Raw genomic sequence first — 144179 nt, 5'->3', positions numbered from 1 at the left:
GCAGCTCGTGCCTTCGCGGGGAGCTGTAAGTATTAGTTAATCCACCTAGTATCTCAGTCCATACAGTGGCGCGATGGCTTGGCGCACTGTGCGAGCTGATGATCGAGACTCTCTTTTGCATCCGTGGTTCGAACCCCGGTGATGACGTCTTTTGCCGATCTTTTACAGCTCGTGCCTACGCGTTGAGCTGTAAGTATTAGTTAATCCAACTAATATCTCAGTCCATACAGTGTCGCGATGGCTTGGCGCACTGTACGAGCTGATGATCAAGACTCTCTTTTGCATCCGTGGTTCGAACCCCGGTGATGACGTCTATCGTCCATCTTTTGCAGCTCGTGCGTACGCGTTGAGCTGTAAGTATTAGTTAATCCACCTAATATCTCAGTCCATACAGTGGCGCGATGGTTTCGCGCACTGTGCGAGCTGATGATCGAGACTCTCTTTTGCATCCGTGGTTCGAACCCCGGTGATGACGTCTATCGTCGATCTTTTACAGCTCGTGCCTACACGGGGAGCTGTAAGTAATAGTTAATCCACCTAATATCTCAGTCCATACAGTGGCGCGATGGCTTGGCGCACTGTACGAGCTGATGATCGAGACTCTCTTTTGCATCCGTGGTTCGAACCCCGGTGATGACGTCTATCGTCGATCTTTTACAGCTCGTGCCTACACGGGGAGCTGTAAGTATTAGTTAATCCACCTAATATCTCAGTCCATACAGTGGCGCGATGGCTTGGCGCACTGTACGAGCTGATGATCGAGACTCTCTTTTGCATCCGTGGTTCGAACCCCGGTGATGACGTCTTTTGCCGATCTTTTACAGCTCGTGCCTACACGGGGAGCTGTAAGTATTAGTTAATCCAACTAATATCTCAGTCCATTCAGTGGCGCGATGGTTTGGCGCACTGTACGAGCTGATGATCGAGACTCTCTTTTGCATCCGTGGTTCGAACCCCGGTGATGACGTCTTTTGCCGATCTTTTACAGCTCGTGCCTACGCGTTGAGCTGTAAGTATTAGTTAATCCACTTGATATCTCAGTCCATACAGTGGCGCGATGGCTTGGCGCACTGTACGAGCTGATGATCGAGACTCTCTTTTGCATCCGTGGTTCGAACCCCGGTGATGACGTCTTTTGCCGATCTTTTACAGCTCGTGCCTACACGGGGAGCTGTAAGTATTAGTTAATCCACCTAATATCTCAGTCCATACAGTGGCGCGATGGCTTGGCGCACTGTACGAGCTGATGATCGAGACTCTCTTTTGCATCCGTGGTTCGAACCCCGGTGATGACGTCTTTCGCCGATCTTTTACAGCTCGTGCCTACACGGGGAGCTGTAAGTATTAGTTAATCCACCTAATATCTCAGTCCATACAGTGGCGCGATGGCTTGGCGCACTGTACGAGCTGATGATCGAGACTCTCTTTTGCATCCGTGGTTCGAATCCCGGTGATGACGTCTTTTGCCGATCTTTTACAGCTCGTGCCTACACGGGAAGCTGTAAGTATTATTTATTCCACCTAATATCTCAGTCCATACAGTGGCGCGATGGCTTGGCGCACTGTACGAGCCTATGATCGAGACTCTCTTTTGCATCCGTGGTTCGAACCCCGGTGATGACGTCTTTTGCCGATCTTTTACAGCTCGTGCCTTCGGGGGAGCTGTAAGTATTAGTTAATCCACCTAATATCTCAGTCCATACAGTGGCGCGATGGCTTGGCGCACTGTACGAGCTGATGATCGAGACTCTCTTTTGCATCCGTGGTTCGAACCTCGGTGATGACGTCTTTTGCCGATCTTTTACAGCTCGTGCCTACACGGGGAGCTGTAAGTATTAGTTAATCCACCTAATATCTCAGTCCATACAGTGGCGCGATGGCTTGGCGCACTGTACGAGCTGATGATCGAGACTCTCTTTTGCATCCGTGGTTCGAACCCCGGTGATGACGTCTTTTGCCGATCTTTTACAGCTCGTGCCTTCGCGGGGAGCTGTAAGTATTAGTTAATCCACCTAATATCTCAGTCCATACAGTGGCGCGATGGCTTGGCGCACTGTACGAGCTGGTGATCGAGACTCTCTTTTGCATCCGTGGTTCGAACCCCGGTGATGACGTCTTTTGCCGATCTTGTACAGTTCGTGCCTACGCGGGGAGCTGTAAGTATTAGTTAATCCACCTAATATCTCAGTCCATACAGTGGCGCGATGGCTTGGCGCACTGTACGAGCCTATGATCGAGACTCTCTTTTGCATCCGTGGTTCGAACCCCGGTGATGACGTCTATCGTCCATCTTTTGCAGCTCGTGCGTACGCGTTGAGCTGTAAACATTAGTTAATCCACCTAATATCTCAGTCCATACAGTGGCGCGATGGCTTGGCGCACTGTACGAGCTGATGATCGAGACTCTCTTTTGCATCCGTGGTTCGAACCCCGGTGATGACGTCTATCGTCCATCTTTTGCAGCTCGTGCGTACGCGTTGAGCTGTAAGTATTAGTTAATCCACCTTATATCTCAGTCCATACAGTGGCGCGATGGCTTGGCGCACTGTACGAGCTGATGATCGAGACTCTCTTTTGCATCCGTGGTTCGAACCCCGGTGATGACGTCTATCGTCCATCTTTTGCAGCTCGTGCGTACGCGTTGAGCTGTAACTATTAGTTAATCCAACTAATATCTCAGTCCATACAGTGGCGCGATGGCTTGGCGCACTGTACGAGCTGATGATCGAGACTCTCTTTTGCATCCGTGGTTCGAACCCCGGTGATGACGTCTATCGTCCATCTTTTGCAGCTCGTGCATTCGCAGGGAGCTGTAAGTATTAGTTAATCCAACTAATATCTCAGTCCATACAGTGGTGCGATGGCTTGGCGCACTGTGCGAGCTGAAGATCGAGACTATCTTTTGCATCCGTGGTTCGAACCCCGGTGATGACGTCTTTTGCCGATCTTTTGCAGTTCGTTCCTTCGCGGGGAGCTGTAAGTATTAGTTAATCCACCTAATATCTCAGTCCATACAGTGGCGCGATGGCTTGGCGCACTGTGCGAGCTGATGATCGAGACTCTCTTTTGCATCCGTGGTTCGAACCCCGGTGATGACGTCTTTTGCCGATCTTTTACAGCTCGTGCCTACGCGTTGAGCTGTAAGTATTAGTTAATCCACCTAATATCTCAGTCCATACAGTGGCGCGATGGCTTGGCGCACTGTACGAGCTGATGATCGAGACTCTCTTTTGCATCCGTGGTTCGAACCCCGGTGATGACGTCTATCGTCCATCTTTTGCAGCTCGTGCGTACGCGTTGAGCTGTAAGTATTAGTTAATCCACCTAATATCTCAGTCCAAACAGTGGCGCGATGGCTTGGCGCACTGTACGAGCTGATGATCGAGACTCTCTTTTGCATCCGTGGTTCGAACCCCGGTGATGACGTCTTTCGTCCATCTTTTGCAGCTCGTGCGTACGCGTTGAGCTGTAAGTATTAGTTAATCCACCTAATATCTCAGTCCATACAGTGGCGCGATGGCTTGGCGCACTGTACGAGCTGATGATCGAGACTCTCTTTTGCATCCGTGGTTCGAACCCCGGTGATGACGTCTATCGTCCATCTTTTGCAGCTCGTGCATTCGCAGGGAGCTGTAAGTATTAGTTAATCCACCTAATATCTCAGTCCACACAGTGGCGCGATGGCTTGGCGCACTGTGCGAGCTGATGATCGAGACTCTCTTTTGCATCCGTGGTTCGAACCCTGGTGATGACGTCTTTTGCCGATCTTTTACAGCTCGTGCCTACGCGTTGAGCTGTAAGTATTAGTTAATCCACCTAATATCTCAGTCCATACAGTGGCGCGATGGCTTGGCGCACTGTACGAGCTGATGATCGAGACTCTCTTTTGCATCCGTGGTTCGAACCCCGGTGATGACGTCTATCGTCCATCTTTTGCAGCTCGTGCGTACGCGTTGAGCTGTAAGTATTAGTTAATCCACCTAATATCTCAGTCCAAACAGTGGCGCGATGGCTTGGCGCACTGTACGAGCTGATGATCGAGACTCTCTTTTGCATCCGTGGTTCGAACCCCGGTGATGACGTCTATCGTCCATCTTTTGCAGCTCGTGCGTACGCGTTGAGCTGTAAGTATTAGTTAATCCACCTAATATCTCAGTCCAAACAGTGGCGCGATGGCTTGGCGCACTGTACGAGCTGATGATCGAGACTCTCTTTTGCATCCGTGGTTCGAACCCCGGTGATGACGTCTATCGTCCATCTTTTGCAGCTCGTGCCTTCGCGGGGAGCCGTAAGTATTAGTTAATCCAACTAATATCTCAGTCCATACAGTGGCGCGATGGCTTGGCGCACTGTACGAGCTGATGATCGAGACTCTCTTTTGCATCCGTGGTTCGAACCCCGGTGATGACGTCTATCGTCGATCTTTTACAGCTCGTGCCTACACGGGGAGCTGTAAGTATTAGTTAATCCACCTAATATCTCAGTCCATACAGTGGCGCGATGGCTTGGCGCACTGTACGAGCTGATGATCGAGACTCTCTTTTGCATCCGTGGTTCGAACCCCGGTGATGACGTCTTTTGCCGATCTTTTACAGCTCGTGCCTACACGGGGAGCTGTAAGTATTAGTTAATCCAACTAATATCTCAGTCCATTCAGTGGCGCGATGGTTTGGCGCACTGTACGAGCTGATGATCGAGACTCTCTTTTGCATCCGTGGTTCGAACCCCGGTGATGACGTCTTTCGCCGATCTTTTACAGCTCGTGCCTACGCGTTGAGCTGTAAGTATTAGTTAATCCACTTGATATCTCAGTCCATACAGTGGCGCGATGGCTTGGCGCACTGTACGAGCTGATGATCGAGACTCTCTTTTGCATCCGTGGTTCGAACCCCGGTGATGACGTCTTTTGCCGATCTTTTACAGCTCGTGCCTACACGGGGAGCTGTAAGTATTAGTTAATCCACCTAATATCTCAGTCCATACAGTGGCGCGATGGCTTGGCGCACTGTACGAGCTGATGATCGAGACTCTCTTTTGCATCCGTGGTTCGAACCCCGGTGATGACGTCTTTCGCCGATCTTTTACAGCTCGTGCCTACACGGGGAGCTGTAAGTATTAGTTAATCCACCTAATATCTCAGTCCATACAGTGGCGCGATGGCTTGGCGCACTGTACGAGCTGATGATCGAGACTCTCTTTTGCATCCGTGGTTCGAATCCCGGTGATGACGTCTTTTGCCGATCTTTTACAGCTCGTGCCTACACGGGAAGCTGTAAGTATTATTTATTCCACCTAATATCTCAGTCCATACAGTGGCGCGATGGCTTGGCGCACTGTACGAGCCTATGATCGAGACTCTCTTTTGCATCCGTGGTTCGAACCCCGGTGATGACGTCTTTTGCCGATCTTTTACAGCTCGTGCCTTCGGGGGAGCTGTAAGTATTAGTTAATCCACCTAATATCTCAGTCCATACAGTGGCGCGATGGCTTGGCGCACTGTACGAGCTGATGATCGAGACTCTCTTTTGCATCCGTGGTTCGAACCTCGGTGATGACGTCTTTTGCCGATCTTTTACAGCTCGTGCCTACACGGGGAGCTGTAAGTATTAGTTAATCCACCTAATATCTCAGTCCATACAGTGGCGCGATGGCTTGGCGCACTGTACGAGCTGATGATCGAGACTCTCTTTTGCATCCGTGGTTCGAACCCCGGTGATGACGTCTTTTGCCGATCTTTTACAGCTCGTGCCTTCGCGGGGAGCTGTAAGTATTAGTTAATCCACCTAATATCTCAGTCCATACAGTGGCGCGATGGCTTGGCGCACTGTACGAGCTGGTGATCGAGACTCTCTTTTGCATCCGTGGTTCGAACCCCGGTGATGACGTCTTTTGCCGATCTTGTACAGTTCGTGCCTACGCGGGGAGCTGTAAGTATTAGTTAATCCACCTAATATCTCAGTCCATACAGTGGCGCGATGGCTTGGCGCACTGTACGAGCCTATGATCGAGACTCTCTTTTGCATCCGTGGTTCGAACCCCGGTGATGACGTCTATCGTCCATCTTTTGCAGCTCGTGCGTACGCGTTGAGCTGTAAACATTAGTTAATCCACCTAATATCTCAGTCCATACAGTGGCGCGATGGCTTGGCGCACTGTACGAGCTGATGATCGAGACTCTCTTTTGCATCCGTGGTTCGAACCCCGGTGATGACGTCTATCGTCCATCTTTTGCAGCTCGTGCGTACGCGTTGAGCTGTAAGTATTAGTTAATCCACCTTATATCTCAGTCCATACAGTGGCGCGATGGCTTGGCGCACTGTACGAGCTGATGATCGAGACTCTCTTTTGCATCCGTGGTTCGAACCCCGGTGATGACGTCTATCGTCCATCTTTTGCAGCTCGTGTGTACGCGTTGAGCTGTAACTATTAGTTAATCCAACTAATATCTCAGTCCATACAGTGGCGCGATGGCTTGGCGCACTGTACGAGCTGATGATCGAGACTCTCTTTTGCATCCGTGGTTCGAACCCCGGTGATGACGTCTATCGTCCATCTTTTGCAGCTCGTGCATTCGCAGGGAGCTGTAAGTATTAGTTAATCCAACTAATATCTCAGTCCATACAGTGGTGCGATGGCTTGGCGCACTGTGCGAGCTGAAGATCGAGACTATCTTTTGCATCCGTGGTTCGAACCCCGGTGATGACGTCTTTTGCCGATCTTTTGCAGTTCGTTCCTTCGCGGGGAGCTGTAAGTATTAGTTAATCCACCTAATATCTCAGTCCATACAGTGGCGCGATGGCTTGGCGCACTGTGCGAGCTGATGATCGAGACTCTCTTTTGCATCCGTGGTTCGAACCCCGGTGATGACGTCTTTTGCCGATCTTTTACAGCTCGTGCCTACGCGTTGAGCTGTAAGTATTAGTTAATCCACCTAATATCTCAGTCCATACAGTGGCGCGATGGCTTGGCGCACTGTACGAGCTGATGATCGAGACTCTCTTTTGCATCCGTGGTTCGAACCCCGGTGATGACGTCTATCGTCCATCTTTTGCAGCTCGTGCGTACGCGTTGAGCTGTAAGTATTAGTTAATCCACCTAATATCTCAGTCCAAACAGTGGCGCGATGGCTTGGCGCACTGTACGAGCTGATGATCGAGACTCTCTTTTGCATCCGTGGTTCGAACCCCGGTGATGACGTCTTTCGTCCATCTTTTGCAGCTCGTGCGTACGCGTTGAGCTGTAAGTATTAGTTAATCCACCTAATATCTCAGTCCATACAGTGGCGCGATGGCTTGGCGCACTGTACGAGCTGATGATCGAGACTCTCTTTTGCATCCGTGGTTCGAACCCCGGTGATGACGTCTATCGTCCATCTTTTGCAGCTCGTGCATTCGCAGGGAGCTGTAAGTATTAGTTAATCCACCTAATATCTCAGTCCACACAGTGGCGCGATGGCTTGGCGCACTGTGCGAGCTGATGATCGAGACTCTCTTTTGCATCCGTGGTTCGAACCCTGGTGATGACGTCTTTTGCCGATCTTTTACAGCTCGTGCCTACGCGTTGAGCTGTAAGTATTAGTTAATCCACCTAATATCTCAGTCCATACAGTGGCGCGATGGCTTGGCGCACTGTACGAGCTGATGATCGAGACTCTCTTTTGCATCCGTGGTTCGAACCCCGGTGATGACGTCTATCGTCCATCTTTTGCAGCTCGTGCGTACGCGTTGAGCTGTAAGTATTAGTTAATCCACCTAATATCTCAGTCCAAACAGTGGCGCGATGGCTTGGCGCACTGTACGAGCTGATGATCGAGACTCTCTTTTGCATCCGTGGTTCGAACCCCGGTGATGACGTCTATCGTCCATCTTTTGCAGCTCGTGCGTACGCGTTGAGCTGTAAGTATTAGTTAATCCACCTAATATCTCAGTCCAAACAGTGGCGCGATGGCTTGGCGCACTGTACGAGCTGATGATCGAGACTCTCTTTTGCATCCGTGGTTCGAACCCCGGTGATGACGTCTATCGTCCATCTTTTGCAGCTCGTGCCTTCGCGGGGAGCCGTAAGTATTAGTTAATCCAACTAATATCTCAGTCCATACAGTGGCGCGATGGCTTGGCGCACTGTGCGAGCTGATGATCGAGACTATCTTTTGCATCCGTGGTTCGAACCCCGGTGATGACGTCTTTTGCCGATCTTTTGCAGCTCGTGCCTTCGCGGGGAGCTGTAAGTATTAGTTAATCCACCTAATATCTCAGTCCATACAGTGGCGCGATGGCTTGGCGCACTGTACGAGCTGATGATCGAGACTCTCTTTTGCATCCGTGGTTCGAACCCCGGTGACGTCTATCGTCGATCTTTTACAGCTCGTGCCTACACGGGGAGCTGTAAGTATTAGTTAATCCACCTAATATCTCAGTCCATACAGTGGCGCGATGGCTTGGCGCACTGTACGAGCTGATGATCGAGACTCTCTTTTGCATCCGTGGTTCGAACCCCGGTGATGACGTCTTTTGCCGATCTTTTACAGCTCGTGCCTTCGCGGGGAGCTGTAAGTATTAGTTAATCCACCTAATATCTCAGTCCATACAGTGGCGCGATGGCTTGGCGCACTGTACGAGCTGATGATCGAGACTCTCTTTTGCATCCGTGGTTCGAACCCCGGTGATGACGTCTTTTGCCGATCTTTTACAGCTCGTGCCTTCGCGGGGAGCTGTAAGTATTAGTTAATCCACCTAATATCTCAGTCCATACAGTGGCGCGATGGCTTGGCGCACTGAACGAGCTGGTGATCGAGACTCTCTTTTGCATCCGTGGTTCGAACCCCGGTGATGACGTCTTTTGCCGATCTTTTACAGTTCGTGCCTACGCGGGGAGCTGTAAGTATTAGTTAATCCACCTAATATCTCAGTCCATACAGTGGCGCGATGGCTTGGCGCACTGTACGAGCCTATGATCGAGACTCTCTTTTGCATCCGTGGTTCGAACCCCGGTGATGACGTCTATCGTCCATCTTTTGCAGCTCGTGCGTACGCGTTGAGCTGTAAACATTAGTTAATCCACCTAATATCTCAGTCCATACAGTGGCGCGATGGCTTGGCGCACTGTACGAGCTGATGATCGAGACTCTCTTTTGCATCCGTGGTTCGAACCCCGGTGATGACGTCTATCGTCCATCTTTTGCAGCTCGTGCGTACGCGTTGAGCTGTAAGTATTAGTTAATCCACCTTATATCTCAGTCCATACAGTGGCGCGATGGCTTGGCGCACTGTACGAGCTGATGATCGAGACTCTCTTTTGCATCCGTGGTTCGAACCCCGGTGATGACGTCTATCGTCCATCTTTTGCAGCTCGTGCGTACGCGTTGAGCTGTAAGTATTAGTTAATCCAACTAATATCTCAGTCCATACAGTGGCGCGATGGCTTGGCGCACTGTACGAGCTGATGATCGAGACTATCTTTTGCATCCGTGGTTCGAACCCCGGTGATGACGTCTTTTGCCGATCTTTTGCAGCTCGTGCCTTCGCGGGGATCCGTAAGTATTAGTTAATCCAGCTAATATCTCAGTCCATACAGTGGCGCGATGGCTTGGCGCACTGTGCGAGCTGATGATCGAGACTATCTTTTGCATCCGTGGTTCGAACCCCGGTGATTACGTCTTTTGCCGATCTTTTGCAGCTCGTGCCTTCGCGGGGAGCTGTAAGTATTAGTTAATCCACCTAATATCTCAGTCCATACAGTGGCGCGATGGCTTGGCGCACTGTGCGAGCTGATGATCGAGACTCTCTTTTGCATCCGTGGTTCGAACCCCGGTGATGACGTCTTTTGCCGATCTTTTACAGCTCGTGCCTACGCGTTGAGCTGTAAGTATTAGTTAATCCACCTAATATCTCAGTCCATACAGTGGCGCGATGGCTTGGCGCACTGTACGAGCTGATGATCGAGACTATCTTTTGCATCCGTGGTTCGAACCCCGGTGATGACGTCTTTTCCCGATCTTTTACAGCTCGTGCCTTCGCGGGGAGCCGTAAGTATTAGTTAATCCAACTAATATCTCAGTCCATACAGTGGCGCGATGGCTTGGCGCACTGTACGAGCTGATGATCGAGACTCTCTTTTGCATCCGTGGTTCGAACCCCGGTGATGACGTCTATCGTCCATCTTTTGCAGCTCGTGCGTACGCGTGGAGCTGTAAGTATTAGTTAATCCACCTAATATCTCAGTCCAAACAGTGGCGCGATGGCTTAGCGCACTGTACGAGCTGATGATCGAGACTCTCTTTTGCATCCGTGGTTCGAACCCCGGTGATGACGTCTATCGTCCATCTTTTGCAGCTCGTGCGTACGCGTTGAGCTGTAAGTATTAGTTAATCCACCTAATATCTCAGTCCATACAGTGGCGCGATGGCTTGGCGCACTGTACGAGCTGATGATCGAGACTCTCTTTTGCATCGGTGGTTCGAACCCCGGTGATGACGTCTATCGTCCATCTTTTGCAGCTCGTGCCTTCGCGGGGAGCCGTAAGTATTAGTTAATCCAACTAATATCTCAGTCCATACAGTGGCGCGATGGCTTGGCACACTGTGCGAGCTGATGATCGAGACTCTCTTTTGCATCCGTGGTTCGAACCCCGGTGATGACGTCTTTTGCCGATCTTTTACAGCTCGTGCCTACGCGTTGAGCTGTAAGTATTAGTTAATCCACCTAATATCTCAGTCCATACAGTGGCGCGATGGCTTGGCGCACTGTACGAGCTGACGATCGAGACTCTCTTTTGCATCCGTGATTCGAACCCCGGTGATGACGTCTTTTCCCGATCTTTTACAGCTCGTGCCTACGCGGGGAGCTGTAAGTATTAGTTAATCCACCTAATATCTCAATCCATACAGTGGCGCGATGGCTTGGCGCACTGTACGAACTGGTGATCGAGACTCTCTTTTGCATCCGTGGTTCGAACCCCGGTGATGACGTCTTTTGCCGATCTTTTACAGCTCGTGCGTACGCGTTGAGCTGTAAGTATTAGTTAATCCACCTAATATCTCAGTCCATACAATGGCGCGATGGCTTGGCGCACTGTACGAGCTGATGATCGAGACTCTCTTTTGCATCCGTGGTTCGAACCCCGGTGATGACGTCTTTTGCCGATCTGTTACAACTCGTGCTTACGCGTTTAGCTGTAAGTGTTAGTTAATCCACCTAATATCTCAGTCCATACAGTGGCGCGATGGCTTGGCGCACTGTACGAGCTGATGATCGAGACTCTCTTTTGCATCCGTGGTTCGAACCCCGGTGATGACGTCTTTCGCCGATCTTTTACAGCTCGTGCCTACACGGGGAGCTGTAAGTATTAGTTAATCCACCTAATATCTCAGTCCATACAGTGGCGCGATGGCTTGGCGCACTGTACGAGCTGATGATCGAGACTCTCTTTTGCATCCGTGGTTCGAATCCCGGTGATGACGTCTTTTGCCGATCTTTTACAGCTCGTGCCTACACGGGAAGCTGTAAGTATTATTTATTCCACCTAATATCTCAGTCCATACAGTGGCGCGATGGCTTGGCGCACTGTACGAGCCTATGATCGAGACTCTCTTTTGCATCCGTGGTTCGAACCCCGGTGATGACGTCTTTTGCCGATCTTTTACAGCTCGTGCCTTCGGGGGAGCTGTAAGTATTAGTTAATCCACCTAATATCTCAGTCCATACAGTGGCGCGATGGCTTGGCGCACTGTACGAGCTGATGATCGAGACTCTCTTTTGCATCCGTGGTTCGAACCTCGGTGATGACGTCTTTTGCCGATCTTTTACAGCTCGTGCCTACACGGGGAGCTGTAAGTATTAGTTAATCCACCTAATATCTCAGTCCATACAGTGGCGCGATGGCTTGGCGCACTGTACGAGCTGATGATCGAGACTCTCTTTTGCATCCGTGGTTCGAACCCCGGTGATGACGTCTTTTGCCGATCTTTTACAGCTCGGGCCTTCGCGGGGAGCTGTAAGTATTAGTTAATCCACCTAATATCTCAGTCCATACAGTGGCGCGATGGCTTGGCGCACTGTACGAGCTGGTGATCGAGACTCTCTTTTGCATCCGTGGTTCGAACCCCGGTGATGACGTCTTTTGCCGATCTTGTACAGTTCGTGCCTACGCGGGGAGCTGTAAGTATTAGTTAATCCACCTAATATCTCAGTCCATACAGTGGCGCGATGGCTTGGCGCACTGTACGAGCCTATGATCGAGACTCTCTTTTGCATCCGTGGTTCGAACCCCGGTGATGACGTCTATCGTCCATCTTTTGCAGCTCGTGCGTACGCGTTGAGCTGTAAACATTAGTTAATCCACCTAATATCTCAGTCCATACAGTGGCGCGATGGCTTGGCGCACTGTACGAGCTGATGATCGAGACTCTCTTTTGCATCCGTGGTTCGAACCCCGGTGATGACGTCTATCGTCCATCTTTTGCAGCTCGTGCGTACGCGTTGAGCTGTAAGTATTAGTTAATCCACCTTATATCTCAGTCCATACAGTGGCGCGATGGCTTGGCGCACTGTACGAGCTGATGATCGAGACTCTCTTTTGCATCCGTGGTTCGAACCCCGGTGATGACGTCTATCGTCCATCTTTTGCAGCTCGTGCGTACGCGTTGAGCTGTAACTATTAGTTAATCCAACTAATATCTCAGTCCATACAGTGGCGCGATGGCTTGGCGCACTGTACGAGCTGATGATCGAGACTCTCTTTTGCATCCGTGGTTCGAACCCCGGTGATGACGTCTATCGTCCATCTTTTGCAGTTCGTTCCTTCGCGGGGAGCTGTAAGTATTAGTTAATCCACCTAATATCTCAGTCCATACAGTGGCGCGATGGCTTGGCGCACTGTGCGAGCTGATGATCGAGACTCTCTTTTGCATCCGTGGTTCGAACCCCGGTGATGACGTCTTTTGCCGATCTTTTACAGCTCGTGCCTACGCGTTGAGCTGTAAGTATTAGTTAATCCACCTAATATCTCAGTCCATACAGTGGCGCGATGGCATGGCGCACTGTACGAGCTGATGATCGAGACTCTCTTTTGCATCCGTGGTTCGAACCCCGGTGATGACGTCTATCGTCCATCTTTTGCAGCTCGTGCGTACGCGTTGAGCTGTAAGTATTAGTTAATCCACCTAATATCTCAGTCCAAACAGTGGCGCGATGGCTTGGCGCACTGTACGAGCTGATGATCGAGACTCTCTTTTGCATCCGTGGTTCGAACCCCGGTGATGACGTCTATCGTCCATCTTTTGCAGCTCGTGCGTACGCGTTGAGCTGTAAGTATTAGTTAATCCACCTAATATCTCAGTCCATACAGTGGCGCGATGGCTTGGCGCACTGTACGAGCTGATGATCGAGACTCTCTTTTGCATCCGTGGTTCGAACCCCGGTGATGACGTCTATCGTCCATCTTTTGCAGCTCGTGCGTACGCGTTGAGCTGTAAGTATTAGTTAATCCACCTTATATCTCAGTCCATACAGTGGCGCGATGGCTTGGCGCACTGTACGAGCTGATGATCGAGACTCTCTTTTGAATCCGTGGTTCGAACCCCGGTGATGACGTCTATCGTCCATCTTTTGCAGCTCGTGCGTACGCGTTGAGCTGTAAGTATTAGTTAATCCAACTAATATCTCAGTCCATATTGTGGCGCGATGGCTTGGCGCACTGTACGAGCTGATGATCGAGACTCTCTTTTGCATCCGTGGTTCGAACCCCGGTGATGACGTCTATCGTCCATCTTTTGCAGCTCGTGCATTCGCAGGGAGCTGTAAGTATTAGTTAATCCAACTAATATCTCAGTCCATATAGTGGCGCGATGGCTTGGCGCACTGTGCGAGCTGAAGATCGAGACTCTCTTTTGCATCCGTGGTTCGAACCCCGGTGATGACGTCTTTTGCCGATCTTTTGCAGTTCGTTCCTTCGCGGGGAGCTGTAAGTATTAGTTAATCCACCTAATATCTCAGTCCATACAGTGGCGCGATGGCTTGGCGCACTGTGCGAGCTGATGATCGAGACTCTCTTTTGCATCCGTGGTTCGAACCCCGGTGATGACGTCTTTTGCCGATCTTTTACAGCTCGTGCCTACGCGTTGAGCTGTAAGTATTAGTTAATCCACCTAATATCTCAGTCCATACAGTGGCGCGATGGCATGGCGCACTGTACGAGCTGATGATCGAGACTCTCTTTTGCATCCGTGGTTCGAACCCCGGTGATGACGTCTATCGTCCATCTTTTGCAGCTCGTGCGTACGCGTTGAGCTGTAAGTATTAGTTAATCCACCTAATATCTCAGTCCAAACAGTGGCGCGATGGCTTGGCGCACTGTACGAGCTGATGATCGAGACTCTCTTTTGCATCCGTGGTTCGAACCCCGGTGATGACGTCTATCGTCCATCTTTTGCAGCTCGTGCGTACGCGTTGAGCTGTAAGTATTAGTTAATCCACCTAATATCTCAGTCCATACAGTGGCGCGATGGCTTGGCGCACTGTACGAGCTGATGATCGAGACTCTCTTTTGCATCCGTGGTTCGAACCCCGGTGATGACGTCTATCGTCCATCTTTTGCAGCTCGTGCATTCGCAGGGAGCTGTAAGTATTAGTTAATCCACCTAATATCTCAGTCCATACAGTGGCGCGATGGCTTGGCGCACTGTGCGAGCTGATGATCGAGACTCTCTTTTGCATCCGTGGTTCGAACCCCGGTGATGACGTCTTTTGCCGATCTTTTACAGCTCGTGCCTACGCGTTGAGCTGTAAGTATTAGTTAATCCACCTAATATCTCAGTCCATACAGTGGCGCGATGGCTTGGCGCACTGTACGAGCTGATGATCGAGACTCTCTTTTGCATCCGTGGTTCGAACCCCGGTGATGACGTCTATCGTCCATCTTTTGCAGCTCGTGCGTACGCGTTGAGCTGTAAGTATTAGTTAATCCACCTAATATCTCAGTCCAAACAGTGGCGCGATGGCTTGGCGCACTGTACGAGCTGATGATCGAGACTCTCTTTTGCATCCGTGGTTCGAACCCCGGTGATGACGTCTATCGTCCATCTTTTGCAGCTCGTGCGTACGCGTTGAGCTGTAAGTATTAGTTAATCCACCTAATATCTCAGTCCAAACAGTGGCGCGATGGCTTGGCGCACTGTACGAGCTGATGATCGAGACTCTCTTTTGCATCCGTGGTTCGAACCCCGGTGATGACGTCTATCGTCCATCTTTTGCAGCTCGTGCCTTCGCCGGGAGCCGTAAGTATTAGTTAATCCAACTAATATCTCAGTCCATACAGTGGCGCGATGGCTTGGCGCACTGTGCGAGCTGATGATCGAGACTATCTTTTGCATCCGTGGTTCGAACCCCGGTGATGACGTCTTTTGCCGATCTTTTGCAGCTCGTGCCTTCGCGGGGAGCTGTAAGTATTAGTTAATCCACCTAATATCTCAGTCCATACAGTGGCGCGATGGCTTGGCGCACTGTACGAGCTGATGATCGAGACTCTCTTTTGCATCCGTGGTTCGAACCCCGGTGACGTCTATCGTCGATCTTTTACAGCTCGTGCCTACACGGGGAGCTGTAAGTATTAGTTAATCCACCTAATATCTCAGTCCATACAGTGGCGCGATGGCTTGGCGCACTGTACGAGCTGATGATCGAGACTCTCTTTTGCATCCGTGGTTCGAACCCCGGTGATGACGTCTTTTGCCGATCTTTTACAGCTCGTGCCTTCGCGGGGAGCTGTAAGTATTAGTTAATCCACCTAATATCTCAGTCCATACAGTGGCGCGATGGCTTGGCGCACTGTACGAGCTGATGATCGAGACTCTCTTTTGCATCCGTTGTTCGAACCCCGGTGATGACGTCTATCGTCCATCTTTTGCAGCTCGTGCGTACGCGTTGAGCTGTAAGTATTAGTTAATCCACCTAATATCTCAGTCCATACAGTGGCGCGATGGCTTGGCGCACTGTACGAGCTGATGATCGAGACTCTCTTTTGCATCCGTGGTTCGAATCCCGGTGATGACGTCTTTTGCCGATCTTTTACAGCTCGTGCCTACACGGGAAGCTGTAAGTATTATTTATTCCACCTAATATCTCAGTCCATACAGTGGCGCGATGGCTTGGCGCACTGTACGAGCCTATGATCGAGACTCTCTTTTGCATCCGTGGTTCGAACCCCGGTGATGACGTCTTTTGCCGATCTTTTACAGCTCGTGCCTTCGGGGGAGCTGTAAGTATTAGTTAATCCACCTAATATCTCAGTCCATACAGTGGCGCGATGGCTTGGCGCACTGTACGAGCTGATGATCGAGACTCTCTTTTGCATCCGTGGTTCGAACCTCGGTGATGACGTCTTTTGCCGATCTTTTACAGCTCGTGCCTACACGGGGAGCTGTAAGTATTAGTTAATCCACCTAATATCTCAGTCCATACAGTGGCGCGATGGCTTGGCGCACTGTACGAGCTGATGATCGAGACTCTCTTTTGCATCCGTGGTTCGAACCCCGGTGATGACGTCTTTTGCCGATCTTTTACAGCTCGTGCCTTCGCGGGGAGCTGTAAGTATTAGTTAATCCACCTAATATCTCAGTCCATACAGTGGCGCGATGGCTTGGCGCACTGTACGAGCTGGTGATCGAGACTCTCTTTTGCATCCGTGGTTCGAACCCCGGTGATGACGTCTTTTGCCGATCTTGTACAGTTCGTGCCTACGCGGGGAGCTGTAAGTATTAGTTAATCCACCTAATATCTCAGTCCATACAGTGGCGCGATGGCTTGGCGCACTGTACGAGCCTATGATCGAGACTCTCTTTTGCATCCGTGGTTCGAACCCCGGTGATGACGTCTATCGTCCATCTTTTGCAGCTCGTGCGTACGCGTTGAGCTGTAAACATTAGTTAATCCACCTAATATCTCAGTCCATACAGTGGCGCGATGGCTTGGCGCACTGTACGAGCTGATGATCGAGACTCTCTTTTGCATCCGTGGTTCGAACCCCGGTGATGACGTCTATCGTCCATCTTTTGCAGCTCGTGCGTACGCGTTGAGCTGTAAGTATTAGTTAATCCACCTTATATCTCAGTCCATACAGTGGCGCGATGGCTTGGCGCACTGTACGAGCTGATGATCGAGACTCTCTTTTGCATCGGTGGTTCGAACCCCGGTGATGACGTCTATCGTCCATCTTTTGCAGCTCGTGCGTACGCGTTGAGCTGTAACTATTAGTTAATCCAACTAATATCTCAGTCCATACAGTGGCGCGATGGCTTGGCGCACTGTACGAGCTGATGATCGAGACTCTCTTTTGCATCCGTGGTTCGAACCCCGGTGATGACGTCTATCGTCCATCTTTTGCAGCTCGTGCATTCGCAGGGAGCTGTAAGTATTAGTTAATCCAACTAATATCTCAGTCCATATAGTGGCGCGATGGCTTGGCGCACTGTGCGAGCTGAAGATCGAGACTCTCTTTTGCATCCGTGGTTCGAACCCCGGTGATGACGTCTTTTGCCGATCTTTTGCAGTTCGTTCCTTCGCGGGGAGCTGTAAGTATTAGTTAATCCACCTAATATCTCAGTCCATACAGTGGCGCGATGGCTTGGCGCACTGTGCGAGCTGATGATCGAGACTCTCTTTTGCATCCGTGGTTCGAACCCCGGTGATGACGTCTTTTGCCGATCTTTTACAGCTCGTGCCTACGCGTTGAGCTGTAAGTATTAGTTAATCCACCTAATATCTCAGTCCATACAGTGGCGCGATGGCATGGCGCACTGTACGAGCTGATGATCGAGACTCTCTTTTGCATCCGTGGTTCGAACCCCGGTGATGACGTCTATCGTCCATCTTTTGCAGCTCGTGCGTACGCGTTGAGCTGTAAGTATTAGTTAATCCACCTAATATCTCAGTCCAAACAGTGGCGCGATGGCTTGGCGCACTGTACGAGCTGATGATCGAGACTCTCTTTTGCATCCGTGGTTCGAACCCCGGTGATGACGTCTATCGTCCATCTTTTGCAGCTCGTGCGTACGCGTTGAGCTGTAAGTATTAGTTAATCCACCTAATATCTCAGTCCATACAGTGGCGCGATGGCTTGGCGCACTGTACGAGCTGATGATCGAGACTCTCTTTTGCATCCGTGGTTCGAACCCCGGTGATGACGTCTATCGTCCATCTTTTGCAGCTCGTGCGTACGCGTTGAGCTGTAAGTATTAGTTAATCCACCTTATATCTCAGTCCATACAGTGGCGCGATGGCTTGGCGCACTGTACGAGCTGATGATCGAGACTCTCTTTTGAATCCGTGGTTCGAACCCCGGTGATGACGTCTATCGTCCATCTTTTGCAGCTCGTGCGTACGCGTTGAGCTGTAACTATTAGTTAATCCAACTAATATCTCAGTCCATATTGTGGCGCGATGGCTTGGCGCACTGTACGAGCTGATGATCGAGACTCTCTTTTGCATCCGTGGTTCGAACCCCGGTGATGACGTCTATCGTCCATCTTTTGCAGCTCGTGCATTCGCAGGGAGCTGTAAGTATTAGTTAATCCAACTAATATCTCAGTCCATATAGTGGCGCGATGGCTTGGCGCACTGTGCGAGCTGAAGATCGAGACTCTCTTTTGCATCCGTGGTTCGAACCCCGGTGATGACGTCTTTTGCCGATCTTTTGCAGTTCGTTCCTTCGCGGGGAGCTGTAAGTATTAGTTAATCCACCTAATATCTCAGTCCATACAGTGGCGCGATGGCTTGGCGCACTGTGCGAGCTGATGATCGAGACTCTCTTTTGCATCCGTGGTTCGAACCCCGGTGATGACGTCTTTTGCCGATCTTTTACAGCTCGTGCCTACGCGTTGAGCTGTAAGTATTAGTTAATCCACCTAATATCTCAGTCCATACAGTGGCGCGATGGCATGGCGCACTGTACGAGCTGATGATCGAGACTCTCTTTTGCATCCGTGGTTCGAACCCCGGTGATGACGTCTATCGTCCATCTTTTGCAGCTCGTGCGTACGCGTTGAGCTGTAAGTATTAGTTAATCCACCTAATATCTCAGTCCAAACAGTGGCGCGATGGCTTGGCGCACTGTACGAGCTGATGATCGAGACTCTCTTTTGCATCCGTGGTTCGAACCCCGGTGATGACGTCTATCGTCCATCTTTTGCAGCTCGTGCGTACGCGTTGAGCTGTAAGTATTAGTTAATCCACCTAATATCTCAGTCCATACAGTGGCGCGATGGCTTGGCGCACTGTACGAGCTGATGATCGAGACTCTCTTTTGCATCCGTGGTTCGAACCCCGGTGATGACGTCTATCGTCCATCTTTTGCAGCTCGTGCGTACGCGTTGAGCTGTAAGTATTAGTTAATCCACCTAATATCTCAGTCCAAACAGTGGCGCGATGGCTTGGCGCACTGTACGAGCTGATTATCGAGACTCTCTTTTGCATCCGTGGTTCGAACCCCGGTGATGACGTCTATCGTCCATCTTTTGCAGCTCGTGCGTACGCGTTGAGCTGTAAGTATTAGTTAATCCACCTAATATCTCAGTCCAAACAGTGGCGCGATGGCTTGGCGCACTGTACGAGCTGATGATCGAGACTCTCTTTTGCATCCGTGGTTCGAACCCCGGTGATGACGTCTATCGTCCATCTTTTGCAGCTCGTGCCTTCGCCGGGAGCCGTAAGTATTAGTTAATCCAACTAATATCTCAGTCCATACAGTGGCGCGATGGCTTGGCGCACTGTGCGAGCTGATGATCGAGACTATCTTTTGCATCCGTGGTTCGAACCCCGGTGATGACGTCTTTTGCCGATCTTTTGCAGCTCGTGCCTTCGCGGGGAGCTGTAAGTATTAGTTAATCCACCTAATATCTCAGTCCATACAGTGGCGCGATGGCTTGGCGCACTGTACGAGCTGATGATCGAGACTCTCTTTTGCATCCGTGGTTCGAACCCCGGTGACGTCTATCGTCGATCTTTTACAGCTCGTGCCTACACGGGGAGCTGTAAGTATTAGTTAATCCACCTAATATCTCAGTCCATACAGTGGCGCGATGGCTTGGCGCACTGTACGAGCTGATGATCGAGACTCTCTTTTGCATCCGTGGTTCGAACCCCGGTGATGACGTCTTTTGCCGATCTTTTACAGCTCGTGCCTACAAGGGGAGCTGTAAGTATTAGTTAATCCACCTGATATCTCAGTCCATACAGTGGCGCGATGGCTTGGCGCACTGTACGAGCTGATGATCGAGACTCTCTTTTGCATCCGTGGTTCGAATCCCGGTGATGACGTCTTTTGCCGATCTTTTACAGCTCGTGCCTACACGGGAAGCTGTAAGTATTATTTAATCCACCTAATATCTCAGTCCATACAGTGGCGCGATGGCTTGGCGCACTGTACGAGCCTATGATCGAGACTCTCTTTTGCATCCGTGGTTCGAACCCCGGTGATGACGTCTTTTGCCGATCTTTTACAGCTCGTGCCTTCGCGGGGAGCTGTAAGTATTAGTTAATCCACCTAATATATCAGTCCATACAGTGGCGCGATGGCTTGGCGCACTGTACGAGCTGATGATCGAGACTCTCTTTTGCATCCGTGGTTCGAACCCCGGTGATGACGTCTTTTGCCGATCTTTTAGAGCTCGTGCCTACACGGGGAGCTGTAAGTATTAGTTAATCCACCTAATATCTCAGTCCATACAGTGGCGCGATGGCTTGGCGCACTGTACGAGCTGATGATCGAGACTCTCTTTTGCATCCGTGGTTCGAACCCCGGTGATGACGTCTTTTGCCGATCTTTTACAGCTCGTGCCTTCGCGGGGAGCTGTAAGTATTAGTTAATCCACCTAATATCTCAGTCCATACAGTGGCGCGATGGCTTGGCGCACTGTACGAGCTGATGATCGAGACTCTCTTTTGCATCCGTGGTTCGAACCTCGGTGATGACGTCTTTTGCCGATCTTTTACAGCTCGTGCCTTCGCGGGGAGCTGTAAGTATTAGTTAATCCACCTAATATCTCAGTCCATACAGTGGCGCGATGGCTTGGCGCACTGTACGAGCTGGTGATCGAGACTCTCTTTTGCATCCGTGGTTCGAACCCCGGTGATGACGTCTTTTGCCGATCTTTTACAGTTCGTGCCTACGCGGGGAGCTGTAAGTATTAGTTAATCCACCTAATATCTCAGTCCATACAGTGGCGCGATGGCTTGGCGCACTGTACGAGCCTATGATCGAGACTCTCTTTTGCATCCGTGGTTCGAACCCCGGTGATGACGTCTTTTGCCGATCTGTTACAGTTCGTGCCTACGCGGGGAGCTGTAAGTATTAGTTAATCCACCTAATATCTCAGTCCATACAGTGGCGCGATGGCTTGGCGCACTGTACGAGCTGATGATCGAGACTATCTTTTGCATCCGTGGTTCGAACCCCGGTGATGACGTATATCGTCCATCTTTTGCAGCTCGTGCGTACGCGTTGAGCTGTAAGTATTAGTTAATCCACCTTATATCTCAGTCCATACAGTGGCGCGATGGCTTGGCGCACTGTACGAGCTGATGATCGAGACTCTCTTTTGCATCCGTGGTTCGAACCCCGGTGATGACGTCTATCGTCCATCTTTTGCAGCTCGTGCGTACGCGTTGAGCTGTAAGTATTAGTTAATCCAACTAATATCTCAGTCCATACAGTGGCGCGATGGCTTGGCGCACTGTACGAGCTGATGATCGAGACTATCTTTTGCATCCGTGGTTCGAACCCCGGTGATGACGTCTTTTGCCGATCTTTTGCAGCTCGTGCCTTCGCGGGGATCCGTAAGTATTAGTTAATCCAACTAATATCTCAGTCCATACAGTGGCGCGATGGCTTTGCGCACTGTGCGAGCTGATGATCGAGACTATCTTTTGCATCCGTGGTTCGAACCCCGGTGATGACGTCTTTTGCCGATCTTTTGCAGCTCGTGCCTTCGCGGGGAGCTGTAAGTATTAGTTAATCCACCTAATATCTCAGTCCATACAGTGGCGCGATGGCTTGGCGCACTGTGCGAGCTGATGATCGAGACTCTCTTTTGCATCCGTGGTTCGAACCCCGGTGATGACGTCTTTTCCCGATCTTTTACAGCTCGTGCCTACGCGTTGAGCTGTAAGTATTAGTTAATCCACCTAATATCTCAGTCCATACAGTGGCGCGATGGCTTGGCGCACTGTACGAGCTGATGATCGAGACTATCTTTTGCATCCGTGGTTCGAACCACGGTGATGACGTCTTTTCCCGATCTTTTACAGCTCGTGCGTACGCGGGGAGCTGTAAGTATTAGTTAATCCACCTAATATCTCAGTCCAAACAGTGGCGCGATGGCTTGGCGCACTGTACGAGCTGATGATCGAGACTCTCTTTTGCATCCGTGGTTCGAACCCCGGTGATGACGTCTATCGTCCATCTTTTGCAGCTCGTGCGTACGCGTTGAGCTGTAAGTATTAGTTAATCCACCTAATATCTCAGTCCATACAGTGGCGCGATGGCTTGGCGCACTGTACGAGCTGATGATCGAGACTCTCTTTTGCATCCGTGGTTCGAACCCCGGTGATGACGTCTTTTGCCGATCTTTTACAGCTCGTGCCTACACGGGGAGCTGTAAGTATTAGTTAATTAATCCACCTTATATCTCAGTCCATACAGTGGCGCGATGGCTTGGCGCACTGTACGAGCTGATGATCGAGACTCTCTTTTGCATCCGTGGTTCGAACCCAGGTGATGACGTCTTTTGACGATCTTTTACAGCTCGTGCCTACACGGGGAGCTGTAAGTATTAGTTAATCCACCGAATATCTTAGCCCATACAGTGGCGCGATGGCGTGGCGCACTGTACGAGCTGATGATCGAAACTCTCTTTTGCATCCGTGGTTCGAACCCCGGTGATGACGTCTTTTGACGATCTTTTACAGCTCGTGCCTACACGGGGAGCTGTAAGTATTAGTTAATCCACCTAATATCTCAGTCCATACAGTGGCGCGATGGCTTGGCGCACTGTACGAGCTGATGATCGAGACTCTCTTTTGCATCCGTGGTTCGAAAACAGGTGATGACGTCTTTTGACGATCTTTTACAGCTCGTGCCTACACGGAGAGCTGTAAGTATTAGTTAATCCACCTAATATCTCAGTCCATACAGTGGCGCGATGGCTTGGCGCACTGTACGAGCTGATGATCGAGACTCTCTTTTGCATCCGTGGTTCGAACCCAGGTGATGACGTCTTTTGCCGATCTTTTACAGCTCGTGCCTACACGGGGAGCTGTAAGTATTATTTAATCCACTTAATATCTCAGTCCATACAGTAGCGCGATGGATTGGCGCACTGTACGAGCTGATGATCGAGACTCTCTTTTGCATCCGTGGTTCGAACCCCGGTGATGACGTCTTTTGCCGATCTTTTACAGCTCGTGCCTTCGCGGGGAGCTGTAAGTATTAGTTAATCCACCTAATATCTCAGTCCATACAGTGGCGCGATGGCTTGGCGCACTGTACGAGCTGATGATCGAGACTCTCTTTTGCATCCGTGGTTCGAACCCCGGTGATGACGTCTTTTGCCGATCTTTTAGAGCTCGTGCCTACACGGGGAGCTGTAAGTATTAGTTAATCCACCTAATATCTCAGTCCATACAGAGGCGCGATGGCTTGGCGCACTGTACGAGCTGATGATCGAGACTCTCTTTTGCATCCGTGGTTCGAACCCCGGTGATGACGTCTTTTGCCGATCTTTTACAGCTCGTGTCTACGCGGGGAGCTGTAAGTATTAGTTAATCCACTTGATATCTCAGTCCATACAGTGGCGCGATGGCTTGGCGCACTGTACGAGCTGATGATCGAGACTCTCTTTTGCATCCGTGGTTCGAACCCAGGTGATGACGTCTTTTGCCGATCATTTACAGCTCGTGCCTACGCGGGGAGCTGAAAGTATTAGTTAATCCACCTAATATCTCTGTCCATACAGTGGCGCGATGGCTTGGCGCACTGTACGAGCTGATGATCGAGACTCTCTTTTGCATCCGTTGTTCGAACCCCGGTGATGACGTCTTTTGCCGATCATTTTCAGCTCGTGCCTACGCGGGGAGCTGAAAGTATTAGTTAATCCACCTAATATCTCAGTCCATACAGTGGCGCGATGGCTTGGCGCACTGTACGAGCTGATAATCGAGACTCTCTTTTGCATCCGTTGTTCGAACCCCGGTGATGACGTCTTTTGCCAAGCTTTTACAGCTCGTGCCTACACGGGGAGCTGAAAGTATTAGTTAATCCACCTAATATCTCTGTCCATACAGTGGCGCGATGGCCAGGCGCACTGTACGAGCTGATGATCGAGACTCTCTTTTGCATCCGTGGTTCGAACCCCGGTGACGTCTATCGTCGATCTTTTACAGCTCGTGCCTACACGGGGAGCTGTAAGTATTAGTTAATCCACCTAATATCTCAGTCCATACAGTGGCGCGATGGCTTGGCGCACTGTACGAGCTGATGATCGATACTCTCTTTTGCATCCGTGGTTCGAACCCCGGTGATGACGTCTTTTGCCGATCTTTTACAGCTCGTACCTACACGGGGAGCTGTAAGTATTAGTTAATCCACCTAATATCTCAGTCCATACAGTGGCGCGATGGCTTGGCGCACTGTACGAGCTGGTGATCGAGACTCTCTTTTGCATCCGTGGTTCGAACCCCGGTGATGACGTCTTTTGCCGATCTTTGACAGCTCGTGCCTACACGGGGAGCTGTAAGTATTAGTTAATCCACCTAATATCTCAGTCCATACAGTGGCGCGATGGCTTGGCGCACTGTACGAGCTGACGATCGAGACTCTCTTTTGCATCCGTGGTTCGAACCCCGGTGATGACGTCTTTTGCCGATCTTTTACAGCTCGTGCCTACGCGGGGAGCAGTAAGTATTAGTTAATCCACCTAATATATCAGTCCATACAGTGGCGCGATGGCTTGGCGCACTGTACGAACTGGTGATCGAGACTCTCTTTTGCATCCGTGGTTCGAACCCCGGTGATAACGTCTTTTGCCAATCTTTTACAGCTCGTGCCTACGCGTTGAGCTGTAAGTATTAGTTAATCCACCTAATATCTCAGTCCATACAGTGGCGCGATGGCTTGGCGCACTGTACGAGCTGATGATCGAGACTATCTTTTGCATCCGTGGTTCGAACCCCGGTGATGACGTCTTTTGCCGATCTTTTACAGCAAGTGCCTACACGGGGAGCTGTAAGTATTTGTTAATTAATCCACCTAATATCTCAGTCCATACAGTGGCGCGATGGCTTGGCGCACTGTACGAGCTGATGATCGAAACTCTCTTTTGCATCCGTGGTTCGAACCCAGGTGATGACGTCTTTTGATGATCTTTTACAGCTCGTGCCTACACGGGGAGCTGTAAGTATTAGTTAATCCACCTAATATCTCAGCCAATACAGTGGCGCGATGGCGTGGCGCACTGTACGAGCTGATGATCGAGACTCTCTTTTGCATCCGTGGTTCGAACCCCGGTGATGACGTCTTTTGCCGATCTTTTACAGCTCGTGCCAAGACGGGGAGCTGTAAGTATTAGTTAATCCACCTAATATCTCAGTCCATACAGTGACGCGATGGCGTGGCGCACTGTACGAGCTGATGATCGAGACTCTCTTTTGCATCCGTGGTTCGAACCCCGGTGATGACGTCTTTTGCCGATCTTTTACAGCTCGTGCCTTCGCGGAGAGCTGTAAGTATTAGTTAATCCACCTAATATCTCAGTCCATACAGTGGCGCGATGGCTTGGCGCACTGTACGAGCTGATGATCGAGACTCTCTTTTGCATCCGTGGTTCGAACCCCGGTGATGACGTCTTTTGCCGATCTTTTACAGCTCGTGCCTACACGGGGAGCTGTAAGTATTAGTTAATTAATCCACCTTATATCTCAGTCCATACAGTGGCGCGATGGCTTGGCGCACTGAACGAGCTGATGATCGAGACTCTCTTTTGCATCCGTGGTTCGAACCCAGGTGATGACGTCTTTTGACGATCTTTTACAGCTCGTGCCTACACGGGGAGCTGTAAGTATTAGTTAATCCACCGAATATCTTAGCCCATACAGTGGCGCGATGGCGTGGCGCACTGTACGAGCTGATGATCGAAACTCTCTTTTGCATCCGTGGTTCGAACCCCGGTGATGACGTCTTTTGACGATCTTTTACAGCTCGTGCCTACACGGGGAGCTGTAAGTATTAGTTAATCCACCTAATATCTCAGTCCATACAGTGGCGCGATGGCTTGGCGCACTGTACGAGCTGATGATCGAGACTCTCTTTTGCATCCGTGGTTCGAAAACAGGTGATGACGTCTTTTGACGATCTTTTACAGCTCGTGCCTACACGGGGAGCTGTAAGTATTAGTTAATCCACCTAATATCTCAGTCCATACAGTGGCGCGATGGCTTGGCGCACTGTACGAGCTGATGATCGAGACTCTCTTTTGCATCCGTGGTTCGAACCCAGGTGATGACGTCTTTTGACGATCTTTTACAGCTCGTGCCTACACGGGGAGCTGTAAGTATTAGTTAATCCACCTAATATCTCAGCCCATACAGTGGCGCGATGGCGTGGCGCACTGTACGAGCTGATGATCGAGACTCTCTTTTGCATCCGTGGTTCGAAACCCGGTGATGACGTCTTTTGCCGATCTTTTACAGCTCGTGCCTAGACGGGGAGCTGTAAGTATTATTTAATCCACCTAATATCTCAGTCCATACAGTGGCGCGATGGATTGGCGCACTGTACGAGCTGATGATCGAGACTCTCTTTTGCATCCGTGGTTCGAACCCCGGTGATGACGTCTTTTGCCGATCTTTTACAGCTCGTGCCTTCGCGGGGAGCTGTAAGTATTAGTTAATCCACCTAATATCTCAGTCCATACAGTGGCGCGATGGCGTGGCGCACTGTACGAGCTGATGATCGAGACTCTCTTTTGCATCCGTTGTTCGAACCCCGGTGATGACGTCTTTTGCCGATCTTTTACAGCTCGTGCCTACACGGGGAGCTGTAAGTATTATTTAATCCACCTAATATCTCAGTCCATACAGTAGCGCGATGGATTGGCGCACTGTACGAGCTGATGATCGAGACTCTCTTTTGCATCCGTGGTTCGAACCCCGGTGATGACGTCTTTTGCCGATCTTTTACAGCTCGTGCCTTCGCGGGGAGCTGTAAGTATTAGTTAATCCACCTAATATCTCAGTCCATACAGTGGCGCGATGGCTTGGCGCACTGTACGAGCTGATGATCGAGACTCTCTTTTGCATCCGTGGTTCGAACCCCGGTGATGACGTCTTTTGCCGATCTTTTACAGCTCGTGCCTTCGCGGGGAGCTGTAAGTATTAGTTAATCCACCTAATATCTCAGTCCATACAGAGGCGCGATGGCTTGGCGCACTGTACGAGCTGATGATCGAGACTCTCTTTTGCATCCGTGGTTCGAACCCCGGTGATGACGTCTTTTGCCGATCTTTTACAGCTCGTGCCTACGCGGGGAGCTGTAAGTATTAGTTAATCCACCTAATATCTCAGTCCATACAGTGGCGCGATGGCTTGGCGCACTGTACGAGCTGATGATCGAGACTCTCTTTTGCATCCGTGGTTCGAACCCAGGTGATGACGTCTTTTGCCGATCATTTACAGCTCGTGCCTACGCGGGGAGCTGAAAGTATTAGTTAATCCACCTAATATCTCTGTCCATACAGTGGCGCGATGGCTTGGCGCACTGTACGAGCTGATGATCGAGACTCTCTTTTGCATCCGTGGTTCGAACCCCGGTGATGACGTCTTTTGCCGATCATTTTCAGCTCGTGCCTACGCGGGGAGCTGAAAGTATTAGTTAATCCACCTAATATCTCAGTCCATACAGTGGCGCGATGGCTTGGCGCACTGTACGAGCTGATAATCGAGACTCTCTTTTGCATCCGTTGTTCGAACCCCGGTGATGACGTCTTTTGCCAATCTTTTACAGCTCGTGCCTACACGGGGAGCTGAAAGTATTAGTTAATCCACCTAATATCTCTGTCCATACAGTGGCGCGATGGCCTGGCGCACTGTACGAGCTGATGATCGAGACTCTCTTTTGCATCCGTGGTTCGAACCCCGGTGACGTCTATCGTCGAATTTTTACAACTCGTGCCTACACGGGGAGCTGTAAGTGTTAGTTAATCCACCTAATATCTCAGTCCATACAGTGGCGCGATTGCTTGGCGCACTGTACGAGCTGATGATCGATACTCTCTTTTGCATCCGTGGTTCGAACCCCGGTGATGACGTCTTTTGCCGATCTTTTACAGCTCGTACCTACACGGGGAGCTGTAAGTATTAGTTAACCCACCTAATATCTCAGTCCATACAGTGGCGCGATGGCTTGGCGCACTGTACGAGCTGGTGATCGAAACTCTCTTTTGCATCCGTGGTTCGAACCCCGGTGATGACGTCTTTTGCCGATCTTTGACAGCTCGTGCCTCCACGGGGAGCTGTAAGTATTATTTAATCCACCTAATATCTCAGTCCATACAGTAGCGCGATGGCTTGGCGCACTGTACGAGCTGATGATCGAGACTCTCTTTTGCATCCGTGGTTCGAACCCCGGTGATGAAGTCTTTTGCCGATCTTTTACAGCTCGTGCCTACGCGGGGAGCTGTAAGTATTAGTTAATCCACTTGATATCTCAGTCCATACAGTGGCGCGATGGCTTGGCGCACTGTACGAGCTGATGATCGAAACTCTCTTTTGCATCCGTGGTTCGAACCCCGGTGATGACGTCTTTTGCCGATCTTTTACAGCTCGTGCCTACGCGTTGAGCTGTAAGTATTAGTTAATCCACCTAATATCTCAGTCCATACAGTGGCGCGATGGCTTGGCTCACTGTACGAGCTGATGATCGAAACTCTCTTTTGCATCCGTGGTTCGAACCCCGGTGATGACGTCTTTTGCCGATCTTTTACAGCTCGTGCCTACGCGGGGAGCTGTAAGTATTAGTTAATCCACCTAATATCTCAGTCCATACAGTGACGCGATGGCTTGGCGCACTGTACGAGCTGACGATCGAGACTCTCTTTTGCATCCGTGGTTCGAACCCCGGTGATGACGTCTTTTGCCGATCTTTTACAGCTCGTGCCTACGCGGGGAGCAGTAAGTATTAGTTAATCCACCTAATATATCAGTCCATACAGTGGCGCGATGGCTTGGCGCACTGTACGAACTGGTGATCGAGACTCTCTTTTGCATCCGTGGTTCGAACCCCGGTGATGACGTCTTTTGCCGATCTTTTACAGCTCGTGCCTACGCGGGGAGCTGTAAGTATTAGTTAATCCACCTAATATCTCAGTCCATACAGTGGCGCGATGGCTTGGCGAACTGTACGAGCTGATGATCGAAACTCTCTTTTGCATCCGTGGTTCGAACCCCGGTGATGACGTCTTTTGCCGATCTTTTACAGCTCGTGCCTACGCGTTGAGCTGTAAGTATTAGTTAATCCACCTAATATCTCAGTCCATACAGTGGCGCGATGGCTTGGCTCACTGTACGAGCTGATGATCGAAACTCTCTTTTGCATCCGTGGTTCGAACCCCGGTGATGACGTCTTTTGCCGATCTTTTACAGCTCGTGCCTACGCGGGGAGCTGTAAGTATTAGTTAATCCACCTAATATCTCAGTCCATACAGTGACGCGATGGCTTGGCGCACTGTACGAGCTGACGATCAGACTCTCTTTTGCATCCGTGGTTCGAACCCCGGTGATGACGTCTTTTGCCGATCTTTTACAGCTCGTGCCTACGCGGGGAGCAGTAAGTATTAGTTAATCCACCTAATATATCAGTCCATACAGTGGCGCGATGGCTTGGCGCACTGTACGAACTGGTGATCGAGACTCTCTTTTGCATCCGTGGTTCGAACCCCGGTGATGACGTCTTTTGCCGATCTTTTACAGCTCGTGCCTACGCGGGGAGCTGTAAGTATTAGTTAATCCACCTAATATCTCAGTCCATACAGTGGCGCGATGGCTTGGCGAACTGTACGAGCTGATGATCGAAACTCTCTTTTGCATCCGTGGTTCGAACCCCGGTGATGACGTCTTTTGCCGATCTTTTACAGCTCGTGCCTACGCGTTGAGCTGTAAGTATTAGTTAATCCACCTAATATCTCAGTCCATACAGTGGCGCGATGGCTTGGCTCACTGTACGAGCTGATGATCGAAACTCTCTTTTGCATCCGTGGTTCGAACCCCGGTGATGACGTCTTTTGCCGATCTTTTACAGCTCGTGCCTACGCGTTGAGCTGTAAGTATTAGTTAATCCACCTAATATCTCAGTCCATACAGTGGCGCGATGGCTTGGCGCACTGTACGAGCTGATGATCGAGACTATCTTTTGCATCCGTGGTTCGAACCCCGGTGACGTCTATCGTCGATCTTTTACAGCTCGTGCGTACGCGTTGAGCTGTAAGTATTAGTTAATTCACTTAATATCTCAGGCCATACAGTGGCGCGATGGCTTGGCGCACTGTACGAGCTGATGATCGAGACTCTCTTTTGCATCAGTGGTTCGAACCCCGGTGATGACGTCTTTTGCCGATCTTTTACAGCTCGTGCCTACACGTGGAGCTGTAAGTATTAGTTAATCCACCTAATATCTCAGTCCATACAGTGGCGCGATGGCTTGGCGCACTGTTCGAGCTGATGATCGAGACTCTCTTTTGCATCCGTGGTTCGAACCCCGGTGATGACGTCTTTTGCCGATCTTTTACAGCTCGTGCCTACACGGGGAGCTGTAAGTATTAGTTAATCCACCTAATATCTCAGTCCATACAGTGGCGCGATGGCTTGGCGCACTGTACGAGCTGATGATCGAGACTCTCTTTTGCATCCGTGGTTCGAACCCCGGTGACGTCTATCGTCGATCTTTTACAGCTCGTACCTACACGGGGAGCTGTAAGTATTAGTTAATCCACCTAATATCTCAGTCCATACAGTGGCGCGATGGCTTGGCGCACTGTACGAGCTGATGATCGAGACTCTCTTTTGCATCCGTGGTTCGAACCCCGGTGATGACGTCTTTTGCCGATCTTTTACAGCTCGTACCTACACGGGGAGCTGTAAGTATTAGTTAATCCACCTAATATCTCAGTCCATACAGTGGCGCGATGGCTTGGCGCACTGTTCGAGCTGATGATCGAGACTCTCTTTTGCATCCGTGGTTCGAACCCCGGTGATGACGTCTTTTGCCGATCTTTTACAGCTCGTGCCTACACGGGGAGCTGTAAGTATTAGTTAATCCACCTAATATCTCAGTCCATACAGTGGCGCGATGGCTTGGCGCACTGTACGAGCTGATGATCGAGACTCTCTTTTGCATCCGTGGTTCGAACCCCGGTGATGACGTCTATCGTCGATCTTTTACAGCTCGTACCTACACGGGGAGCTGTAAGTATTAGTTAATCCACCTAATATCTCAGTCCATACAGTGGCGCGATGGCTTGGCGCACTGTACGAGCTGATGATCGAGACTCTCTTTTGTATCCGTGGTTCGAACCCCGGTGATGACGTCTTTTGCCGATCTTTTACAGCTCGTTGCCTACACGGGGAGCTGTAAGTACTAGTTAATCCACTTAATATCTCAGCCCATACAGTGGCGCGATGGCGTGGCGCACTGTACGAGCTCATGGTCGAGACTATCTTTTGCATCCGTGGTTCGAACCTCAATGATGACGTCTTTTGCCGATCATTTACAGCTCGTGCCTACGCGGGGAGCTGTAAGTATTAGTTAATCCACCTAATATCTCAGTCCATACAGTGGCGCGATGGCTTGGCGCACTGTACGAGCTGATGATCGAGACTCTCTTTTGCATCCGTGGTTCGAAACCCGGTGACGTCTATTGCCGATCTTTTACAGCTCGTGCCTACGCGGGGAGCTGAAAGTATTAGTTAATCCACCTAATATCTCAGTCCATACAGTGGCGCGATGGCTTGACTCACTGTACGAGCTGACGATCGAGACTCTCTTTTGCATCCGTTGTTCGAACCCCGGTGATGACGTCTTTTGCCGATCTTTTACAGCTCGTGCCTACGCGGGGAGCTGTAAGTATTAGTTAATCCACCTAATATCTCAGTCCATACAGTGGCGCGATGGCTTGGCGCACTGTACGAGCTGATGATCGAAACTCTCTTTTGCATCCGTTGTTCGAACCCCGGTGATGACGTCTTTTGCCGATCTTTTACAGCTCGTGCCTACGCGGGGAGTTGTAAGTATTAGTTAATCCACCTAATATCTCAATCCATACAGTGGCGCGATGGCTTGGCGCACTGTACGAACTTGTGATCGAGACTCTCTTTTGCATCCGTGGTTCGAACCCCGGTGATGACGTCTTTTGCCGATCTTTTACAGCTCGTGCCTACGCGGGGAGCTGTAAGTATTAGTTAATCCACCTAATATCTCAGTCCATACAGTGGCGCGATGGCTTGGCGCACTGTACGAGCTGATGATCGAGACTCTCTTTTGCATCCGTGGTTCGAACCCCGGTGATGACGTCTTTTGCCGATCTTTTACAGCTCGTGCATACGCGTTGAGCTGTAAGTATTAGTTAATCCACCTAATATCTCAGTCCATACAGTGGCGCGATGGCTTGGCGCTCTGTACGAGCTGATGATCGAGACTATCTTTAGCATCCGTGGTTCGAACCCCGGTGACGTCTATCGTCGATCTTTTACAGCTCGTGCGTACGCGTTGAGCTGTGAGTATTAGTTAATCCACTTAATATCTCAGGCCATACAGTGGCGCGATGGATTAGCGCACTGCACGAGCTGATGATCGAGACTCTCTTTTGCATCCGTGGTTCGAACCCCGGTGATGACGTCTTTTGCCGATCTTTTACAGCTCGTGCGTACGCGTTTAGCTTTAAGTATTAGTTAATCCACCTAATATCTCAGTCCATACAGTGGCGCGATGGCTTGGCGCACTGTACGAGCTGATGATCGAGACTCTCTTTTGCATCCGTGGTTCGAACCCCGGTGATGACGTCTTTTGCCGATCTTTTACAGTTCTTGCCTACACGGGGAGCTGTAAGTATTAGTTAATCCACCTAATATCTCAGTCCATACAGTGGCGCGATGGCTTGGCGCACTGTACGAGCTGATGTTCGAGACTCTTTTTTGCATCCGTGGTTCGAACCCCGGTGATGACGTCTTTTGCCGATCTTTTACAGCTCGTGCCTTGGCGGGGAGCTGTAAGTATTAGTTAATCCACCTAATATCTCAGTCCATACAGAGGCGCGATGGCTTGGCGCACTGTACGAGCTGATGATCGAGACTCTCTTTTGCATCCGTGGTTCGAACCCCGGTGATGACGTCTTTTGCCGATCTTTTACAGCTCGTGCCTACACGGGGAGCTGTAAGTATTAGTTAATCCACCTAATATCTCAGTCCATACAGTGGCGCGATGGCTTGGCGCACTGTACGAGCTGATGATCGAGACTCTCTTTTGCATCCGTGGTTCGAACCCCGGTGATGACGTCTTTTGCCGATCTTTTACAGCTCGTGCCTACGCGTTGAGCTGTAAGTATTAGTTAATCCACCTAATATCTCAGTCCATACAGTGGCGCGATGGCTTGGCGCACTGTACGAGCTGATGATCGAGACTATCTTTTGCATCCGTGGTTCGAAACCCGGTGACGTCTATTGCCGATCTTTTACAGCTCGTGCCTACGCGGGGAGCTGAAAGTATTAGTTAATCCACCTAATATCTCAGTCCATACAGTGGCGCGATGGCTTGACTCACTGTACGAGCTGACGATCGAGACTCTCTTTTGCATCCGTTGTTCGAACCCCGGTGATGACGTCTTTTGCCGATCTTTTACAGCTCGTGCCTACGCGGGGAGCTGTAAGTATTAGTTAATCCACCTAATATCTCAGTCCATACAGTGGCGCGATGGCTTGGCGCACTGTACGAGCTGATGATCGAAACTCTCTTTTGCATCCGTTGTTCGAACCCCGGTGATGACGTCTTTTGCCGATCTTTTACAGCTCGTGCCTACGCGGGGAGTTGTAAGTATTAGTTAATCCACCTAATATCTCAATCCATACAGTGGCGCGATGGCTTGGCGCACTGTACGAACTTGTGATCGAGACTCTCTTTTGCATCCGTGGTTCGAACCCCGGTGATGACGTCTTTTGCCGATCTTTTACAGCTCGTGCCTACGCGGGGAGCTGTAAGTATTAGTTAATCCACCTAATATCTCAGTCCATACAGTGGCGCGATGGCTTGGCGCACTGTACGAGCTGATGATCGAGACTCTCTTTTGCATCCGTGGTTCGAACCCCGGTGATGACGTCTTTTGCCGATCTTTTACAGCTCGTGCCTACGCGTTGAGCTGTAAGTATTAGTTAATCCACCTAATATCTCAGTCCATACAGTGGCGCGATGGCTTGGCGCTCTGTACGAGCTGATGATCGAGACTATCTTTAGCATCCGTGGTTCGAACCCCGGTGACGTCTATCGTCGATCTTTTACAGCTCGTGCGTACGCGTTGAGCTGTGAGTATTAGTTAATCCACTTAATATCTCAGGCCATACAGTGGCGCGATGGATTAGCGCACTGCACGAGCTGATGATCGAGACTCTCTTTTGCATCCGTGGTTCGAACCCCGGTGATGACGTCTTTTGCCGATCTTTTACAGCTCGTGCGTACGCGTTTAGCTTTAAGTATTAGTTAATCCACCTAATATCTCAGTCCATACAGTGGCGCGATGGCTTGGCGCACTGTACGAGCTGATGATCGAGACTCTCTTTTGCATCCGTGGTTCGAACCCCGGTGATGACGTCTTTTGCCGATCTTTTACAGTTCTTGCCTACACGGGGAGCTGTAAGTATTAGTTAATCCACCTAATATCTCAGTCCATACAGTGGCGCGATGGCTTGGCGCACTGTACGAGCTGATGTTCGAGACTCTCTTTTGCATCCGTGGTTCGAACCCCGGTGATGACGTCTTTTGCCGATCTTTTACAGCTCGTGCCTACACGGGGAGCTGTAAGTATTAGTTAATCCACCTAATATCTCAGTCCATACAGTGGCGCGATGGCTTGGCGCACTGTACGAGCTGATGATCGAGACTATCTTTTGCATCCGTGGTTCGAACCCCGGTGACGTCTATCGTCGATCTTTTACAGCTCGTGCCTACGCGGGGAGCTGTAAGTATTAGTTAATCCACTTAATATCTCAGGCCATACAGTGGCGCGATGGCTTGGCGCACTGTACGATCTGATGATCGAGACTCTCTTTTGCATCCGTGGTTCGAACCCCGGTGATGACGTCTTTTGCCGATCTTTTACAGCTCGTGCCTACGCGTTTAGCTGTAAGAATTAGTTAATCCACCTAATATCTCAGTCCATACAGTGGCGCGATGGCTTGGCGCACTGTACGAGCTGATGATCGAGACTATCTTTTGCATCCGTGGTTCGAACCCCGGTGACGTCTATCGTCGATCTTTTACAGCTCGTGCGTACGCGTTGAGCTGTAAGTATTAGTTAATCCACTTAATATCTCAGGCCATACAGTGGCGCGATGGCTTGGCGCACTGTACGATCTGATGATCGAGACTCTCTTTTGCATCCGTGGTTCGAACCCCGGTGATGACGTCTTTTGCCGATCTTTTACAGCTCGTGCCTACACGGGGAGCTGTAAGTATTAGTTAATCCACCTAATATCTCAGTCCATACAGTGGCGCGATGGCTTGGCGCACTGTACGAGCTGATGATCGAGACTCTCTTTTGCATCCGTGGTTCGAACCCCGGTGATGACGTCTTTTGCCGATCTTTTACAGCTCGTGCCTACACGGGGAGCTGTAAGTATTAGTTAATCCACCTAATATCTCAGTCCATACAGTGGCGCGATGGCTTGGCGCACTGTACGAGCTGATGATCGAGACTATCTTTTGCATCCGTGGTTCGAACCCCGGTGACGTCTATCGTCGATCTTTTACAGCTCGTGCCTACGCGGGGAGCTGTAAGTATTAGTTAATCCACTTAATATCTCAGGCCATACAGTGGCGCGATGGCTTGGCGCACTGTACGATCTGATGATCGAGACTCTCTTTTGCATCCGTGGTTCGAACCCCGGTGATGACGTCTTTTGCCGATCTTTTACAGCTCGTGCCTACGCGTTTAGCTGTAAGAATTAGTTAATCCACCTAATATCTCAGTCCATACAGTGGCGCGATGGCTTGGCGCACTGTACGAGCTGATGATCGAGACTATCTTTTGCATCCGTGGTTCGAACCCCGGTGACGTCTATCGTCGATCTTTTACAGCTCGTGCGTACGCGTTGAGCTGTAAGTATTAGTTAATCCACTTAATATCTCAGGCCATACAGTGGCGCGATGGCTTGGCGCACTGTACGATCTGATGATCGAGACTCTCTTTTGCATCCGTGGTTCGAACCCCGGTGATGACGTCTTTTGCCGATCTTTTACAGCTCGTGCCTACGCGTTTAGCTGTAAGTATTAGTTAATCCACCTAATATCTCAGTCCATACAGTGGCGCGATGGCTTGGCGCACTGTACGAGCTGATGATCGAGACTCTCTTTTGCATCCGTGGTTCGAACCCCGGTGATGACGTCTTTTGCCGATCTTTTACAGCTCGTGCCTACACGGGGAGCTGTAAGTATTAGTTAATCCGCCTAATATCTCAGTCCATACAGTGGCGCGATGGCTTGGCGCACTGTACGAGCTCATGATCGAGACTATCTTTTGCATCCGTGGTTCGAACCCCGGTGATGACGTCTTTTGCCGATCTTTTACAGCTCGTGCCTACACGGGGAGCTGTAAGTATTAGTTAATCCACCTAATATCTCAGTCCATACAGTGGCGCGATGGCTTGGCGCACTGTACGAGCTGATGATCGAGACTATCTTTTGCATCCGTTGTTCGAACCCCGGTGACGTCTATCGTCGATCTTTTACAGCTCGTGCCTACACGGGGAGCTGTAAGTATTAGTTAATCCACCTAATATCTCAGTCCATACAGTGGCGCGATGGCTTGGCGCACTGTACGAGCTGATGATCGAGACTCTCTTTTGCATCCGTGGTTCGAACCCCGGTGATGACGTCTTTTGCCGATCTTTTACAGCTCGTGCGTACGCGTTTAGCTGTAAGTATTAGTTAATCCACTTAATATCTCAGTCCATACAGTGGCGCGATGGCTTGGCGCACTGTACGAGCTGATGATCGAGACTCTCTTTTGCATCCGTGGTTCGAACCCCGGTGATGACGTCTTTTGCCGATCTTTTACAGCTCGTGCCTACACGGGGAGCTGTAAGTATTAGTTAATCCGCCTAATATCTCAGTCCATACAGTGGCGCGATGGCTTGGCGCACTGTACGAGCTCATGGTCGAGACTATCTTTTGCATCCGTGGTTCGAACCCCGGTGATGACGTCTTTTGCCGATCTTTTACAGCTCGTGCCTACACGGGGAGCTGTAAGTATTAGTTAATCCACCTAATATCTCAGTCCATACAGTGGCGCGATGGCTTGGCGCACTGTACGAGCTGATGATCGAGACTATCTTTTGCATCCGTGGTTCGAACCCCGGTGACGTCTATCGTCGATCTTTTACACCTCGTGCCTACACGTGGAGCTGTAAGTATTAGTTAATCCACCTAATATCTCAGTCCATACAGTGGCGCGATGGCTTGGCGCACTGTACGAGCTGATGATCGAGACTCTCTTTTGCATTCGTGGTTCGAACCCCGGTGATGACGTCTTTTGCCGATCTTTTACAGCTCGTGACTACACGGGGAGCTGTAAGTACTAGTTAATCCACTTAATATCTCAGCCCATACAGTGGCGCGATGGCTTGGCGCTCTGTACGAGCTGATGATCGAGACTATCTTTTGCATCCGTGGTTCGAACCCCGGTGACGTCTATCGTCGATCTTTTACAGCTCGTGCGTACGCGTTGAGCTGTAAGTATTAGTTAATCCACTTAATATCTCAGGCCATACAGTGGCGCGATGGCTTGGCGCACTGTACGAGCTGATGATCGAGACTCTCTTTTGCATCCGTGGTTCGAACCCCGGTGATGACGTCTTTTGCCGATCTTTTACAGCTCTGCGTACGCGTTTAGCTGTAAGTATTAGTTAATCCACCTAATATCTCAGTCCATACAGTGGCGCGATGGCTTGGCGCACTGTACGAGCTGATGATCGAGACTCTCTTTTGCATCCGTTGTTCGAACCCCGGTGATGACGTCTTGTGCCGATCTTTTACAGCTCGTGCCTACGCGGGGAGCTGTAAGTATTAGTTAATCCACATAATATCTCAGTCCATACAGTGGCGCAATGGCTTGGCGCACTGTACGAGCTGATGATCGAGACTCTCTTTTGCATCCGTGGTTCGAACCCCGGTGATGACGTCTTTTGCCGATCTTTTACAGCTCGTGCCTACGCGGGGAGCTAAAAGTATTAGTTAATCCACCTAATATCTCAATCCATACAGTGGCGCGATGGCTTGGCGCACTGTACGAGCTGATGATCGAGACTCTCTTTTGCATCCGTGGTTCGAACCCCGGTGATGACGTCTTTTGCCGATCTTTTACAGCTCGTGCCTACACGGGGAGCTGTAAGTATTATTTAATCCACCTAATATCTCAGTCCATACAGTGGCGCGATGGCTTGGCGCACTGTACGAGCTGATGATCGAGACTCTCTTTTGCATCCGTGGTTCGAACCCCGATGATGACGTCTTTTGCCGATCTTTTACAGCTCGTGCCTACGCGGGGAGCTGTAAGTATTAGTTAATCCACCTAATATCTCAGTCCATACAGTGGCGCGATGGCTTGGTGCACTGTACGAGCTAATGATCGAGACTCTCTTTTGCATCCGTGCTTCGAACCCCGGTGATGACGTCTTTTGCCGATCTTTTACAGCTCGTGCCTACACGGGGAGCTGTAAGTATTAGTTAATCCACCTAATATCTCAGTCCATACAGTGGCGCGATGGCTTGGCGCACTGTACGAGCTGATGATCGAGACTCTCTTTTGCATCCGTTGTTCGAACCCCGGTGATGACGTCTTGTGCCGATATTTTACAGCTCGTGCCTACGCGGGGAGCTGTAAGTATTAGTTAATCCACCTAATATCTCAGTCCATACAGTGGCGCAATGGCTTGGCGCACTGTACGAGCTGATGATCGAAACTCTCTTTTGCATCCGTGGTTCGAACCCCGGTGATGACGTCTTTTGCCGATCTTTTACAGCTTGTGCCTACGCGGGGAGCTGTAAGTATTAGTTAATCCACCTAATATATCAGTCCATACAGTGGCGCGATGTCTTGGCGCACTGTACGAGCTGATGATCGAGACTCTCTTTTGCATCCGTGGTTCGAACCCCGGTGATGACGTCTTTTGCCGATCATTTACAGCTCGTTCCTACGCGGGGAGCTGAAAGTATTAGTTAATCCACCTAATATCTCAGTCCATACAGTGGCGCGATGACTTGGCGCACTGCACGAGCTGATGATCGAGACTCTCTTTTGCATCCGTGGTTCGAACCCCGGTGATGACGTCTTTTGCCGATCTTTTACAGCTCGTGCCTACGCGGGGAGCTGTAAGTATTAGTTAATCCACCTAATATCTCAGTCCATACAGTGGCGCGATGGCTTGGCGCACTGTGCGAGCTGATGATCGAGACTCTCTTTTGCATCCGTGGTTCGAACCCCGGTGATGACGTCTTTTGCCGATCTTTTACAGCTCGTGCCTACGCGGGGAGCTGTAAGTATTAGTTAATCCACCTAATATCTCAGTCCATACAGTGGCGCGATGGCTTGGCGCACTGTACGAGCTGATGATCGAAACTCTCTTTTGCATCCGTGGTTCGAACCCCGGTGATGACGTCTTTTGCCGATCTTTTACAGCTCGTGCCTAAGCGGGGAGCTGTAAGTATTAGTTAATCCACCTAATATCTCAATCCATACAGCGGCGCGATTGCTTGGCGCACTGTACGAACTGGTGATCGAGACTCTCTTTTGCATCCGTGGTTCGAACCCCGGTGATGACGTCTTTTGCCGATCTTTTACAGCTCGTGCCTACGCGTTGAGCTGTAAGTATTAGTTAATCCACCTAATATCTCAGTCCATACAGTGGCGCGATGGCTTGGCGCACTGTACGAGCTGATGATCGAGACTATCTTTTGCATCCGTGGTTCGAACCCCGGTGACGTCTTTCGTCGATCTTTTACAGCTCGTGCCTACGCGTTGAGCTGTAAGTATTAGTTAATCCACCTAATATCTCAGTCCATACAGTGGTGCGATGGCTTGGCGCACTGTACGAGCTGATGATCGAGACTCTCTTTTGCATCCGTGGTTCGAACCCCGGTGATGACGTCTTTTGCCGATCATTTACAGCTCGTTCCTACGCGGGGAGCTGAAAGTATTAGTTAATCCACCTAATATCTCAGTCCATACAGTGGCGCGATGACTTGGCGCACTGTACGAGCTGATGATCGAGACTCTCTTTTGCATCCGTGGTTCGAACCCCGGTGATGACGTCTTTTGCCGATCTTTTACAGCTCGTGCCTACGCGGGGAGCTGTAAGTATTAGTTAATCCACCTAATATCTCAGTCCATACAGTGGCGCGATGGCTTGGCGCACTGTGCGAGCTGATGATCGAGACTCTCTTTTGCATCCGTGGTTCGAACCCCGGTGATGACGTCTTTTGCCGATCTTTTACAGCTCGTGCCTACGCGGGGAGCTGTAAGTATTAGTTAATCCACCTAATATCTCAGTCCATACAGTGGCGCGATGGCTTGGCGCACTGTACGAGCTGATGATCGAAACTCTCTTTTGCATCCGTGGTTCGAACCCCGGTGATGACGTCTTTTGCCGATCTTTTACAGCTCGTGCCTAAGCGGGGAGCTGTAAGTATTAGTTAATCCACCTAATATCTCAATCCATACAGCGGCGCGATTGCTTGGCGCACTGTACGAACTGGTGATCGAGACTCTCTTTTGCATCCGTGGTTCGAACCCCGGTGATGACGTCTTTTGCCGATCTTTTACAGCTCGTGCCTACGCGTTGAGCTGTAAGTATTAGTTAATCCACCTAATATCTCAGTCCATACAGTGGCGCGATGGCTTGGCGCACTGTACGAGCTGATGATCGAGACTATCTTTTGCATCCGTGGTTCGAACCCCGGTGACGTCTTTCGTCGATCTTTTACAGCTCGTGCGTACGCGTTTAGCTTTAAGTATTAGTTAATCCACCTAATATCTCAGTCCATACAGTGGCGCGATGGTTTGACGCACTGTACGAGCTGATGATCGAGACTCTCTTTTGCATCCGTGGTTCGAACCCCGGTGATGACGTCTTTTGCCGATCTTTTACAGCTCGTGCCTACGCGTTGAGCTGTAAGTATTAGTTAATCCACCTAATATCTCAGTCCATACAGTGGCGCGATGGCTTGGCGCACTGTACGAGCTGATGATCGAGACTATCTTTTGCATCCGTGGTTCGAACCCCGGTGACGTCTTTCGTCGATCTTTTACAGCTCGTGCGTACGCGTTTAGCTTTAAGTATTAGTTAATCCACCTAATATCTCAGTCCATACAGTGGCGCGATGGCTTGGCGCACTGTACGAGCTGATGATCGAGACTCTCTTTTGCATCCGTGGTTCGAACCCCGGTGATGACGTCTTTTGCCGATCTTTTACAGCTCGTGCCTACGCGGGGAGCTGTAAGTATTAGTTAATCCACCTAATATCTCAGTCCATACAGTGGCGCGATGGCTTGACGCACTGTACGAGCTGATGATCGAGACTCTCTTTAGCATCCGTGGTTCGAACCCCGGTGATGACGTCTTTTGCCGATCTTTTACAGCTCGTGCCTACGCATGGAGCTGTAAGTATTAGTTAATCCACCTAATATCTCAGTCCATACAGTGGCGCGATGGCTTGGCGCACTGTACGAGCTGATGATCGAGACTCTCTTTTGCATCCGTGGTTCGAACCCCGGTGATGACGTCTTTTGCCGATCTTTTACAGCTCGTGCCTACGCGTTGAGCTGTAAGTATTAGTTCATCCACCTAATATCTCAGTCCATACAGTGGCGCGATGGCTTGGCGCACTGTACGAGCTGATGATCGAGACTCTCTTTTGCATCCGTGGTTCGAACCCCGGTGATGACGTCTTTTGCCGATCTTTTACAGCTCGTGCCTTTGCGGGGAGCCGTAAGTATTAGTTAATCCACCTAATATCTCAGTCCATACAGTGGCGCGATGGCTTGGCGCACTGTACGAGCTGATGATCGAGACTATCTTTTGCATCCGTGGTTCGAACCCCGATGATGACGTCTATCGCCGATCTTTTACAGCTCGTGCCTACGTAATAACACTACGTACGTACGTAGTAATTATCACGTACGTACGTGATAAATATTACGTACGTACGTAGTATTATTACGTACGTACGTAATAATTTTTTTTAACCATGTCCTCTCTAGGTCTTCGTAGATAATGCTCTCACAGAGAAAGAATGTTTTATTCCTCAGTTGACTATTTTAGTGGACTTGCGCCCTCTATTTTCACTCTTTTTTGGCGTTACCATAAATCAATTGATGTTAGCATTCAGCTGGCTGTCTGATAATGCTCGCATAGGGAAATAATGCTTTAGTTCTCAGGTGACTATTTCAAATGGACTTTCGCCCTCCATGATCATTCTGTTTTGCTGTAACCAGTAACGTTACACTAAGCATAGTGAAAATAACTCACATGATGTTAGCATTCAGCAGGGTGTGGTGGGTGATAATCGATGCACTACAATATTCGACATGTTGAATGGATTATCTGATATTTTCTCTTTATCAACAAATATTTGTTTCAAATAGTATATTTATATTAAAGGTAACAGAATCCTACACATATGAATACGCTTAATATTAATGGGTGATTATTTTATGGATATCAACTCGGAATCGTTGACTAAGAACAGTATTATCAATGCGCCAACATATACTGAAATCTCATGCTGTAAGAGAGGGTGTACTTTTTGTTAAGAGTTGTTCATAAATATCTTTATTTCAGTTTCATAATATCCGAATACTGATTGTTCTAACATTAGCAGTTTTTCTTAGCATACTCTCTTGCAGGTTTTTGCTTCTTTGCAATTGGAATATTTAATATTCTTTTCAGTTGGATTATCTTCTCTGTGGAAAGTTCTGCCTTGTCAATTGTATGTCACGCAGAATGCTTTCATTTCTTGTTTCTAGACTAATAGTTTGACAACATTATTTGTAGTTTCTTTTTGTTCGTGTTTCTTTTCCAGAAATGTTGTTAAATTCTAAGACGACTGAATGACATCTTGATACGTAAGAGGCAAGGAGAGGAGGAAGAACCAGGATGCATTTAATAGATAAAGGAATCAATAAAAGGAAGTAATAAGATAAGCAGGTAAATATCATTCGTATTGACAGCGCATTGTGATAACGCTAAACACTAATTAAATGGAGGAGGTGGGTAGAATACATTTAACTAGGGAAAGAACTAGGCTACTTTTCATTAGGGTCATATTTATCATTTATAAATTCTCTTTGCTAAGAAGAATTAATTCTTAATATCATACATGACCATATTGGTGATGATCTGGACATATTATTTGTAATGCAGTTATCTTTCCAGACGGACAAGCCTTGCCTTTTAGCCGTGATGGTTACGCAACCAACAACTACCAAAGAGTTTAACATCGATGTCACAAAGACTATATTATGTCCAGTCATGTAGCAATCCTACTTAAATTCATGCTTGGTAGATATGATGTGTCTAAACCGAATGCGTACCTACGACCAGTATTAACACTTCCCTGCTTTATGTGCCTGGTTACGTTGGTGTGTTTACAGGGGACTGTTTTCAACAAGTTGGCGAATCACGATATTCTCAAAGAGCAAGACAGATATTTTCATAGAGATATAGAGGTGGAGAGAGAAGAAAGGGGGATGCTTTGAGATACGATGACATTAGCAAAGTGAGACAGGGATATTTGTTGTGTGTTTAATTTGTCATTGTATGTTATAACAGCTATGAATGGAAACAAACTCGTTTCTACATTCGACTGAAATTACAACAACGTTAAGCAATAACAAATAATAAATAATAGGATCACGTGATTTCTGTTCGGTTGTTAACAATTTGTCGTTAAGTGGTTAATATCTTTCACTTTTCCTTTTAACCTTGTTTTATATTCAATAACGACGTGTGCTATGTTAACCTTACGGTGAGCTATTTCCTTGTAGAATACATCATATGTGTACTATGTGATACTACTAGTGTGTGTCAGTCCATTAAGCCTTTGTAAGCAGTTAGTAGGAAGACGCTTCCAAAAGGGAAAAAGAATATGAAAAACTACACAAACTAAATATGAACAATTACGTTACGTGATGAAATATTAACAATTACGTTTAATCCATAAAGTTACTAAATACATAGTGTAAGGTAAATTCCTTTATTTAAATATCGTGAACCCATAGTACAGTAATGATACTCATATGTTATTCGTGTTCTGATTGTCATACAGGGGCAGACTGAATAATCGGGCAATCGGGCAGTTCCCAAGGGTGCAGAAAAAACTAAAGGGCCTATTGACTGTTTGTTTCAGAACGGCCTATATCACTGTCAGTCTGTCCCTGTTGTCATGCTGCCGAGAGGGGTCAGGGGATACGGCGGTCCGGCCCTGGTTGAGATTATGGGTCCCAAGAAATTGAAGAAAAACATAAGAAAAGATGAAAAGGAATCCAATTACGTTATTGTATCGCGGCCTGGTAATTATGCATGGAGGCTAACAATGTGATAGGTTATTGAATTAACTAGTAGGTCAATATTTGCATTATACGATGTTGTTGTAAATATAAACATTTTAAACAAAATTGCACAATGATCTGCTAGAAAGACGTACACAGAAAAGTATTCGTTAACTCATCGTTAAACTTTACTTTATCTTTGAATGTGATCTTAGTTTGATGAATGGAAGAGAAATTGTGCTCTTGTTACCAGAAAATCAGGGTAAATTACGGTAGCCACCGAAAACGATATACAATGTACACGGCAGAAATGTATAACAAACGAGTACGTTAATGCTTACAATAATTACAGACTGACTTTGACTTTTCGGCATCTATCGAATAGATCAATTTACTACACTATAGCATTGGCAAGAAAATATGAAGATAAAATATATCGAATAAGAAACTGTGTAATTAATGTGTAACTTATATAATGAGGAAATTAGTAAAACGTTAACCACAGTAGAGTTGTTTTGTTCTATAGCTTCTTTCAACTGACCGACTCTGTCAATGTTATCTATATTTATGGAATATATCATAAACTTTTGAGGTTGTTAATTTCAAGAGCATGAAGAAAGAGTATTTGAATTTGATGTCTACTAGCCTTGTCAAGACGTCAATAAAAACATTACAGAATAAAGACGATCACATCATACATACTTATTGTTTGTTACCACAGAGAACAACAAGTTGGCTTCTAAAAAGGAAAACATTCCAATACGTTGATACATTTATTACGAAACATAGCAGTGAAAAAATATGCGAGAAGTGATTAGGTGAAGAACGGTTAACTAGAAATGGCATGTCATTGGTGAAGTCCAATGATATGTTGAAAAAGCCCATGAAAGATCAAAGTTGCATTTGTTGTCTTTACGAAGTGTTTAAAAGTTATGCTAAACATATACATCATAATAATAATATAATACAGAGAGTAAACCAATTGATACCAATGAGACACCCAGGTCTTCTATCTTGCATGATAAATATTTAATTGCGGAGGTAAACCCATGTTGTAGTATCATGAGATCTCACGGAAGTACTGGTCAAAACTGACTGACGATAAGAATATATGTGACACACTGTTATACTCTATAATATGGTATATGTGTAGGTAGCTCCCGTAGCTTCAGGGAATCTTGAGGGTTCGTAGCGATTACCAATCACCAGTACTAGAACCTAGTCACACCCAGTTCACACTCCAGCATGGTAGATTTGTTCTGCATAGGTAGGTTGAGCGGTATCAGGGGCTCTCATAGGTAAATACGTCGTAGGTATCGGTATCTCGTAAGAACTGTCCGCGATTAATTTCTCAAATATCTGTTAAGGGATAATGCGGGGACTTTTGCAAGATACAATCAAACATAAATGCTGAATAAAATCTATAACGTTGCCTGAACTGACCTTACAGACCTTCTTTACATTAAAGGTAAAATCAAATATAGAGAAATCATAAATAAGTTAGACATGAACATTTTAGTGAATCACTTTAGGCTGGTTATACGAGACAGCTGTATGATTACAACTATCCATTATCGATTATTTCACACACTTCCAAACGTTAAGCTGGTGATATGAGATAGTTGTATCATAACAACTATCGATTATAAATTATTATTACACACACTGCCTAACGTTAAGCTGGTAATATGACACTGCTATATAATTACAACATTCCATTAAAGATTATTATTATCACACTGCCTAACGTTAAGCTGGTAACATGATACTGCTGTATATTTACAACTATCCATCATCGATTATTTATATACACTTCTTAACGTTAAGCTACATATTCAGTTACATCGCTCTTTTTGCACGTGACATGGTACATCATGATGGTCGACATACGAACTTTATTGTAAATGAAAAGCCGTTTTACTTCAGTAAGTCTGTGGCAGTTTTCTCTGCTAAATCATAAAATTATATGAATTATATTACGCGTTTCCATATTGGGTTAGTTGTCAGAATGCTTTAGCTCTATTGCTATCAATACCATATAAACTAAGCCTCACTTAATATTCTCTTCTCGACTTCATGCCCTACCCATAGATTTCAATTTGACAGCGGGAATGACTAACATGATGCAGTTAAGGAATGCTGGATGAAGCAGGATTAGGATAGAGTTTATGAACTACTGTTTAATCCACCAACAGCTTGGTAAAACTCTTAATCTACTCTCAAGTCTCTAATACAATCTATTAGAGAAGTTCCTTCATTGTACATGTGTAACAATGCCAATGATACCACATTCGGACAAGTAATGGTGACTGATAACTGTTCTAAATTGAGTATTAAATTACTTACAGCTACGAATGTTCCCCTCAAATGATGGATGGAAGGTCGAAGAGAACAGTTATGGTTCCAGCAATCGAACAAGATTTTATCTCTGCAAATGATTAAGAAATCAATTCAAATATAGTGAATCAGCAGATGTAGTGTATTATGTGATATGTTTAATTGTAAAAATGAAACAAGAAGAGTTACATTAACAGACACATTTAGTAAGTTTTACTTTCATAATCATTGTTTTCTTGTAAGATTTCCCAATAGAAATTGTGAAGCTATTATTTGCTTAAATACAGGACACTTTCGACGTTTTACATATCAATGAGAATAGCATAGCTAAAAGTAAAGTGACAATGGTAGCACTCACTTGGATGAAAGTACCTTGAAACAAGTCAGCGCTCCTTTAGATACTAAAATGTCCATTTATAGTAACCTATGTAGACTTAAGTATAAATAAGTAGTCCACAATAGCTCTATTATATTAAATTTGTAAATCCAACTACAAAACCCGCATACACTGTCCGATGGTTATACAACCTACAATAATGTTAAACATTTGATTTTCAAATAGAAAAAAAATCAGAACGAATTACAAACCGGCTTCAACTAGTAGGGAATGCGGTCACTCGGGCACTTATAGAATGAAAGGGTAATTTAGGGATTGATTTCTTACTTTATCTGCAAGTACTTCTCCGGCCAGGGTACTGATGGTGTGACCGCTTCTTCGTCAAAGCTAACTTCCTTGTCCACAGGAAATGGTGGGTTTCCTAAGAGATGTGCGAGTGTAGAAACATTGAAACTAGTATATATATGATATAGCCAACTTGTGTATTGAGATAACCCCAAGGTTATCATGTCTTTCAACACATTTGTACAGCTGGGTGTCTGTCATGTACGTTGTCAAACTCTCCTATTGCCTTCTTGCATTCACTTTATGTATACATGATACTACCAATTGTTAAAGATGCTGTAATTAAATTCAGACAACAAAGTCTTGAATGGTGTTAATGTCTTTTCCTCTAGTTAACTAACCTTAAATTCAGCTAAGAGCAGCAATGTAACTTTCCGTCATCCAAAATAAGAATATTTGTAATTTTACAATTTGTTACTGAATTGCAATCAATGGTATTTTATGTACAATATATCTAGGTGTCTCTATAGAGTATTATTGTAAGTTGATTTTCTATATAGAATATTTAAATGGGTTTTTTTCCTAAAAATTACTGTAATTATTCATGTTACTTAGAATTAACTGAAATTAAAAACTTGAGTTATCTTTGATGTATATTTATTAGTAGAGATATATGTTGTCAACCAAATTCAATTTACTAATAAAATGTGGAAATTACTAATTGATTGTGTAATTGCTGTAGTGTTCTTTTGTAATAAGCAACGTATTTTGTTATCAGACACTATGTTATTTGCTACGATTATTTCTTTATTATTAAATTTCTTTACCAGCTGCCATAATCTCCCATATTACTACTGCTGTAGACCACACGTCACTGGATTCTGTATACTGATTCAACAGTAACATTTCAGGTGGAAATTGGTTCAAAGTTACCGTAGGAATCTGAAAAAGAAAAAGTAATTTATAACAAACACAAGTAATTTATTTTGTTAATATATTCAGATTTTGTTCAGGTTATACTAATCTACAATTGTACACTTCAATAGACTCAAAACTGATTTGTTATTCCTTTTATTGAAATGATGATAACTTATATTAGAAAATAATTCAATTGTGCTATGGGATGTAATTCCCTATAGATAGGTTGTGATCAAGACTAAGCAGTGTTTTGAATTACGGAGAATTTTGAATTGCATTTGTGAAAAAAATTTTTTAGGGCGGTACAAGTATGATATTGAAATTTATTGAGCTTTCTATTAAAACAATAATAATAGTAATGTACTTATGTAATGTAACCCACAAAAATATACAAAAACTCCAAGAGAACAAGCGATTCAGCTGGAGTATTGTTTTGTTTTGTTGTTTGGGCTTAATCCAAATAAAGTTTTACATCTTAGACTCCATTATCCTTAAAAAAAAAAAGTCTTCTGATTATGAAGACAGTACAAGTAACTAACTAAAGAAGCAACTATAATTATTAGACAAACGAAGAACAAAGTCATAAACAGGTTCGATTAAAAATTGAGTAATTTACCTGTGCTTTCTTAAGACCAGCTATTTTTGGTGCATCGCCGGCCAGACAGAAGTCAAATAATTTGACCTGCCCTTCCTTGGTTAGTAAAACCTTCTTGGTTGTTAAGCCAGGGTGAAGGAACTGACGGAGTATGAAAAGCGTATAACTTAAGCAGTTATTACATAATTAAGAGATCAAAATTGTCTCACTTATACTTTTGTGTTTGACTTAAAACTTTTTTTGTTAAAAGAAAACTTAGATACGAATAGCAACTTTACAACAAACAGTGATGAGGTTCATCTGATGAAGAAAAAACTACTATCGGATTAAATAAACAATATTTAGCTGATAACTCAGGCAACTTTAACATTTCTTACCCCGAATGTCTTAAGGATGTCCATTCCTTCCAAAACTCCAGCTACGTGTTTGATGACGTCAGGAACTGACAATGAACTACAACAATAGTAGTCTCCTTTATCTTTAGTATCACGTGACAAGACGCTATGCAGATTTTCACAATTGAGATGCTCACTAATAAGAAACAGTTTACCTAGAACAATAGAAGAAATCAAAGTTGGTTTTTAACAGTGAAATATCCCTAAATATTGAAATTTCATTTAATATGATTCTAATTGCAATGAAAACTGACTAATTATCACTTCGAATTACTATCTCTGTTAATGTAATCCCTGATTTAATCCTGTTCGGATAATATATAATGATTATTAACTTGATCAGAAGATCATGTCGACTATAGAAAGTCCATGAGAACTTTATCTTTATAAACTTGGCACTAACCATGCCCGATGAGGGATGGTTGGGGCTAAATCATTAACCGAGGGTGTTCGCTTTAATGAAAACAATTCGATGCACGTTCAATCTTTTTCCATTAGTACGTTCTTAAAACATGTAAAGGACAATTAACAACCCACTGCTTTGGATAGATATAGCCTCAATCTTCGCTAGATGGTTCGATGCTGGTAATTCGAGACATTTCCTGATGAAAGCCTCCCAATGAATTTCTTTCTTTCTAATGAGCTTTTCTGCAACAACAAAAAATACAGAAAAAGGTCAGTTATAAATAAAAGCGTGTTAACATGTATTTATCAAAATGTTACACAAGGTCACGTAATATAAGTTTAATATTTAATTGACATAAAATATGAGAAGAGTTATCATTCAAGCCACCGAGTTGTCGAATACAACAAATGGAAGAAGACACCTGTAAGTTTTAAGTAGCTGTATCAGTATATGACTATGACGCTAACATCAGCCTTGGATAATAGATATTGCTTTTTTTATTACTAACCTGTAAGTGTTGTTACTACAACACACTTATTGGTCTCCTCAGCAAGATTGACAGATCCCATCCATCTTTTGTAGATTTTTCCAATTTTGATATTTATGATGATGGAAATATCTTTCTCACTCAATATCCGGGGATCTTTTCCTGCAATCGCATCTGCTGTAGAATAGTAATCTGCCAAGAAATTAAGACTCATAAAGGGAATATACATCACGAATACAGACCGTTACCTTAAGTATTTTTTTTTTAAGACCAAAAGTGTGTGTTGTAAGTCAGATTTAACAAAGGTAGCTGTATCATATGATTATAGTTATTGCTTCTCTTTGGGAGATGCCTTCATTGATTCATTTCTTTAAAATTATATTTATTTGAGTAAACTTACTAGGTTCACTTCCTTCAGAATGGTGCGAGTTCTGCGAGTTGTCCTCGTCAACAGGTATCTCTGGTAATTCTTTCCTTCTACAGGAATAAACGAGGAAAGAACCCAGACATTCCATGATAATTCATACCAAGAGAGTATTAGCAACATTACACACCTTGTTATTACTTATTAGAAAATTTATCTGCTAGTTTCGAAATCAATATAACTAAAGCATTTAAATATACACTCAATTACAATTGATAATAAAGCTTACCCTCCTCCTTTTTGATTGACTGTAAATGAAGTAAATATTTTATTAAATTCATTTTCTGTAATTGTTTTCGGTTTTGTTCAAGTATTGCAAGGAAAGAAATATTGATGTATAACATTTCGAAGCAACAGGTATATAACTTCCGTCAAAATACCATATGTAGTAAACATATCTTTGTTTTAATGTTTGAATATAGTGAGTATAAAGTTCTGCATGTGAATGTAGTACAGCAACATGAAATAATACAAATGAAATACAGAACGTTTTTGTTGTAATATTCAACATTGATTTTAGTAAAAAAAAATTACTGTAAAGCTAATGTTATTAATGTGTCTTATTAACGTGCCTTATTAATGTGTCTTATTGATGTGTCTTATTTATGTGTCATATATTAAAATGTATTTAGCATGACAATAACATACCAGTTCAAAGCAATATTATGTAATTCAATATGGATCCTGTGCATGTGATCACTCTTATTTAAATTATGATTTGAAATCAAAATACCCCTTACTTGATTGATTGATATCTAAGGGTCCTTTATCAAGTACTTTCATTGGATGACTTGAGCTGCTACTCTGGTTTCTAAACCAAAAGGAAAGAAAATTGAAGGAACAAATAACATTCCTATTTTGTATCATCAATGTTAACAACTCTATTGGCTGTCTTATATACAGTAAAGATATTCGGTAACCATAATTTTAGTAAATAATGTAGGGACTGGGTTCAGGAAACACGAGGGATGGGGAGAGGGTGGGTGTGAGTGGAGCTGTTCACATGCATGTAACAATCAAACGGGGGGATGGGGGAGAGGATGGGTGTGAGTGGAGCTGTTCACATTTAACAATCAGTACAATGTGCTATTCTCAATACTCACCCTCGTCGGTTTCTTGACACTGTAAGCGAAGAAAGAAAGAATACATATTTTTAAATCTTTCTAAAGTGACCATCGAGTATAGAAAAGCTCGATAAGATAACAACATAATGCTAAATCTCAAATTAAAATTTCCCTCAAAATGTTCGTTAACTAGAAGTAGAAAACCAATCTGGTCTACAATGATGTTTCCTTGGCTGATTCTTTTGCACATTGCAGCAATTAACTCCAAGCGTAATAAACAATGATTAACAGCACCTTCTTCATCGCCTAACCACTACCCCCCCCCCCCCCACCCCTCACCATGTCATTCGCCTTCTTTATCTAATGTATGGCATAATATATAAATCCAATGTCAGAATCGTAAATTGTCGAGGTCATTGAACAAACTTAACTATATGATATCTAAATCATAGGACTGTGAAATGGTAACACTTTCGTTCTGCCTCATGTTATTGCATGAACTTTCATTTTACTATACTGTGCTCGTTATTTATAGAAGGTACCAATGAAAAGAAACAAATGTACCAATGTTATCCAAATTGTCTTTCTCTGTCCACCTCGGGATTATGTTTGTTAACATTTGTTCATATATCTTTAAATTTGGTAAACTAATAAAAACCTGACTTTTTTTTCAAACAAAGTAACGTTAAAGCTTAAACTATTTTCATAGTTTCAATAATATTGAAGTTCAACTGTGTGTACAATGCGTATACCTACATCTAAATTTCCTGACTGTGAAACAAGCACAAACTAACAGGCAACTGGAAATGGACCCGACAACACCAGCCACAATCACCCAAATGTTTTCTAAAACGCTTTCTCCTATTGTTTGTACAGTTGCTGTAAGAAACAAGCAAAGAGAGTGTTCGTCTTTGAAGTGCGAGGGATCAGGCTTCCGTCCATGACTTCAAAATATGAACGTGGTGATGACTTGTTGATTTACATGTAAATGTTACCCATTAACACACGTAAGCTTCTTCACTTAAAAACCAGAATTGTTCAGGCTATGATATCATATGATGTACGAACATCAACTAGCTACTACCTGCGTAAAAATGGACTTTTGTATAAACGAGCTGAAACAAAATGGAACTCCCACACCTATGTGTCTGTGGTAACAACCTGTTCACAACTTTGGATAACAATCCCGCCTCCCCTCCCTCAGATGGTGGGTCATACCGCCAATCATGTATTTAAATATTACTACATGTGTTATGGATGTCAAAACAGGGGGCTATAAATCGTAAACATGTTTATTCGACATTTGTCGAATAAACCTTCATCGGCTGTGTCGAATACATCAAACTTATCTCTAACGAATAGTAATTCGGTCATTTTAAGCTGAAATAAATCTTAGTCCTTTCCTGTTATGTATTTAGATCCTCCTGCAAGCAGGAACTCGTGAAGAAGTCATCATTGGCTTATTAAAGCTACAAGCTGACCGAAGTCAGTCTCTTAGATGCATAGGTTTAACATCCATGATTATGAATTGTCAATTGTCAACAACTCTGTAACTTGACGACATACATTAATCTTGGAGTGACGCGAACTCGGGACCTTATGATTGAAAGGCACCGGCGTTAACCACTGAGCTTACAATCCCTAAACCTATAAACCCTAAAACTTAAATAGAAGTATTCATGAAATAACTAATAAAGTAAATGAATGATGTTATTAGATAATCACTAATATTTCGAATAAAGCTTCATTGACCGTGTCGAATCGACCACATGTGATATATATATATATATATATATATATAGGCTATATATATATATATAGGCTATATATATATATATATATATATATATAGGCTATATATATATATATATATAGATAGGCTATATATATATAGGCTATATATATATATATATATATATAGATAGGCTATATATATATAGGCTATATATATATATATATATATATATATATATGTATATATATAAACATCCCTATTGGCACTACAAGAAATGTAGACGTCACGTCATATTTATTCTAGAGCAGGGAGGTAAACACATTGACATTGCATAAGATATTTCATTTAATGTTCGTTATATTTACATAAAATCTATATTTGGTTTGACAAATAATCACAATAACGGGATGTCGAATTATCTCTACATTGTCCTCTTTTGTCTATGTTATATTAATCCTTACTAAAGTAGGATCAATATGGATTTGCAAAAAAAAAATGTTTTAAAGTTAAATCAACAGTTTGGTGTATGATAGACCATCGAAAGTAAACAAGAAGCACATGTTACAGTTAAGTAAATATTCGACATGTAGGTATGTTCTTCAGTGTGTGTCGAATAAAGCAAAGTACGCCATGTCGAAATTTGGTGTCGAAGTTAGCAAACTAGTTATGTCGATTACAGCACACAATGTCGAACACTACAAAGAATCAATCCGTCGCTCTATTCGTCTTAGTCGATCTACCTGTCGAAGTTCACATACTGTACAGGTCGGAGTTAGCAAACTATGCCAAACACCACACAGCGTTGGTCTCTGAATGTCTTTGCTTTAAACCAAATTGTGACGTTTGAATTTGTCGCCAATTGGAAGCATTATGAAAGTTAATTTGACGAAGCTGCAAGAGCGGCATTTGACTTTAGATTTTAATAATTCAGTTTAAAAAGAAGACACAATAATGTCTAAGTGATCGTAAACTACACGCGGTACCCTGTTTGACCTTGTATTGACCTGAACGGCTGAAATACATCTATGTCTCGTTAGAAAGGGGAATGTTGGAACAATCTATAGCTGGTCGAATCTCTGTTCTGCAGACTGAGCTTATAATACACCAGTGCTGTTTTCTTTCTTTCTCCTTTCATAATCACGTATTTTCGTTAACGGAGGGCGCTATATAGTTTCATTAGCTTCATAAGGCAACGTAATCTAAGTAGCTATGAACATAACTGTAAACATAACAGCGTTCATAGGTTTTATCAAAAAAGGATGTTAACTTTTCTTTGCAAAGATATCCTCTACCCCACACTCTCCTCGCACCTCCCCCAGCATATGGCACCAGTTTGCATTATCCGCAGTCTGTACTCCCCCCCCCCCCCCATGTTACTATGTCCTCACCGTCTACCAACTGTCTGAGGCACTGTCATTGAAAAGGAATCCAACAAGGAAACCGCAAAGCTGGAATCAGAAGACCGGATGCAGCCGAAATGTTGACGTCACATAGAGTGCATGACAATACTGACCAATAGAACTTTTGCATGAGCTGGATAACTTAAAGGGTGATTTAGAAATAAAATTAACTTGATACCTATCAGCACAGGTTGTGCTATTTTACAACTTTTTTTTATAGAAATGTTCCTTTAAACATCTGACGCTCATCAATGAAAATGGCTCGACTAGTTAACCTAACACACAAACCATTAGGTCAGATGCCGCAATATAATACGCAATAGATAACAGCCTTTATGGTCTCAAATAAAATGTTTAATATCCACATTTGTTTGTCAAATAATGTTTAATGTCATCCAATGTCATCTATGTTGTTTACATGAAATACAAATAATATGTTTGAGTTATTAGAAGTTAATCAAATAATGGATTTACACACTATCGATGTTAAGGCCTATACTAGTGAAGAGTTGACGTCATCCTTTAATGAAACCCGTCCTCACGTCTAATGAAAGTTGTATGCACACGGTATGATTATAAAGGTACCTTTGACATGTTATCTATTTCTCCCTAAGACATTACCTTTGTACTGTGAATACTCCGCACGATCCTGTTTATCTCGCCCCAGTTCAGCTGTGACTTTCACATAACAAAACATTGCCTTTCGTAAACAAGGTCATGGAACTATACGTCACTTAGTGCAAAATATAAACGCCAACGTACGAATCGAAACGTAGACTGAAGCAAAGTTAGCGAATTTAAATTTCGAGGGAAAGATGAAAGTACGAGGGAAATTGATCAGCTGTGTTGTGATTGTAATCTACATCCGTCCACGGTATTAGGTGATTCAATCATTCATTCAGTTGTCAGACATTTCCAAGTTCCAACAGACGATCAAAGATGTTTCTTCAGCAATTAATATTGGTTCTTTTCTCTGTTTCTGTTGCCCATGGCGCACTTAGTCTTGGTTCGTAGCCGTTTATATAGTCCTTTGTGATCATTTTGATTCGTATTATCGGTTCACTCGGTCCTTTATTTATCATTTTATTGTTAATTTAAGTCTGAATACTTCATATAGTTCTTACTTATTTTTCTCTTCGTTCGTTCGTTCGTTCGTTCGTTCGTTCGTTCGTTCGTTCGTTCGTTCGTTCGTTCGTTCGTTCGTTCGTTCGTTCGTTCGTTCGTTCGTTCGTTCGTTCGTTCGTTCGTTCGTTCGTTCGTTCGTTCGTTCGTTCGTTCGTTCGTTCGTTCGTTCGTTCGTTCGTTCGTTCGTTCGTTCGTTCCTTCGTTCCTTCGTTCCTTCGTTCCTTCGTTCCTTCGTTCCTTCGTTCCTTCGTTCCTTCGTTCCTTCGTTCCTTCGTTCCTTCGTTCGTTCGTTCGTCCGTTCGTCCGTCCGTTCGTTCCTTCGTTCGTTCCTTCGTTCGTTCCTTCGTTCCTTCGTTCCTTCGTTCCTTCGTTCCTTCGTTCCTTCGTTCCTTCGTTCGTTCCTTCCTTCCTTCCTTCGTTCCTTCGTTCGTTCCTTCGTTCCTTCGTTCCTTCGTTCCTTCGTTCCTTCGTTCGTTCCTTCGTTCGTTCCTTCGTTCCTTCGTTTGTTCGTTCCTTCGTCCGTTCGTTCGTTCGTTCGTTCCTTCGTTCCTTCGTTCGTTCGCTCGTTCGTTCCTTCGTTTGTTCTTCGTTCGTTCCTTCGTACATTTGAGTCTCTGCTCTGTTGGTATTTTGAAGAAATTCACGCAGGCAGTGTGGAAAGATATGTACATTGTAATTGAAACTGAGTGAAAATATTACCTTTAATGAAATGATGGAATGTTTTACTACAAATAGAAGTAGAGATTATATGATAATCAAAGGCTTGAAAGCCACCTCAATTAAGCCCATGGCTATGAATCTTAAAACTGATTACCAATACACACATAAGTTGTCGCAGTGATCTGTAATAGTCTATGTATAATTTCCATTTCAATTATAGACATAATACAAAATCAAATCATCATTTCAAACTAGTTTATTAAGCAACAAGTTAAGTAACATTTTTCTTTCCTTGTCGGACAGGCGCATATGGAGCAAATTCGAATAAGGTGTCCATAAGTGGACTGTCATCCGGGGCCTTTATGACGGTACAGATGCAGGTAGCCCACTCGAAGACATTCATGGGAGCTGGGGTAGTTGCTGGAGGTATGTGACACTCATTAATTTACATATATTATGATTTATCACATTATGCAGTCACAAGAGAAACGTTAATTAATTTAATGTTGGCTACCGTACATTGAGGCGGTGCCATGGATGTTACTTAGGCTACGAATATTGACTTCATTTGAACCTAGAATCATGTAAAATATATTTGTCCATTCATGGCAGATTATATACCGTCCAAAAAATATCGTTAATAACTCTTCTGGTGTTGAGATTCCATTTAGTAACTTAGTATTGATGAATATTCCGGACAGCGAGTTTTCAGTGACACGTGACCCCCTCATCTCTCCCCCCCCCCCCCTCCTTCTCCACATCTTTTTATTACCTGAAGAGTGCTCCTTTTTCATGAACAATAGATGTTCCTTCGTCTAAAGAAGTTTTTTCTCTACTGTTTTAATGCCTAATGTTATTAAGGCTTTCCCTCTCTCTCTAGTCTTGTTGCGTAAACTAAAACAGATTACAACAATGTTGTGGTATTAAGATAAGATAAGATCAACTTTATGTATGAATGAATACAAATGCTAAATGAAGTACTGATGGAAGAATTTATTTTAATTTTTCCATCATTCAATCGGTTATGTTCCTTTAATCTTGATATATTTTCCATAGGTCCATACTACTGTGCCCAAGCCTCTGCATTAAGAGCTACCGGTGAATGTATGGAAACCGGAAATATCAACGTTGGATACCTGCAACAGGTGACCAGAAACACAGTCCTGACGGGCACTATCGATGCTGTCAGTAATATGTATAATCACAGGGTGTACCTGTTTAGTGGAACCTCCGATACAGTTGTACAGCAACGTAAGTTAATTTATAACTTTAAAGGGATATTCCACTCTTCGGAAGCTCTCATTAACACTTTTGCCAAAAATTGCTGAAATTTTGGATTTTTTTGTTCACATTGTGATTATTTTGTAAATGCATCCGGCATCTGCCACCGAGATATCCGTTTAACGTGGTAGAAACAGTCGTCCAAGAAAAAAGCTACTGCAACTGTTGATTTGATAACCTTCACCACCAATAACACCACCGCCATCACCATGATCATCATCATGACCATCATCATCATCATCATTATAATCATCATCATCGTCATCGTCATCGTCGTCGTCATCGTCGTCGCCATCGCCATCGTCATCGTCATCGTCATCGTCATCATCATTATCATCATCATCATCGTCATCATCATCATCATCATCATCATCATCATCATCATCATCATCATCATCATCATCATCATCATCATCATCATCATCATCATCATCATCATCATCATCATCATCATCATCAATACAGCTGTAACATTTATCATAATGCATCGTTATCATCCCAATCAACACCGTCATTAACACCTCTAAGATATTAGCTCCACCACTCGCCACCGCAATGTGCCATTAGTACAACCACCATCCTCACCAGTACCACCTCCACCATCTACCATGATCATTTTATGTTAATTACCTTGCGGGTGTCTACTCTATAAGTTCTACAGGGAATACGATTTTCTTTCACTTTCCCTATATTGCAGCTGTTATGGAAGCCCTAGACTTATACCTCCAGGAGTTTGTTAATCCCGCAAATATCAAGAAACAATTCTCGATGAATGCTGGACACGCCTTCGTGAGTTTCCATTAAACCATGGTTAGCCATGCAGTTAAGCCATTAAACAATGGTTAGCCATGTAGTTAAGCCATCAAACCATGGTTAGCCATGCCGTTCGACATTAAACCATGGTTAGCCATTTAGTTAAGCCAACCATGGTTAGCCATGTAGTTAAACCATTAAACCATGGTTAGCCATGCAGTTAAACATTAAACCATGGTTAGCCAAACAGCATTGCGAATACATAGCTGTGCAATGTCGAAATAAACAACATGGTTAGAATGCATAACAAATATTTGAATGTTTCGTAATCTGTTATGTTATAATACCACAGAGCTGACGGGACATTTTATAGAACCGAAAGGTTTGCATTACCAATTTTGAACTAGCTGAGGTAGAAGACTGGTTTCATTCAATCTTAACCCAATGGATTAATCTAAATATTTAAGACAGTTTAAATGACAGTTAGGCCTACCTCGATATAGTCTGCATGTATTCTTCTATTATTAGAAATTGTTAGATTATAATTGCTAGACTATAATATGCTAGATTATCATTTGTTGTGCACTAACGTCATGTTGGGGTGGTTTTTACAGATCTTGAAACCAACAATACATGCTGCATTCAACTCTTAATATTTTCATTATTGTATATAATTTCAAAATTCACGTTAGATCACAGACAACTTCGGCAACAGCTGTTCGGCAAACGCCGATCCATTCATCAGTGACTGTAATTCCAACGAGGCCTACAACATATTAAACCACATCTATGGAGGTCTGGTGGTAGGTATTATCAATACAATAACATACAAACGGAAAATAAATACATTTTAAATTTTATTTCATTTCTACGGTGGCTTAATAGAGACATACAAACAGCATGTCCCCAAATCTCAAAAGTTTGACTTTTAATGTTCCAATTTTTGACTTTTTATCTCAACATATTGATTTTTTATCTCACAATTTTGACTTAAAAGGTTGCAGAACAAAGTCAATAGTTGACTTTCAAAGTTAAAATTTAGTTTGAGATAAAAAGTCAAAATGTTGGGATAAAAAGTCAAAATTTTGAGATTTGAGGACACTTTTTTATCTTTCCAACGTCCCTATTACGCCACCGTACATTTCAGTTCCTGGTAAAATATAATTGCAAAACAATGTATGTACTTTCCAGTGACTACAGTGATGTAGCAATGACATCGTAAATAATAATTACACTACAAGGAGATAAACATGATAAAATGTTTCATTTGTCTACAAAAGCTGTGATAAAAGTTACGTTTAATTAATGGTTAATGCTTTACTTGAAGCAACTAAAGCATGACTCGAATTGACACGATAAAGCTTCATGGAAATGCCGATCATTAATGTGGTAAAATTAATGATTTAAAATTGCTTCCTGACGAGTATTCAAGCATGCAGAATATTTCCTTTTTATCTTCGTCTCCTTTACTCTCAGTTAATTCTGCGAGTAAACTATCTTAACTATCCACTGTACGTATCTCGCAAAAAGTACGCTGTAAATTAAGGCGCTTTATGTACGTAATGTCAACTATATACCACCTTATAAATCTAACAACTGATTATACCAGAATATTTTCGACAAGTAGGTACCAGAAGACATCAAATATCAGTATAAAATGTTAAACCTAAGTATTATGTAAACCTTATATTGAAACCTTAAGACGAACAGCATCTCTATTTTCAGATCCAGTTGCTTCCCTTATATTACATAATGATAGTTACAAGTTCCCAGGAAATTAGAAATGGAAATTAGTTTGTACTTGGAAGTATCTCCTTTTACGATGTCTCGTTTCTTTGTTTTTGTTGTTGTTGCTAGAAACCATCTTCATTCTCACCTCCAGCCCTGACCGGTGACGTAAGTTTACAACATCAATGTGTATTATTTAATCACAATGTTTGAAGGCTCTCAATTTATTGATATCAAAATACATATAAATGAAACGGAAATAATAAGTCAATGATAATAACAAGAATGATGATGATGATGATGATGATGATGATGATGATGATGATGATGATGATGATGATGATGATGATGATGATGATGATGATGATGATGATGATGATGATGATGATGATGATGATGATGATGATGATGATGATGATGATGATGATGATGATGATGATGATGATGATGATGATGATGATGATGATGATGATAACGATCACTATGGCGATGATGACGATGATAACGATCACTATGGCGATGATGACGATGAAAATGACGATAACGTCGAAATAAAATAAGTTTAGTAATCTACCAGATCAGATAGATATAACGGTAACTAGTTAGCATGTAGTTTCATTAAATCAAATCTTTCTAACTCCGGTATGCTCTGGTTATGCAAGTGTATTAAATTCATAGCTCAATGTAGTTCAAATGTATTTCCGAAAAAAAGTAGCATCACAGATATGTCACATAAACCATTAGTTGATGTTCTCAATATATAGTAAATGTGTCTCTGTGTAATCGTTTTCACAGTTTTATGAATTCAACCAAGCGGAGTTCATCAGCTTTCCTAATTCATACAGTGTGGACGATACTGGCTATGCCTACGTACCATCGGGTTGCTCCAGCTCGTCAAGCAGTAAGTGAAAACACATATATAGGCACCCGTTTACGTCTATGAGTGGGTGTGGGTGGTTGAGAGTGTGTGGGTGGGTGGGAGTGGATCGGTGGGTGGGAGTGAATGGGTGGGTGGGAGTGAGGTGGGAGAACAGTATCTTGGAGATTGAGATACTTTATTGTTGGTTCTTGATTAGAAAAGTGGTTAATTTAATGAAGGAGAAAAGGACTTAATGCACCGTGCCGTAAGTGTCTATATATCCAACCCAATGCCCTGTGTGGAAAGAAAGTGGTTAGTGGCGTCAGTAGTGGGTTTTTCAGTAAATTCCATTTTTAAGGTTGCAATTGTCTTCTTTTCCTACAGATTGCAAAGTACACGTAGTTCTTCACGGATGCTTGCAAGGAAAGTAAGTTAAATTATAGCTTAATGATATTTTGATTGGAGGTTCCATTGTGCAGAATGTCTGAAAACTTTCCAATGTAAAATATGGTTAGTGTCCGTTTACTTACTTCGTTCTTAATGTACAGAGGACACACAAATATACACACAAATTAAACTGAATTCCATCATCTCATGGAGTATTCCGTACCTTTATATATTTTTTGAAGGGAATCCGTCGGTACTGAGTGCGCTCTGAATATCGGTTACAACGAAGTAGCCGAGCTGAACGATATTATCGTTATTTACCCTCAAGCCATTGTGCGGTCGGTTATCGGTAACCCCAATGGATGCTGGGATTGGTGAGAGTCCACTCAAATATTTGTATTCAAAATCGAAGTATTGAATTTCCTTGATCCATTTAATAAATATGGATCTCAGGTATAAAAATGTAGTGTTGGAAAGTAATAGTTATAGAAAATAAACTACGTGACTTTCATGGCAGGTAAAATGTTGTTAGATCGATTTCGAATTCTGTGTTATTTTCTCTTATTCAAAGTCAGGAATGCTCATTTAAGTATAATTTAGTGACAACGATGGTTCTTCATTACAGGTCTAACTTTAACAGTAATGAAATATTGTTTAACATATTATAACAAGTCTACCAGGAAATGTTCTTTAATGAACAACATAGCCACTTTAATGATAAAATCGGACGCCCGTTGTCCTTCATATTGTCATGCAAATTTGTGTGCATTCGTTTGCTTCGGCGTGGATACACAACAAACAGTTGCTGAATAGTCATGATGACGTCATGAACTATACTGTTGCCAGAAGCTATCTACAAATTTCAAAAAGTTCATATCTTCGTCACGGAATTTGTTAAAGCAATCAACTTGAACCACCGGAATATCCCCTTAAGATATTTTGTTTATTATTCTCAACATTACTGTTGTAACATGAATATATTTTCAAACATTTCTTTTTCAGGTGGGGCTACACCGGAGTTAATTATGGTAATTTTGATTTACATTCTTACAATTAAAACAGACTCGGTGGGTTTGGTCGCTAGTGTTTGACAGCTGTTGTTTACCGAACATATATCACTTAATATAACAATGTAATGGGGTTTTCCAACCGCGCCAGAAATGAACAGAGGCGCTATCGTATCGGTCCTATCTAGCCGATAAACTTGCGGTACCTGGCTGCAATCACAAAGGTACCGTGGGTTGACCACTATAGTTTTATATACAATTTCAATGTTATACCTATTGAAGAAGAGATCTTTTGAAACTTATTTTCGAAGTTTTAAGACAAGCTAACAGGATTAAGGAATATTACTTGTGTTTTGTGAAGCATAGCGAACATGAACCATGGAACCATGAAGTATTCAGTCATCCAGCGCTTCCGTATGGAATTCATCGGGTGTATTTGCATGCCCCACTCCCCTATTCTCCCCCCCCCCCTCCTCCCCCATATTTCACTCCCTTACCCTCCATTTCTTATTAGCGTCGAATAAAGAATCTAAACCGTGTATACAATCACCATATACATGAAATATATTATTTAGTTTTATATTAAATATTTTTTATCTTGTCTTTGCTCTCTCCTATTTTCTTCTAGCCTCCAAACTCGGTGATCAAATGAAGGCTATTAAAGGAATGGTAGACAGAGTTCTATCGTAGGACGCCACCAATTCAAGCCATACCAAATTCTCTTCTAGGACGCCACCAATTCAAGCCATATCAAAATCTATCGCAGGACGCCACCAATTTCAAACCATATCAAAATCTATCGCAGGACGCCACCAATTTCAAACCATATCAAAATCTATCGCAGGACGCCACCAATTTCAAACCATATCAAAATCTATCGCAGGACGCCACCAATTTCAAACCATATCAAAATCTATCGCAGGACGCCACCAATTTCAAACCATATCAAAATCTATCGCAGGACGCCACCAATTTCAAACCATATCAAAATCTATCGCAGGACGCCACCAATTTCAAACCATATCAAAATCTTAAGATATAGAATCCAGATGATAAATCTATGAAATTTTCAAAGAACAACTTTCGCGTATCATAAAATTATGGATCCTATCACTTTGACGTGAATTTACCGAATGAAGTTTTAATCGATTGTAATGATAAATATACTGTGGATGAAAAAAATAACAATTATTTATTACGGCTTTATTGTTTCGGATGGAGGGGGGGGGGGGGGAAGGAGGGAGGGAAGAGGCGGTAATATTGTGCCGGGTTTGGGGCCTTTCGACACACAGAATTTGTCGGTGACGTACTACGGTGATCCGGAAGAGACATTTGAGATAAAATGATATAAGTCGAACTTATTATATTAAATTTCGAACTTTATTTTCGAGAGCTGATTTTTTTGACAGTCCCTTCCAAGGTCACCATGTCCAAATATACATTCACCATGCCCCACATTTCACGTGACCTAACCAAGGGACACGAAAACATTGATGCCAAAACGGCAGGACGAGCTCACACCGACGCAACTTATACCGGAATGACAGCAATAAACATCTCCACGGCCCGACACCACCAGCACCAATTAATCAGCCGATCATAAAAAGACATATACTTTAAGCAAAAACATTTGACTAACTTTAGCTAATCTGTTTTCGTCAAACAGGGATAAATGATGTCAGCTTCAATCAGAAACACTCTCTCTTGGAAGCAATGAACGCTTTAAGAAAGTACATAACATGAAAGAGGACAAAGAAATCATACGAACACAGTAATTTTATGGATGGTGAATAGTTTTATTCATTGAAATTTGCAAACAGAAAAATTATCAAGTAATATTCAATCATACTAACAGTATAGATTCTAGTGGACTGTAACATTCAAACATACCAACAGTATAGATTCTAGTGGACTGTAATATTCAAACATACTAACAGTACAGATTCTAGTGGACTGTAATATTCAATCATACTAACAGTATAGATTCTAGTGGACTGTAACATTCAAACATACCAACAGTATAGATTCTAGTGGACTGTAATATTCAAGCATACTAACAGTATAGATTCTATTGGACTGTAATATCCAAACATACTAACAGTATAGATTCTAGTGGACTGTAATATTCAAACATACTAACAGTATAGATTCTAGTGGACTGTAACATTCAAACATACTAACATTATAAATTTTAGTGGACTGTAATATCCAAACATACTAACAGTACAGATTCTAGTGGACTGTAATATTCAAACATACTAACAGTATAGATTCTATTGGACTGTAATATTCAAACATACTAACAGTATTGATTGTAGTGGACTGTAATATTCAATCATACTAACAGTATAGATTCAATATTCAAACATACTAACAGTATAGATTCTAGTGGACTGTAATATTCAAACATACTAACAGTACAGATTCTAGTGGAATGTTATATTCACACATACTAACAGGATAGATTCTTGTGGACTGTAATATTCAAGCATACTAACAGGATAGATTCTAGTGGACTGTAATATTCAAACTTACTAACAGTATAGATTCTAGTGGACTGTAATATTCAAACATACTAACAGTATAGATTCTAGTGGACTGTTATATTCAAACATACTAACAGCATAGATTCTATTGGACTGTAATATTCAATCATACTAACAGTATTGATTCTAGTGGACTAATATTCATACATACTAACAGTATAGATTCAATATTCAAACATACTGACAGTATAGATTCTAGTGGACTGTAATATTCAAACATACTAACAGTACAGATTCTAGTGGACTGTAATATTCAAACATACTAACAGTATAGATTCTAGTGGACTGTAATATTCAAGCATACCAACAGTATAGATTCTAGTGGACTGTAATATTTAAACATACTAACAGTATAGATTCTTGTGGACTGTAATATTCAAACATACTAACAGTATAGATTCTAGTGGACTGTAATATTTAAACATACTAACAGTATAGATTCTAGTGGACTGTAATATTCAAACATACTAACAGTACAGATTCTAGTGGACTGTAATATTCAAACATACTAACAGTATAGATTCTAGTGGACTGTAATATTTAAACATACTAACAGTATAGATTCTTGTGGACTGTAATATTCAAACATACTAACAGTATAGATTCTAGTGGACTGTAATATTTAAACATACTAACAGTATAGATTCTTGTGGACTGTAATATTCAAACATACTAACAGTATAGATTCTAGTGGACTGTAATATTCAAACTTACTAACAGTATAGATTCTAGTGGACTGTAATATTCAAACATACTAACAGTAAAGAATCTAGTGGACCGTAATATGAAATCAGAGACTGAGTAACTCAACAATCAGGGCCAGGAAAAATATGAATTGGAGATCACAAAAATATTGGATAAAGAAGAGTAAATTGACATTTTCATGAAATACTTGATGAAAATGTGAGGGTACAAAATTGGTGTCCTGATGACATAATTGTACCCCTGGCCTGACCTGGGACTAGTCGCCTCTGGTATTAATTCTAAACACAAACAATTTATTTCCACTCTCGACTTGTAAATGTTGGAAGTCAAATCAGGTTCCACCCTTTTATGCCTTGAATAAGATACAGTGATATAGTTGTTGCTTTTTTTTTCTGTTTATAGTTTCAGTGTGAAGGAAATGAATGAAACTATAAGATAATGCTAACAGTACCCACATCTTTGCAACAACAACATTTGTATGACAGCTTTGTCAAAGTCAATAAGTGAGGGAAAGATATGAAAAATATTTGCATATTTAAAATTCAAGATATCTCCTGAGTGGAGTAAGAATATTCCTAGCTATTTGGAGAGAGAGGGGTGTTTTTTAACATACACAAGTCTATCAAAAGAGTTCACAATGGTTTCTTCTTTAATTCTCAAGTTCAAATTGTTTCAATTTTGCTGCAATGAAAGTTTGCATAAAACTAGGAAATAATATGAAAAGAACAGTAGCTAACTTATTATGTAGCATTAGGTAAATGTACCCGATACAAGTAAGTGAGCATTAATCAAAATTGATATTTTGAAAAGCAATACAATGTCATTTTCCTATAACCTCATTAGTTTACGAACAAATTAATACAAATACTAACTTTACAAAGAAGTCATTCAAGGTTTGACCAGTTCAAATTATGAAATATGAAAAGAAACAAAATAAAAAAAACATGTGAAATAAATGTCAAGGTGAAATTTCAAGGTAAAATTCTGACTACAATTTGAAATATATATATAGATCTATTTAATGATATCATCTCTTCTCTGAGTATTACTTTTGACCGGTGGGGAGGTTACTTCTTGTATTACCAGATGAGGAGTGGGGTAAGGGAGGTTGACTGGGGGGTAAGATATGACCCCCCTTCCGGGAGAGAAGTCCAATCTCATCCTTTAGGGCATCAATCTCCTGTGCTTGAAGCTGGAAGGGAAACAAAACATAAACAAACCAAAATGAATGTACAGTTATTATAAATGTTTGATTACACTTGTGTTGTGTAACTTAAATGGGGTCAGCTGTGACAGACAACGTGACAGTTACATGGAAGAAAAAAAACATATCCTACCCTGTCACTTAAAAAATCGCATCTCAGTATCTATAGCTCTGGCTATTTGAGTCGAATATATAAATATATATATATATATATTGATATATATATATATATATAAATATATATATATAAATATATATATATATAAATGAAAATCGTAATCAAGAACAGTGAAAAACTTTCAGCCTCCACCGGGATTCAAACCCGAGCCTCCGCTCTGTATATATATATATATATATATGGAATTATGTCCTTCCTTACCGGTTTCAAACCTCTGGACATACAATCAGCGTCCATAGCCTAGTTGGTTAGGGTGTCCGCATATAAAGCGGGAGGCCCGGGTTCGAATCCAAGTGGAGGCTGGAAGTTTTTTCACTGTTCTAAATTTTCCAACTCATTATGTTTTAAATTATATATGTATATATGTATAAAGTATATATATATATTTATTTGGATTCAAACCCAGGCCTCCCGTTTTATATGCGGACACCCTAACCAACTAGGCCATGGACACTGATTATATGTCCAGAGGTTCAAAACCGGTAAAGAAGGTTGTAATTCCACTGTAGGCTTTTGACACCTGTATCGAACAATGCTAGTTCTGTTTGGTGACATATTTTGCCTTTCTCTCAATCATGATGCTAACCAACTCCAAATCATTTGTGAATCCAAAGGCCAGATCTCGAATGAGATATTTTAAGCTGACTCTGTTAGATATACATATATGATATGATGTGATACGATGTGAATATGATATATATTTGATGATAAACGCTTTTCTGATTTCACAAAAGTGATAATATGAGTATGTGGTTTGTGACATTATCATTGCAGATGTCCTTCAAAACCTTTATTTTCCATATTTTAATGTTATTGTTCGTATGTTCTTGATAGGTGACATATTCGGAATATCAACTTAGTAGTTGTCACATTAATGTTCTCTTCCCAAGAACCTATTTACAGAGAAAAGAAAAACGTTGCAATAGAACAAGTGAATATTTTGATTTTTACCTGAACCAACTGGATAAGTCTTTTTCTTTCGACAGTGTCTGCTTTCCTACTGCCTTGGTACTCACCTCCCTAGCAGAGTAGGGAAAAAAATAATAAATTAAAATTAAAAAATGATGATATTAAAGCATTTCAACTCCAAATAGTATCAACAAAAAGTAATAAAAAACAAGATTTCTCCAGTAATTGTTGGACTGGCTAAATTTTGAAATACATTGATGCTATGGAAATCTGTTCTCTGTTAAAGTTTACATACACAACCATATATCATTTAATTTCTCCCATAAACACACACATATAAAATTTCATTCCATTTCACTTCATTTAATTTGTTTTTATTTTAATTCCCTAAAAGTCTTAAAATAGACTTAAGCTTTCATGGTTGTGAAGTTACCTCACAGCAACAGAAATAGGACAGTCAGATACTAAGCTAATTAATTCACGTCTCAAAACAGCAGAATAACAGTATGGAAACATCATCACGTGTTAGGGCAATTTTTGACAATTTTCCTGGTCTGGAAGTTAAATCATTATGGATGTGTAGAAGTACTTCAATGTTTCCTCAAATTCTACAAATTTTCATGAATTCACAAAATGGGGATCCTTTGTTTTCTAATTAGAAGTGAAATACATTTTCTTTTGTGTTTCAATATCGACAGGCTCTACATGATCATTGCTTGATTTAATTCTAAGATGAGCCATTGTTGTAAACTGCAGAACACTTTCAAGACAATAGACAGAAAGTAAACAAGGACACGTTGAGATTCTTGACAATGAAAATAGTAAGAACAAAAGAACTGTACAATCATCGTGAAGAAACAAGAAAACAAAATAGCGCAATATTGACAACAAAAAATGTTGTACATGAAAGCTACTCAGAATTCAAAATATGAAAGGAGTGGGCAAGAAAAGAACAAAGAAGTAATAAATGCTAAACCGTAAACATCGCTAAATATTAACAAAAAGAGAGAAATGCTTGCTCCATAAATTTAACAAAAATCAAAGAAACACAAAAGTCAAGAAAACAAAAAAAGTCAAATTTTAAGAATTTTGTACTTGTTGCAGCAACTACAATGAATTATAAAAAAATAATAAATAAATATAGTTTTTTTGAATTGTGAAGACTGGCTGTGATCAGGTTAAATAACCAACACTAAATTGAAACAGCTGTGCAGCAGAAAGATGTACAATTATAAAGCCTAAGCATGATAAAAGCAAGACTATTTAAAACAGAAGCCAGTTGGAAGACTTTAACATAAATGAGAAACTAACACATTCAATGTTTGCATCAATTCACCCACTCTCCTCTACCACATATCAGGGAAACAGTTTTTTCCCTGGCCATTGGTTCTCATTAATTATTTACTGTATCTAATGGTGCACCATAATTGTTTTTGTTTTATTTTCTAGAGCAATTGATTATTTATGCTTCTTGTTTTTAAATTTTCTAAGCTACACCAATCTTTGAACAACTCACACTGACTCGTAACCATGTATGCTCCTGAACAGCAAACATTTAAGAAGGAACTTGGAACCAACTTTGATTTCAATGTATAGTTTTGGGGAGTGAGGGAGGGGTAATGAGGGGTGGGTAAGGAGGGGGGTAAGGAGGGGTAGGGTAGGAGCTTGCAAAGGGCAGGAATTAAGTAGTATAAACCTTTATCACCAATGTATATCTACTGTTAGAAATTATTTGCCAAACCTGTTTTTTCTTGATGTTACTTTTATAGATATGTGGATGCCTAAATGCATTCACCATCACTATAGATCATCAGTACACCAATGTTGAGTGTACTACACAAGTATATACTGTAAATGTGTCACACACCTCGGGTGATATTTGATTCAGAAACACACAAGATTTTTTCTTAGCATATTGACCAACTCTTGTGACACTAATGCAACTTGACTACATGTATGCATGTGGCAGAAGATATCGCATACTAAACACAACTAGCAAAAATTATGAATTTACAAAGTGGAAAAAACCGCTGCAGAACTTAAAAGCAACACACAATTTGATCTTTGCAAATGTTCACAATGATTTGATCAAGCTGGGTTCCAGTCGAATGCAAGTTTTGACAGAACCCAATTTTATAAAATGTACAAAACAACGAAATGCATTTAAACAAATTTACCACTTCGGAAAGATACATCTGCAAAAGAAAATTAAACGAGATTGATCTTAAAAGCAAAACAACTTTTCAGTAGTTCCTTAGATAGCTTTCGTCAAAGCAGTCCTGGCTCCCTGCTAATGTACTCTCAACTATGAAACAGATACTAGTTTGAGGCTATTAAGATCAAAATTTGATTTCTTTACTAATCAGAGTTTACTTTGAACACTAATAAACACTAATAATTTTATCCGAATACCAATCACCTAGTCCAAAAACTTATCATGAAAGTTTAACATTTTTAAAGGAATAATTGTAACTTTTGGGTAGTTCACTAGGATGGATACAGGAAGTAGGCCTGGGCATTCAAGTTCCCTTCTGAAATTGTTTTGGCACTAAACCTACAAACATAATTTGGATCATTATAAGTTACATTAAGGACAAATTATTGTCTCCCCCTTCCCCCACCTCTCCCCCAATCTTGAGAAATACTGGATCCATCACTGATGTATGACATCAGCAGATAGTGACATAAAATTTAAGCATTATACAAAAATAATTCTTTTTTAAACCTAACATTTTAACTGTCTGCGAGCAAAATTGGTAAAACAATTTCACATAGAAATAAAATCATTAGATTGTCCTCTGTTTGAAAACGCAATCTGTTTTTGTCCAGCCATACAATAAATCTACAAATTTCTCAGAAGGTGGGGCTTCAAAATTGTCATCATCTTTATCCCCCTGACTATTGTATGTGTCCAAGTTTAGACTTTAATGCTTGCATTTCTAATTCCAGTGACTTGGTCACACCTTAACAACTTACAACAGAGATATTGTAAGACCCTGATGGAATAATGAACGAAAGATTTGCAGATCATTTTAGGACATATGGCTATCAGTGCTGCTATACTTACCAAGCTTGTCTGTCGTGCATCCAGGGCTTTCTCCAGTTCTTTCTTCTCTCCAAGTTTCATCGTCATCAGCTGGAGGCGGTGGGTGTTCTCCTCGATCAGTTCGGTGATGCGTCCTTTCTTCCCATCGATCTTGTCCTGAATTTGTTTTTTGAAACAATCAAGTATAGATTTGAAGTAGCAGCTATTGGACAGTTTTTCACTATTGTGTAAAAGTAAGTTGGCCTGACGTTTTCGATCCTAGCAGGATCTTCTCCATAGGCTAAATCACGAGACTCTTGTCATTCAGCCTGTGAAGAAGATCCTGCTAGGATCTAAACGTCAGGCCAACTTACTTTTACACATTCTCTTACACAGGCTCTCTAGTGGATAAGCAGTTTGCTAACAGTTTTATATTATTTTAGTTTTTACTATTGATTGGAAATGATCAATAATTTATAGTAGTATCCATTTTTATAAATCAAGATGACAAATCTGAATGTTGAGCTGAAACAAACATCAACAGAAATATTGCACATATGAACACTGCGATCAAAAATTATAATGGATCAATTTTAAAATGAACTAAAACAGTTCAATTCCATTCAAAGATAACTTGCACTATGCAAATTTTAACTTGCTACAAAGCATTTTCCTCAAGGCTGCCTTTCTCTCATATCTGTCTTCAGACACTTTTCAAAGAATACAAACAGATTTATTAATCAACAATAGTAAAATTTTGATGAAGCCTGGTCCTAAGTGACAGTTTTGGAAAATTCTATAGTATACCCTACATCTAGTCTTTAATAAACCCCCCCCCCCCAAAAAAAACAAAAAAACAATTCCTATAAATGTCAGTTCAGTTGAGATCCTTCCCCACCCCTTAACCCCCACCCCCAATTTCCAGCCTTCTTGCTACTGATCTTTGGTTATCATAATAAATGAAGTGCAACATTTGTCAGCTTACATCCATCTTTTGAAGATCCTTGGCATTATCTATTTCCCCGATTCTGATCTTCTCCTTCAACTCTTCGATGTTCCTGTTCACGCCCACCGTGTCTAACTTATCCAGGTCGATGATTTGTCCAAACTTCAGTCTCATTGCTTGGTTACATTGCTCCTCCAGGTCCTGTATTCTCTGTTCCATCAGCCTTCGATCCTTGATCAGTTGGATGTGCTGTTGGCGGTGTTCTCTGCAAGCAAGCACGATAGTTTTTTCGACAGTGAGATCATGTGTATAAATTCCACATGGGTACTATGTGGACGCCTATGGCTCATTTATTCATACAATTTGATAAGTGGCTCAGTGTTCACATCTCAAGTCCTCTCTCCCCCTTATACCCCCCTCTTCATACCCCCTCTTCATAGCCCACTAGCTGTTTTCCTTTTCCTTTTTCTTTGTGTGTCATTTCTTTCAAAACACCCACTGGTTGGTACCGCTGATCAGATGTCAATGATCCCTCTACTATAAACCCCCCACCCTCCCCCCTTTCACCACTTCCTACCCCTCCTCCCTATCTGTCCCTCCACAATCCATCTTATTTTCCTTTTTAAAGCCCAAACATGGCCTCAATAAAATGTGTGAGACTAATTCTCTTCTCTCATTCAAATCAAATTCAACCTTACATGCTTCGTACATGTGGAGCTTCTAATGAGTTCCTCCCAAGTGAAACTGTGTATCATTTTGAAAATGTGTTTTTATTATTTTCTTTATTTTTCTTTAAATAGAAGCTCCCACCTCTCTATGATTCCCTTCCACCATCAAGCATTGAACGAATGATTCAACGACACAGTCTGAATTCCCTCTCACACAACAACTTCCCAACCTTCTCTTCCCCACCCCTCTCCCTCTCCCAACCACTTCACACCACTCAATCTCTTTTCTTCTGTTAATATCTTAAACTGACATACTCCTGTGGTAGTTGCCTTGATATGTTTCCTCTTTAATTAGCCTGATGACATCCTACAAGATGATTCAAACAACCCCTCACCTCCTCTGCCCCTCACCTCCCCTGCCCCTCATCTCCCCTGCCCCTAATCTCCCACCCCTCATATCCCCACCCATCATCTACCCACCCCTCATCTCCCCACCCATCACCTCCCCACCCCTCAACTCACCACCCCACATATCCAATCCCACCATATCTTTCCTGGAAAATAAAATACTTCCACAACAGAAACATTCTCACTTGTAATGTTGTTTCTGAGCAGTTTTTTCTTCTTCCAACTCCAAGATCCTCTTCTTCAGGTTCCTTATGGACTGAGTGGTGAATACGAGGCAGGGTGAGAGGTCCTGAGGGAGGGTACCGTTGACCATGTACTCAATCTGGTGGAACCGTAGTGTCACCACTACATCCAATTCATTCAACTTCTGCTGCTTCTCCAACTGATTGGAAGAAAATCAAAACATTTCCATGGATCACAAAATGTATGAAACCAGATTAATAAAGTCATAAAACATAATGGTGATAATTACAGAAAGGGGTAGAGATGGGAAGGGGGGTGGAGGGGGAGGAGCGTGCCATCACCAATACTGCATTGGAGGGTACACAGTGCCTTTTGTCCTGCCAATATATCCTGTTGAGATGATGACTTTAATATGGTAAACAAGGCTGCTGTCATCTGATAGGTTGCATTCTATTTTATGTTTATAACTCATTCACCCCTTTCAGAGAGACCAAACGAGGTTCCTATGATGACTTAACTGAAAATGATTTTGATGCTTCAGAGCTTATAATGTTTCATTGAGTCTTAGCATGGCTCCTGTACCTGGAATGCTTCGAGGTCTGCCTCAGCAGTCTTAAGGTTCTACACTAAGACTCAGTCTTAATATCATACCAACTGTACCTGGAATGCCAGAAGGTCTGCCTCAGCAGTTTTAAGGTTCTACTCTAAGACTCAGTCATAATATAATACCAACTGTACCTGGAATGCTTCAAGGTCTGCCCTCAGCAGTCTTAAGGTTCTACTCTAAGACTCAGTCTTAATATAATACCAACTGTACCTGGAATGCCAGAAGGTCTGCCTCAGCAGTTTTAAGGTTCTACTCTAAGGATCGGTCTTAATATAATACCAACTGTACCTGGAATGCTTGGAGGTCTGCCTCAGCAGTTTTAAGGTTCTACTCTAAGGATCGGTCTTAATATAATACCAACTGTACCTGGAATGCTTCGAGGTCTGCCTCAGCGGTCTTAAGGTTTGTTTCAATGACCTTCTGTTTCTTGACTAAGGCATCTACTTCTTTCTTCAGTCCATCTGCTGTCTTCTTTTCCTCTGCCATTAATTCTTCGATGTCCAGTCTCTTTTCCCGCAGTGCACAGGTGTTGTCAAAGAGCTCCTTTACCATAAATAGACGGATCCCAACAAACAGAGAAAGGATGATCAAATTGTAAATTAATGCAGTAACTAGCAATTCTCATAGCTGTGTTTATTATAACAGTTGGCAACTATCAGACTATAATCACTTAAGATCAAATGTCATGATTTCAAACAGCACGTCACTTCTTGTCATGACAAAACAAAAATGCGAATGTCTCAGGAAGTTTATCTGGTATCACGTAGTAAAATACTTTGCCAATATTCCAAAGTTACTACACAAATGCAAAAGATGTATGGAATATACATATAATGCAAGGAAAAATCACTGTTAGAGATCGGAAGATAAATTAAAACCATCCATCTTCCTTGACATCTAGGACATTGTAAGAATGTGTTTAAGTGGCAAAATTCAGGATGAACTTGAGAGCACAGCCCTTCTTCCATTCAGTTGTTAATTTCTCTCCCATCCCATCCTGTAATCCCTGACACTCCCCTCCCATTTACCTTCCTTCTTCAAACCTGTTTACATCCACTCAGTTGTTAATTTCTCTCCCGTCCCATCCCCTCCCCTAATCCCCTCCCCTAATCCCCTCCCCTAATCCCCTCCCCTAATCCCCTCCCCTAATCCCCTCCCCTTCACCTCTCTTCTTCCCCTAATCCACTCCTCTTCACCTCCCTTCTTCCCCTAATCCCCTTTACCTCCCTTCTTCCCCTTATCCTCTCATCTTATCCTCCCTTCTTCCCCTTATCCTCCCCCATTCACCTCCCTTCTTCCCCTTATCCTCCCCCTTCACCTCCCTTCTTCCCCAATCTCCTCCCCTCCCCTTCACCTCCCTTCTTCTGACCTGTTCGAATCCATTCAGTTGTTAATGTCTCTCCCGTCCCATCCCGTCCCCTTATCCCATCCCTCCCCTTCACCTCCCTTCTTCCCCTAATCCTCTCCCTTCACCTCTCTTCTTCTCCTAATCCCCTTCCTTCACCCCCTTCTTCTAACCTGTTCACATCCACTCAGTTGTTTACTCTCCTGTCCCATCCCGTGCCCTAATCCCCTCCCCTTCATCTCCCTTCTTCCCCTATTCCTCTCCCCTTCACCTCCCTTCTTCCCCTAATCCCCTTAACCTCCCTTCTTCCTCTTATCCTCTCATCTTATCCTCCCTTCTTCCCCTTATCCTCCCCCATTCACCTCCCTTCTTCCCCTAATCCTCTCCCCTTCACCTCCCTTCTTCCCCTAATTCCCTCCCTATCACCTCCCTTCTTCTAACCTGTTCACATCCAGGAGGACAGACCGAGTCATCCAGAGCATCATCGTCTGACTCTTCGTCTTCACTCGACCAATCAGATTCTTCCTCGGAACTCTCCTCACTTTCGTCGTCATTGGAACCTTTAAACATAAGAAATGATCATATTTGATATTGATAACTGTACAGGTGCTATAGGTACAACATAGGCAAACCTCTGATATAAACTATTAATGTTAATTAATATGCATTATAGGTAAATCACATGCATGAATACAAATATTGGGTAAAAGTAAGGTAGCTAATACTAATATCCAGTAACATCTGATCAAAATATGAGTCAACTGCTAACTAATGGAGAATTTAACCACTATATATACCCAAGTCAAATGTATTTGAAAGGTTCATTTTTTTTTTCTCTGTTTCCAATGATTAAATAGCAAAGATAAAACATAAAAAAAATATTAAAAACTATTTCTTTCTGACAGATGTAGCCTGGGAACTTTAGCAATGCCACAAACAAAAATCAACAGAATCAGTTATCGGTCATAGAGGTTCTTTAATTTAATCAAGATAAGATCAACCAAATTGTTAATAATATTACCTTCTTCATTTTGTGCTTTTTTCTTAGCTCTCTTTATCTTCTTCTTAAACACTTTATTCAAAAATTCTGCAAATTTGTTGTTCTCCCCGAGAGAGGCTTGAAAGGTAGCGTAGAGGGCCTTCTCCTTTTCCGACAATCTATCGATGTCCTTTCGCTTGCCGTCGTGTTTCTGTTGTATTTCCACGACCTTTTACCGGAAGGATAAAAAAGGTTAGAAGCAAATTTTTGACTCTTGGTCTGAGATCCTGGGTTTTTTATTTTATTTCTTTGCAACAAAAAGCTTATTAAATTTTGATTTATATCTTCTGATCGGGCCATATATGTTGAGCTTGGTATATATATATATATATCTTACATGGAGAATTAAATGGCTGATATAATTCCAACGCAATACATTACAAAGGTTGGATGATTGGTTTAATGCTAGACTGAAAGTAAAAATGAAAGGAATCACTGTATTGCTTTGTATACGATGTAGTACAGGAACACAATACAACACAAACAAAGTAATCAATCCTGTTTAATTTCTTAACATTGGATAATTTCACACAAAGTTACTACAAATAGTTAGAACATATGAAACCTCAGTTATTTTCTAAACATTTCTAATTTGATATTTTATTAAGATCATGATGGAAACACTTCCAAAGAGCAACTAGACTTAATGTGAATCACGCAGGGTCATAACCTTAACAGTCCCGCGGTGCCTTTCATTCAACAGGTCCCGAGTTCGAGTCACTCTAAGATTAATGAATGTCGTCCAGTTACAGAGTTGTTGACAATTGACAATTCATAATCATGGACGTTAAATATGAATCTAAGAGACTGACTTCGGTCAGCTTGCGGCTTTGATAAGCCAATGATGGCTTCTTCGCGAGTTCCTGCTTGCAGGAGGATCTAAATTACATACATACTTACATACTTACATACAACAGTCTCACAAAGGATGTTAATCATCCCAAGTAGCATCACGGTACCAAGGTCAGCACTGACCAAGGACCTACTGACTAACTGAACTAAACAAGTATGCAGGAGACTGTACTAAACAGATTCCTTACCCTGCCAAAGTACAGATATGATGAATCTAGACAGCCTGGAGCAAAGCTAGTGACAGAGGTAAACTAAAGATGTAGATCATCCCAAGTAGCATCAGGTAACAAGGTCAGCACTGACCAAGGACCTACTGACTCACTGTACTGAACAAGTATGTAGGAGACTGTACTAAACATATTCCTTACCCTACCAAAGTAAAGTTATGCTGAATCTAGACAGCCTAAAGCAGCAGCTGTACCAACTTGTCCATGATATGTAGGTTCTTAATCATGTATTCTCATAAGGACAATTTCTCCCATGAGCCCAAATAGAATGAGATTAAAACGGATTACCTTCAAATACATATCCGTCTTTTCTTTAATCTTGGCTTCAACTTTCTCTGCTAGGACATTTTCTCTCTTCTCAAACTCTTTAAGAAGTTGCAGCTCTTCAAACAAAGTCACTTTTCTGTAGGAAAAAATTTGGAAAAAATAGCATACTTCAAGATGTCAGCAAAAATAACACAATATTTTGAAGGTATCCAAATAACATGATATTTTTTAGATTTTGCCTTTCATTTTGATGCAATATAGGACAGAGTAAAAGACAAATAAACACAGTTTGAGGTAGTGGGTACAATCATTAATCTATTAATGCAAATTTTTTCATATTTGGTGGAATTTTCTTAGATGAACAAAGCATGTCTTGATTACTAAAGGCTGTTGTCAAGAATAACACCTACCTCAAGTCAGAATTCTTAAGATCAATGTCCAGGTTAAACTTGCTGTGCCTCAACATTCTCAACTCTGCATCAAAGTTTGCGATGAGATCGTTGATCTGCTGTAGCATCTTATCTTGACGGTAGATGAGTCGAATATCTTCGGCCGCTGCTAACTGCTGCTCTAGCGTAGACAGGTTTCCTGAGGTACGGCTGACCGATGGTGACATCGTCGCCTGGGCTGACCGCAGAGATAAACGGGATCTTACCCTACCAGAGGCCGGAGTGGCTGCATTAGCTTGCTGTAAATGGGGGAATAAAAGATCTTGAAATGTTACATATGGTCAATAATCAGCAAAAAATTATCTACCACTGTATACATGATCTGTGTCCCTAGAAAGTTCCATTCTGGTCATGGGACTTTAGTTAGAGCTACTATTGTATGAAAAGTTGCTTGATGTGCTAAAATGGCCACAAATCTTTGAAACAAATTAAGAACAGTTCCCTGGTGGTTTCAACATTCATCTGTTGGATCTTTATTTCGTATTTATTCATTTATTTATTCATTCATCCATTTATCCATCCATCCATTCATCCATCCATCCATCCATCCATCCATCCATTCATTCATCCATCTATTCATCCATCCATTCATCCATCCATTCATCAATCCATTCATTAACAGAACAAAATATTTTGACTGGGGTTGCAGTGCAAGAATGTTACCAGTTTATAGGCTAGGTAGATCGCCATATTCTCAATATTATTATACAGACACAAATAAACCACGGCAGGCTTGAAGTGAATCTCAGTACCATCAGAGAAATACATTTCTCTCTCCTCCTCATCTGACTCATCCATTTTGTTTTATCACAGAAGTAATATTGAGCAGACATGTCACTAATCAAATATAATAAGAATTAGAATAGAATTCTACTTCAACTTTGATTGCAGTGTACAATCAAGAGTACATATGTTATATCTTAATGCTTCTCAAGCCTACCGCATGCCACAATTTCCTAGCACCTATTGTCCATCTTACGTACCTCTTTCTTGTCAGCAGTGCCTCCACCGCCCCCTCCGAAGCCTCCAAACCCACCTCCAAATCCACCTCCCCCTTGGCCAGTAATTGCCTCCAGTTTCTTCTGGGCCATTTCTTCTTTAAACTTTAGCAGGGTCTCCCTCGTGTACTGAAATTTCCTGCAAAGATTTAATTAACACCATGCATTAAAATAAACATCAAGAAGGGTTCCTCTTCTGTGACCGGTTGGTCCATTGAGCGTAACACTTTATTACCCAAAAAGGCATCTGTACTAATATCATTTCATTATTATAATAACCAGTAAAAGTCTAAAAAAATCAAACTTTTAATTTAAACTATGCTAATAATCCATCAAAGGAGAAAGCAATAATCACATTTCAAATGCTGATATGTTAAGCTTTTCTCGAAGATAATTTTCTCATACCTTTCTGGCACTTCCATTGGTTGTAAAGTGGGGCATTCTGGGAGTTCCTTTCTTTGGTCCTGAGCAATATTTTCCTGTAATTCACTGATATCATCCAGGTACTTCTTAATCTTCTCGATGATGTTAATCTTCTTATCACGGAGAGCGAGTACCTTATGGTTGAACTCCATCTTGTACTCATGCATCTATATGAATATAATATATTACTTATGCTGATGATTGATATTAATATTACTGATATTAATTGATATGTGGATGATGTAAACATATATCTTACTGCTGTTAATGACATGTTACATAATGTTCAAAAATGTCAATGAAACTTCGGAGTATAATTCGAATGACAGTTGGAGAGCCCATTGACAATCATTAGGAAAGACAAAAAGCTCTTCATATCTGGAGAGCTTTTTTGGGTTCCATAAATTGCGCCTATTGACAAGAAGACAAGCTTTCAGAAAGTTTTTACAGAAGATTAGACTAGTTTTATTTAATTCACCTAAATCTGCTTGAAGTGAAATTTGGTCATGAAAAGCTGAAACAATAAGTAAATTAAAAATTAAACAAAAGATATTATCTATTGTCTCACCAGCTCTTCCAGAACCAACAGCTGATTTCTCTTCTTTAGAGCGTTCATCCTCAAATGCTCGGGTACTACGTAGTCCTTGGCTGTCTTCAGTTTGAAGTCACCCATGTTCTCTTGAGCTTCCTTGATCGCCTGGACGTCTGCGGGGTCTTCATGATCTTCGGGTGGTTTACTGGATCGTAACTCTTCCCACTGAAAATCAAACGACAATCATACGTACATCATTCATAGATCAAAATCAATTAGACACTTCTCCCTAACAAATCATTTTGTCAAGGAAACCTGGGAGAAGTATTTTCATTGTTCTTTCATTGCATCTTTGGGCGAAAAGTAGGTTATGTGAGATTAATGGAAACAGATGGACAAACAGGCCATCTGTGTGACCAAAGTTGACAGCATTCTATTGAATATATGAAATATGTAAAAACAAAATAGATCTCTGCAAGTCCTTGATGATACCAAGTGAGATATAAGAAATCAGAAATCGAGCAAAATGTTTTACGGTTGATGTCAAAACAAACAGTGCATGTATCACCTCTCTAGTAACTATCACATCATACACAAAACATAACACAAATGTCTGTTTCGCATGATCCTCTCTCTGATCTCTCATGATCCTCTCTCATGATCCTCTCTCACGATTCTCTCTCTGATCTCTCATGATCCTCTCTCACGATCCTCTCTCATGATCCTCTCTCTGATCTCTCATGATACTCTCAAATGATCTTCTCTCATGATCATCTCTCTGATCTCTCATGATCCTCTCTCACAATCCTCTCCCATGATCCTTTCTCTGATTCCTCATGATCCTCTCACATGATCCTCGCTCTGATCTCTCATGATCCTCTCTCTGATCTCTCAAGCTCCTCTCTCATGATCCTCTCTCATGATCCTCTCTCATGATCCTCTCTCATGATCCTCTCTTATGATCATCTCTCATGATCCTCTCTCTGATCTCTCATGATCCTCTCTCATTATCCTCTCTCATGATCCTCTCTCAATATCCTCTCATGATCCTCTATCTGATCTCTCATGATCCTCTCACATGACCCTCTCTCTAGTAAATATCACATCATAGACAATATATTACACAAATGTCCGTTTCACATGATCCTCTCTCTGATCTCCCATTATCCTCTCTCATGATCCTCTCTCTGAACTCTCATGATCCTCTCAAATGATCCTCTCTCATGATCTTCTCTCATGATCCTCTCACATGAACCTCACTTTAGTAACTATCACATCATAGACAAAACATTACATAAATGTCTGTTTCGCATGATCCTCTCTCTGATCTCTCATGATCCTCTGTCATGATCCTCTCTCATGATGCTCTCTCTGATCTCCGATTATCCTCTCCCATGATCCTCTATCATGATCCTCTCTCTGAACTCTCATGATCCTCTCTCATGATCCATTCTCTGATCTTTCATGATCCTCTCTCATGATCCTCTATCTGATGTCTCATGATCCTCTCACATGACCCTCTCTCTAGTAAATATCACATCATAGACAATACATAACACAAATGTATGTTTCGCATGATCCTCTCTCTGATCTCCCATTATCCTCTGTCATGATCCTCTCTCTGATCTCTTATGATCCTCTCTTATGATCCTCTCTCATGATCCTCTCTCAATATCCTCTAATGATCCTCTATCTGATCTCTCATGATCCTCTCACATGACCCTCTCTGTAGTAAATATCACATCTTAGACAACACATAACAGAAATGTTTGTTTCACATGATCCTCTCTCTGATCTCCCATTATCCTCTCTCATGATCCTCTGTCATGATCCTCTCTCTGAACTCTCATGATCCTCTCTAATGATTATCTTTCATGATTCTCTCTCTGATCTCTCATGATCCTCTCTCATGATCCTCTCTCATGATCATCTCTCATGATCCTCTCTCATGATCCTCTCTCTGATCTCCCATTATCCTCTCCCATGATCCTCTCTCATGATCCTCTCTCTGATCTCTCATGATCATCTCTCATGATTCTCTCTCATGATCCTCTCTCTGAGCTCTCATGATCCTCTCTCTGATCTCTCATGATCATCTCTCTGATCTCTCATGATCCTCTCTCTGATCTCTCATGATCCTCTTTCATGATCCTCTCTCTGAGCTCTCATGATCCTCTCTCTGATCTCTCATGATCCTCTCTCATGATTCTCTCTCATGATCCTCTCTCTGAGCTCTCATGATCCTCTCTCTGAGCTCTCATGATCCTCTCTCTGATCTCTCATGATCCTCTCTCTGATCTCTCATGATCCTCTCTCTGATCTCTCATGATCCTCTCTCTGAGCTCTCATGATCCTCTCTCTGAGCTCTCATGATCCTCTCTCTGATCTCTCATGATCCTCTCTTTGATCTCTCATGATCCTCTATCTGATCTCTCTCTACTTACTATCACATCATAGACAATCCCCTACACACATTTATAATGATCATACCTGTTTCTGACGGTTAAGTCTCTTCTGCTTGGCTTTCTCTGCCTTCTGTAGAGCCTGGTTCACCTTCTCTCCTAGTCTACCAGTAAGTAGGGTTGGCTTCTTAGCTCCTTGCATCTCTAAAGGAAAAGGTCACAATGAATAAAAATTTGTTTTACTGACCAAGCACTTTTTTCTAATAATTAAATAAGTTTTTAAAGTAAATTTTTAATGCCATCAATATAATTCATCAATTTCTGTTTTATAGGGTCTACCTGGGTCCAAAACAAATAATGCACAACATATATCCCTCCTACAAGCCATTCACGTTTTCAAATAAAAGTGTGAAAAAGTGTAACAGCCATTCTCACGGCCCAGTCTTTTCATAGCTTGGTCGACAGTCAGACAATATATGAATTAAAATATAACCTGTTGATTGACTGATTCAGTACATTCTCTCATCTTTCTCGTCCATTGTTTCATCTTTAATCAAAGTTACAACAATGTTGAACAATGAGCTATTGTTATAACAATATCAGACCGCAAGGCAGTTATTTTACCAAGCTGAACAGCCACATAAATGCATATGGAGAAATGGCTTTTAACTTAGTACAATTCACATCAGGAGGCTATTCAATTCACAGTATTTGCTGATTTTGAATTTTTCCCCCTTCAAATTAGACCATTTAAGATGTGGAAAACCATGGTTTTCTCACTTCAGTTAGCCAGGGCTGGAGCAGGCAACCTCCCAGATGTAAGGTTTAATTGCTTCTGATGCAGATGTCTTTATCAACTCTTCCATATGGCTGGTCATTAGTATATTAATGACAATGACATAATAATACAATAAATGATTTCTGACTAACCAGTCGCGAGAGCTGTGTCAGAATTAGACTGAGATAGCTTGGGGTCTCCCCCGAATGAATCCTGTGTAGCTTCTCGAGACAAGGCCTTCTCCGAGACCATGGTGGGCTTACGATTCATCTCTTCACGGAGAACGTGAAACTCCTTGCTCAGTTCGGTCGTACGGTAAGTCGCCACTTGGTGGGAAGATTTGATGGAAACTACTACCACCCTTTCAAATTCCAGTTCAGCTTTGAACCTGTAAGAAAGGAAATCACATAAAGTAAAGAAAAATCTAAATAAACAAAGGAAAAAAACTAATACAACGCAAACTTTCGACATTGCAATGGGTTAGAAATAGATGTCAGAGTTTCACTTGTATAATTCCCTCCACATCCCCCCGCCCCCCCCCCACCCTGCTCCCAACCCTCATGCATGTAGGTATAACAGAGAAAGCCATTGCCCCTATACTCTCTGTAATTGTAGAAGTTGACAAGCTGTATAGGTTAGTGCTTTTTTAGCATTCACCCCTATGGTGACTTTTGACACGGTCACCATAGTATCGTGTCTTTATTTGGTGAAAGTTTGTTGGTTTTTAGACTTTGAGGTTGGTTATCTGCTCATTACATTGGGTTTTGGGGTTGTTCTTGTTGTTTACATGTGTTTAGTTTGTGTTGGAAGGTTCTGGACAAGATAAGGCGCATTAAACAAGTGATTCATATTTCATTGTTTTATGTTTCAATGTTATGTTTTCAGCTTGTCTATTTTCTAACAACGTAGGTTCTTACAAAGTATAAGTTTGGGTACTTGTTCATGGGCAGCCCTAGTGTCGTATATATGCACTTGCTGAAAGTGCAGTACGATTTCAACAGCATTCCAAATACACAACATGTCTAGATCAAATAAACTGATGACTTCAAAATAAAAAGTAGAAAAAAAAATCAACCAATAAAAAATATAAAAAAGCAATCAATAAAATAAAATAAAAAAAATATATAAAAAAATTAAATAATAATAATAAATAAAAACAAAACTTAAAATAAAATAAACTGATGACTTGGCAGATTTGTTTACTTTGCTTTTTTCATTATTCTGCATTTTAAGGTGAAGACACACTTTGAAAGAAGTGTGCGTTTATATCCATGTACATGTACATTTATTAATTCAGTATGAAAGATATGTTCTCACTGGAAAACTCAGACTTCCGCTTCTTAGACCGAAAGAAAAGATTTGTTGTTTTTCAAACATTTTGTTGTTTTGGTTGTTTTTTGTTGTTGTTTTTTGTTTGTTTTTTTTGGGGTTGTTTTTTGGGTTGTTTTTCAAACATATCTAAATGTTTAAATTGTGAGACCATGAATAAATTACCTCTGTTGAAGTTTCTCCAGGGCAATGCGGTGCTTCTCAGCTTCCCAGGCCAGTTCTTTATGCACCAGTTCGATCCTGTCCTTGGTCTGTCTCTCCAATTCTCGCCGGATGCCAGGGTCCATTTCAAACTCCTGAGGTAATTATAAATATTTAATATCTTTCTATGGCATGTTTTGTTGACATATCACAAAACTACACTGGATGGTCCCTAATAACAAGCATCGATTTTCAAATTTGGGTAATTTTTGAAATGTTTAACAATTACTAAAACAGATTCTACAAGTGTCATTAAAGGCATAACTTGAAGTATTTGAGATAGTCTATATGAAATTAGTGTATACTCTCCTTCATTTAATGGGGATTTACTTCTGAATTGTACGATTGTTAAAGGTTAGTAAACCCAAGACAAATAATGCCATAAAGCTGCTTATACGACACGCTATCATTAAGGCAATTAGGAAGAAACGTCTCAGTGATATAACATCTTCTCACTTCAAAGAAGAAAACAAATGAAGCTTAGGTTGTTGTTGTTATGATTATTATTATTATTATTATAGAGAACTCTTATGAGTTAGACATTTGTCAATTGAGTCAAGTTCCATTCCTGTTTCATAGGTCAATTACAAACCTCAAGCAGATGGGTTCATTTCAATTCTTTTCACTTTTATCAACATCACAATTCACTAATAATAGTGAAACGGTCAATTTGTTCCACGAGGAGACAGATTCACTGAAGCAAAGTAGAGGTTGTTGGATATCTGTTTATTTCAAGACTACCAGCAGCAAACTATCATTTTATTCTAATATTTGAAATTTCTCCACAATCAAGTTTTGGGTTTTACCTCATAGCTTGCGGAGCGTTATTCGTTTAAAGCTGACCACTGTATCTTTTCCACATCTGCTAAGGTTTAACAAACTAATTTTGCTAAATAATCCTTCGATGCTAGAATTTGCATGGAGAGGGGGAGAGGGATCTTTCGTTTCAAAATCATTCATTTTACTGACCTTTCTTTCAAGTTGCAGTTTTTCAGGCAACTCTTGGTTTTTCTCCAGCAGTTTCTTGAACTGCCTCCTGAGTTTAGCGATGGTCCTCCTGACATCTGTCTTCTTCTCTTCAGCTAGTCTCATCATCTTGTCATACTCTGCCTGCTGTTTCTCAAGTTCGATGCTGTAGTGGTCCTTGCTCTCGATATCCACCGTTCGTAACAACTCATCATCTTTCTACAAAATGGTTATATATATTATATTATATTTATATTTTAAGTTTACAGTCTTGTTCAGGGCCAAGGCCCTCACACACGACTTTACAACTTAACCCTGGTCATTGGTAACTTGTCACACCTACACACCAAAGTGTGCACAATTCACACAATCTCTCCTGGGGCACCACAGTGCCCCACAACCACGTGTCCCCCCGGGGGACTTCCCATAGGGTGCAGCCACAAACCGGCGCACGCAACTATATTTACAAGTTACTTCGCAAGTCCCCATTTATGCACCATGGTGAAGAGAGGCAATGGAGATAAAGTGCCTTGCCCAAGGACACAACGCAATGATCTGGCTAGGACTCGAACCTTTTATCCTTAGATCACAAGTCCACTGCCTTAACCACTTGAGCACAACGCCCTCACAAACAAATAAAAACCAGAAGAAGGAGTAAACAAGTTTATATTAAATGATTCACTGAAATACATAGATGTAGAGAATGCTAATGATGATGCTTTATACCAAATTGGGGAGATTCTCAATTTGATATTAATCCACTTTCTCATTTGTAGTTGTACTGTGAAACTATTGTTGGTAAATATTAGAAAGTCCACATGAAGCCTTTTGTAAAAGAAGAAAGGAATATTAGGCTAGAAGAGTTGAATCGGTCACCTGAGGAAGTAATGTGTTCTACTGTACCATCCTAGCTACCCACCCATACTATGAATAATCCCTGATCACTGTATTTTCACATAGGAGGGCGAGGGGGTGGGGGCTGGGGGAGGAGGGTGGGGGAGCCATAGTACTTCACATTACCTGCAACAAAGCAATACACCCAGTTTCATTGGATATATCCAAGAAAGGGTGAAGGAGAATTTTGCTAAATAAATAGAGTATAAGAGATGTAAACCTGAGGTCAAAGGTCTGTGTCCCATTACAGCAAAACCATTTTTAAATTTTTTTTAATTCTCCAGTCAGATATAATTTTGTTTGACTTAATGATCCATCAGGCAATCATGACTTAGAGAAAATTTCCAAGAAGAGGCCAAAAATAAAAAGACTTACTCTAGCAGAAGGAATCTTGGCCTTCGCGACCGCCTGAGCTTCTTCGATTTGCTCCGTGGTCATCATGGTAAAGACGAAGAAGTTTCCGTCGGCAGCCGACGAGAAGATGTGTCTGTCGTCGAAGCTGGGGACGAGGGTGGTTATGCTGCCGTAGTTGTTATCGTGGACATTCAACATCCAGTAATTGGTCAGACTGGACAGATCTGCCTGGTTCAAGTTAGGCTGGCGGTAATTCTCATCTTTGTCTTCCTTGGCTTCCACGGTCTGTACTCTTATGACGCCATTCTCCATACCCAGGATGGCGTACTTGCCATCGTGTCTGTAAGGAGAGAAGAAGAAGATGAGGGTGGAAGTGGCAAGAGGTGGCAGATGAATATGGCGATCCTAATTGGCGGAATGAGTGGATGAAGATGGGGCCCTTGAGAGCCAGAAAACCCGGTAGGCGAGAGACAAGGGTGTCTAGAGCTGGGTAACATCCTGGACAGATATGTCACTGGGTCGCCTTTTTCTTTACCTTAAAATGAGAATGCATTTTACTACTTTTATCCCATATTTGCACAGGTATAAAAATTGACTGTGGACCTCAGGGATGGAATCTCCCTCCCATCTTGTCAGGCCTGATGGCAGGTTGTAAGATGGAGGCATGGCTGGCTGGAGATGAAGTCAGATTCTCTTCCAGGAAGAATTGTTCTTTGACTCTCAATACCTTGAATATTCTTCAAAGGCAGCCAAGAGTATTAATTATATTTCTGCCTAACAAAACTCACAGCCAATTTGATTTTCACACAAACCTATGCGGCTGCTTTTAGTAGCGTTAACTAGATCCGCCCACTGCTTGGGTTTGCATCTCCCATATATTCTAAATACACTCTAATGAAATTTGAGAACTCACGTAAAGCTGATGGTTCTGATGGGGACATCGTCGCTGTCTACAACAGCGACTGATCTGATTGGTTCGTTGATAGCTTCCTCTTGGCTGGCTTTGATCATCATCGCCTTCTCTTGATCGTCGAAGAATTTACACTCGTAGAGATAGCCGGCATCAAAATCTCCCTGCAGATTGAAGAAAAACATAATTAGAGAATAATAAAGTTAAGAATTAAGAATAATATAACACAAAAAAGAAAATGTGTCAAACCAATGGAATAAATCTTTGTCAACTTGATAGAAAATGATCTTTGTCTGTTAAATGGCAGCAATTTTACCAAGTATTTCTATCACAAATAAAATTGCAAAATTCAAACTGAGACCCCCCCCCCTCTTGTCCCTTATTATAGTTAATGGGTAAGAACTTCAACTATGACGGCGATACATATTTACATTACCATTTTCCACCAGACATTAGCACCAACGTAAAAAGTAACATATGATTTATGAAACCGATCCACAATGCATAAATATTTTCATACCATGGAGACCCAGAATGTATTGGGATCGTGAGGGGAGTAGACACCAAAGAGGATAGGACTGGGAACATCTGGGATGTAAAGGGGTTCTGGCTCCTCATCTTCTTCCTCCTTCTCCTCATCTATTAACAGGACCAAAAAACAACAAGAAGAAACCTCAGACAGACGTAACCCCAGAACACAGCTCTGACAATGTAATGATTTGCAGAGAACTTGATGACTCGGCCATATCTTTGTCCTGGTCTAGAATAAATGACACAGCATTCAATATTGTCCGTTTTGTCCCACATCGTTTCACAATATTAAGAATTATGAATATTTCTTGACTCTCATACGATCCAAATCCAAGGAACAGGCAATATTTATCAAGCCCTGCAGCATACGTTCACAATATTAAGAATTATTTACTTTTTATAGTGTTCTGCAGGAGGTCCAGCTAAAAAAACCTCTTTTGTGCATCATCTAGAGCCAAATGTTAAGCTACTTTGGTCACATTGCAAGCAGAGAAGGAGACTGTATTGAGAAAGTCATCATGCAAGGTCAAGTTAAAGGGAGCAGAAAACCTGGTAGACCCAGGACCAGATGGTTTGACCAAATAAAATCTTTGGTCGGATCGAGTTCTCTTCAAGATCCTTATTCTCTTGACAAGGATCGTCAGAAATGGTGTGCCATTGTTGACGTCACGAGCTGTCAGTCATGACGGAATCGAACCAACCAACCAACCAACATACCTTCCCATACGTATCCAGATCTGAGAAACACACCATATTTATCGAGGTCGTTCAACATACCTTTCTTTTCTTCCTCGTCGTCGCTGTCCAGTCCTCTCTGTCTCCGTAGCTGTCTCTTACGTTCATCCTCTTGTCTCCTCTTCTCTTCCTCTTCTCTCTTCCTTGCCTCCTCCTCCTCTCTCTGGATAATTAAAAACAAATTCGGAAATATTATATCAAAAATTGAGATTATAACAATGATATTATTTACAAAGCAATATTTGTAAAGTTTAAAACTCTTCTGAAGTTTCAGAAGAATTTATTACCTTGTATTTGCACCTAATGCCTAAGTGCCTATCATATTCATGTCCTAACTTCACGACTCTTTTAAACTAGCATAAATACCTGTAATGGAAGCCACTGCGGGTTTAGACCCATACGGATGCAAGCTTATAGGGATATTGGGATCCAGTTAAGTTCAAAACATTTAATTTTTTTATTACTTTTATATTTTTAATTTCAGCACAAACCTCAAGCAATTTATATATAGGAACCATAGGAGTAAAATGTGTGAAAAGGAAACTAAAACACTAAAACAAAGAAAAATTAATAAAATGAGGTTACAGTAAGTGAAAAATATATTTCTTGGAAAATATGAAATAAGTACACATTGAAAGGTTACAAAGCTTATAACAAAGGCTATATTACTCCACCTTGTCTAAAAAGTGCAGTTCTGTATATAAATGAGCTTTTTTAAAGGAGAACTAGAAATTATGTCTTATTCACATCACATTGTACAAAGTTGCTGGCTAAAATTGTATGAATGACTGAGGTGTCATTGGGTGTAGTGAACATTTATATAATAATTTAATGGTAAACAGTGTGGTACAGTTGTATAAAAATAGTCATGGTCTTAGAATTAAGGTAGGCATCAGTTAGCATGATAAGTTAATGTTAGTCCACTGTAGAAACTTGTGGTGATGGGCTTCATATTATAAAGAAGGAAGTAGGCTTATATGAAAGGCACAGTCTTAAAACTAAATTGAATAACTTTTAGCACGTCAGTCATTGAGGTTAGTGTTGTATACTTAAAATCCAAAATGGCAAGTGTAGGGGTTTTACAACAAAGCAAAAATCTTTACCAGCATGTCGGGGCTACAGTGACAAATCTTTATACAGTTTTGACTCATTTGTCTACATATTACATAGCATATAAGTTTGTAAATTCTTGTCACAGGGATGTCAGCAGTGTTAGCCCCTAGGGCCTGAAAGTTGTTTGGACTTGGATGTCCCAAAGACTATCTAAGCTAATGTTCGGAACTTTATGAAAATCCAGAGAGAAAATTGCGGTATAGGCTCCAATTCGCATATGCTACAGGGTGTTAGGATAATAGTTAGAAATTCGCGGAAAAGCTCATGCCTGTGTCAACTGGGACGGAAAGATCGTGTGGAGCCGGAACCAAATTTCAAAATCTGGTAAAAGCTGGAATTCCGGCTATTGCCGGAATTCTGGCATCCCTGTTGTAACAAAAGTTAAATTGTCTCCATAACCATACCCTGAGTCTTGACTTGATGCTTCTAAAGGTCATCCTCCTTGATGCTAGTCCTTCTATCTTAAATGTCTTGGAGGTATCATATTTGCCAGGCTCTGGGGCTTCCACTTCCATAATCTCTCCATTGGAACAAAATATGAGTAAGGTATTCTTCTCCTGAAGATAAAAATAAATGTAAAAAGTTTATTGTATTACTACTAAATGTTTAACAGTTTGATCAACAGTTTGCAGTTGCTAACGAATTTCAATAATTTTTCAATTTGTAGGTAAATAAATTCTGTCTTGCAAATAGATGTGCAAGACGAACTCATTTTCAAACACAAAGTTCCTATATCCCACTTTTTCTAACTCTCAGGTGTACAAAGCATGGCCCACAGGCACATTTTCTGTGGCCAGCAAGGTTTCTTAAAAAACTCTATTACTGTGGCCTGTGGAACATACTACAAGGGAAAGCAAGTAAATGTTGGGGAATTTGTATGTAGTGCTTACTTGTGATAGGACAAGTAAACGTAACAGACAGACAAAGTCCAAGACATGTAAAACTTGTAACCATGTAATCACCTTTTCTACATTCCATACAATATTTAAATGTTCAATTTTGTAAACGGTGTAGGTACCCTTAACATGTTGCAGCAGGAGGATTGGGTGAAATTTTTTGCTGTAGCCCACGAAAATCAATTCCGTGGCCACAACGTACCTAACCCCTCTGCCACTGTAATGCAAGTTGACATCTTTCTGTAGGTCAGTAATATGATGCTACCTCTTTCATACCTCTCCCTTCCACCCATTCCCCTCCATCCATAAGTCCACCATGCCCTTTCTTCTCCTTGATTAAACTGAATTTCCTAGGCCTACACAACCAAGTTATTGAAAATAATTATTACTTACGTGATACCCTGGTGCCCAGGTTAGATTGGATACTGGTCCAGGAGTCTCTATAAATCCAATGGGAGAGAAGCCGTCTCCAATGCTCAGGAAGAACACGGTACCGTCCTCACCCTAAGAGGAAGAGCAAAGAGTCAATTAAGGCAACCAAACTGTACATTGTTTAATTTTTTATTTTTAATGTGTGTTTTCTAAAAGTTAGTCAAATTTATATCTATCCAAAACTTATCTATAATAAACCCGATTTGGAAGGTTCGTCCTTTTACTTCAGCTATGCTATGCTATTTCTTCTATTCCTTTTTTTTTTTCTTTTTCTGCAATCCAAAACAAGTTTGATAAGATCACAGTATCTTGCTAAAGCCACAACTATTTGTAAATACAGACTTCATCGGTACCAACTCAATACACAACACAGTAATTTCCCTCTCATAACCCCCCCCTCACCACCCCCACTCACCCTTCTTCAACAAAGACACATAACTATTGCAAATTGATTATTAAATAAAATTCTTCTGGAGAGGCTGTCATTACTCACCCCTGTTGCCAATAGCTCTCCTCTAGTGTCTATCTTCATTGTAGATACTGTCTTTGTGTGAGGTTTGAAGGCTTGCTTCAGTAATAACTCTGCCTCTCTCACATGTGAGCCTCTCTTGGAGTCAGCATCGTCGTTTCTGGCGATCATGAGGGCCCTCACGACCCCGTCTTTAAAGCCTGCAAGAACGGTGGAACCTTTAGGATCGACCTATCAAAACAAGAACGAAAACTTAAAAGTGTACATTGGAATGGATCTACTTTTGAGATAAAAACGAAATTGTATCATTTGACATATTTGCTTATAGGCTACTGGTAACAAGAAGTGAAATGATATCAAATGACTAATCCCTTCCAATGATTCCTACAACCTGTGTGCTTAAAAAAATTTGAACGTGGACCTTAGGAAAGAAATTGTTAAGGAATTAATGAATCAAAAAACGTTCATGTGTTATGAGAACTTCACTCCGAATCCCTAAGCCCCCCACCTTCATCCCATATCTTGGTAAAAGAGTGTGAAGATGAATTGAAGGGTGGTATACATTTTAAAAAAGTGCCATTATAATTTGAAGACAAACAAGTGTGGTTTTTAAACAACAAATTTGAACACAATTTATGTTTCGGTGGCACAAATCATCTCTTACCCAGATGATTACAAGGTAATTGATCTGTAACTGGAATAATTTTACTAAATTTTTGGATGAATTATCCAAAGCCGTCCGCTATCTCCCATCCCTTCCCCACCACCTTCACCCTTGTACACTCTCACACCCCGTATAACAAATTTGAATCTCAATTTAATTTATTATGGCTCACAAATCGCTTATATTTGTATTAGGTACACCAATCATTAAACCAGACAAAATGTTGACCTCTGCTTTCCAAGACACAAACCATCCCTAATCCAACTTGTTATTGCTTTACTTCCACCTGAAACTTGAAAGTGACTATATTTTAATTAATTATTTTTGTAATATAATTATGATACAAACCATCCCCTAGCACCCCCCCCCCCCCCTATTTCACCTGAACACAAGAAAACAATGATATGGAGTATTTCTCGTCTCAGAAACACATTTCTGTCTATCAGGACGACACAACAGGTTTAAATCAGATGGACGGGAGATCAACTTACGATATCTGGCAACCAGAGGAGTGATGTCGCACCGGAGTTAAACTTGTTATTACACAGCATACTCTTGGAGATGTAATCATACACATTGACAGCATCTGAAAAGAAAAAAAAAGAATCATAAAAGGAAATCGAAATTGATTTCACACAGAAAGGACTGTTTGGTTCTTTTTTCTGAACACAAAAAGGAGGGTTTTGGTCCTCTTGTGTTTCAGAAATCTGTGTTTCATAAATGTCTAAAGTAAATTCAATACAGCCCTGCATTTGTAAGAATTGAAAAAGACACAGCACAAAGCACTGACCATCATATTTAACAGTGCTTACAGCCTCAGCACATTGGCAGTATAGACTAGTAAACTCTCCTGTCATTCAAATATATTATACATGTATCTACCTGTGGATTTTACTTCCTGTAAATTGGAAGGTTTTCTAGCAGGACGGATAAAAATGACAACAAAAAACAACTCGCCCTCCCATGCTCCCACCTCTGTGTTAGTTTACTTACAAGTTAAAGTTGAAGGTTTACAGTCTTATTCACATTACATTGTACATAGTTGCTAGATAAAATTGTATGAATGACTCAGGTGTCATTGGGTGTAGTGAACATTTACACTATTTAAAATTCAGACCCCAGTGGTTAACCTAAGTTATCTTATTTTACATCTGGCATCAAGTATACGATAATAAATCATATTCAACAGTGCTTACAGCCTCAGCACATTGGCAGTATAGCCTAGTAGATTCTCCATCATTGGAATATATTATACATGTATCTACGTGTGGATTTTAATTGTCTGTAAATTGGCAGGTTTTCTAGCAGAACAGATAAAATGCCTAAAATAATATCAAATTCGCCCTTCCATGCTCCCACCTTTCGGTAAGTTTACTTACAAGTTAAAGTTGAAGGTTTACAGTCTTGTTCAAGGCCAAGGCCCCCTCACACGACTCTACAACTTAACCTCTAGTCATTGGTAACTTGTTATACCCACACACCAAAGTGTGCACAATTCAAATAATGCACTACAGCACATCACAACTATATGTCCTAGGGGGGCTCCCCATCTGCAGCCACAAACTGGGGCATGCAACTATATTTTCAAGTTACCTCGCAAATCTCCATGTATACACCTGGGTTAAGATAGGCACAAGTTGCCTCCCAAATCTCCATTTATACACATGGGTGAAGAGAGGCACAAATTACCTCGCAAATCTCCAAGGGAGGCAATGTAGATATAAGTGCCTTGGCAAAGGACACAACGTTATGATCTGGCCAGGACTCGAACCTGCAAACCTTAGCTCGCCAGTCCACTGACTTAACCACTTAACCACAACACTGTTACAAGTCTGGTTATGAAGGCTGCTCTTAAATACTAGAGCATCTCTGCCTGCCTTCTCCTACCAAATCTGATTAAACCATTTGCTCCTTGATAGACTCAATTGATTACGAGGTGTGTGTTAATACCAGAAAGAACAAAAACTGAGGTTGACTTAAAGAGAGTGAATTGTTACTTTGGACTTACTATCTAGGCCAGCGGAAGCCACAAGTTGAGAGACCGGTGAGCTGGCCACTTGAGAGATCACCCCGGAATGAAAGGAAAAGAGCTTCTCAGGAGTCTCCATGGTGTGAGAGAAGGAAAGGTCTAACCTCCAAATACCACCGTTTGCATCCTACAAAAAAACAAAAGAAATATGAACAGGTAGATTGGTCAAACTGTTATTGCAGACTTTATTGCTCAGCCTATTTGCCTGGTTTTTGATAATTTTTTTAATAAAAATGGAGATATCAATAAAATCCAATCTTGAAAAATTTCAATTAGCTAAACTACTAACAGTTTCATTCCAAATGATACACCAAACATATTCTTTGTTTGACAATTAAAAGCTTAAAAGTAACAGGATCAGGAAAAACGTGTTTGGATCATAATTTAGAACAATGGAAAATGGGTATTTTACATAGACAAAAACAGCCCTTTAATCTTATGAACAGGACCCTTTTTCAGGTTATTTTAAACAAAAGTTGTGTTGAAAGTGGCACCTGAGCCCTTCAGCCCTGTTGCTGCTCACCCTGATTACCATGTTACATACCTGAGCCCCTGAGCCCTTCAGCCCTGTTGCTGCTAACCCTGATAACCATGTTACATACCTGAGCCCTTAAGCCCTGTTGCTGCTAACCCTGATAACCACGTTACATACCTGAGCCCCTGAGCCCTTCAGCCCTGTTGCTGCTAACCCTGACAACCATGTTACATACCTGAGCCCTTAAGCCCTGTTGCTGCTAACCCTGATAACCACGTTACATACCTGAGCCCCTGAGCCCTTCAGCCCTGTTGCTGCTAACCCTGATTACCATGTTACATACCTGAGCATACCAGATGCTAGTAGCTTCTGGATCGAGTGTCTTCACCATCGACATCAAATGGACACTATTTCCAACTTTGAGTTCGTTCATGGGTTCCATCTCAAAGATACCCGAATCGTCCATCGAATCAGCCGTATCGATACTCTCAAAATCCCAGACCTGTAAATAATAATAATAACAACAATAATCAGTAGTTTGTTTTACGATGCTTAAGCAACCACAAATGTGGGAGAAGCTTGCAGGGGCTTATGGAATACAACTTACACATTGGGTGGCTCACAATTCAACATTTTAAACTCCAATTTGGAGTCTTTTCAATTTAGAAAGTCATTTCAGATGTGAAAACCGTAGATTGCTCTTGGATGAAAAACCCATCTTACTATGACCCGGCCGGGTATCGAACCTGGAACCTCCCGATTGCTAAGCCTCATTGCTTCAAATGCCACCGCCATTATCCACTCGGCCACAGCTCCGGTAAATAATAACAGAGAAATGACCCGATATGATTTAGGTTATTTGAGAGACACATACTGGGTTAGAATCACAAACTATCAAAATTCATAAAAGAGCATAGTTAGTAAAACCAACATGAGTCTTATGAAATCACTGTATGCTTACAAGCAAAAGAAGTATAGAAGTAATGGTAGATGGACTCATGATTAGGCTAATCCAAGCTCATACTGAACTACACTTATGTGCATTAGGAAGACCCTACAGGGTGAGTTTCTCTGACTGAAGCCGAAAGTACTCATTAAAAACTAGCAAACTCTCAGTCAGTCATAGTATGTTATACACACTTTTTAAACTGTGATGTCATTTTTAGACTTGATCAAGTCTTTTAAGCCACGTGCATGAAGAAACTTTAAAGTGGTAATATCTCTAAAATTATGCTATCAGATTTTATTTTTAGATATGTTTAGGGATGTTGTTCATCGTATATTATATCTCTTCCAATGATGTGTAGAAGTAAGAGGGCCTGATTTTTCGATCCTAGCTGGATCTTCTTCAGAGGCTTTTAAACTATCCACAAGTTTTCACAGAATGAGGGTAAAATGGTCTCATTCCGATTAGATCGGGCAGTGTGGGGACGGGATTTAAAAATGGGATTTGTTTTTTTTCCCACGCCAATCTCATCGCAACTAATTCAGTGATCATAAGTATAAAATGCTTACCCTGACAAAACCATCAGCTCCAATGGAGATCAATTCTCCTTCATCCATGACGAACTGCTCGATAGTTCCCGCATGACAGGGTTTCTTATTCTTTCTGGATATCTGGACCTTGATGAGTCCCCCCTCCCAGAGGAGCATGTTACCCCACTCTGTCCCAGACAGGACCTTGCCGTCTGGTAGCTCCACGTAACCTCTGATGTCGGTGATCTCCGTACGCCCAAACTTTCCCAGCTGTCCCTGTAGCTTCAGACCTGTGAAGGTTCTTGCCATTTTCCAAAACCTGAAAAGGAGAAAAGAGATTTATATATGACTATAACATATGATTAGCATATAGCCTAGATTGTCTCTTTCACAACTATATCTTTTATGCCTTTAGTGTCGCATGCCATTCAGCACCCACAGGGGGTACGTGCACCCCAGGCTGAAAATCTGCTTTAAAGAATGTGTTTGCTGGGTTGGGGTGACAGGGGGGGGTTAGTTTGTCACCAAATTTATTCAAAAACCTTTAGAAATTCTTGCTACTAGGTAGACTGCTATAGAGCAAGTGTACTTAAATTCCCTGTTGTTTATGGTAAATATCACATCATCGCCTGCCAATTTTAACAACATATTTTTCGCCAACAGTACATATAAAAACTGTTCTACCTGATGTGTCCAGTACCACTACTCGTAAGCTGTCCCTCATTTTCCGGGGAGAATGTCACCCTGAAGACATCTTGGGAGAAGGCCTTGGTTCTCAACATGGTTTTCTCCTGCTCCCAGTCCCAGACAGTCAGCATGAAGTCAGGGTAGCTACCCACAGATGCCAGCAGGGTACCGGACGGGTTAAAGTCCACGAAAGAATACGCCTTCTCCGTCCCGCCTCGGAGAATCCGGTACAGTCTTAAAGATGGAAACTGGTAGATTGCTATGTTTGGCATCTCACCCTTCTCAGCCACAACAAAGTATTTACCGCTGGGATGAACCTAGGAAGAAGAAAAAAAGGACAAGACATGAACCTATTTTGGATATTTTGTCAAAAGATTAACTTTCAAAGTCAATTTCACATAGACTCCATCAACTGCAGAATGCTTTCTGAAGTCTTACTGCTAAGAGGTAGAGGAGACAGGAAGACCTGAGGTGTAATTAGCTGTGTACATTTTGAACAACAATTTTAAGCTTTATCAATTCCTGCTACCTTAATATGATGAAAATGATAACTGGTTCACAGCACTGCAACTATGACACATTGCATTTATATCGAGCAAATATGGCCAGTTTGTGCAAAAGATTTTTATTTGTTATTTTATTTAGAGTATGACAAAAGGTTTCTGTGAAGTTCCACAGTAAAATATTGAAGTGCTGCAAGGAAATGTTTTATGATGTTCCTCGGGAAATTATTGCATCGGCCAAACTAAACAGAGTTTGATTTCCATGCCAACTGTCACAGCCCCTCCCTATCCTTATCACATGGTATTTTTGGAAAGAGGGAGATATTCATATTCCTAACATCCCCTCCCACACCCCCTCCTCTCCCACCATCAACACATGTATGCTGTTAAAATGTCTGACTATAAGAAGGCCTTCTCTTCACAAAATTTGAAACCATGTTGGGAATCCTTAGCTCACTTTTCATCTGTTCATTTATTATATAATGTGACAGCTGTCATTTATCAAAATTAAATACTGCCTACAAAGGTACATTGTCACTCACTGTCACAGCACCGATGCCTCCCCCACTCATGCTACGAATGTACTTCTGCTCCGACGTCTGTAAGTTTAGAATCTGGAGGACGTTACCAGCTGCAAACAGGACGGTATCTGGGTCTACCATGTGAAGATTGGACATCTTGTGACAGTCGTAACCAAACGAATGCCTGGTTTCAAAGTTAAGGATCCATAGTTATTTCCTCTTTAACGTTCGTAAAATGTAGATACATCTTGCGTAATAACAGAGTGATATTTTCAGCTGGGGTTGTCCTGACGATGTCGTTCACTCTACTGTTGCCAGATGCATTCACAATATATCACACAAATTTGAAAAAATTATATCTTTGCAATATATATAGTATGTTATGAGCATGTGGTTTCTGCCTAAAGATAGAGAAAAAAAAAATTGAGCAAATTTGCTAAGGAATCAACTTCAGCCACCACAAAACCAATTTCAGTCCCAATAATCAGAAACCCTTTCAGATGAATCAATGCTTGTTGGTATTTTTCTTGCCGAAAGATACAGAAAAAGAAAACATTTGAGCATTTTGCTAAGGAATCAATTAACTGCTGCCACCACATAACCCCATTTTAGTCCCAATAATCAGAAGAAGTCCTTTCAGATGAGTGGATGTATTTTTTTTTTCAACTAAAGGATACTCCAGATTCATGATATTCTCGGGTAAGCCTGATTCTTCTGTAACACGTGCTCTAGACGCATGCTCCTCGTAATCGTAGAAAAAGTCTGACGGGATCTTCTTCTCTTCCTCTTCGCTCCCTTCCTTTTCCTCAGATTTGGTTTTATCTGAGACCACAAAAATAAAATAGACTAAAAATATAGAAGAGTTTACGTGAGGTAAGCTTTGAGGAAGGCAATGTCAAATTCAAATGGCTGATGTGTAAGTAATGTTAAATTACCTTGGCCTCAGTTATCAGTGAATTTTGGGTTCCAAGCAATTATCAATTTTAAAAATAGTTTTGATACCACAAACACTCCAAGCATTTGATTTTCTTAGCCTATGAAGCAGAATTGCCAAAAACGAAAGGGAAATTTGATGGCGCTATTCATAAACACAGACCAGACCCACTAATATATCAAAAGTTTTGGAATGTAGGCGTTGACAGTCTTAGAAAAGACTGAACCTATGCCTTAGTAGGCTCAGTTAATGTTGAGTTTTTCATTTATCATTTTTTATCATCAACATTAACATTAGGCCCATTTTAGTGTTACATCAGGCATAACAAGCTGTCTACAGTTTTCCAGCTAACACATCATACTATTTTGTCTCACACTTTTCACAGTCTTATGTCTTTCTTGGGAATCCAATGCATGGAGATGATGTTAACCACAATAACAGGACTAACTTAGTGTGTGACTACACAAATAACATTCCATATTGACAGGTAATGTTTCCATGGTAACAAAATGGCCGATGCAGATCACATGACAAAACTCCTTTAAGCACTTTCAGCACACCTCACCCCACCCAGCCAATCCCATCCTATCCTGACTTAGTCCCAGAAAAATTGTGCCATAACTGATTCAATGGCCACAGCCAATGGGATACTGTTGCCTGATAAGAAAGGAATTAAGTGGACAGAAAAAGCACAAATAAAGAGACAGACCTTCAGAAGTTTGTTCCCCTTCTGTGTCTTTGCCTCCTTCATCCGCATCTTTAGGAGCTTCAACTTCAGTTGTCTCTCCTTTCTCCTGCTTTGCCTGGTCTTCAGCTAAACCAGTACACAGAAATGAGACATGTATATAAGGCACTGCTGCTTAATAGTAGAGGTTTAATTATAAGAGAAACTTTTAATATTTCAAGCCAATTCATATTCTGCTTCTACATATATGGAATTATGAAACTTGCTATCATTTCAGAGCCTATTATGAGATATTAAACCTTATTCCTTAGTTTCCATGAGCTAAGTTATTTCAAAAGTATCCACTGAAGCCATGTTAAATTGCAATCCATTACAAACAACAGCTTTAGCCAATCATGGTGGCTTAACATTAAATCATTTATATCCTTCTTCTGAAAAAACATATGAGTCATGAGCCTTCAACAATGTTCTAATGGACCACCACCAAGTATTGCAATCAGAATGAGAGAATAGCTGTGGTCACTGGTTTGAAAGCATTGCATAATGAAAGGATGAGTAGTTTAATTCAGCACTTAGGGAAATAAGCAGTTTTGTGCCCTAGAGTGCATAGAGATGTGTATACTTCCAGAACGTAGGTAGAAGTAATTATCTCAGAAGTGTAGGTAGCAGAGTTTACCTTGAGACTATGGGGTAGAGGAGCTACATTGAGAGTGTAAGGATAAGTAACAACGCAACTAATTTGAAGTTAGCATTATCACACTTCAAGTGCAAAAAGGTACGGCTACCTCCAGATGGTAAGTAGTCACAGTTACCTCAAACATGTAGGTAGCAGAGGTTACCTTGAGACTATAGGGTGGAGGAGCTGCCTTTAGAGCAAAGGTAGCAACTTGATAGCATCATGTTGAGTAATTACTTACAAATAATTTCAGCAGTAGTGCTCTAGTGTGTTTAGAGGGTGTGGCTTCTTCTAGAATGTAGGCATGCAGTAGTTACCCCCAAAATGTAGGTAGCAGAGCCTACCTTGAAACTATACAGGTCAAAGGCTACCGTGAGAGTGTTACAATAAGAGTGTAGGGTAGAATTAGCACTTGTGCTTGAAGAGAGGTGTGGCTATCTTGAAATACTGTAGAAGCTATCTCCACACTTTACCTGTGACAGTATCTTCTTTCTCCTGACCTTCATCGTCTTTACTCTCTGCGACTTTCTCCTCAGAATCTGCATCTCCAACAGTGGCTGTCTCTCCTTGGACATCTCCTTCAGTGTGAGGCTTTGAATCTAAAGAAGGGTTTGAATTAAACCAGTTGTTATTTGGACATACTGTGTGGGAATCTTCCCTATTAAACATTGTAATAGTTAGGTCAAGTGCATTGAGCGTGGCAGTATAGTGCTTTTAGAATGTTCAGCGTGAAATGCTGTCATCTGAATATTCAACATATTTGGTTGCGGTTATGATAACCATGATTACAAGCTCCCCCTATCCCCCCTCCTTCCCCCCCCCCAACTACCACACAAGGAAAAAGTACCTCTTGTCATACCTTCTCCATTCTCAGCTGATTCTGTTGTAGTCTTATCATGTCCCTCTTCCGTCTGATTAGACCCTTCTCCTTCTCCTCCTTCTCCTCCTGCATTGTTATTTAAATTGCCTTCCTCCACCTGCGAACTGTTCTCATTTGCCTCCTCTTCATCATTCCCTTTCACTTCGGCAGACTCTTCTGTAACTTCTTCTACGGAGTCTCCAGATCCTTCGACCATATTCTGTTGACCTTCTTCCGATTCCTTTGTATTATCATCCACAGTGTTCTCCTCAGTAATAACAGGCTCTGCTTTCCCTCCTGAGTCACTTGGTTCTTCTTTATTTTCGTCATCATTTGCTTCCCCTTTCTTCTCATCATCAATTGTTTCTCCTATATGATCTTCATTATTTGGTGCATCTATTCCTCCAGTACTTGGTTCCACTGTCTTTTCTGTAGAATTTGAATCCTTTGTCTCATCTGAAGTACCTGGTTCACCGGTATTATCTCCATTACTTGGTTCACCGGTATTATCTTCAGTACTTGGTTCGCCGGTATTATCTCCATTACTTGGTTCACCGGTATTATCTTCAGTACTTGGTTGGCCTGTATTATCTCCAGTACTTGGTTCACCGGTATTATCTTCTGTAATTGGTTCAGCACCATCAGTTACAGGGTTTTCCTGATTACCCTCTTCTGGCACTTTCTCCACAGACACCTCTTGAGGTTCTGCATCTTCTTTAAAGAACACAATACAAAGAATTAAACAATACCTTCAAAAGTAAAATTTCATGTAAAACAAATTAACGTAGATGTAAGGTCATCTGTTTCTAATGTATAGCATGCTAACAGTTTCAGGAATCATAATTAAAATCTAAAATAAAAAATAATTAAACTAGCCCAAAGATGAAGTAGAACCATTACCACTAACTCCAGCCCTCTCTTTTATAAAGTCACTTTTAAATCCCAGCTAACAGGTCACGGTGGTGAATGGTTTCAAACGTTGTATGTACCATAACTCTGCATAGACCTGTGTGGCCTACTGTGTTAATTTACACATGTAGCTGCACTTGTAGCCTACCAAAATTATACAGTAAAATGTACTAAGGCGTAAATACATGCATTGTAAAGGAATTTTCCCTACAAGCATTTTGACTCAAGACCTTTACAAGTACAATTCTCATCTTAGCAAAATGTCATCAAATCATTGATGAAACCATGTAGTTGATAGAAAAAGCTCATTCGCAGAGCAAAATCAGAGAGATCTAGAGAGATCAGTCCTATTACTGTAACTTAGACGGTTACACTAATCGGCTGGCAGTCGGCATAAATCATTTTACAACACCTACATCAGGATGAATAAGGACTATCACTCAAACTGTTCTCCCAGCTTCCAGGTTATTCAGAAAGCATATCATGAATACAGCAGCAGGACAAATTACTTGTACTTCCCTCATTATTCATAATGCTCATCATATGTGACAAGTTATAGTGTAGGCCTAGGCCTAGGCATAACACTCTGCCCAAGTTTCCTTTAGCACTGTTTTTGCTTATATTGAAACTTTTGACTAATATCAATATAGCCTTAATCACACAGCCTATAGACTCCAGAAATAGCGTTGCCTTCATGCAAGTACTATTAAGCCTGATGAAACTTGCTAGGTATATAGGCCTAGGCACATAGCTACGTTATACGATTTCGCGAAACTGGATTCAATGCATTCAGACTACGGAGAACGCATTCGAATACTAACGAAAGGAATGACTACGCGCAATAACTGTGTTCTACGGTTTCGAGATGACATTATTTTTGATACTGCCACAAAAAAAAATCATACTCATTACCATTATCCACAGCATTGTTATCGTTTTCCATTTTGCTTTTATCGTTAGGTCCGACAGCAGGTCATTTCGAACCTAAGCAGATTCCATTCCTACGAAGCCTAGCTTTGAGAAACGTACAGGTGTATGTTACCACGGTAACAAGTCATGCCAATCGAACTGCTTCAATATGGTACGCCGTTTTATACACGGTCTACGTACAAATAAATCAATCCCACGGTTTGTTCGCATGAAGTTCGTGTTGATGGAATTGCTTCCTGATATGGCTTGCCTCATGGTGACTAAGCAGCACAAAAGATGTCAATAGCTCAAACGCTGAGCAGTGGAAAATAGTTAAAGTTTGTTTTTCCATGCGTGTCTCTACTTATTTATGCAGGATCAATAACTTTTCGATTTTGTGATTATTTGGTCAACCTGATGTGCGGCAAAAATGAGCAAACGATTTAGCCTCCTTATATTCACGACCACTTCATAGATTTTACTGAACATTTCACACCAAGTTTAAGGTCTCTGTCATTTCTGTTATTAAATTCAGTGGTTTTGTACGGACCATTGGTAGCATATCAATGCTGCTTAAATCCAAAGGAGTATTATATCTTTTCTTGCAGATTAAGATGCCGTCCGAAGTATTTTCTATCACATATTGAACATGGGGACTGAGCAAATTGCATACTGGAATGCATGTCTCCATGAGAAAATGATCTCAGAACATTTAAGCGTGACAAGGTATAGGCCTATATGCAAACAAGTACCGTAGTCAAGCGACTGCAATAATCAACGCAACCGGTGATATCATCAACACAGAAGCATATTGGCATATAGGATACACATTTCTGGGTCGGATACTTTATAATCTTGATAAGTTTACGAGATACAGAGGTCTGAAGTTTTCCAAGCTGCTCATGTAGTTGTTGTTATAATCTGGTGGAAAATGCCTTGGTTACGAGACGATAATCATTCGAATAAAATTCCTTTATTACATACTAATTAATTGGTAAATAAAAGATTATATAAGTGTGATTAATGAAAATGGCAATATCTGTTAGTTATTCTTGGTATAGGTTTGATAAAACTTGACCAAAAAAAACTCTATAAAATGTTCGTATTTTTCATTGAGGGTGACCAATAACGGCGGTCAATAATAGCTAACTATATAGCTAACTAAGTTATACCAATAGGTGCACGCTTGCACGAGTTGACCCTGTCGTTACTAAAGTTGACGTTAGTTTCATTTCCTTTCATACCTAAATAATTTCCACGTAGTAGATCGAGGTGACTAACTAATTGTTCACAATCCCGGCAGCTGCGATAAGCCTAAATGATATGGGCCTCAATCTGTGCAACAGCTATTAACACGATACAATATACGGGACGAGGCTTACTCGTTATCTTTGTGATAGCAGAACACAAGGGGCGTAGTAGGGTCCAGTGGAAGGGATATACTCTGCCTAATTTACTTGCTAAACCATGTTAAGGAGATGAAAATGAGATACATTCCAAATAACTTCACCTTTCGGTGAGATAAACAACTTGTCTAAATAGGTAAGCAAATTGTATTCCAAATTGGTAGATCGTTAGTTCCAATGTCAAGACAGCGGAGACTTTAGCAAGTCTAAATCATAACGTTATCAAGCCAATTTTCCTTGAAATTTCCGTTTGTTTGTAGTCTTGGCCAAGTCGTTTGTAATACTTTTTTCTCGCGTGCAACTGTTCGTGCCTCAGAGTCCGTTTCTGCCTGCTTGCCCACTGTATTTTACCTGTCCGAGGATCTGTCCGATACAAACTTACCCCTAGTATCAATCGAAAGCGTTGCCGCGGGCATTCTCTGGGCAGTACAGCAAATAGATACAGGAAAATAGTTTTGTGCAAAAGAAAGGTACACTAGGCTGTCCATACCAGGGTCTTAACAAGACTGGTTTGTTTGCTGCATTGTTCACTTTCATATAAAGATATGGAGATTACTAAAGCTAACATAACATGGTATTTGAATTAATTAAAAACAATGCTAATACGTTCACATTGAAAAATGAAAAGTGAAAACACAGGAATTTAGAGTAAACGGTTTTATCTCCTCGTCACACTATAACATAGCACACTTGCAAACTGATAACCTCCTGACACGACTTTTATGTCATAAGATAGCTCTCATTTATGGAACAACGTGTTTCTATTAACTTTGACCATGGTCAATCCCAACATCTCTGTGATAGATTATATGTGAGTGACATTTGGTTTGCACTTTGTACGACAGAATTCCTCGTGCTTGTTCATTTTTAAATAATGTAATGTATACATTAAAACGCCAAAATGTTGCAACAATACGGTATCTTTCTAAGAAAAGTCGAACAGAAAAGAACATGGATACGAAAAAACAGCCATTACCATGACAACCATTTAAGACATGACGTCATTCTCTATCACAGCCTTTTTACATCGGAAGACTCTTAAACACGTGACTAAGACGATGTTTGCCTTCACCATGTGCTGCATTAAATGTATGCTAAATACCCCTAAATTCGGCCATGATGGACAACATTAATTTTCTTAAAGTTTCAATGGTGTCCGACGATTGAGTATTGATCTTTCTTGGACACGAGATTTGATATTACTGTATCTCGTTTGTGATTGGCTATCGAGGAAGTATCGGCGGCAGCTATGTGGACACGGTCTACCTTCTCTGTGAACCGGGGTAATTACATTCTCAACTTCCAAGCTTCTCCCTTCACTCTATGAAGAGGTACCCCAACCACACCAAACGTCACAGTCCACTCCCTCTCAAAAGTCTTCTTAACTCTGTTTATTAATGTAAATTTCGGACTTTAGCACAAATATTGCGCCTGACCTCTTCGATTAGCAATCATTTCATCCTCGGTGTCATCGTGTCGATAAGATATGCGAGGCCCTTAGTCAGAAACCACGTTTTATGAACCATGTAGATAGACCAGGGAGTTGCTATAACAACTCCCTGGATTAATATAACCATTCAATCGACAAGTTAACCATATTGGAAGAGGACAATTTCTTCAGTAACCCACCCGTCCCTGACCCCCCCCCCCCCCCGCCGCCCGCCCTTATAGGCCTACCCATCCCCGTAAGGCAAAACGTTCGTGCATGTATATTATAATTAACAATCGGTTAGTGACTTTTATTATCTTCTGTCCTCAAAAACTCCAGTGCAACCGCCAACCGACCCACCGGAACCCCTCCACGAACCTTGGACGGAATATCTGGTTACTGCTTTTTGGTTATTATAAAGAAATTCGTACTTTTTCAATTCTTTATTGGAAATTTGATATTTGAACATTTCACGTAAAAATATACAAGGTGAAGATGATGATCCACAGATTGGGCAATTTGTTCAAACGTTGCGTTTTCTTTTTATCTTTTTTCATGATTTTTTCCTGTTTGCTCTGTTCTGAGTTATTTCCAATGCACAGCGTGTAGTTTTAATTCACTGAAGAGTTCCGCGAAAATGCGAACCGTTATTTGTTACAAAACACAACTTATAAAGAGATGAAAAGCAGGAAAACATGTCCGTTATGTGAGATTATAGTGTTATTCATCTGTTATCGATCACAATATGTTGCGTACAATGATATAGCCCCCATATACCGCCCAGGTAATCCCACCTGCGAGTGGTTAATACCCAACTGTTATACTCACCACAAAAACGCTAATCTCCAATTAAGGCGGCTGGACAAACTTGCGCATGCGTAGAATTAACAAGCTCGCTCATGTAATTTCAGAGTGGGTACAAACTAAGTTTATGAGAGAAAGTATACAGATATCAGTTAGTTAGTAACATGTTACAAGGATATATAGTATTCGCTTGTTTATGTTCGGGTGAAGAGAGGAAACTCTATTAACAGAGAAAACGTTACATTAAATCCTATTTTACTTTGTAAAAAGAGGTACGTTCTAAAATAATTTCGCTTAATATTACAATTTTTGTGTACATTTTTTAACTTAATCATGAATTTATTCTTCCTTTTGTTATCATCGTGTTATTCTTTTCTTTCTCTCAATTTTTCTTATTTTTTGAAAATTCCATACTGTTTCAATCTATTTTAGAAATTTCCATTTTCAATTTACTGTTTATCAATCCTTTTCTTTATTTTCCAATTTCACACACTTTTTTTTTTAATGTTGAACAAATTTTGATATAAATTTGCTCAGTCAGTTTAATATTTTGCTTATAATTATGCTTAGCACCTCTAATTAAAAAAGGATATCATTAATTTTAACCAAGTAAAGTTGTTTTAACATCAATTGAAATACTTTTCACATAATTGTTTTCATTCCATTATAATAATAGTCAAACCAATTGCATTTTTATACCCTATATTATTGTGTTGTTTTCGCAGTCTAAACAGTTTTTTTTTTTTTTTTGCAATTTATGTCGACAATTAAGCCTATATAGTGTGATTTGTTAAAATAAATTGACTTATTGGAAATATTGGTGCATTACTGGTCCAAAGGTGATTAATAGATCCAATATACGCTTATCCATGTCCTGTGAAGTTTTGAAGATGCCTTAAATTCTGAATAATTTTAAATTTATTTAAGATTATTTAGGGTTATTTATCTTATTTTGTTACATTGTTTAATTTGTTTTATGCAATAACATGAACACTAGATAGGCTATACATTATGTGGTTTCATAACGTACTATGTTAATCATCAACTATTTATGCCACAAAGACAATTCAGGTTTGTTAATGTGTGTTAAAATTCTGCAAATATATTTTAAATTTAATGTTATACATCTTTTTTATCTGTACATTTCTTTTTCTACGACCAAAAAATGAAAATAGGTGAACCCTGGACAACATCAATTTAAGTTTCTTATCCTAACAATGACAAACAAACTTTTCATATATATTTAATTTACTATGAGAGCAAAATTTCATTTTTATTACATTATAATGTCACCGGTAAAAATCAGTGTTATTAGATCTCCATATAATTCCTGTTTGTATTGATAATTAACCATTATTTTGATTACCGTCCTTTTCAAACAAATATTGTTCTCCTTTTTACCTGCAGAGTAAGACGAATTATAATCAACTCATCTACAAATCTCAATAATTCTGGCAAAATATGAACTTGTAGAAGCTGTAGCCCGACATTAAAACAATACCCAAGACTCTAAACAAAATATCAAGAAATTGCGAAGACAAAAGACAAAAGGATTAAGAAAATCTTTTAAAATATTTATTTTAGTACCATTTAAAAGAATTTAATAAAACAAATTATTGGTTTTAAGCCGACTTCCCCCCTCGAAAATGTTCGACCGACCAACGACACAAACTCCTAACATACACCTTGATGACTTTTCTGTAAAAGATATTTCTAGAAAAGTCACAAGTTTTTCGATTGAAAGGATTCTTCAAAAAGATGAAAGTTTACCAAAAATTGGAGATTTGAAAGAAGATGTTACCTCGGGAAAGTTTGGAATAGACAAGAGCGTCGATTATTCAATACGCTCTACAGATTCGTGTTTGCGAACTTCGCAGAACATTGCAACGGACTCAATCGGTAAAGAATGTTGTCAACAGTCGCCATGTTATCCAATGAGAACATGTACTGCATATCATAGTGAACGACCCATGTCCTGTTGCTGTTACTCTGCCGGCCAACACCATCCAAGTAGCGCCCAACCTTATTTCCTTTTAACACCAGGTAAGATATTAAAATAAAATTGCCATTTAGCCTTTGAAGAAGATCCTGATAGGATCGAAATGTCAGGCCAACTTACTTTTACACATTCTCCTACACAGGCTCTCTAGTAGATAAGCAGTTTGCGAACAGTTCTATTTTATTTTGAAATAAAATTGTAGAAAATAATTGTATTTTGAAAATAATTATTCCATTTTAATATATTAAAAAACTTAGAGGGCCAATAGAGAGCCTCTGAAGAAGATCTTGCTGGAATCGAAACGTGAGGCCTTTTAACTTTTTATTATATGTTTTTAACTTCACAGGCTAGTTTGCGGTAGATAAGTAGATTAATAACAGTAAATTTTAATCTCTGTTTTATTATTCCGGTTTATTTGAATGTATTTTGGTTTTGGTAAGAATATTTATTGAATATTGATCTGTACATCTTCCTTTTTAAACTGATAAATACATAAACCGGAGAGTCGGTATTTTATAAAGAAATGTTGTTGCCAGTAAATAAAGTATAAAAACAAAACATAACTATATACATCCACAGTACGTAGATAAAATTAAACTATTTGTATAACGACAACAATTCCTCTACATCATCAATAAAATCAAAACTAAATGGAATCACAGATATAATATTTATCTTTAAATTCTACTATTTTTCAATAAAAATAATTTCAAACATATGCCATTATAGTGTTAACAAAGTACCAGCAGGAAAAAAGTAATTGAACAATTTCATATCAAAAGTGTAAACAATATGTATATTTATACTAATAAAGACAGATACCGCGAATGGTTTTAAATATATTCTTGTAACAGGTTGTGAAGAATACATACAATCATATTGTAACACAACACAAATTTAAAACATAAATATAAAATTTTCAACCATTAAAAATCTACTTAATGGAAATCTGTCTACAAGTCCTATTTCGTAACGTATTTAATAATGAACAAATAATGCTCTTGTTCTTTCAATTTATTCCTGATAATTTTTATGACTATATATGATCTATTGTTTTGAAGTGTTCCATGTTTATTGCTGTGCAATTCAGTAACTGTATTTCATGCAACTTATTCGGAATATTTTCCATTTAAATTTATGAAATAAGTTTTTAAGCGAATTGTCGGTTTTGAAGAAAGCCTCGCTTCCTTCTTAAAGTTAAGATATAGTCTTACATGTAGTACTTAGGAACATTGTCTTGTTTTGTTACTATTGTTGTTTCAGCTGTTGTTTTCTTCTGTTTTGTTTTCCTTTGTTTTAATGTAATTGTTTTTAATTTATTTCTCATTTTTAATCATAGGTCTTTCCTCTATAGTTTAATCAAGTACTTTTTCTAGTACCGGTATGTAAAACATATAAAGCCGAATTTAATCACACTTACACAAAATGTTAAAGAAGCGTAAATATAACTAGAATACATTGTCCCGATATATTAAAAATGTAACTTAAACTTAAATGTTTTTATATATAGTAGCATATAAACGTTGGAATGACTGACGTTTGCCTACAACCAAAACTGGAAAAAGCTTTTAATGGAAGCATCGAAGGTAACAGGGAATGCAATTTAATAAGTTAAGTATATAACCGGATAACACAACATACTCTTTCATATTGGTACAAATAGAAGCTTAACCCATATATATTTGTACAATTCCAATATATAAAATGTCAATGTATTGTTCTTTTGGGTAAACATAAAGAAAAACAAATTGTTTGTGTTTCCCATTTGACTTCTAACGGATGAACAAAAGATAAAATGAATAAAAGCAAAACCGTTTCCGAAGAATAGACTTTATCAAATTATGAAGCAACTTGAACTGATACTATCATAGTTGAAACAAACCAAACTTCCAACCACCATATTTAGCTTATCTGTCAGAGATCTTTGTGATGTACCCCCCCCCGCCCCCCCCCCCCAAAAAAAACTTGTTCCACGGAGATATCCTAGTTTAAAAGTCGCATCTGGAGGGCGCTGTCAATTTTGTAAATCTATAAATATCATAGAATCACTGTAGGATCTGATTTTTTATCACTAGGATCTGAAACATTTTACCACTAGGATCTGAATCTTTTATCACTAGGATCTGAAACCTTTTACCACTAGGATCTGAAATCTTTTATAACTAGAATCTGAAACTTTTTTTCACTAAGATCTGAAACCTTTTACTACTAGGATCTGAATTCTTTTATCACTAAGATCTGAAAAATTTTACCACTAGGATCTTAAACCTTTTATCTCTATCGGATATGAAACCTTTTTGCTTTCATGTTTATGTTATTCGTGTTGACACTGAAACTCCTGCCATCGTTAAGCTGCATGTTTTTAGAGCTTATTTTGCAAAACCCATCTCCACGACAGAAAATAAACGTTGTAATAAAATAAAGAGGAAATGTAAGAAAAGTGAAAAACACGTGACTCGATAATGTCATATTTAGACTTGATCAAGTCTCCAGCCTTGTCTGTGAACAAAAAGAACATGAAATCTGTGATAATCTCGCAAATGGAATTATATTTTATTTCAGCAGCTGTTGAGGGAATTTACTTATGACATCTATCTCTATCACATAGGCATAATAATAGTAAGTTGGTGTTCGTCTCCTTGAAAGGAAGGAAAGACCAATCTTGCCAAACTTGACCATCAGTTGTTGTCTGAATTACCATATTAAGAGAGATTCTGTATATAATGTTCCACTCAGTTCTTATTACAATTTTATATGAAATCAGAGCACAAGACTTGTCACACCCTAAAGTTACAGGTTCGAATCCCGTTCTATATTGAAGTCTTTTTTCAATTCGTCTGATAAATTACCCTGTCAGTATCCCATTGTTAATTTACTTATACCCAATTTATATATCCCAGAGGTATTTAATTCGTTTAACCTTTCTTGCTTCTCCGTAATAAATTGGTACGTGTATTGGAAACATAGAACAGTGACATAGCGTCTGCTTGAAAATTCCCGGATGGTTGAGAACGTTTGAGAATTTGTTCGTCTAACGATTATAGTTTTTTTTTTTTTGCTTTTTCTTTTTCAAAAGAGGCTACGTCAGAAAAAAAAAGCAACTAACACATATACGTATGTATTCTTCTCTCTACATATATTTATATTTGTTTGTTTGTTTCATTTTTATTTTAGTTTCTTATTTATCTTAGTTTTGTAATCTACATTGGGTATAGTTTAATTCTGTTCAGTTCGTCATATATAGTATCTACCACTTACACTCAAGCCTATTCCGGAAATTCCCAAATACGCTATATATACCCAAGTAGGCTATACCTATAGTGACATTGACTGAGTTACGTCAGCGCTAATTAACCCGTCTGGTTCGGCCTATATACTGTTTATCAATGGCTCGTTTGAAGGGTAATCCTCTTAAATTATACAAAAGAGCTTCAAACCGTAAGCAAAGCTTAAAGAAATGGCGTATACAGTCAATTGTCAAGTTCATAAAGAGAGGCAGAGTGTTACACAATAGCAACGTCGTTATACCGCGAACAGTTGTACAGTTAGACCATGTAAACTTTATTAATTACATCGTCTGGGTCTGTTTTGGTAACGTGTGGGTTTTTAAATACAAGGATGCTATCTATACTTATCGTGTGGAATTGTTTGCGTTAAACGTAACACGATTCCATTTGTTTTATAGTTTACCACTGTTTACTATTTATATCTTCTTGCAGTAGGTGTTTGTTTAAGAATCCAATAATGTGTAAGTATAGAAACAGGGACGTAGTATTTTCCGTTACCTTGATCATGGAGCTATAAACGAGAGCTTTGATCTCGTTTATAGCTCCATGCTTTGATAGGCAATCAAGTCTATCGGAATTTTCCTTTAAACTACTATGCAAATCACATGCACTTGATGAATATTCACTTACAAAAATCATTGCATTCTATTATGCAACTAAAGTGTTGTAGAAAATGCAAATGTTACTGTATATATTAGATACGAATTTTCAAATCTCGAGAGCTTGACATTTCAAATGCGTTAATGGCTCAATTACATATTTTGTTACTTTCTTATATATACTCTGATAAGTATAAGGCTACCATAAATATCTAAGAAAGTCCGGTAAGCAGTCGGATTTGGTGTAACCTCGGGGAATTCCCCTTTAAGGCATTCCTCAGTAATGGTTTGATAAATTGAAGACGGTTTTCTTTGAAGGTAGTTATGGGTGATTGAATCTAACAGATTTGATGAGCATCTTTCTATATTCATATTTTTTAATTTCATATTGCTACTTAAGATGTTTACCCATTATGACGTCATATAATAATCATCGGCAAGAGAACGAATTCCAATCGCAAGCGAAGGGGGGCGACCGCCCCCCCCCCCCACCCTTGACCATAATTTTTTTTGTATTTTTATGATATCGCTAGTAATCTCAAAATAGGAAATGCTTAGATGCAAGTTACAGGGCCTGGGAAGTGCCATTTCCAGCGATCTGGGAGGCATTCTCGGCCAAATTGTTTTGGGAAAATGCTTAGATTCAACTTACAAGGCCTGGAAGTGCCATTTCCAGCGATCTGGGAGGCATTTTCGACCAAAATTTTGTGTACGCTTCGAGCCAATAAATGGTGGCGCTATACGCTTAGATAGTTTGCCACAGGCTTCGCCCTACCTTGGCAAATTCCTTGCTACGCGCCTGTTGGGAACATAATTTAGTCGCAAACAAATCATGATGAAATTAGGAATTATGACGTCATATAAATCGGTTGCGGGCATTGAAAGTCCAATCGTAAGCAAGATTAAAATTGTCAACTAACAAACTTTGGATAATTAACTAACCAACTGAAACAACTTATAGGATTTCAGATGAAGACATTTGCATTTTTATCATTACACCAGTACCGTCTGACTGTTATCTGGAAGTACGCCACTCTTTATTTCACATTTCATAGGGTTACAAATTTGTGAATCGTAGTGTCCTCTTTGATAACGTTAAGTTATATTTTCTAGGAACGAAAGGCATTCAGCCAATAACATAATACAAATGAAATCCGATGACAAGGAATGCTAGAAATATCATTAATTAAAGTACTTAGAAACAGCTGAGAGTATGAACAAAAAAACTAATTAGGAAGTGAGAAAAGAAACCTAAAATGGGATAGCAAATATAATTTCGATTCTAAAATAGGATTCCAATCACTTACCCTAAAGAAAAACATAATTTTAATTCCGAATTAAATTTTGGACAATAAAATATAACTTGCTCTTTAATGACATAACTTACATTAAAATGACGACATGAAGTTTTGTGTTAACAAATGAATGTTTTTTTTTTTTTTTTTAAGTCTATTTTTATCAATGTTCTTCAACACTTGAAAACGTGAATATACGCTTGTCAATCTTTACAAATGGCAAATTCTATTAACGGGTTAATATTTCTACAAAGTTAAAGTATAAAACTTAGGATCTATACAATGCATCCTAACATAAGGCAAATAACATGATGTTAAGTTTAAATGTTTGTTATTTTTTAGGAGATCCATATGGCGAATATATTTATCTTGTTTTAAAACATGTTATTTAGAGCATGTTTGAATACCAAAGGAATTTTAACTAGGGGATTTACCCTGTTAAGAGTGTAATCCTTTCGCAAGGTTCATGATCAGACTCACAGAAGAAGAAAAAAAACCGGGAATACTTGAAGGTGAAAGGGAAATATGAATCAAAACTATCTATAAGCGCAAATTAATAATAAGTAAATTCAAAAGTTTTTGTTTCTCCCTTGGTTACACTTCAGTATTGATATACTTTCCAATGCTTTCATTCCTTTTCTCAAAAACCTAGATATCCATAATCCCATACTTTTAATTTGGGGAGAATATTGAGATAGTAACATAAATAAGCTCTCTACTTTCAAATTCAAGGAAGTCACATCACAAAATATCAGAATTATTGTTTGATTAGTGTTAAATACCTTCAGTATTTCATAAACATCATGTTTAATAGAGGGTTGAAATTTCTGCAGACAAAAAAAATATTGTTTTGGATTGAAAGTCTTGTTTGCAAAAGTTGTGTAGCGAGAATAGTCCAGATTGGTATTGTACAGTCTGTAGCTTGATGATGTATAATAATGTTAAGCAACCTATAAATTATGGACAATATTAAAATATTTTCAATTCCTAACAGATTACTTTTATCTCTTCTATCAAAATAAAACAAATGGGAAAACACTGAATTTCATTTTAATTGAAAGAAAATTGAGGCCATTTTAAACAATGAGTTAACTATTGTGTGGTCAGCAAATGGTAACTAACAGAACTCTGATGAAGTTTCATGTGTAGTTATGGGGACCAGGGGGGGGGGGGGTGACGGAGCTCCTGGTAGATATATGATGATGTGTTTTATTACAGTAATGCTTAAGCGACCAAAAATGTGAGAGAAACCCGCAAGGGCTTATGGATTACAACTAACACGTCGGGTGGCTTCCAATTCAACATTTTAAACTCAAATTTGGAATCTTTTCAATTTAGAAAGCCATTTCAGGCGGGAAAACCGTATATTGCTCTTGGGTGAAAAACCCACCTCGGTACTATGACCAGGCCGGGTATAGAACCCGGAACCTACCGATTGCTAAGCCTCATTGCTTCAAATGCCACCGCCTTTATCCACTCGGCCACAGCACCAGTTAATATAATATGGTAAAAGAGAAGAATACGTTAAGTTAGACAATAAAAGGTAAACGAATATAATCGAAATATAGCAAAGTCATCGTTCAGCAAATTAAAAAAAGCCTGGCAACAACATGAAAATGACGCAAAGAGTATTAAACATTTTGTTATTTGACGAGGATTTTTTGTGGGGGAGGTGTTTGATATAATTTACCACATGTATGCAAACAACGCCATCTTGAGATTGATAAAACATAATCCACACACTTATTCAGGGCGGGTTGATTTGGTTGGTAAAAGGAGAGTAATGCGAAATATCATAATAATATATTTCAATATTTTTTTACCCCTCGTTCGGTGTATGGGTAAACTTATTGGGGGAGGGGTTGTTATGCAGAGGTTGGAATAGAGTATAGGTTAATTATAGCTGCACTACTGGCGCTGTGTGGCTGAATAGATTCTCAAGTATTCAATTTGCATTGCCTGAATAATTTCCGTCCTTTGAGCATTCATCCGCGTGACCATTGTAAACCTGAGTTTTGCCAATCACACAAACTGGTTTCGAGAATGAAATTCAGGGGGCGTTCTTTTGATTTGTTTTCTTTGGAAAGCTGCAATGCATTGTCATGCTTAACTAAACTTTGATCAATGTTCCTTTTATAGAACCCATGATGAGATCAGCTTTTCGGTTAAAAGTCCAAATAAAAGCTAATTTCGAAAATTGGTACTTAAAAATTCTCAGTTGTTGTTCAGGTTGATTTGAGGGCTTATGCCAAGAATAACCACAAATCATCAGAATTTATCCAATGAATCGTTTATTTTGCCCCGGTAGGAAAATGTGTACTTATATAGATGGCCGCCTATAGTGTCCAAATGTTACTTTTTTTCGCATTTGATGTGACATGTATATGTAACATATTAAATTACAAGGGTTAAATGAAACAAAAGAAAGAAATACTAATTAATGAGACAAATGAATGGAAACCTGACCTAACGGATGAAAACAAAAACAGATATAAAACAACCAGAGTCAGAAGAAAGGAAACCCATGAAAATAGGAGAATGTCATTACCACGTGGCATGGAAGAAATACTTACCGTGCCACGTGGTGTGACGTAACAACCAAAGAGAATGCCTTCCAGATCTAATTACTTGTCCATTAAAGCTCAATTCAAATCCCTGATCAGTATTGCAATGACTGTACACTTCATGGGCGTCAGCAGGTTTCAGAAAGTGGGGGGGGGGGGGGGACACTATACTATCTAAGCGGAGCGCCACCATTGGTTGGCGCGTAGCGTACCAGAAAATTTTGGGTACATAAGACCCCCTAGATCGCAGGAGACGGCCTTCCTGAGTCGTTTTTAGTTACATCAGAACCAGATCTGTGAGGAGAAATTTTGTCTCACAAAACTAAATTCCGACAGAAAGTACTGGTAGAAATATGCCGTTCTGACACCAAGGGAAACGAATTACACAGCGTCCATCTCAAACGAAATATTTTCGGTAGTTTGGTATCATATAATACCCTGCATACAGGCAGAATACTGTCTGTAGGGCCTAAAATATATGATATTACCTTCCTGGTGGGGTCTTCGACTTGTTTTCAAGTTGAAATGCGTCGTTTTCTCTGATTCACAGTGTAGGGCAAGGGGAATTCCATTTCTGGCGAGAAGGGGTGCTTCCACAAAACACTCTAAAACATCGTTCAAACATCGCACAAACTTTTATCAGAGGTCTCGGACGAAGCGGGGAGGGTGAATATCGGAGGAAGGGGGATAAAGGGCCAAGCACTGTTCTAATTTCCAGTGCAATTTATTGATAATGATTCTTAAGTTAGATTCTACTTGAATCAGCTCAGCAATTGTGATAGAAAATCGCGCATATGCATGTGATTTTTTTAATAACTGCTCTGAAAAGTGGGGGGGACAAATGATATGATATCCCCTCCACTTTTGAAAGTGGGGGGGACATGTCCCCCCGTCCCCCACCTGTTGACGCCCATGGTACACTTAACAAAGTGTTATTATAGTTCCGTGTATTTTGTTTATTGTTTGCTCAAGTTCTCGTTTCAATAATTATGGATGTTCTTGATTTGCGTGGGATTTTTCTTCTGGCAATACGTATAGTCTATAGAACAGCAGCTATCATTGGACGATCCAAGGGACTATCCAAATGTTTATTTGTTTCTCTGTGAACGACGACATGTGCATGACACCTTTTGGTTGACACATATCTCATGAGATTTTGAAAGTATATTTGATAATGTGAAAACTGAAAATTTTAGTTTCTGCCTTTAATGCTGACAAATTAAGAAATTAGATCATTATATTGTAACGTGGTCTGTTAAGTCGGTCCCTGAGAGGAAGGGCATGGACAATGTGGAGACATCAGTTGTATATTTGAGACTGAGAAAAAAATATGCAAGTTTAGTTTCGGCCTTTAATGCTGACAAATAAAGATCTTGACAGGCCCTTTTACTTTCATAGATTTGCCTATATCTTTTTACTTGTTCTTTTTTGGCAGAAGATAGACAGGTTGTGAACAGTTTTTTTGCTATCCTCGTCTTTCAGTTTCACGAAGATATAATTAAAACCAAAGGCCAATCATAACTGCTGTATCTGGTGACTTCATCTAAGCTTTCACTTGGTTGTGTAAGAGTAAGTGGGCCTGACGTTTCGATCCTAGCAGGATCTTCTTAAGAGGCTGATCCCTCTCGAGTGACTTGTTGTTATAAGATAATTCACAGAGGTTTGGTTTTGTAACCGTTTGTTGAAATATCGATTCACATATTTCGACCAACCCAATAGGGATTCGATAGACCACATGTGACTCCAGCTCACGTGATGACCGTCGATATTTCGATACCTGGAACTAGGAAGAAACTAACATCATTATATAACCATCATCTATTTATAGAGCTTAGTATAATGGCACCATTGTTTCTCATCACGGTTGATTGAATGAAATACCCCAATAATTATTTCGGTTCCCAATTTCAGATAAAAAGATGGTCTATTTATACATATTACCGGTTATAACTTATAAGTCATTTAGCGCATTCAACTGTTCTTTATTATAACAGGTTTATCATGCCTGTACTAGCTGGTGGAACGACATCTATAATTTCCCATCTGGGGCCCCAAAGTATTAAATCCTTCTTTTGTCCAATGATTTTGGTTTCGAAAGATCCTTATGAGGAAGAAATTAAATCTTCCTTTTTATAGATAGGTCGCTGAACACGAGCATTGGCTCTGGGATTTTATTCATTAATATATGCAAAAAGAATGAAATTAATGCAAATGATATACGAACAACGTGATAAAATAGTAATAGAGGGCTCAATATCGGGAAGGGGGTCGCAAACTTTGCGGGGCAGTGGGATATAACTGGCTTTGAGGTCGTGGGGGCAATCCACAGTGTTACCAATAACATTTCCGACACCATGGACCCTCTGTGTACGCCATAGTACACATTCCAGTATACTTTTAATGGTTTTCAATAAACGGATACTTTCCATTAAAATCCCGCCACCCACCTCTTAGCTTTTCAGTCACATTGGACCATTTAAATAGAATTCTGTACACCTTACCAACAAAAGTGTAATTTTTAAATGACAAAAGAGTACTTTTTAACAAAAAAAATATGGTAAAGGGTACATTCTATTAGCAAAGGGGTCGCTTCTAATTTATGAAGGGGTGGGGGGTGGGCCTTTTATAGGCTTTGCAGAGAACAGGGGGTGCGATCAAGGATGAATGGTCAAGGATTTTCTAAAGGTTTTCCTAGGGCCGTGGAAACCATTCCCAGATATTTAAGAACTTTGTTTAGATGTCAAATAGTTCATTCTGAAGCCTTTTTATTACGCATTTTTATATTTTTAATATATTTTTATTAAATAGATCTAAATGCAAAAGGTTCGTACACCGGTAGCAGTCACGTGGTCTTATTCTTTCCAGGAAGTGAATTTAATGAAAGAGACTTATTAATGAATATATACTTTTCGTCTTTATCAGCAGGTTACAGCATCCCGTCCCCGATGGCGTACCCATATTCCGTTCGTCATTGCCGGAGAAGGAAGGCCAGAACCGTCTTCTCTGATATACAGCATATGGAACTGGAGAAAAGATTCAAATACCAACTGTATTTATCGACGCCTGAACGAATCGAATTAGCGGAGAAACTAGACCTCACAGAATCACAGGTAAATCTCTCTGACCTACCCCACCATCTATCCACTTAACATTTACCCCCCCCCCTCTCCCCCACCACACACCATTGCCATACAGTATCGGTGACAAACATTTATCAAACGGAAAAACAAAATCAAAGAATGAATTTCAAACCGGAATTTAGAATACTGGAATACAGAAAACACGGAATTCGTATATAAAACCTACTTGTCAAGGAAAAAAAGGGGCAAAACCGTTGTAAAACTGCCTATCTACTGCAAATAGAATATGTAGGTTACACATGAAAAAGTTAGAGTGCCTGACATTTCCATCTTAGCAGAATCTTCTTCAGATGCTTACTAAAACCAGAACAAACCAAGAACATATTAAGAGACACAGATGTACTAGCTGATATTTCAACTATCAGTTAAACATTTACAGAACCTATACTTATGATGAGTATTCCAACAAACCATATATAAGGATATACTGTGCACGTACAATATTTTGATAGTTGATTGCGCATATAATGTAAATATATCATCCCCTATCTCTGTTTTTGTCATGGGTTGCGACCCACGAACTCGCTACAAAATACCACTTTGAACCGCCCACAAGACCAAATCCGTACGCTCATCCCGGTATAACACACGCTATACCAGAACTCAACAGCCATGACGTAATATCCATAATGTACGGCTGCCTTGGGAAGACTTAGTTCTCTAATTTTCCTCTCAATTGGTTCCTGTACATTTAACCCAGAACCCAGTTATTGTTTCGAAACTTTTGATCCTCTTATTGATAAGCGGAAATACAGTTATATTTGCGGTTAAAACCGACAAGTGTCCACTTCATAAAGTATGTTCAGGTGCCTATTAGTTTGCGTTTCTTGTACACATCGTATAACAGTACACATGTCATATAGACATTGTGATACACATCTTTATAACTACAAAAAAAATCAAGTGATCATAACTACTTATCTACTCTAATAATTATGCAGTTATTAGCCATTTGAGCAGATACTCAAGAAAAAAATGTTGTGGCCAAAAATTAGCATATTGGATTATCGTAATTTCAACCTTTGTAAATTCACACCTTTCAATTTAATATTCCTTCAATGTTGTATTTTATCTTTCAGTTTATTTGTCGTTTCCAAACTAGGTTATGGTTCCACCAGATTATGTAATATTTCAATACAAAATGGAGACTTAAATCAATTTATTGGCTGAAACTGATTTCTTTATCAATCAAGTCATTCTTCATCTAAACTGCATGGCAATACAAAGCTCTCGTAGATACAATCTGGTTTCCATATCTTTCCTAAATCTTTCCTTAAGTTTTTTGCTTTCATTTTCACAAAGTTTTCTTCCGCGTCCGCGTGATAGTTATGTTAGTACAAATGACCATTTTTATCTCTTTTTATATAATTTATAGGTAAAAACTTGGTTCCAAAATAGACGGATGAAGGCAAAGAAAATGAAACAGTCGAAGGAGAAATAGTAAGTTTACAGAAGGAGCAAAACGTTGGATTTAAGTTAAGATTCATCTCTTAGAATATTTCATCCCATCTGGAAATCTCATCAAACCGACACGAAGTCTTTTAGGATGACGGAGACGGCAGATCTATGCATCAGTTTATCCAGCAGACAGGCCAACCGCCATTAACAGCGATTTAGTGGTTACATTTGAAGTTCTCTCAGTGAAGTTAAAGGGACGTTCCGGTCGCTGAATTCAATAGCTTTAGCTGATCAAAAACTGTTGGGAATTTTCTGCATGATTAAGTTGAAACTACGTCCTCGTAGCACTTTGTGTGGCGATGATTTGAATTGGTTATATTTTTGCGGAATGCATCTGGCAACAGCAGAATGGATGACGTCATCATGGCATATGGGATGAAGTTTGTTTTTTTTAATTTTCTTTGTAATACTTAAAATCAATGATCCAAATTGGAAAATAATAATCAACAAAAAATTTCTATTTTATATTGATTTAAATGCTAAATGCAGACAATATTTACAGGTAAGGAGAAATTCCGAATGTATCTGAATTAAAGTAAAATCAACAAGAAGATTAGCATATGAAAGTCAAGCTATAGTAAAAAGTACACAATTAATGACGTCACAGACCTTCTATTGTGATCCAGTTCTAGGTGTATATGGGCGAAGGTTTGAGCCAGTAAAAAGTAAGACTTCATTCAACCAATCATATCTCGAGTTATAGGTACATATATTGAGATGGGGCTTTCAACTAAACGTGTGGATTATTTCTCTTTAACAAAAGTGTCTGTCACAGAAATACCTTTTTTATCGTAGCTTGTTTCGTTACCTACCTAAAAGGTCATTTTCCTCGCCACCAGCTATACTCTTGGACTGAAACTATTTGTTAATTGTTATAGAAAAGTCTAGTTTGAAGACTTTTTTTGACGCTTGAAAACGCACTGGAATCGACATGCCACACTTTCAAAGTAGCGGATGGTGCATAACCTATAGCCTACTTTACATATAACGTCAGGGACGGATAAAGTCGTTACTGCCATTATCTACTGAGGTGATTATAACTGCTAAGTTTGGCGTCTTGGATTCTCTGAGGAACATTGTAGAAGGAGCTTTATTGAATATCTCGAGACTGAAGTACAATCTGGATATGAGAGCCAATCAGATTCTCATGTTACGTTTTGAGAGGAATAGATGAAGTTTTTTCTGGGCAAGTATCGGGGTTCTTTAAGCTGTTGGCGGAGATGCTATATCGGCGATGACTCACGTCTTGAAGGATGGTTTGTAAAAGGATGAAAGAAAATGCTTAAAAGGTACCTTGGATTTGTTATTGAAATCTCGATGATTTTATCAAACCTTTTTCGTATTGCTTAAAGTGTCACCAATGTTCAGACTAAGACATGCACTAGTCAAAAGATGCTGATCAAATAAACTAAGTTCATTTCTGATTAGTTAGTCATTCTACTCAATTCTGATAGTTTCGAAGCCCTGATATGATGGTATTATTATGTTTAAACCAAATACCAAACAAGCTAATAAGAGAATTGTTTTAATTTTTGGTGGTTTTCCCTTTATCTTTCAAATTGAAATGTAGATAAACTAGTTTGAGCCAATGAACTGCATACGGGTACGGGATTGATTTATTAACACTGCGCATAAAAGAGGCGCATAACCAAAATCAATCAAAAAGAGCTGATTTACAGCAAATTTAGTACATTTGATTTTTCGGAAAAGATTCGAATTTGAAATTTTGACATGGACTGGATTCTGTCATCCGTTAACAAATGCATTAGATTGACTAAAGCCATGTTACATTGTAATATAAACCAATAAAATGACCCCCCCCCCCCAAAAAAAAATAGCAAAAAAGCTTTTTTTGAAATTCTGATCTTTCTATTGGTCGTGACATTACCACGTGACAAACTGTCTGGGCGACGAAAGGTTAGGGTCGAAAGTATCCATTAATTATTACGTAATTAACGATTGTGTGGTGACAACAATATCTGTGTATTGGTTTGGTAACTTGTATTCTTTCATCGGAAAGAAAAACATAGAATTGGTCACATTTTCTGAAATACGCAACTAAACGCAAAAAAAAATAAGATGTTTAAATAATTGAAGTATGTATATACTAGGAGGAAAAATATATTGAAGAAAATTCAGGAAAAATGTTAATTAATATCGCATTATGATTAGGCACATTATTACTATTGTAAATGGTATTTTTGATTACAATATTGATACGAGTATGCATATATATATATATATATATATATATATATATATATATATATATATATATATATATATATATATATATATATATATACATATATATATATATATATATATATTTACTTTCATAAGGCTATACTAGTCTTTGTTACAGTTTTGTAGAATACGTACGATAACTATTTAAATATTCTGTTTTAATATGCCACGGACTAAATTTTTCCAAGCAAAAACTATACGAAACTAAGAAATAAATGACTACAATAATTTAAGATGCCATTAAGAGATTTTTTATTTGTTTATAATGGGAACTGGAAATACGCAATGGAGCTTATTGTAAAGACTTTACATCCTTAATAGTCTCTGAACATATAAAAAGTATTAAGTAATGAAAGTTCTCATGAGTCGTTTCATTGTGTCTTTGTTGAATAACTAAGTTATCATTACTATTTTTCTCTTTTGCATAGAGGTTACTTTCTCTCGCTTGCTCCCACCTCTCCCCCAACCCTCCCCCAACCCTCCCTCTCTCTCTGTATTTATTAATCCCTTCACTTATACTTACCAAAGTTCCCAACTGGTCCAATGACTTATTGGTATATTTTTGTCGCACGATTACGCAAGAAATACAAGACCGTAATTTTGGAAATTGTTTGAAGAGCAGTGTATCGGCTATACTATACAAGTTGGTTATGCATACACACATATACATACATACTACACACATACATACACGTACATAGACGACACTGTTCGAAGCTGAATCCAGTATAAGCTGTCGTAATCAGAAACATATTTTTCGAAAAACGATAATCGGCTGCAGTGACGACAACCTAAAGCTTAACTTTATCAGTAAATTGATATTTCGTAATAAAAGGACATATTTATTTACAAGAAAGTAAATATAGCCTATATCAAAGTTGATAAATCGATGTAATGTAAGCAGGATAATGACAAGCTAAACGGTCAACAATTGCAAAGCAGGCGCGGATCTAGGGAGTGTGGGAGTTGTATACACCTCCCCGGCACCTTTAAAACAAGTGTAAAAGCAACACCATACGCTTAGATCTATAATTATAAACATATCTTTTATAGTCTAATATACCTCAGAATGCTGCTTTTGAAGTCTAAAATGTTAAGTGTATTTTCCTTCAAAAACTGGGGGGGGGGGGGGGCTGTTCCCTGTTCCTTGTTCCCTTGAGAGGGCACTGTTCCTTGAACGTCTGTATGCATTGCATTGAATAAGAGAACATTAACATTTAAACGGTTCATTGATTGGTGGTACAATAAAGAAAGGCTTCAAAGATTTAGGGAAGGCCACCTCTCCCCTCAAATAAACAATTGTAAGGAAGTCCGAGAACAAGAAAGTCTTTAAATTGATCAATTAAGATTTCAACCCATCAGATACAACACGACACAAACAAAGGAATCTAGTTTGACAGCTTTAAACATTCCTAACAATATAGCTCATTCTTATCTCGACAACCAAATCAATCACATAGCAATGGTTAGTGTAACTAACTAGGAACATATCACTTAATTAAATGGATTTAACAAACTTATAATGCTTTAGGCATTGAAAGTTGCTAACGACATTTTCTTTTGTATGGGCTAGCAAAGGTGGCTTCCCTATAAAGTGATAAGGGTCTTTTGCAGAAGGCCAAAACGCTAGCGTAACACTTTTACGATTTCCTTCTGGCTTTACAGCTTTAGCTTATATTTGTTAATGGGATTTGCTGGTATAGTTGCATCGATAAAAAGATGAAAACAAATGTTATAAAAGGAAGTTGGAAGAAACTTGTATTAGCTAGAACATTTGGTTTAAAGAAATACTTAGATCTTCGAGTTATTTTGTTGTTGAATTTTACAAAAAAATCTAGAAGTGACCTCGTTTATTTTGTTTTGTTTTGTGAATTCCACTGTTAATTAAAGTTCTTTTCTACTGAAAATCTAGCGCCATTAAAGTTTATATTCTATAATACCATTCATTAATACACATGCAACTATTTTACTCAACACTGCGAACTTTAAGTACTGCTAAATTAAAATGTTTTGGGGTGATAAAGGAAAGGATTTGTGACCAGGTAAATTATGTATAGATGGTTTATTCAGCCACATGCATAAAAAATACAATGGAAATTGTTATATGCCTTGTAAACTAAATTAGTTATAAAAATGTTAATATTTTAAATCGCAATTACTGGGCATAAAATTAAAAGATTTCTGGGTGATAGGAGGACAGGATTTGTGACCAGGTTCCCCTTACACAACATCGAGGCCAAATAGATTCGGTTAAACTCAGTTTGGGAGTTTAGAAAATGGCGCCTGCCTCTGTGGTTTCGAAAGGCGTGTACGTCGTTTGTAGTTTGATGTTGAACGGGTACACCCTGAGGTTCCTCTCATCGATTTGTTTTAAAACTAAAATGTCAGATACTAGGGGAACACTGTCTCCAGGGTGATTGGGACGTTGGCTTTCTGCCTCAAAAAAAGGGGGGGGGCAGAAAACAACAGTTCATAGGTTTGCCATATTTACCCGACAAAAAAAAACAAGAAAAATGCCAAACAACACCACGTGATAGCATTAACTCATCTGAGCTACACATCTACTTAAATGAAATGCAAAAGTTACGATAAGCCCCCAAGCAGTATGAACATGTTGTGACGTCATAGATTCACTAAGTCCGGTAGAAACCAAATTACTATAAAGGTCCTCTTTCTGTCTGTATTTCTTTTTTTCAGATGGACCCTGTTTTCCAAACAAGAAAGGCCTTTCATAACCGATACAGTTTAATATCGGTATAGTTTTTATTCAGACTGTTTGGCAAATAAGCCTTTTGCCACTAATTGCGACTAATAAAGAAGAGTAATATTGAAGTCAGAAAATTATTTAAAGAACGAACTAAAAAATCTGATGATCATTCTTTTAAAGAAATTCAACATGGATGTTACGAAATTCTCCAAACATTTTGTTGAGAATGAATCAGCCGTTACACTTATCCTTATATCAACACCGTATAGGCAAGGTTTCAGTCAATTCAGAAAAAGTACATGGCTTCCCTAGTGTTGGAACTGCTATAATCTATAATCCCCACGTCGAGTGGATGGGGTTGATGTAATTTATAATGATGTGGTAAGCCATGCCAGAATATCTCTCACAGAACAGCTAACTTTCTTCTTTTTGGTATCTTAACTGTCCTTACCATAAAATCAGACTTGTTTTTCGTGTACAACAGCACGAATGGTGCTAGTATAACAGCATGAGAACGAGTACAACAGTATGAGTATGTGTACAACAGCAAGAGTATGGGTACAACAGCATCAGTACGAGCGAGTACAACAGCATCAGTACGAGTACACATCATGAGGCGAGTACAACAGTATGAGTATGTGTACAACAGCATGAATACGTGTACAGCAGCATGAGAACGAGTACAACAGCATGAGTATGTGAACAAAATTATGAGTATTTGTACAAAAGCATCAGTACGAGTACAGCAGTATGAATACGAGTACAACAGTAAGAATGCGATTACAATAGCATGCGTACGAAGACAGCATGAGAACGAGTACAACAGCATGAATACGTGTACAGCAGCATGAGAACGAGTACAACAGCATCAGTATGAGTACAGCAGTATGAATACGAGTACAACAGTATGAATGCGATTACAATAGCATGCGTACGAAAACAGCATGGGTACGAGTACAACAGCATGCATACGAGTACAACAACATTAGTACAAATGCGGAAAAATATGTATCAAGTATCCCAAAACAGCGACATGTATGTTATGGTTTGTAAAATAATGAACTAGGTCTGCGGATTGTGAATGTTCGTTACTTTAATAGACCCCGTATCTCCAGTGTCAACATGTTTTTAGCCTAACACACTATAGAGCCTAGCTTCCTCACTTAGTACACACGTATCGGGAACGACGTTGCTATACTGCCATTAACTATTGAGATGCTATAGTTACACCAGGGAGCTGTTATTTGCACCAGGGAGCTGTTATTTGCACCAGGGAGCTGTTATTTGCACCAGGGAGCTGTTTTTTGCACCAGGGAGCTGTTTTTTGCACCAGGGAGCTGTTATTTGCACCAGGGAGCTGTTATTTGCACCAGGGAGCTGTTATTTGCACCAGGGAGCTGTTTTTTGCACCAGGGAGCTGTTTTTTGCACCAGGGAGCTGTTATTTGCACCAGGGAGCTGTTATTTGCACCAGGGAGCTGTTATTTGCACCAGGGAGCTGTTATTTGCACCAGGGAGCTGTTATTTGCACCAGGGAGCTGTTATTTGCACCAGGGAGCTGTTATTTGCACCAGGGAGCTGTTTTTTGCACCAGGGAGCTGTTATTTGCACCAGGGAGCTGTTATTTGCACCAGGGAGCTGTTATTTGCACCAGGGAGCTGTTATTTGCACCAGGGAGCTGTTTTTTGCACCAGGGAGCTGTTATTTGCACCAGGGAGCTGTTATTTGCACCAGGAAGCTGTTATAGCTCCCTGGTTATACACTAGCTCTTCGTTCCACGGAATGAAAATATACTATTTGAGAGTATTTTTATATTTAATTTAAGAATATTGGAAATGTTTCTCAAGTTTTGTGTGCCACCAAAAGAAAAGGTGGGGGGGGGACGATATTTTCATTATGGCCAACGTTTTCAACTGCCCTTACTTTCTTTAAAAAGTTTAACCATCAGGGAACGAACTAAACCCATGAATACCTGCGAAGTTATACGACTTCCTGGGGCACGTTGCTATGCTCCACGGCAACAGATTCTCAAGTGATAGGGCTAATTTGCCACAGGTATGTGGACTAACTTGCTTTTTATTGCCACTATTTGGAAAGAAACCTGTCTCTCACTATAATTACGTTTCCACCCATCAGAAAGAACTTTTCTTTTGGTCTCAGTGACTTAAGCGTTAGGTTTAAGCCGATACTTAACTCTTAAAGTATTTATTAACGGTCCACTAGGCGGGAGCTTAGCTTCTTTGCCAAAATAGTCCGGGTTGGCAGCACTTTACATACAACAATGCGTTATAAGCTGCCTTTCAATAGAAGTAAAACCAGTTATCTAACCAACGGGATCCTGCCAACTATTGATCTCTGTTTGTGTCACTGATGGGGAAAGGACTTAACGAGGCTCCTCTTTCTTCTTATCCTTATTCTTCTTCTTCTTTTTCTTCTTCTTCTTCTTCTTCTCTTTATTTTTCATCGAACAAGATAAAAGTAAAACAACAATAGTTCCTTTTTTTACGGTATCCAATAGTTTCGACTTCGGAAAGAATCTTTTATTGCTTTCTTATAAACTAAGATCGAAAAGGGGGTTTGACAAAAATAAAGGGTTCTTTGAAGTAAGAAGAACAAAATAATAAACCCTTTATGTCGGACGAGTTTTTATCAAGAATAATGGACGTGGTGAAGAAAGACAGAAAACCCGCTAAATACCACTAGAAAAAGGTATATATGTATATATATATATGTATTAACATAAAGTATGTTCAAAGTATCTCTTTCGAGATCCGGCTTTAAGAATCACAAATGATTTTCGAGTTGGTTAGCTTTACATTTGATCTCTAGAGTAAGGCAAAATATGTCACCAAAAACAGAACTATTATTGTTCGATACAGGTGACAAGCGCCTACGGTGGAATTACGGCCTTCCTTATCGGTGGACATACAATCAGCGTCCATAGCCTAGTTGGTAAGGGTGTCCGCGGAGGCCCGGGTTCGAATCCCGGTGGAGGCTGGAAGTTTTTTCACTGTTCTTGATTTTCCAACACATTACGATTTCAATATATATGTATATATATATATATGCATATATATATATATATACATATATATATATATATATATATATATATATATATATATATATATATATATATATATATATATATATATATATATATATATATATATATATATATATATATATATATATATATATATATGCAACGATATAATGGAAACGGTACGTGTATTACCTCACTTCACAACGAATGCTGAAAAAATAACGATACATTGAGGTGGAATTATTCAACCTCGAACCAATGAATTCCCGGTTGAAATCCCTCCAATATCCCCCCCCCCCACCGCGCCGCCCCATCCCCATAGTATCCGAGTTGGCTTTTGTCTGCCCTATACATGAGTACAATGGACTTAAATGTTCTCCTTGAAATCGGTGTCAATGTCGTGTGGTTTCTAGTTCAATGTTTGTTTTATACACTCGTCTTTTGGAAAGCCAAGTGACTAATTTCGGCAATTATATTAATAATGTCAGCAATATTTTCAAATATCTGTAATATCATAATAATAATAACAAAAGTTTATAATGTGCACTTATATCCACCTATAGATAAGCCAACAAAGAGTGTGTCCTTTGGATGTGACTGGAGGTATACATCGTCTGTACTTTTTGTTCCCACTCAACTGTGGCGTCGTTCACTACTACAAGTATTATACAAAATGAGAGATGAATAAACATGATGACGTAACTTAGAACATCCTACTTGGTACATCACTTCAAAGAAATGCCAACATTGTGTTCTGCCTCAATGTCATTTGTCAAACGTTTCGTCACCTAAGGGAGAGGTCCGACTAACGTGTGAGGTAGCCTTCTACGTTATCCTATGCCCCATCAAACACCCGCCCCCCCAACCACCCCCCCCCCCCAAAATAAACAAAGAAATAAATCGTTGACATCCTGACAAGAAGCATATAATCGCAATACAACGTTATATGCCCTATTGATTTTAGTGATGTCTCTTTAAACTGGTAAGTCAAGCGTAGGCCTATACTGTTCAGAATCGACATTTTAATCGCCTCGTTTGAATCGCAGAAAGTAACCGGAGGAGGAGTTAAAGTAAAGATTTCATGGTATAAAGTACAATAGGTAAAGAAACCCCGTGCACGTTCCATTATTTAAGTATCTTATACTCTCCATCTTGGTCCATAGCAAATGGTTCGAGAAGCATGAAAACATTTCTATGGATTTTCTTTTGGTCAGGAGAATAGATTGAATGAATTGGACATATTGAAAACACTTGCCACACATGTGATTGATCTCCACCCCATGCACAGCCGTCAACTTATCCCATTGTTGTTTTTTCTTTGTTGTTTTTCTTTCTATTCACAATACTGTACTTTGTTAAAGAGTAAAAACATGGATGTTCTAAAATATGTGAAAACGAGCGAGAATGGTCGTATGTAATGTTAAGAACTATGCTTTTACACCAAAGCTGATGGCATTAAGTGAACTCTATACAGCTGAGCTAAATATTGTTTTCGACTTAAGTTAAAAGCTCGTTCATCGTTTGCATCCCCCCAATTCCCCATTTTCTGTCTTGGAATTTAATTGAATTATGACAAACATTCTGATTAAAAACCAAATAACAGAACAGAAACCCCAAAACAACAACAAAACGTGGTTTGAAAATCAAAACAAATTTATTCGGATGACACGTTATGAATGTAGAATAAATCAACAACGACAAATGAACTGTGAAAATCATAAACATAACTTTGAAATGACAAAAGCAACAGAGATTCTTCCTAATCGACAATATAACATCCACTCCCACAAATAGTTAAGCATTTCATTTTAGTATCAAACACTTCTGGAGTAGCCTACAAATATAGTAGGGCATGCACTCGTGGTTGATTCATTATTGGTGAACTCACCACAATCATGACTATTAACGGAGATACCAATCAACCTCCCCCCCCCCCCCTTCGACGCCAATGAATAAACAACAATCATCATCTTTAGCTCAGCCAGTTAAGACAATGTCCTAATGCTAATACCTCTCTAAACTGTGCTCCAATATCATGCTTCAAAGCACTGGTATTGTCAGTACAAACAGTTCCTCACCTTGATCTGATAGAATCATGATATTCATACTGCTCGTACAGTACTGACAATACGAGTGCTCTGAAAGCGGGACATAACACTACAGTATAGAGTATATTGTTCCAACTGGGTGCTTTAGCTTAGTGACAGAGGTCTCTGTGATGAACATCTATCACAAAAAGATAACAAAAATATTGCTGCATTTGGGAAATATCCGGGTTTTAACTGGTAGCTTTCATTTAGTAAAATCTGCCATGCCACTAGCATTATGAATGATATTATTTTGTTTCTCCCTGTGTTGATTTCCATATACTAAAGGTGAAATTTTATCAGGAATTCACAGAACCAATATCATTATCATCTCAATTCATTATAGAAAATGAACGACGTTATAAATAGATAGAAAGGGAGGGGAGAGGAGGGGAGGGAGGGGGGGGGGGATTGAAGCACCTATCGGTTCGATGATGTCATATTTAGACTTGATAAACGTCTTCAACCTTTTGTATGAAGGAACATATCTCCCTATAGAGAAAGCATTTTTTCCAAGCTGTTTTGGTGAAGTGTTCCAATCAGTTATATCTCTCATAGACCAATGAGGATGGTTGGTGGGGATCCTTAATTGTACACGTGGTGTCTATGAACCAATCAAAATACAATGTGTGCTCGAAGCCTTCATATATCTGTGTTAATACAGCATTTTCGAAGATTTAGCTAAAACCATATTTTGTGTAACCAAATCTATTAAAGGGTATTCAAATTAAAGAGAGACTTGCAGCTAATTCATTCACTATTATAGATACAGTCCGACGTCATCAATGGTAAATTCTTAATCTAATAACATGTCATCCAATTGAAGAAAACAATGAGCCTTGGTAGGGGTGACGTCACTATTACATCACGGTGAGTTAGCTGGGGAAAATGAAAATGAAAAATAAAACAGACACTTCAAGATAGTAATACGTTTGTTTGGCAATATGTCACATACCGTTCATGCATTACAGAAAGACGGTGTTAATGATCGGGGATATTGCAACATAATAACACAGAGTGAGTGGTAACCGCGTTATTGATATATTACACACCGTGCGTGCATTTAGTAGCAAATCAATTGCATACCGTGTGCCAGAGCGTATACATAGGAGAATTGATAATCACCGAATATATCGTATGCATCGAATATGGAATACATGTCTTATAAATATGGAATACATGTCCCATATATATATATATATATATATATATACTACATATATGCATATATACTACATATATGTTACTCTATAGCAGGGTTTAACTTTATCCCCCACGAACCACCTGTGGATGTCAGAGTTTTCCACGAACCCCCAACTTTTCGAGACACGATCTGATTCATAAATATACTATAATCGCATAACAGTGCTTCGTAAAAGATCAAGTTCATAGTGTTATATTGCAATGAAGAAACAAAACAAGAGATGAACAAATATTTATTTGTAAACTTCAAGATCAGATCAGTTCTTTATCTTCACGAGGTACTGTCATGCGTACACCAACTTCACCAAAGTCATGCGGCCTGTGTCTGTTTCATAGTTCAGTTATTTATCACATGCACGGTACGGTACTACTATATCAATATATTCGTATGGAACGCGAAAAGAATTTGTCGACTTTTGTACATTACTAAATTATATGATTTATCAGATTTTAGTTCAACAAAAAGTACTCTAGTTTTGTCTTTCAGAAACGTCTTACGAGCCCCCTGGGATGTACTCACGCACCCCCTGATGGTTCATACACCCCAGCTAGGGAACCCCTGCTCTAAATCTCTTGCGAAAGGCATTCGAATATGTGCGAAAAATGACCAAACTTTCGCGAACCCTTCTGAATACTTGCATGAGATGAAATACGGTTGCGTGCGAATAAGAGCAAAAATTACCTTTATTTGATTCCTTTAAAAGCCAGTAAATACTCCTTAAAAAAGAGAAAAGAATCATGTAACACTTAATAAGACCAGACTAGTAGTACAACAATATTACAAACCGGCTCGTATAAATCATTGTATACCGGTAACAGCAATATAAAGTTAATCCCATTGTTCCTAAATGAATTGTAAAACATAGCCTATTGAAATTTATCTGTGATTTCAGCTCCAAATTTACACTTCACAACTTTTAAAACTTAAAGCCTGGTTTTCAAACAAAAAATAAAAGATAAACTCATTTTTTTATTAATCTTTACTGTTTATAGAATACCTTAACACTGAATACCTTAATACTGAAAGTGTGACTTACTTTGTGAACAGGCACCAAATACTGAGACTTCGCCGTCCACGAAATAACACTGACAAGTTGGATCAGAGGGGCATTCTGTATCAAGAGAGGGGCAAGAGAGGTTAACAGAGAGAGAGAGAGGTGGAGGAAAAGACGATGTGTTAACGATGCTTCTTAATTAGATGAAAATATAGTACACACACACATCTTTAAACTGTTTTAACTTTCCGAAAACTGAAACATTATATCCAAGAGGTTATACTAATTTGTAACGAGGTTGCATAATTCGTTTTAGAAAGTTCCAATATACATGCACACAGTTGGAAAACAAAACAAAACACAAATCGTATATGGCCACGCTACAAAACACTTGAAGGTTACTGTCAGTATGAGGTGTATGGACATCTCGATTACATTAGATAGAGGTTATAGACGTGAGACATCATAAATAATGTCTAAGAGAGTCAACCGATATAGAACGTTGGGCAGAAGTAACAAACCACTTTGATCCACTCTTAATTAACCTGCCCCAGTTTTATTACATCGAGGGTGTGTGTATAGATTGATGTTAGCAGTAATGCAAGAATTCACTGACGATGTGACGAAGCCGATCTTTAACTTTTAACTTGGAACTACAAATATATATATGTATATATATAAATATATATATATACATATATTTGTAGTTCCATATTACATATATATATATATATATATATATATATATACATATCCAGGTGTACACGCGAGAACAATACCGCGAGGACTTTATAGTACACATCGAATTCATTTATAGAAAGACAAGGTTGAGGACGCGAGTTCTCTCGCACCAATGGACATGCTGCTGAAGTTAATTGTTTTAAGAATGAATCAAGTCATATCGTTTTCTTATCCAGGTTCAATATTGGATGACTAATCTAAGAATCAAAACTACAATATGAAATGTTGCCAGTAAAAGTTTATGGAGGGCTGTATTGAAGAACTTGCATACACTCCGGTTGTGTGACCTGATTAAATCACGTTCGTTTCGGCTTTTAAAGCCGCTTTTAGCGTCATTTTCTGTGATTTTCTCAACCTCATTGACCCCAAGATGCCATAACGACATACATAACTAGCTTATCTATTTAAATCTAACTTCAAATGGTGGAATGAAATTCAAAAATTTACAATGGATAAGGCAGTGGACTTGTGATCTAAGGATTACAGGTTCGAGCCCTGGCCAGATCATTACGTTGTGTCCTTGGGCAAGGCGCTTTACCTCCATTGCCTCTCTTCACCCAGGTGTATAAATGGGGACCTGCGAGGTAACTTGTAAATATAGTTGCGTGCGCCGGTTTGTGGCTGCACCCTATGGGAAGTCCCCCGGGGGACACGTGGTTGTGGTGCACTGTGGTGCCCCAGGAGAGATTGATTGAATTGTGCACACTTTGGTGTGTGGGTGTGACAAGTTACCAATGACCAGGGGTTAAGTTGTAAAGTCATGTCAGGAGGCATTAGCCTCATACAAGACTGTAAACCTTCAACTTTAACTTTTAACTTTAACTTTGATCGTTGTTTTGCTCGAAGATATTTTCCTTAAGTTCTATGAATGTCATTGAATAATAAGGTAAAGAAGTTTCACTTTGCCGGCGTCGAAAGCAACCCAGTCCACCAATGAGAACTACAATACTTTGTGCTTTATTTGTGTATGGCTGTGATACCGACGCATTTTTTACGGATTGCTGTGAATGAATCTATTTTAAGCAACTGCTTATAAATAAACATGTTAGCTATGCACTGATTGGTTGAATTCAAACTAGTGGATTTGGAGAACTGCATGCGATTAATTTTTAAATGAGGAATTTGTTGATAGACACTTTAATTACCTGCAGAAGTCCTTAATTACTCGCCAATTAATGCTCTTGGCAGGGGAAAAACTTGACTAATATCCTAGTTTGCTGTTATGTGATGAATACATGTAAAATACTCGATGAAATTGTCAAAAGGGTGGGAAAACGGCGATAGGACGCAAAAAGTTGCTGTAAGTACAACGTGTCTGTATTCGCTGCCGTGTTACACGAATCTAACCGTTATATTAAATAAGCACCGACTTTGCAATCCGCGGTATAGTCATGGCCGATTTTGCAATCCGCGGTTCCCCTCACAATTTTGCAAGGTCGGTAAGAGTGACTCCATAGTTTTCCTTTCGGGAAACCAAAAAGTGCTCTATTCTTTAAACCGCGGACACACCATGGAAATGCAATAGTTCGAAGTTAAAGAAAGTTCTGGACCACAAGGTCAGCTATACGTAAAACTGGCTGATTGAATGAAACATTGAAATTTGCATACAAATCGTCATAGAAAAACATTAGGTCACATGACTGTTACCAAGGATACTTACCGTCCCAGTACCCCTGGCTTCCTGGTCCGGTGTTTCCCCTGTTCCTATCTCTAAACTTCCCCTTACCCCTGGCTTTACCCTTCCCCTTTTTCTTTCCTTCCCCTTTTCCGCGTTTTTCCAAGAAATTTTCAAGAAAAGCAAACTCGTCCTCTTCATCGTTGTCGTCATCGAAGTATGCCGTTGCCGTGGCGACCATCACGGCCACCACCAAACAAATGTACAGAGTCTTGGAATGCATGGTTTCTTCAGCAAGAGAAATCAATAAATCTTTTGTTTAAAATATGATCGTCTATGTAAATCTCTCACTTTTAAGTTGTAAGTGTTAATTTTCGGAATCAAGGGCCCTTATCAATCACGCTCTATGTGAAGCATTGGTTAGACGAGGGCAGTATCTCAAAATAACAACAGCTTCGACCTACTCCAGAGTCTAAAACGAAATTATGCAACATGAGTGAACATTTCTTAAAAAAAAAACATACTCGGGGGAGAGGGGGGGGGGGAATGAATCTATTTTCATTATGTTACTATAATGCTACAGGCTTTTTGAATTCATTTTACTTTTCAGTTTGCTAATAAGAAAATAAAAACTTCTGGGACAGTAACGTTAATTCGGATTTAAACTGATTTAAAAGAAAATGTTGGACCTGTTTGGCAACCTACATTCCCAAAGCAGTCCATTAAGCTTGACTGATAAGTTTCATGTCCAGAAATGTAGTAAAAGGTCGACATTTTGGAAACTTTCTTAATATTCTTTTGGTATGTGATAAGCACTGAATATAAAGAAAACCTGTGTCTGGACAACCACATGTACAAAGTCGTATTTACAACTCGCTGAGAAAAAACAAAAAACAAATTGTGAAAGGTTTGTTGTTATTGTAGTGCACGTGTGCGCTGGAATATTGGCATTAGTGGCCAAGTGAACGATACCTACATGACTGGACACTGAATCTTAAAGTTTCTTATAGTCTCTGTACATTTGTAGTTTCAGAGGCAAGCTGCGTAGCAAACTTATTCTGAGCCTGTCACGGCACTCAAAAGCGCCCTCACTTTGTAGGTAAATTCCCTGGTGTGTTGTCCGATCAAAAAATAACACCATGAACAGCCGAAAAGTTCTTCCTATAATAATGCAAGCCCTCCACGCACACTACAATATCGCGTATTTGCAGGCAAATGTAGTTCTAGTTGATCAATATAATCGCTGACGTATTCTGAGTAAACCTGGGAGACTTTGCTAAAAACAATTGGGGATCAGACATAACTAAAAGGTGCATGAGCAATAAACGAAGGATCGTGGGTATATTGAACCCATATCTCTGATTTAATACAATAATAATTGGAGTTGAATATGCGAGCTGCACATATCAAACCTTAACAAAGGTGGGCAAGTGAACTACCCATGGGACTGGGTACATAATGTATCCAACCAGAGTAGGGGAAAGGGAGTTTAATACTTGTACTTATAGGCGTAGGAAGCGGGGGGGGGGGGGCTGGGGGATGCAGCCCCAAAAAGGCATTTCTGTGAACATTCGAGCAATATGCTGATATTGTTTCGGGTACTGCAAGAAAATCTAAACTGCAATAATGTGTTTGATGAGAGTCGGTAGTTCCGCATAAAACTCAGTCTCAGGTAATTAGATTAACGTTCTAAGCTTGCCTGACTAATCTAGTGGCAAATATTATACAGAAATATATTGATAGACTAACCTCAAACAAGTGAAAATTCTTGGATATACATTCACCTCCAATGGTAGCATAATAATATATCAAGGTACCCTTAACTTGGTAAAGAACAATTCTCAAAGGTACGAGGGATCTCACCAGTACGCCCTATCAAATTGGTTACATTTCCGCAAAATTGTTACAGCCCCCCCCCCCCCACCCATTCCCCCGCCTCAAAAAAAGTAAATTGGGTTCCTACGCCCATGCCTGTACTCATGATCACGCTGCTATACTGGATTAATGTGTTGGTAACAAAAGGATCTTCCAGTTATTTTATTACTTATACGTTACATACTTTACATATTAAAATAGGGACGGACTGTGTCCATGTAAAGAACCTGTATGGAAAAATATCACGTGACTTTGCTAAGCAAGAAGAACGTTCATAGCCTAAATAAAGTTTCTACGAATTATTACGATGGTTAGGTCTACTTAATGCGATTGAATTGGTAAGACAATTGAATACTTTGCTGAAATTAAAGTTATCTTTAAATGTTATTCTTAAAACTAAAGATCAGCCTTTAACTATTATCAAAATGTAAACACAATGAAGTAAAATATGAGTATCCTCAACAAATAAAAATAAAAGTATAACTTACTTTAATTAGCCTCTCTGGAAAATCTGCCAAGTCCCGAGAAATGTTGATCAGAACTAAGAATGCCATTTAATAAGCTGATGCGATCATATTTATAACCTTTTCGAACTTCAACTAATTTAATTTTGCAAGAAAATAAATTATGACTGTTTCATCCATGGTTCACTTCTGATCGATGCGCGGTACCGGTTTTAACCGTAAATTATTCAACGTTCCTACAGAAATTGTATTTATTGAAATGATAATTTTTGATGGATTAGGTTTACTAAAAATGTTTTATTAGCAACTAAGTATAGATCTGTCTCGCTGTTTAACTTCTTTAATTATCTTCATTGCATTTCCCTATGGTTGTTGTCGATCAAAACAGTCGTGCGTTAAACATGTTTCACAAAATGATAAAGTCATATTTTATGCGTCATAATAATAATAATTATAATAACCATCATTCTGTTTGCTTTCGGTAAACAGTGTCAGCTAGTCCAATTATTCCAAAATATTAATAATATACACATTTGTTTTCATAGTGATTTGAGCATGACGGAATGTGTATGTAATTATACGATCATACAAACTAATGTTAGTTCGAGGAGAAAAAAAGGAAAGTTAATTTAAGAAAATTGTCAAGAATATGTGTCAATGTTTAAAAGGTCTTATGACCTGTTGTGACACAGTTCGCACAAGAAGTGGGACGCTGGATTCTTATAAAATGATCTGAACAGAACTGCGCAAATAATGATTAGTCATCAGTTTATGACCGGAATTAAGGCGCGCTAAAAATAAAATTAATAGAACTTTTCAAAAGTACTTTTCTGGATATTATGGTTCTCATAATTAATATCAGAAAATTTAATATTGTTAGAGTATAGATAATCTAATAGCCAAGTGTTGGTTATTACTTTTTATTGACGGTTAAGTTTTTGTTTCTTAAATCTGAGCATGGGTGGCCATTTTCTAGTATATTTTGTGGTACATATGAGATAGAAATGAATGGGTTTATTGTAATCAAAGTATAGACAAAAATATAGATTAAGAGAGACGTAAAACCTATCTCTCATAGAAAAAAATATGCGTAGGTGGTATTGTTATATGTATTTGGTTTCCAACATATAAACTTTGATATGTTCATTTAACTTCAATTTTGATGATCTTGGCAGACCATGCCTACGGCTCTCACTTTCCAAGTTTGCGATCATCAGGCACCGGATGCGGTGGTGTACACGCCTTCTTCCCAATCCTTAACATAACGAAAGTTAAATGTAATATTAGAAAAACCTTGCGTGTATATCTGATTATAATAAATATACAATATGACTCGGAATCAACTATTTCACGATTTAAAGTTGTTGTTTATTTTAAATGAGAGAGGACCAGCCAAACTCTTGAAAATTGGAATCGGTTTCAACGAATTTAGGACCGCACTTCCGTTCTTTTTTGAAAACTTGTATTCCCCTCTTTCCTCCGCCCCTTGAAAAAATGTCTTCTTTTTTTAATTTTTATGGTTAACGTATAAATTGAATATGATCAGCTTTTTGTCACTTTGTGGTAAGTACAGTTTGCGTCAATGTGGTACCGTAAGTGACGTTATCAATGTTACATAATACCTCCATCATATCCAAAGCTATATACGGGACTGGCTAATTCAAATTGCTTTTATAAAAAGTTGGGAATAAAATGTAAAATAAATAAATAAATATAACCCACAAAAGAGTGGAAAAAGATACAAGTAAGACATTTTCTGCAGCGTGTGACCATCAACTTCGGATACCGTAACTTTACCAAACCATTGGAAATACTCAAAATGACCAAAAAAAGTATGGATCAAACTAAAGGATATCAATTTTTGGCAAAAACTGACTTTTGATATTAAATCAAAAATGTAAAAGAAACGTTTGAGTGCTAGTCATGTTTCTATAGTTATGTTCAAGTTTAGTCATCTTCAAATCATTTACAATCTCTGGATTGCTCCTTTAAGGCTAAATCGATGATCACTTACTTTTCCTAAATGTCAACGTTAATTCATCAGTTAAATGTCTTATCAATTCTATACTAACTTAACCAAAATATGCTCTTTTAACTTGATGTAAATAGCATAACACCCTTGGAGGACATCCAACACAATCCTTGCCATTACATGCCCTTGACAAGTTGGTAATGCATTGTAAACTGCTCATTCGACGTGATGAAAGATTAATAGAATTTGAAGTTATGGTCTGTGTATTAGATTAAATTTTCTAGCAACTTTCATTGATGAAACCTCAAAGTATAATGGGTCATTTCTTATAAAAAAAATAAAATAAAGTGGTATTAGAAATGCAACTTAGACTGATATATGCAGTCTTGGTAACGGTCTTCTATATCATAACAAAATTAATATTTTGCCTGATTTCATCCTGTAAGATTGACATACCTTTATTATTTATTTTTTAACCGATCGTAAGTGAATATATGTGAAAGAGTTTCAACCAGTCTTGGACGGTTGGTAAAGTTTGGAGTGGCAAAGAGCTTATATAACTTTCAAAACTTTACGAAAGAATTATCGAAAACAGATAAATCTTCTAGAACCGGAAATTATATCGATGGACAAAAAAATACTGTAAACCTTTCTTATGTCATTTCAGCTAAAACTAATTAATTATTTATATTTAGGTTTTCTTTTTTTTAAATAGCATTACTGAACTATATAAAAAAAAATATTATAAAATATTTACATGCGGGTGTAACACATGTTAACTTCATCATTTTGTCGTGGTTAGGAACTATACATCAATCATAAAACCCATACATTCGTAAAGGTTTACATTGTACTAGACCTCGTCAACCTAGTTTTTTATGTTTCTTTGGCGGGAAAATACGCAAAGCGTATTTTCAAGAGGAGCAAAAAAAAAAGTTCCGAACGAATTTGAGAGACAAAACAATCAATTTTATGAGTTGTGAGTTGAAGTTAAGTGAAATATTGTCTATTTTTAACTCAATTACACAAAAGAAAAGACATTGACTACAAAGACACAGACAGGGACTTCGACAACAAAAACGGCAACGACGACGACGACAGCTCAAGCGACTTTGAGTGCGACAACGAAATGGAGAGAGACAACTTTAACGACAGCTTAAAGCGACGTCGAAAAAGGACACCGAAATTCGAGAACGACAAGCTAACACGACGTCGAGAATGTCTCCAAAATCTGCAACGAGAAACGACTTCCAAAAGTTAGTGACAACTCCAGACTCGATGACAATTTTTGCGACAGCGACGAATTTGTCAACAAAATCTTTAGCGACATGACAACTTTAGCGAAAAAGGCAATTGAATTAACATTGATAACGAAAGCTCAAGCGACGTTGTAAAAGACACCGACACCGACATAAACATCGGCACTGATATTCACACGGTAATTGACTCAGACATCGACACGGTAATTAACACCGATATCGACACGGTAATTAACACCGATATCGACACGGTAATTGACACCGATATCGACACAGTAATTGACACCGACATCGGCAGTTGCAAAGATTCTATAGTAACAACGACACTTATATTTATCCCGAGAACGACGGTTACGATACCACAGCGGCAACGATAAAGACAACGACAATCTCAGCTCAATTTCAAATGAAAACTTGAACAATCACGACTTTCTACAAAGACATATTCCGTGATTCCAACGATAACTCACTGATACCATAACCGACGATTTTATCACGATATCACGACGATAACAATATGGCGACAACTTTAGACTTCGACAACGTCAACGAAGACTTGTGTGATAACCTGTAAAAACACGGCAACGACATCGTAATCTTAACGATAACCGCGGTTTTAATATGAACGATAATCTTATAGTGAGAAATAAACAACAACAAGAAGATTGACACAGACACCGCCATCCACAACGTTAACAACAGCACAGCATTGGCAGTCAGAACTACCCCATGAACAACGAGGACCTTGGTGACTTTAAAAAACCACAGTTGCGATCGCATCGGAGGCAATGTCGGTAACTTAATACACCGACATCGCCAACGGCGATTTAGAGTCATAGTCTGCAACGACACCATCTACGAAAGCTTCAACAAATAAACGAAACTAGCGACAACCACCACTTTAACGACAGCAATAATGTTAGCGACGCATAACATGACAGTCATTATAGCAGCGACGTTGACTAAGAATACTACGAGGGTGAATACAACCACTCCGAGGGTGACTACAACTACTACGAAGCTGACTACAACTACACCAACAGCAACGACAGTTAAAACTAACTTAAACTTCATTTGTCTGCAGATTCGCAGTATTGTAGTGCGCGTAGAGTGCTTGCAGTATTAGGAAGAACTTTTCGGTTGTTCAATTGTGTTATTTTTTGGGGCAGACAACACACCATGGAGTATAGTCATGTATGTACCTACAAAGTGAGGGCGCCTGTGAGCGTCGAGACAGGCTCAGAATAAGTTGGCTTCGCAGCTAGGCTCTGAAACTGCAAATGTACAGAGACTATATGAAACTTCAACGTCCATTCATGTAGGTATCGTTCCCTTGACCAGTAATACCAATATTGTAGCGCGCATGCGCACTAAAATAATGAGAAATTAGGAATATCATTATATCAGAAACAGGAAGAAAGATGTTTTAAATACGCAGGTTTACCTCCCATCATGCAACACCTCGGATTCTATGAGACGAATTCAACGGACCGGACGTCAGTGTCAATCCGGTCATATTTAAAGAACACCTATTGAGCCTCTCTCCATATGATTGTGTGTATTATGGATGGTTACTAGTGCAGCTCGCACCACCTGATACACAAAGACTTTAGAGTTATGTGTTCGCCCTTTGCTATGCAGTACATTGCTGGCATAGCAGTGTTCAGCTATCTTCTAACGGCTGCTATGCCAGCAATGTACTGCATAACAACAATACCGCGTGACCCATTCCAGGCTATAATGGATTGATTACGTCAGATTACGTGACGTCATAATTTTCAGACTTTAGCCACATCCGGTTGCATCCAGGGATTAACGTGACTCACATTTTCTTTTTCGCAAATTAAAATGTTTCGAAAAATGTTTTAATGTCAACTAATGTCACGGCCTTCTGCTTCGTTATAGATATTATAGTCATTTACCATCTGCTTATGTTTTGATATGGTATAGGTTCTGCGCATGCCTAGTACCTGGCAGACAGAAATGTTATTACGCGAAGGTTATGTAGGGACTTTCGAAAAAAAAAATCGATCGAAAGCAACCTACTGTTACAGTCAGTGTGCAATAACATGAAAACAAAGCAATTAATAGATCATTGCTATATGATTCTCTACA

The 144179-nt window shown here is 40.6% G+C and overlaps 5 protein-coding genes across 10 annotated transcripts; 2 read left to right on the top strand and 3 right to left on the bottom strand.

Moving 5' to 3' along the window:
• Nucleotides 1–44483: 44483 nt before the first annotated feature.
• On the bottom strand, nt 44484–53219 carry LOC139977451 (fibroblast growth factor receptor 1-like). The gene is made up of 13 exons (XM_071986790.1): nt 52847–53219; nt 52130–52148; nt 51767–51837; nt 51256–51274; nt 51003–51079; nt 50624–50794; nt 50247–50357; nt 49692–49864; nt 49336–49455; nt 48629–48743; nt 47844–47937; nt 47189–47270; nt 44484–46201 (listed from the first exon to the last, which is right to left on the bottom strand). The coding sequence occupies exons 3-13, from the start codon at nt 51807–51809 to the stop codon at nt 46076–46078; spliced, it is 1131 nt and encodes a 376-aa protein (XP_071842891.1). The 5' UTR covers nt 51810–51837; nt 52130–52148; nt 52847–53219; the 3' UTR covers nt 44484–46075.
• Nucleotides 53220–56080: 2861 nt separating this feature from the next.
• On the top strand, nt 56081–63879 carry LOC139977343 (poly(3-hydroxybutyrate) depolymerase-like). 2 transcript variants are annotated; one of them, XM_071986634.1, is made up of 12 exons: nt 56081–56231; nt 57314–57436; nt 58067–58261; nt 58989–59080; nt 59737–59847; nt 60902–60940; nt 61568–61673; nt 62016–62058; nt 62261–62392; nt 63021–63046; nt 63654–63728; nt 63766–63805. In XM_071986634.1, exons 1-11 carry the CDS (start codon nt 56165–56167, stop codon nt 63713–63715), a joined length of 996 nt encoding a protein of 331 aa, XP_071842735.1. In that variant the 5' UTR covers nt 56081–56164; the 3' UTR covers nt 63716–63728; nt 63766–63805. The 2 variants fall into 2 exon arrangements, with proteins under 2 accessions (XP_071842735.1, XP_071842734.1); XM_071986633.1 differs by having other exon boundaries at nt 63654–63879.
• A 3094-nt stretch (nt 63880–66973) lies between these two features.
• Nucleotides 66974–104034, bottom strand: LOC139977342 (cilia- and flagella-associated protein 44-like). 4 transcript variants are annotated; one of them, XM_071986632.1, is made up of 36 exons: nt 103877–104034; nt 102056–102769; nt 101670–101795; nt 100565–100649; nt 99579–99725; nt 98923–99085; nt 97875–98194; nt 97230–97509; nt 96058–96216; nt 95219–95366; nt 93702–93796; nt 92571–92777; nt 92039–92149; nt 91154–91306; nt 89679–89799; nt 88891–89009; nt 88374–88534; nt 87482–87800; nt 86216–86431; nt 85211–85341; nt 83869–84104; nt 83027–83142; nt 80573–80761; nt 79987–80171; nt 79567–79720; nt 78545–78822; nt 78156–78270; nt 76771–76957; nt 76191–76309; nt 74771–74947; nt 73800–73996; nt 72578–72803; nt 71635–71769; nt 70745–70762; nt 68610–68678; nt 66974–67468 (listed from the first exon to the last, which is right to left on the bottom strand). In XM_071986632.1, the coding sequence occupies exons 1-36, from the start codon at nt 103905–103907 to the stop codon at nt 67322–67324; spliced, it is 6354 nt and encodes a 2117-aa protein (XP_071842733.1). In that variant the 5' UTR covers nt 103908–104034; the 3' UTR covers nt 66974–67321. The 4 variants fall into 4 exon arrangements, with proteins under 4 accessions (XP_071842733.1, XP_071842731.1, XP_071842730.1 ...); XM_071986630.1 differs by having other exon boundaries at nt 99579–99723; nt 100545–100649; nt 102056–102766; nt 103877–104033; XM_071986629.1 differs by having other exon boundaries at nt 66975–67468; nt 99579–99723; nt 100545–100649.
• A 4889-nt stretch (nt 104035–108923) lies between these two features.
• On the top strand, nt 108924–124099 carry LOC139977500 (uncharacterized). 2 transcript variants are annotated; one of them, XM_071986854.1, is made up of 3 exons: nt 108924–109555; nt 120182–120366; nt 121772–124099. In XM_071986854.1, exons 1-3 carry the CDS (start codon nt 109159–109161, stop codon nt 121835–121837), a joined length of 648 nt encoding a protein of 215 aa, XP_071842955.1. In that variant the 5' UTR covers nt 108924–109158; the 3' UTR covers nt 121838–124099. The 2 variants fall into 2 exon arrangements, with proteins under 2 accessions (XP_071842955.1, XP_071842954.1); XM_071986853.1 differs by having other exon boundaries at nt 120179–120366.
• A 7389-nt stretch (nt 124100–131488) lies between these two features.
• Nucleotides 131489–139017, bottom strand: LOC139977481 (uncharacterized). Its single transcript, XM_071986831.1, has 5 exons — nt 138858–139017; nt 136540–136782; nt 134181–134255; nt 133826–133860; nt 131489–132819 (listed from the first exon to the last, which is right to left on the bottom strand). Exons 2-4 carry the CDS (start codon nt 136775–136777, stop codon nt 133841–133843), a joined length of 333 nt encoding a protein of 110 aa, XP_071842932.1. The 5' UTR covers nt 136778–136782; nt 138858–139017; the 3' UTR covers nt 131489–132819; nt 133826–133840.
• Between the last annotated feature and the right edge of the window lie 5162 nt (nt 139018–144179).

Source organism: Apostichopus japonicus, chromosome 12, assembly GCF_037975245.1.
Source record: "Apostichopus japonicus isolate 1M-3 chromosome 12, ASM3797524v1, whole genome shotgun sequence".
Classification (NCBI taxonomy): Eukaryota; Metazoa; Echinodermata; class Holothuroidea; order Aspidochirotida; family Stichopodidae; genus Apostichopus; species Apostichopus japonicus.
This window is presented reverse-complemented; position numbering and strand designations above follow the sequence as displayed.

Bases quoted from the DNA above. Each gene is read 5' to 3' on its own strand.
- LOC139977451 (XM_071986790.1), bottom strand. From the start codon at position 51,809: ATGAAAGTACTTGATAAAGGACCCTTAGATATCAATCAATCAA. The intron at 50,795-51,002 runs GTAAGTTTACTC...ATTTCTTGGCAG, and splicing joins TTCTGAAGGAAGTGAACCTA to ATTACTATTCTACAGCAGAT. The intron at 48,744-49,335 runs GTAAATTACTCA...TTTCTTTTTCAG, and splicing joins CTGGTCTTAAGAAAGCACAG to ATTCCTACGGTAACTTTGAA.
- LOC139977343 (XM_071986633.1), top strand. From the start codon at position 56,165: ATGTTTCTTCAGCAATTAATATTGGTTCTTTTCTCTGTTTCTGTTGCC. The intron at 56,232-57,313 runs GTTCGTAGCCGT...CTTGTCGGACAG, and splicing joins CCATGGCGCACTTAGTCTTG to GCGCATATGGAGCAAATTCG. The intron at 62,059-62,260 runs GTAAGTTAAATT...TATTTTTTGAAG, and splicing joins CACGGATGCTTGCAAGGAAA to GGAATCCGTCGGTACTGAGT.
- LOC139977342 (XM_071986629.1), bottom strand. From the start codon at position 103,907: ATGGAAAACGATAACAATGCTGTGGATAATG. The intron at 93,797-95,218 runs GTAAGTCCAAAG...TTTTCTTTTCAG, and splicing joins GGCTTCCGCTGGCCTAGATA to ATGCTGTCAATGTGTATGAT. The intron at 92,150-92,570 runs GTGAGTAATGAC...TCTTCCTCTTAG, and splicing joins GAGAGCTATTGGCAACAGGG to GGTGAGGACGGTACCGTGTT.
- LOC139977500 (XM_071986853.1), top strand. From the start codon at position 109,159: ATGTTCGACCGACCAACGACACAAACTCCTAACATACACCTTGATGAC. The intron at 109,556-120,178 runs GTAAGATATTAA...CGTCTTTATCAG, and splicing joins TTATTTCCTTTTAACACCAG to CAGGTTACAGCATCCCGTCC. The intron at 120,367-121,771 runs GTAAATCTCTCT...TATAATTTATAG, and splicing joins TAGACCTCACAGAATCACAG to GTAAAAACTTGGTTCCAAAA.
- LOC139977481 (XM_071986831.1), bottom strand. From the start codon at position 136,777: ATGCATTCCAAGACTCTGTACATTTGTTTGGTGGTGGCCGTGATGGTC. The intron at 134,256-136,539 runs GTAAGTATCCTT...CTCTTGATACAG, and splicing joins AAGCCAGGGGTACTGGGACG to AATGCCCCTCTGATCCAACT. The intron at 133,861-134,180 runs GTAAGTCACACT...CTCTTTTTTAAG, and splicing joins ATTTGGTGCCTGTTCACAAA to GAGTATTTACTGGCTTTTAA.